This window comes from Numenius arquata, chromosome 20, assembly GCF_964106895.1.
Source record: "Numenius arquata chromosome 20, bNumArq3.hap1.1, whole genome shotgun sequence".
Taxonomy (NCBI): Eukaryota; Metazoa; Chordata; class Aves; order Charadriiformes; family Scolopacidae; genus Numenius; species Numenius arquata.
Genome location: NC_133595.1, coordinates 2,142,937 through 2,281,334, shown reverse-complemented (window position 1 = coordinate 2,281,334; position 138,398 = coordinate 2,142,937). Strand labels below are relative to the sequence as shown.

At 47.3% G+C, this 138,398-nt stretch overlaps 3 protein-coding genes across 3 annotated transcripts in view; all 3 read left to right on the top strand.

The window, feature by feature from the left end:
- The window catches only part of UBR4 (ubiquitin protein ligase E3 component n-recognin 4), an 84,630-nt gene extending 23,374 nt beyond the window's left edge, over positions 1–61,256 (top strand). Inside the window, exons 31-106 of the mRNA XM_074161472.1 lie at positions 1–21; positions 877–1,075; positions 1,313–1,501; positions 1,863–1,926; positions 2,132–2,323; positions 2,942–3,012; positions 3,167–3,314; positions 3,839–4,066; positions 4,287–4,457; positions 4,564–4,746; positions 5,028–5,186; positions 5,791–5,943; positions 6,229–6,456; positions 7,337–7,494; positions 8,566–8,737; positions 8,899–9,100; positions 9,363–9,526; positions 9,750–9,966; positions 10,598–10,814; positions 13,342–13,405; positions 13,890–14,024; positions 14,669–14,843; positions 15,052–15,189; positions 15,634–15,755; positions 16,129–16,240; positions 16,833–16,963; positions 17,105–17,282; positions 17,473–17,577; positions 18,089–18,226; positions 18,873–19,041; positions 19,735–19,831; positions 20,242–20,349; positions 21,129–21,245; positions 23,206–23,415; positions 24,163–24,312; positions 25,026–25,253; positions 25,364–25,442; positions 25,893–26,135; positions 27,046–27,214; positions 27,677–27,821; positions 28,510–28,595; positions 29,105–29,192; positions 29,321–29,514; positions 30,572–30,811; positions 31,961–32,099; positions 32,337–32,462; positions 32,620–32,748; positions 33,202–33,545; positions 33,779–33,869; positions 34,246–34,330; positions 34,745–34,872; positions 35,582–35,711; positions 36,212–36,369; positions 36,903–37,012; positions 37,547–37,688; positions 38,448–38,529; positions 39,473–39,646; positions 40,080–40,201; positions 40,599–40,796; positions 40,913–40,993; positions 43,729–43,816; positions 44,227–44,354; positions 44,783–44,890; positions 45,110–45,229; positions 45,965–46,155; positions 46,510–46,683; positions 47,753–47,852; positions 48,405–48,623; positions 48,866–48,979; positions 49,289–49,431; positions 49,729–49,854; positions 51,237–51,431; positions 53,551–53,775; positions 57,323–57,413; positions 58,756–58,918; positions 60,088–61,256. The exon at positions 1–21 is cut by the window's left edge and continues 80 nt beyond it. Coding sequence (XP_074017573.1) covers positions 1–21; positions 877–1,075; positions 1,313–1,501; positions 1,863–1,926; positions 2,132–2,323; positions 2,942–3,012; positions 3,167–3,314; positions 3,839–4,066; positions 4,287–4,457; positions 4,564–4,746; positions 5,028–5,186; positions 5,791–5,943; positions 6,229–6,456; positions 7,337–7,494; positions 8,566–8,737; positions 8,899–9,100; positions 9,363–9,526; positions 9,750–9,966; positions 10,598–10,814; positions 13,342–13,405; positions 13,890–14,024; positions 14,669–14,843; positions 15,052–15,189; positions 15,634–15,755; positions 16,129–16,240; positions 16,833–16,963; positions 17,105–17,282; positions 17,473–17,577; positions 18,089–18,226; positions 18,873–19,041; positions 19,735–19,831; positions 20,242–20,349; positions 21,129–21,245; positions 23,206–23,415; positions 24,163–24,312; positions 25,026–25,253; positions 25,364–25,442; positions 25,893–26,135; positions 27,046–27,214; positions 27,677–27,821; positions 28,510–28,595; positions 29,105–29,192; positions 29,321–29,514; positions 30,572–30,811; positions 31,961–32,099; positions 32,337–32,462; positions 32,620–32,748; positions 33,202–33,545; positions 33,779–33,869; positions 34,246–34,330; positions 34,745–34,872; positions 35,582–35,711; positions 36,212–36,369; positions 36,903–37,012; positions 37,547–37,688; positions 38,448–38,529; positions 39,473–39,646; positions 40,080–40,201; positions 40,599–40,796; positions 40,913–40,993; positions 43,729–43,816; positions 44,227–44,354; positions 44,783–44,890; positions 45,110–45,229; positions 45,965–46,155; positions 46,510–46,683; positions 47,753–47,852; positions 48,405–48,623; positions 48,866–48,979; positions 49,289–49,431; positions 49,729–49,854; positions 51,237–51,431; positions 53,551–53,775; positions 57,323–57,413; positions 58,756–58,918; positions 60,088–60,152 — 11,246 coding nt within the window. The 3' untranslated portion in view covers positions 60,153–61,256. The remainder of the gene's footprint in view (positions 22–876; positions 1,076–1,312; positions 1,502–1,862; positions 1,927–2,131; positions 2,324–2,941; positions 3,013–3,166; positions 3,315–3,838; positions 4,067–4,286; positions 4,458–4,563; positions 4,747–5,027; positions 5,187–5,790; positions 5,944–6,228; positions 6,457–7,336; positions 7,495–8,565; positions 8,738–8,898; positions 9,101–9,362; positions 9,527–9,749; positions 9,967–10,597; positions 10,815–13,341; positions 13,406–13,889; positions 14,025–14,668; positions 14,844–15,051; positions 15,190–15,633; positions 15,756–16,128; positions 16,241–16,832; positions 16,964–17,104; positions 17,283–17,472; positions 17,578–18,088; positions 18,227–18,872; positions 19,042–19,734; positions 19,832–20,241; positions 20,350–21,128; positions 21,246–23,205; positions 23,416–24,162; positions 24,313–25,025; positions 25,254–25,363; positions 25,443–25,892; positions 26,136–27,045; positions 27,215–27,676; positions 27,822–28,509; positions 28,596–29,104; positions 29,193–29,320; positions 29,515–30,571; positions 30,812–31,960; positions 32,100–32,336; positions 32,463–32,619; positions 32,749–33,201; positions 33,546–33,778; positions 33,870–34,245; positions 34,331–34,744; positions 34,873–35,581; positions 35,712–36,211; positions 36,370–36,902; positions 37,013–37,546; positions 37,689–38,447; positions 38,530–39,472; positions 39,647–40,079; positions 40,202–40,598; positions 40,797–40,912; positions 40,994–43,728; positions 43,817–44,226; positions 44,355–44,782; positions 44,891–45,109; positions 45,230–45,964; positions 46,156–46,509; positions 46,684–47,752; positions 47,853–48,404; positions 48,624–48,865; positions 48,980–49,288; positions 49,432–49,728; positions 49,855–51,236; positions 51,432–53,550; positions 53,776–57,322; positions 57,414–58,755; positions 58,919–60,087) is intronic.
- A 13,292-nt stretch (positions 61,257–74,548) lies between these two features.
- Positions 74,549–111,912, top strand: IFFO2 (intermediate filament family orphan 2). Its single transcript, XM_074161570.1, has 9 exons — positions 74,549–75,183; positions 100,180–100,240; positions 100,540–100,635; positions 102,868–103,008; positions 104,761–104,903; positions 107,387–107,507; positions 109,804–109,893; positions 110,564–110,694; positions 111,505–111,912. The coding sequence occupies exons 1-9, from the start codon at positions 74,549–74,551 to the stop codon at positions 111,608–111,610; spliced, it is 1,524 nt and encodes a 507-aa protein (XP_074017671.1). The 3' UTR covers positions 111,611–111,912.
- Positions 111,913–119,340: 7,428 nt separating this feature from the next.
- On the top strand, positions 119,341–131,164 carry ALDH4A1 (aldehyde dehydrogenase 4 family member A1). The gene is made up of 15 exons (XM_074161803.1): positions 119,341–119,404; positions 120,493–120,586; positions 120,910–121,002; positions 121,115–121,162; positions 121,531–121,686; positions 122,403–122,552; positions 122,683–122,757; positions 126,282–126,469; positions 127,386–127,459; positions 128,002–128,198; positions 128,595–128,642; positions 129,312–129,464; positions 129,711–129,832; positions 130,616–130,734; positions 130,857–131,164. The coding sequence occupies exons 1-15, from the start codon at positions 119,370–119,372 to the stop codon at positions 130,967–130,969; spliced, it is 1,665 nt and encodes a 554-aa protein (XP_074017904.1). The 5' UTR covers positions 119,341–119,369; the 3' UTR covers positions 130,970–131,164.
- Positions 131,165–138,398: the final 7,234 nt, after the last annotated feature.

Sequence of the window (138,398 nt, the reverse complement as noted above, 5' to 3'; positions counted from 1 at the left end):
TCACCAAGCTCTTCCAGCTAAGTAAGTGTTGAATCACTTCCAACTCAAACCATTCTGTGAACTGTAAATGCATGTTTTGTTGTGCTTTTGGCCCCTGGGAGTGGGCACCACTTGAGTGAGCAGTGGCAAATTGATTATGTGGGCCCCTTCAAGAGGTTGCAGGGGGTTTGTATCAGTTTGTATTAACTAACTTCACCTCTAAAAGAGTATGAACTGAACAAAAAGGTGGAACTGATAAAATGGATACTCAGCATGGATCCCAGTATGTGTCAGCCACAGAAGTTGCATGGGATACAAATGGTACCTTTGCAACTAGTGTAATAATGGGGGATGCAGCTGTATTGCCTGATGTGCTCTGAGTGGTACAGATGGTGCAGTTTTAGTTTTGGCCACTGAGCATGTCCAAAACTAAAATCACACCATCCACAAGTATCCAAAAACCCTGTAGAACAGTATACATATTAATGCTATAAGATGGGGGAAAGAGATGGGGAATTGATATGTGAGGCATGAACTATTCTAGATACATCCAGGGTGTGACCTGTACGTACATGGGTTGCACCTCTCTTAGGATTGCAAAGTCTCCATCCTTGGAGACAGTCCTGGGCAACCGGCTCTAGATGACCCTGCTTGAGCAGGGGGTTGGACCAGATGATCTCAAGAGGTCCCTTCCAACCTCAACCATTCTGTGATTCAATCTCTTCCATCCTGCCTTTGTCCGCCTTACACCGTTGTTGTATTAGGCTGAGATATGAAGATGCTTGAAAGAAAAGCTGGGAAAGGAAGTGGAGTGCCAGCTTCACGCTTCTAATGGAAATCCATCTTCAGACACATTCATTGTAGCGTCTGTCACTCACCAGTGATTTTCTCCCCCAGCCGAGAAGAGTCCCAACCCCAGCCTGTTGCGACTTTGTGGCTCCTTGGCTCAGCTGGCGTGTGTGGAGCCTGTCCGACTCCAGGCCTGGCTGACCAGGATGACCATGTCCCCACCCAAAGATTCCGATCAGCTGGATGTTGTGCAAGAGAACAGGCAACTGCTGCAACTTTTGACGACTTACATTGTTCGGGAAAACAGGTAAAGTACAGCCTTTGTCATTTCTTTTGTGTGCTGTTCGTTTCTTTTGTTCTCTAGATGTACAAATGACTTGTGAGTTGCTGATGGCTTCTTGTTGTCATCTTAAAACCTCCAAAGTGACAGGGATGAGGCTGTTTGCCCCGAAGGTGCTGCTGTGTTACTGCTCATGGGGTGTGGGGCTCAGCTGTATTTCAGTGGGTGATGTACCCTCTCTGAAACTTTCTTCTTTTTGATTAGCCAAGTTGGAGAAGGCGTGTGCACTGTTCTGCTGAGTACTCTCATACCAATGGCAACAGAAATGCTGGCCAATGGGGATGGCACGGGCTTTCCTGAGCTGATGGTTGTGATGGCAACTTTGGCCAGTGCAGGACAAGGTGCAGGACACCTCCAGCTTCACGGTGCTGCTGTTGACTGGCTGGGCAGATGGTAAGAGCGCACTGTATATTCCTGTTTGTTCATTTGCATCACTTACATATTTTATTTTTTTATTTTTTTCCTGAGAATGTGGTGACAGCAGTTCATTTTTACTGATACATGCTTATTTTTTAGTTTATTGTTTGTTATTTGGAACACAATGTCTGAGAGAGGCTGATCTGTGTCCCCAGTTTAAGAACAACCATGTGTTTTCCTTGACTTTCCCACTCTTGATGGTTTAGTTTCTGCATTTATAAATTTCCTTTTGCTAATCTGAAGCAATCTGAAGGCTTGAAGCTGTTGGTGAGAACTGAGTTCATACTTCCTAAAGACTGTCAGTTGTAATGATCTTCTCCACTGTTTTGTGTTACAGCAAGAAATACCTGTCTCAAAAGAATGTGGTAGAAAAAATGAATGCAAACGTCATGCAAGGGAAGGTAAGACGTGGCTATTGCTTAACTTGGAGGAATAAATCTCAGGCATGAGCTGTGTCAGCTGGGACAACATCAGCTCTCCTGGTTTTGGTTGCATAGTGGGAGTTGTGAAGCAATTTGGTCAGGGGCACTGCTATGTTTTCTTGCCTTACAGCAACTATTCTGGGATCTGAGTATTGCCTCATTTTCATTCATCTCTGCTTTATAGCATGTGACTATCCTGGAGTGCACGTGCCATATTGTCTCTTACCTGGCCGATGTCACTAACGCCCTGAGCCAGAGCAGTGGCCAAGGACCGAGTCATCTCTCCGTTGATGGAGAGGAACGGGCCATTGAGGTGGATTCCGACTGGGTGGAAGAGCTGGCAGTGGAGGAGGAGGACTCTCAGGCAGAAGATTCGGTAGGCGATAGTCACAGTTAATGCTGTAAATGAGATGAAGATTTATTTTGCAGCTTCCAAATCAGAATTACTCAGGTTATAAGTTAAGATTTTGTTGTTGTTCTTGTTCGTTCCTAATGTGAGACGGAGGGAAGAACCCGAGTTGCCCAGTCTGGAAGAGAATATCTGTCATTTGTGCACAGAACTGCTGACTTTATCATGTCAACAAAAGTTAAAAGTGGGATTTTTATTAGAAAACAAAAAGGAAGAAGTGGAGTAAGATGGGTTTGTTCCTACTGGTTGGTTTGTCAGTTACGAGCTTTTATATCAACAAGTAACTTACATTAGGTTTTTAAGTAGGGAAAAAAACCCCCTTATTAATGCATTCTTTAAAATTTGTTGTCCCGATATATTATTTTTGTTACTGTTTTCTTGATTTGGTCTTTCGAGTTGCTATAAAATGTCACCATCTCCTCTTCCCGTGTGGTTGGATACCAGCTGCTGCCTTTTAACTGGGTGGTGCTGAACTCGCTCTTCTTAAAATGCTCATTTAGTGTCTGAGGAACGTATTTTCTACCACGTGCCTTTACTGTAGCTGCAGTTATAATACCTTTCTAAACCCAACTTTCTGCTTGACAGGATGAAGATTCCCTTTGTAATAAACTTTGTACCTTCACCATCACACAGAAAGAATTCATGAATCAACACTGGTAAGAATTTCAAATTTATGTTCGGAATTTCGGATTGATGTTTCTGGCCATTGAGAAGGAAACAGCCTGTGAACTGCAGGCTGTGGAGCCTTCCTGAGGCCTACCTAATCATAAAATGAGGTGTTTTATAACTCATATGGCTTATTTCGTGCAGGTATCACTGTCACACTTGCAAGATGGTTGATGGGGTTGGTGTTTGCACAGTTTGTGCTAAAGTTTGTCACAAGGATCATGAGATTTCTTATGCCAAATATGGATCATTCTTCTGTGACTGCGGAGCCAAGGAAGATGGCAGTTGCCTGGTAAAGTGTCTTCCTGTCAACATACAAGCTGTGATTTCTTGATTTTTTAAGGCCTTTTGCAGGTTCTGCAATAAGTTACGTTGTGATACGAGCGCATAAGAGTCCTAAGGCTTCAATGCCTTAGCTTTATGACGCATCCTCTTAATTTACAGCTTACCTGGCTGTTTATTTTTTTGCACCAAAGAAATGCATTGGCAAATCTCTGTCCTCGTGACTACTGGGATTCCACTTACCTTATAGAATTTGCAAGTTGGCTTAAGCTACTCAATAGTCAGATACCACCTTTCCCCATATTTTCCACTGGAAGCAAAGTAACTTTATGTTAAATATGAAAGTTTTTCTAATAGTTGGGTGGAGAGTGGCATGCAGGATACTCTTGTGTTATTGCTTTCAAATTGCAGTCTAAGAGAATTACACTCTGTTTCTTTAAAACATTAATCTTGCTGCTGTTACAATCTGTATTTATTTCCTCAGTGCTAAAATTGACTCTGGTTTGGGCTTTCATGATGCTGTGTTGTTCCCAGGCTTTGGTGAAGAGAACTCCCAGCAGCGGTATGAGCTCGACCATGAAAGAATCCGCCTTCCAGAGCGAGCCCAGAGTGCCCGAGAGTGTCATTCGCCATGCGAGCACCTCTCCTGCAGAGAAAGCCAAGGTCACCATCAGCGAGGGGAAGGGCCCTGACGAAGAAAAACCCAAGAAGAGCAGCCTGTGTAGAAACGTCGAGGGCTGTCGAGAGGAATTGCAGTCCCAGGTATAATTAGCAGCTGGCTGTTAACAGAAGTGGGTTTGTGATGAGGATCTTAGGCAGACTGTGTTGGATATCAGCCAAGTTGCTTGATTTTTATGCTCTTCTTTATGATAAAAGGGATCGTAAAAGTGGCATCAGGCTTTAAAAACAGGTTGACGTAGCTGTAGTGAAGATTGCCAGCAGAAACACATGGTGCCTCACTTGCTGTATCTATTTCTTGTAGGCCAACTTCTCCTTTGCACCTTTGGTGCTGGACATGCTGAATTTCCTGATGGATGCCATTCAGATAAACTTCCAGCAGGCTTCAGCCATGGGGAGCAGCAGTCGTGCCCAGCAAGCTCTCAACGAGCTACATACTTTGGACAAGTCAGTAGAAATGACAGATCAGTTGATGGTATGATACTGAAGGAGTGATGAGATTATGGATAGGTGGGATCGCTTTTAAACAGAAAAAAAATCAGTGATATATGTATTTTTTTATGCTTTTACTAATGACTCAGGTCCCAACTCTTGGCTCTCAAGAAGGTGCTTTTGAGAACGTCCGCATGAACTACAGTGGTGACCAGGGCCAGACCATCCGGCAGCTGATCAGTGCTCACGTGCTGAGGCGGGTGGCGATGTGCGTGCTCTCATCCCCGCACGGACGTCGGCAGCACCTGGCTGTGAGTCACGAGAAGGGCAAGGTGAGTTCTCTAGCTCTGTAGAGACTGTTAGGCTGTAAAAGAAGATGAAACAGCCTTAGAGCACTGAACGACAAGCAGAGTATGATTTGGGCTGCCTGTCCCCAAATCTGGGTCTTCTGTGAAGTACTGCATAGCTTAGGAAAGCCTCTCATTCTTCAGAGAAAAGAGTTCTTGCAGCAGAAATAGTGAAAACTGTGAGGACACAGTCGTAGAGCTGAAATTGATATGCCTTTTTCCCCTTGGTTGTAAAGTTGGGTAACGGAGTTCATTTTGTTCTGCAGATTACAGTCCTCCAGCTCTCGGCATTGCTGAAACAAGCGGACTCCAGCAAAAGAAAACTGACCCTAACTCGCCTTGCGTCTGCGCCCGTGCCGTTTACTGTGCTGAGCCTGACTGGCAATCCCTGCAAGGAGGACTACCTGGCTGTGTGCGGACTGAAAGTAAGTGCCCTGACAAAGCCTTTTCCAGGCAGTTGGAAACATCAGCCCCAAACCAGCTGTATTTCTTTCCTCTGAGGAGCTAGTGCAGAGCTGGCTCCAAAAGTCTGTCACTAATTTTAGCTCATGAATCACTTGCCTACTAGATATATGAAGTAAAAGAAGCAGGACCTATATGAATAATATAATAAATGAGACAGCACCTCAAAATAGTACTTCTTATTGTATTTAGGCCAATTTTACTTCAAGACAGGACTCAAGGTTTAGTCATGTCAAACTCAATGTGTTAGAACGACTAGTGTTTTGTAGCAAGGACTTCTTTTTCTTGTATTCTGCCAAATTTAGATTTGGCTTTCACAGTGCAGCATCCACAAATCTATTATTTAGCTAAGAAACAGCTGGACTCTGTGTGGTTTTGGTTTGGATTTTGTTTGGTTTTTCTTTACAAACTTTCATGTCATTCATCTTAAATGCAGGAATTTCTGCTTCTTACTCTATGAATTGTAATTGACACCAAGAGGAATGCTGGCTTTTAGCTCCATTCTTGGCTTGAAATGTTTCTACACATTTTGTTCTAATATTTGACCAATTTTTTTCATTACTCCAGGACTGCCACGTGTTAACGTTCAGCAGCTCTGGATCAGTCTCTGATCATTTGGTACTTCATCCCCAACTAGCCACTGGAAATTTCATCATTAAAGCTGTGTGGCTGCCAGGATCTCAGACAGAGCTTGCTATTGTGACTGCAGACTTTGTGAAGGTATGTTTGGTCATGAGCTATTGATGATGTGTCTTCTTTCGGGCATTAGAGTCCGGATCTTCACAGAGTTGCATGTGGAAGAATGTGGTAATATTCTTAGAAATAAATTGGAAATATATATTTGTGGTGTTTGGCTACTGTTGTCATAAGAAAAAGTGAAACCAAAGAACTCGGAGCAAAAAACCTGAACTATAATATCTAATAGGCATTCCCTTGTCTCAGCTTTTGTCCATTTGCACTGGTTTTTATCGTCGTAGTTAACTGTTTTCTTGATTCTTCCCACAGATTTACGATCTCTCTGTAGATGCCTTGAGTCCAACTTTTTACTTCCTTCTACCGAGTTCCAAAATCAGGGATGTCACGTTCCTTTTCAATGAGGAAGGGAAGAACATCATAGTGATCATGTCCTCCGCTGGCTACATCTATACGCAGCTCATGGAAGAGGCGAGCAGCGCCCAGCACGGACCATTCTATGTCACCAACGTCCTTGAAGTCAATCACGAGGACCTAAAGGTACCGGTGACTTCCCTTTCCTGTAGCGTGGGCTGCAGTGGCTTTTTCTCTCTTGTTTGTGTCTTACATTTAAAGGCAGAAGTTTTCTTTTTTTATTTTTATTTTTTTTTCCCCTCCTTCTAAGCCCCCCTGATCTAGATCAAGGCGCTTGCCGTTCCTCTAAAGAGAGAGAAATATCCTTGCGGTGAAAGGGGGTGGGGTTGAAAATTAAACCCCTTGATCCTTTCATCTAGAAAATGGAGCATGTTTTCCATGGCTGGCTGGGAAGTCATGCCCAGCAGGATTTCTCAGCAGGGAGATGGCTTCAGAGCAGTGCTGTTCTCCCAGCAAGGCGCTCCAAAGGTGCAATAACCAGAATGGATAAAGTTACTGGCCATTACTGGGGCTGCAGAGGTGGAGCGAGGCTTTGTTTCTGCTCAGTGGCAGTTCTTTAGTCTTGGAGGTGACTTTTAAAATCTGTCCCCATTTCACTCAGTGTTTCTCCCCCCAGCCTGCTCCAAACCAGGGGAATAGATGAGAAGGCGGCCCTCGGGAAAGGGGGAAAAGCTCTTTTATGAGCTGGGAACATGGGGAGTGCTCCATGGGAGATTGTCATACAACGTTCAAGCACACAGATATGGTAGCTGAGGGCGATACCTACAGCCTACGGGAATGCAATCTCAGTATCCCCTCCATAAGCCTTTGAAGTATCTGATGAATGAGTTCACCAAAGAGTTGGGCTTAGAAAATTGTCATTTAAGGCTGCATTCTCTCCCTGGTGGGGAAGGGGGCACGGGAGAGGCTTTTGGAATAATTCCATCACGAGGAATTTAAAAGCCTGATGGTGTTTTGGAGGATGTGTGTTTATCTGCGATGATGTTGTTTGTCTCTGATCCTACAGGACAGCAATGGCCAGGTAGCAGGAGGTGGGGTCTCCGTGTATTACTCCCATGTGCTACAGATGTTGTTCTTCAGCTACTGTCAAGGCAAATCCTTTGCAGCCACCATCAGTCGGGCCAATCTGGAAGTGCAACGGCTATTCCCAATTAACGTAAAGAGGTGAGGCTTGTGTGGAAGGCTTTGCTGAAGTTTTAATTGCTGTTTATCATATTCTTTTTATTATAAATATTACTAATTATTCTTAACTTCCCAGCTGTGACTGGCCAAAGCTTGTGGTGAAGATCTCCTTTTTGACTGAAGGTTTCTTGCTACTTTTCCTGTTGCTTCTGCCCTAATTGCAGGGTGATTTGAAACCAAAGCTGGCTGTTTCAGCAGAGGGGCGTGTATATGCGTTTTTTTTTCTTCCCACTAGGATTTCACAGCAGAAAGGTGGCTTCGGAGCAGCCTTGCTGCACGGTGCGGAGCTGCTACTGGTGCAGCAGCTGGAACCGATGGGATTACCCACCCTCGTGGAAACTGCAGAGCAGGAAGCCTTTGTTTCCTTTCGGCACCAGTCCTGCAGTGGACCTTCTGTATTGTGCATATTAAGGCTTATTTTCAGGCTCCCTTGAGGGAAACCAATCTCTTATGCTATGAATGTGGCAAGAAAAAAGCTGTTCTGTCATCTGTTCTGACAAGCAGAGCTGGGCGTTTAGGCCACAGTCTCTTCAGTGGCCTGACACAAAGCCACTGTCCTGGGTAGGCTCTGTCGAAGGGTCACGTTCCAAGAGGTCCCTCACCCTAGTTGAGTTTGGCTTAGTCTTTTTGCAGCTTTGTTGGTTTGGTTTTTTTTGCTTTTTTTTTAAGTAAGCAGAGTCACACAGATTCTCCAGCATTGGCCTTTGCTTAGTGCTCCTGGGTGTGTTGAAACATGGAATTGTTTGGATAAAAAGATGCCTGAAAGCCATTTTAAAATTACTCCCTTGGTTTTGGGCATAAAATGTTACTAAGTGTCTTTCCTCAAGTTTTCACGGTAGAGATCAGGGCTGTGAATTGGGATGCTTGTGCCTTCTGCCCACTCAGGTGACTGTCTCTGGTTTCTCACTTATAAGCTGGGCACCGATATTCCTGGAGTTCTTTGAATTCCTACTGAGGATGAAGCTTTAGCTGATTTGAACGGTTATGAATTTTGTGAGTTTTCACTTGTTTTGCTTCTTAAATTAAAGTCAATCTATCTTTCATCTCTTGCAGTTCAAATGGTGGGAGTAAGACTTCACCGGCGCTGTGTCAGTGGTCTGAGGTGATGAACCACCCTGGCTTGGTGTGTTGTGTTCAGCAAACCACAGGGGTCCCACTGGTGGTGATGGTGAAGCCAGACACCTTTCTCATCCAGGAGATTAAAACCTTACCAGCCAAAGCAAAGGTTAGTCATAGTTCCCTGTATTTTTGGCCCTTAAAACGTGGTTTCTTGTTGTTCCATCAACAAGATCTTGAGTCTTTGCAGCTTTTCTAACGCGAAGAGTTTGTTTCTTCAAGCAGCATTTGCCAGGTCCTTTCCTTGACCTGCATTACTTGCCTTTGCAGATTCAGGACATGGTGGCCATCCGTCACACAGCCTGCAACGAGCAGCAGAGGACCACCATGATCCTCCTGTGCGAAGACGGCAGCCTGAGGATCTACATGGCCAACGTAGAGAACACCTCCTACTGGCTCCAGCCCTCTCTCCAGCCCAGCAGCGTCATCAGCATCATGAAGCCAGTTCGCAAGCGCAAGGCGGCTGCTATTAGTAAGGGATTTCTCATTGTATGTGGCAAATGTAGACGCAAAGGTTGATCAGTGTCATATAGAGCCTTAAGACCTTCAATTCTGACAATTACCAGTTAACCTCGGGGCTAAGTCGGGGTAAAATATTTCCGTAGATGTATATAAAAATATAGAGCTATCTGTCTCGCATGGGCATTTCTAAGGGAGGCAAGCTCATTCTGCAGCTTCTTTACCATACCTTTGCCTGTTTAGAATGTGTTTTAACCATCTCTCTTCCCTTTTAGCAACTCGCACCTCCAGCCAAGTGAACTTCCCCATCGATTTCTTTGAACACAACCAGCAGCTCACAGACGTGGAGTTTGGAGGCAATGACCTGCTGCAGGTTTACAATGCTCAGCAGATAAAGCACCGACTCAATTCCACTGGCATGTATGTGGCCAACACAAAGGTAAATGGGGCGATTTGGGGATTCTCTTGGGTTTCTAGGTGACATTATTGTCCGGATTCATAGCATGTCTTGTCTTAGAAGTCTGCATTGTTCAAATGACCCTGTCCAAACCCTGTGATGCTGTTAGATAAACAGTGGAGGCACCTGCGTGCAGACTTCAGATTCTTAGCTCAGCAGTGAATTTCTGGCTTCACCTTTCTGAGGTGCGATGTGTTTTCTGCAGCCTGGGGGTTTCACCATTGAAGTGACGAACAACAACAGCACCATGGTGATGACTGGCATGCGCATCCAGATTGGCACACAAGCCATAGAGCGGGCACCCTCCTACTTGGAGATCTTTGGCCGCACCATGCAGCTGAACATGACCAGGGCTCGTTGGTTTGACTTCCCTTTCACTCGCGAGGAAGCCTTGCAGGCCGACAAGAAACTAACCATCTTCAGTAAGTCTTTGTTAATTATTTGCTTTGATTACCTGTTGATTTTGCTTGGGTGGGTTGAAGCTACTGTGCTTCACCTCATAGCGGGGACGGTTTCCACAAGCTGTTTGAACTCACCACAGAAACGATTCGAGGGGCAGATCCTGCACATTTTATAACTTTTTCTTTATGACCCAGTTTCTTGCTGCAGTGGATGAATGTGCTGTAGCTCAGCTCAAGAATTTTGTGTTGAGGCACTAGAGAAGTGGCCTTGAAAAGGAGATGTAGCTGTCAGAGTGGGTGTATATTAACGACACAGAATAATTGCTATCCTGACTGTACAAGGCTGTGCGTGTTTGTATTCGAAAGAAACTGTTAACAGGCACAAACTTGAACTTAGAAAGTTCCATCTAAACACAAGGAGGAACTTCTTTCCTGTGAGGATGGCAGAGCCCTGGCAGAGGCTGCCCAGAGAGGTGGTGGAGTCTCCTTCTCTGGAGACATTCAGACCCCGCCTGGACACGTTCCTGTGGGACCTGCTCTGGGTGACCCTGCTCTGGCAGGGGGTTGGACTGGGTGATCTCCAGAGGTCCCTTCCAACCCCATATCATTCTGTGATTCTGTGATTCTTAAGAGATTTTTCTCATCACTGCAGTTGGGGCTTCTGTGGATCCTGCTGGAGTCACAATGATGGATTCCATAAAAATTTATGGCAAAACCAAAGAACAGTTCGGATGGCCTGATGAGCCCCCCGAGGATTTCCCATCTGCGTCAGTGAGCAATGTTTGTCCCCCAAACCTGAATCAAGGGAACGGCACTGGAGACACGGAGTCGGCTGCCCCTGCTGCTGCCAGTGGGACTGTCCTGGAGAGGTATCTCTGCAGTCTTTCTTTTATTTCTTGTTTAAAATGGGTAGTTGCTCTAGAGGGACCTCTAGGTACCCTTGTGTGCCTTTCTGAAGCAGGAGAACTTAAGTTGTTCTCATTGCCATACAAAACAGCAACTGAAAAGTCAGTGATTGTCTTCTAAGCAGGGCTTTGTGCCCGCTCTTGATTTATCTGGTGGAGTAGATGGATAGATCTGTGTGCACGCTTCATGTTGCTAAGTTCGTTTGTTACAGCAGTCTTGAAGAGCTAAAAGAGATTTCTGCTGCCTTGGTACATTTTCTCATCTCAAGCCTGGCCCTTTTTCATTCTCTAGAGCTCACTCTGAAGTTCAGTTCAGTTTTGAGGAGGACTTTGTGACCTGGTGGTTCCCACCATCTTGTAGCCCATATGTCTCAGGTTTAACTGCTGTGGTGGAGAAAGTGTTAGGTCTCCTTGTGTTTCCCACTCCCCAATATCAAGTCAAACCACAAGGATGAGCTGGGCATGTGTTTAGCGGAAAAAATAAACTCTTTTTTTTTTTTTATATCCACCCGTGTTCTTTCTCTGAGCTCACACAGTCTGTGCCGTAAGGGTTGTAGAAAGCCTGGCAAACTGGCAGGGACAGGAGGGAAACAGATCAGAGAGGAACTACCACTGCTGAAAAATGAGTGTTTTAAGGGATGCGCTGCTTGACTGTGAGTAAATGGTGGTTAATTTTGTCCTCTGAAGTTCTCAGGTAAAGGCTCAGGGCTTGAAGTGACCTTTATGTCCGGTTGAAAGACCTCTTTGGCCATCCTTTAATATTTTGTCTAATAGTTCATGGGATTTTTTCCTGTGCTTAATTTCTCTTTTCTTCCCTTGTCTGCTGTAACATCTCCACAAGATGTCCCTCTCCACACAGACAAGCTTTCTGGTTTTCCAAAGCAGTGGGATTATATTTTAAAAACTCAGAATCCGAAAAAATACTCTTTTTATTTTTACGTGCGTGTTACAGAATGCAGCGTGGTTACCTTATAAAGGGCCTCTTGAGTAGGAACAACTAATGGCAGGGAGGAGGCAGCTTTCCTAGTGGAAGTTTGGTGTCTGTTCTTCAAATTTCACCTTCAGTGGTGCTTCAAGCAATGTGCTTGGCTTCTGTGTGCCTAGGTGGCCTGGGTCTCCTCTATTTGTGTTGCTATTAGGCAAGTGTCTGCTGCCCAGATAGACAGAACCCTGCTTAGATTTACTGTATATAGCGCTCTCCCAGCTTCCTGATTTCCCCATTTAATTTGCCTTTTTGCTTAGAATGTGTTCTAGGGAGATTTTCTGTGAGCTTTACACATTTTTATTTTTTTTTTTTTCCTTTTTCTTTGCTCCCCCAAAGTTCTGAAACTGAGTCCCTAACCACCCTGGACCGGTTAGTATGCCATCCTTTTCTCTGCACGAATGAGTGTGTGTCAGAGAGACAGAACACATGATGTGGCTTTTGTTGACTGTTTTTTTTTGTTTGTTTTCCAAGTGCCATTTGCTTCTTTACATTCTGGTCATTGCATGGCAGATGATTTAGCGAAATGTAAAGATGAGGTGGTTTGCAGATTTTTGCTGTATACAGCGTAACCGTTGCTTGTTTGACAGACTCCTCGCTTTGTTCCCTCCTTGCGTCTTTTTATCCCACTTATATTCCCTCCCTGGCTTTATGGAGGGTGGCTGCGGGTAGGGGAATGTCGTGTTAATTTATCACCACCAGACCAGACAATTGTTGTTTCTTCTACCTCGTATCCAATCCTACGCTGTTGTTTCTCCCCTTAATGCTATCTCTTCCCTCCTTTTTCCCGTATTCTTGCACTGCTCCTTCTGGCGTGTCAGATGGCATTTCAGGTAGTTCTCCCGCGAGGCATGAAGTGGTGCTGGAAGGGAGATTCAGCACTTTGCCGCAAGTCGTAAATAAGGTTTTCCCTTGGGGCAAGTATTTTACTGGCCTGCCTTACCGCTCTCAAAAGTTTGGACCTCAGCGTCTCTCACTTGGGTCCTACCCAGTTGCTCCAAGTTTGTTTTCCTCTGGAATATTTTGCGCTGAAACTCCAAATTGGAAAGAGCAACCTGTGTGAAAATAGCAAGCGAGTAGAATCTTGCTCCCTTAGAAAAGTCGGTTACGCTTTTTCCCATGTGTCATACCAAGCCTTGATCTGCAGTCATATGTACGTCTGTGGGCCATGGTGAATTGGTACTGTCAAGACAATCCAAGTTATCCCTGCTGCAGGCTGCGCAAGGAAATGTTTTATCCTCTTTGGTAGAGAAAAGCCCCTGTCTTTCAGCTGTGGATTATTAAAGCAGTCCTAAGTTTGTCTGTGAGCGTGAGCCAGGTTTAACTCTGGTCTGTAACACAATGAAATGATATGCATGGTGCCTGTGGCAGGTTTTATCATGCTTTGATTTTGTACTTGGCATTCGTTAGCTGTCTCTGAGCTACTCATGACTGTAGCCCGCATAAAGCAAAGTGCTAAGGAGAGAGAAGGGTTGCTGTACTCAAGCCTGCTTTCCTTTCTCCCTTCAGGCTAGTAGTGAGTTCTTTAGAAGCGCTGGAAAGCTGCTTTGCTGTAGGACCAGTCAACGAGAAGGCAAGTAACTTTCTGAATACATTCTTGAGCTTTCAGAGATGGGGGAGGGAGGGGCAAGATCAGCAGCACCTCCTGCAGCCCTGGGGGCCTGATACGGCAGAGAGCCGCATCCGTTTTGCTCAGAGCGCTGATCTGAAAGTTGACTTAGCGAAAAGCATTTGAAACTAGTTTAGAATGACAATCGGCATTTGCATTTATCGCTGGTGGGATTTTTGTGCTGGAGACTGACCTCATTTACAAAAACAGCAGGGTAGAAGCCCATAAATCTCAAAAGGACTTTTCTTGTGTAGACATGTGCAATGTTCCTTAAATGTCAAATAAGAAATGGAGGAGGCTGTCAAAACTGTATGGAAGGAAGGCAGAAACTTGCGCACACAGTGGAAAGAGGGGAGGGAGCTGCAGGTATGCTGAGAAATCAGACTCGTGCATCCCCTTAATGGTAAACATATTGAAGAGTGTTCTTTTTTTCTGTTCCTGGGAGCAGGAGAAGAATAAGGTGGCAGCTCAGGAACTGGCTACTATGCTGCTGTCCATGCCAGCTCCTTCCAGCGTCCAGCAGCAAACCAAGAGCCTCTTGGCCAGCTTGCACACCAGCCGCTCGGCGTACCATAACCACAAGGTAACCTGGTGCAAGGATTTCCATGTCTCCTGTCACTTCCCAGTTTGTGATTGAGGTGCAGCATGCCCCTAGAAAGCCCTCTCTCCGTGCAGCATAAAACTGCTGCCTAATTTCCCTTCAGCTCCTGCTGCCTGCCTTTCTGGCTTTTGTGTTTCAGCAGAACTTCACTACTTCAAATGCTTTTTGAAGATTTTGATGGGAAATAATGTCAGTTAATGTAGAGAAATCAGGATCTCTGATTTCTCTACACATGAAGTTTGTTTGCAAACTGCGTAGCTCTGGTTTCCGCTTCCACAGGTGTCTGGCTTAGGCTAATAGGAAAATGCGAGGGTAAGTTGTGGTTAGACTGTGTGCTAATGCACAGATGCATGCAGATAGTCTTTGCTAACCACTTGAAGACACTGGTCTTTCTGTCCACATTTAAGCCTGAGGGGAAGAAAATGTGAAAATCCATTCTTGAGCCAGATTTCTTCTGTGACAGGATGACTTTTTAATATTAGTTTTCCTTCTTAGATGATACTGGCCAAGAGTTAAAGCAGCGAGTACCAGATTTCCCCAGGATCTGTCCTGCGGTTGTATTTCAGTTGCCTTGTTGTGCTGCTGTCTGTTGTTGTTCTTTGCCTACGTTATCTTTCACTTTACAGGATCAAGCATTGTTAAGTAAAGCCATTCAGTATTTGAGCTCCTCAACCAAAGAAGGAAAGGACCTTGATCCCGAAGTGTTTCAGAGGCTGGTCATCACTGCTCGATCCATTGCTATTATGAGACCCAACAATCTGGTCCATTATACGGAATCAAAGCTGCCACAGTTGGAAACAGGTAGAGAAGTCTGGATTTTTCTTCAAATTTCTCTTGTGATAACCGAACATGACAGGGACTTTATTTGACACATTGTTAGGCATGTGATAGTTCTTGTAATGAAGACACCAGAGCCTCTAACAAAAGCCATTTCAAGTAAATATGGTGTTACCTGGCTTTTAATGTTTTCCCCTGCACGTATCTGACAAGTGGTTTTTAATCCGTACAGAGAATGAAGAAGGGCAGGAGGCCCAGAAACACGCTGAAGGAGAAGGCTGCACTTTTATTACCCAGCTGGTCAACCACTTCTGGAAGCTACACGCATCAAAACCCAAAAATGCCTTCCTGGCCCCTGCCTGCCTGCCAGGTGTGCTAGCTCCTCTTTTGCTATTGTAAAGCTTGGGTGTTTTGAAGGAGCCTATTTTAAGCTTGTAAACAAAGAAAATTACTTGTTCCAAACTAGGCTTAAGGTGTTAATGACGCAATGAATGCTTTTTAAGGTGTATCTGCTGTAGTGCTTTTGTTCAGAAGTCTCTGTATTGTGCTGGTAAAAATGGACTGATTTATTCACGTTTGACTTCATGGGTGGTGTGAGAGGGTATTCAGCGGTGCTGGCGTATGGCCTGCACAGTATTCCATTAGATAGACAGGACTGGTGCGTAAGCTCATTTTGGATTGAAACTTCAATATATTTGTGGTGCGAACATCGTGCCTTGAAGTCTACAAACAAAAGATGCTTCCTGCGGTGTCTTACTCGATGTGCTGAAACGGAAAGATAATTGCTTACAGTCCTGCTTTTATTTCGCCTTAGGGCTCACTCATGTTGAAGCCACAGTGAATGCTTTGGTGGATATTATCCATGGATACTGCACGTGTGAACTGGACTGTATCCATACAGCATCCAAGATCTACATGCAGATGTTACTTTGCCCGGTATGTAATCTCGCTCTGCTCTGCCTCAGCCTTATAACACTGGTAATACGAGCAGAATTAAATACAGGGAAAATGATAATACATAGTACAGATACAAATTAGAGGCATGCAGCCAAAACCATAGAGCCAGAAGTAAATGAAGGAGAAATTTCTCTCCTTGTATTTCAGTATTTTGTGATGCCCTGCATGTGGAATGCTAAATACTGCTTTATTGCTGGGGGAAGCAGGGAGTTTGGAAGTTGGGCAGCGACATATGTTTTGTATGAATCATGACCAACAGAGAGTTATAAGTGTATTTTTAGCTATCTTTCCAAGTGCTGTGAATAAGCACTTAAAGCTTAAGAAGTTTAATGATTAACTGTTAACCCTCTAGGATCCTGCAGTGAGCTTTTCTTGCAAACAAGCTTTGATCAGAGTGCTGAGACCGAGGAACAAGCGGAGACACGTCACCTTGCCATCCTCCCCTCGGAGCAATACTCCTATGGGTATGCAGATCCATTCATCTGTGCCTTTCAGTGAGCATGACCTACTTTATTTGTCAGAAAAGACAAGAAAATAAAGTAGTCTTTTAAATGGGACAAAACCCAGTCTTTCTCCTTTCTTTTCTCTCTCTTTCCCCCTAAAAACCTTAATTTTTTTTTTCCAAACATTCCACTCTTCTTTGATGTTCTTGGATTCACATAGGAGATGTCTCTGAGATATTCCCATTTCAGTATTAGGGAAATCTGACTATTCTCTCTTAGGGGGTAACAATCCACGGTGTCCTAGTATTTCTGTGCATATTTTCAAGTCCTTATAAATCAATCGTAAAGATGTGTGTAGACCAAAATTAGGGTATCGGATCTCCATCCAAGAAATACTTTTGTAGCATTGACATGAATTGTAGTTGTCATGGAATCTCTTAGTGACTGGAGGTAAACTGAGGACAGCCTAGTTTTTCCTCCGGCGTTAATTACCTTGTTCATGATGATCATAGAGTCATAGCATTGTCTAGGTTGGAAGGGACCTTTAAGATCATCTAGTCCAACTATGATGTGAGGAAGTACCACATTTGTGAATTAATCCTTTGTAACTCAGGGGATAAAGATGATGATGATGACGATGATGCAGAAGACAAGCTGCAGAGCTCTGGGATAGCAAACGGGGAGCATATCCGACAAGAAAGCCAGGAGCAAAGCGAAGTTGACCACGGGGACTTTGAGATGGTGGTAAGTCCAGAGTGCTTCTCTTCAGAGCCTCTCAAGTATGTTACATACTTGAGTTCAATTTAGTTAGGATGAATCAGTTCGTAGGGCTCCATTAGCTGGGGGTGGTTTGGTGAAAACTCTCACTGTGTTTCCTCTCCATAGTCTGAATCTATGGTTCTGGAGACTTCCGAAAATGTGAATAATGGGAACCCTTCTCCCCTGGAGGCTCTCCTGGCTGGAGCAGAGGGATTCCCTCCTATGCTGGATATTCCTCCAGATGCGGATGATGAAACAATGGTGGAATTGGCTATTGCCCTGAGCCTCCAACAAGATCAGCAAGGTAAGATGTGGGCATTATTGGCAGTCAAAAAGGTAAATAGAATATGAGGCAAGTGGGAAAGAAACAAAGCAGACGCTGTTGGTGTCACCACCAACAAAGCAAAGATAACAGAACTATGAAATGTATAGAAAAGGCCAGACTTAACATCATTCTCATAGAAAGATACTCATCATTTGTCATCTTCTTGCAGGGAGCAGCAGTAGCGCACTCGGACTTCAGAGCTTGGGACTGTCTGGCCAAGCACCCAGCTCTTCTTCTCTTGATGCCGGAACGCTCTCAGATACAACAGCATCAGGTAACTGTTCACTGCGAGGAATCAAGCTTTTTTGCTTTTGACCTAAATAATGACTTAAAATTTCATTGTTAAATATGGTTTTGAAGAACTAATTATAACTATTGGCTTCATGTATTTTTGATAGTGTATTTATGGCCTTTTCCTGCTCTGATGGACTTTCAGTGTATGTTTCTGAGGAAGGCATTTCCTCTCCTTAAAATAAGCAGATAAAATAAACCATATACTGTATTTCCTTTGCATGTATAAACAACCAGATGTTGTTCTTCAAGTAACTTGCATGATTGTCTATTTGATGAGAAGGTTTTTCTTCTCAGGGTTATCTCCCCTCCGCTGCTTTTAGCAGGTGTAAATGTACTCATGGACACTTCTAAGTTCCCTTTTGATTTGTAGTTGAAAATTGACGTAAGAACCAAAGACAAATATTTGTGTCTTTTCTTTTGTAGCATGTGCGTCTTTTGAAGTTATATCAAGGCAGTGTTTTTACTTGTAACAGCTCTCTTTATTCTCTTAGCTCCAGCGTCCGATGATGAAGGCAGCACAGCCGCAACAGACGGCTCGACTCTCCGGACGTCACCTGCAGACCATGGTGGGAGTGTGGGCTCTGAGAGCGGCGGCAGCGCGGTGGACTCCGTGGCTGGTGAGCACAGTGGTGAGTATCTCTTGCTGCCCCAGTGGCTGTACATCTGTTTTCTACTGTAATAGCACTTTAGCAGAGTTAGAAGGGGCTTCCAAACAGATGATGCCATGCATTATTGTATGGTTGCTGCCAAAGTGCCGTACGGACTCATTATTTGCTCACTTTTTGTGGTTTTCTAGAAGTGTGGAATCTGCAGTAGTTTTTACTGGCCTGTAATAACAGAATGCAATAGCCTACGGCAAGACTGAAAGAATTCACTGTACTGCTGGATAGGTTTGGATGAGATAGAATTAATTTCTCTCTTTTCAGCTTGGGACTGATAGCAGGTAGAACTGATCACAGACCTTTATAAAAAAAGTTGTCTGCGCTGCCAATCCTGTATATAACATGCGTCTTCTGACTCTATTTAAATTACTGCTGTGGAACCAATTCAATTTGGGCCACAAAGATGAGGCTGGCAAACAAAAGAATGCTGGGGGTGTTAAGTAGCATCTGTAGAAATGACTCTTAGAGCTTTATGAAGGTAACCAAAGACACCCACTCCTTAGAACCAGAATTCCAAAGGGTAGTTCAGCTGCGTCGGTTGCTGTGAAGCAGGCAAGAAGCATGTTCAATTGTGCTGACCTTGTCTTTCCCTTTTTCCTTTTCCCTTTTTCAGTGTCTGGCCGTAGTAGTGCTTATGGGGACACAACAGCTGAGGGCCACCCTGCTGGACCAGGCAGCGTCAGCTCAAGCACTGGCGCCATCAGCACCACCACGGGCCAGCAGGAGGGAGATGGTTCGGAAGGGGAAGGGGAGGCGGAGGGAGACGTCCACACCAGCAACAGGCAAGGGGCTTTGCTTTCCTCTTCCAGAATAGCACGTCTGGTCTGCAGCGTCAGTGTTTATATGATTTGTGACTCTACTGGATAGAAAAATCAGTCAGAAACATAAAACGGAGCAAACAACAGCATTGGAAAATGCCTCCTCCCTCTGTGCATTCACCATGTGAGATGTTACACACACCTGATGTGGGGCCCACAAAACTGCTGCCCATACAAAGTGATGAAAAAATCCTGCACGAGTCTGTTAAACAGAGGAATCGCTAACATCTACAGCTTGGGAGCTTGTGAAATTCAGTGTCAGGAAAAAAGCATTTGCAGGAGCGCTAAGCACTTTGGGAAAGATTGGCAGCTTTTCATTCTACAGGAACAGATGCTCAGTCATCTTTACAGTGCGGTTTGGAACAGATTTATAGGATCTGTTCCTAGACAGCTGAATTCTGCAAGCAGTCGTGGCAGGCGGTGTAGTTCTGAAGTGAAGATCTACGTCCGTTATCAGAGTTGCTCTGCATCTTTGACATTGGTTGACTATAAAGTTTGAGGGAGTCCATTCCTGTCTGTGCTGATTTGGTGACCTTAGGATTTCTTCCTGCTCTGCATTTATGTGCTAAATTGCAGCGCTCTGTTGATAATCCTGCTGGGTCTGACATTTCTTGTGTGAAGTCCTTCGTTACTGATTCCTGGCTTCTGTCTTTCCAGGCTGCACATGGTCCGGCTGATGTTGCTGGAGAGGCTGCTGCAAAACTTACCTCAGCTGAGGAACGTTGGAGGAGTCCGGGCCATTCCTTATATGCAGGTAACTGAGCAGGGCTCAGGAGTTAAGCCTTAACAAAACAGTTAATCGCTCCTGCTGCTGCCGGGTTTCTGTTTGCACATGCTTTTCCCTTTCTCTTTCCTGCCCAGTCACAGTGTGTGAGTCCAGCTCTGAAGCTTTTGATCCTTTGCACAGCATTTTTGCTCCATGTGTCCCTTTCTCAGTGCAGCATTAGTTGGCTGATGAGACTTAGGGCTAAAATCCTTGTATTTTGGAGGGGTTTTTGGGTTTATATTGAATGTTCCTATCAGGGTGTGATAGTGCAGGCAGAATTTGGCAAATAAGGTAAATTAATCAAGGTAAAATCTGTGGGGGTTTTGTGAAAGATAATCTGTATTTATCTTAAAAACATGGAACTGGCCTTCTCTTAATTTTCTGACTTCTATTCCCAGGTTATTCTGATGCTCACAACAGACCTAGATGGAGATGACGAGAAAGACAAGGGAGCTTTAGATAACCTTCTGTCCCAACTGATCGCAGAGCTGTGCATGGACAAAAAGGTGAGCTGTGGCATGAGCACACGCTCTTTGGTTTGCTCCTTCTAGACAGGGCTTCTTCCCAGGGAGGATTTAAATGTGTAGGAGTCAGAGAAACCCATTGCTGGATGGATGCGTGCAGGGAGTTTATTTCTCTTGGCTCACCTCACAGAAGATAGGACCGAGCCCGACTCTTTTCAGTGATTCCCAGCAATAGGACGAGGGGCAACGGGCACAAGCTGGAACATGGGAAGTTCCATTCAAATATGAGGAAAAACTTCTTTCCGGTGAGGGTGCCAGAGCCCTGGAACAGGCTGCCCAGGGAGGGTGTGGAGTCCCCTTCTCTGGAGATCTTCAGGACCCACCTGGATGCAGCCCTGAGTGATGTGCTCTCGGCAACCCTGCTTTGGCAGGGGAGTTGGAGTAGATGATCCCTAGAGGTCCCTTCCAACTCCAACAATTCCGTGATTCCGTGAAGGTAGAAAATGACACGAGTGTAACTCTCACTGTTTCCTGGTTCTGGCATCCGCAAATGAGCGTGAAAATTAGTTTCACTTGAATTAAACTTTTAAACCAGGCGTGATCAGTGATGTATAATTGACATATATACTTTTTCATTTGTGTAATGCTGTTCTCTGGCACCCAGGCCACTCTCTACCCTTATGTTGAGGAATTTTTGCTGCCTTTTCAGTATTACTGCTTGAGCTTAAATGAGAAATGCTTCATGAGGATCAGGGTACTGAAATTTAGATGCTTGGGACCAAGATGCTCTGGAAGTAACCAAGCAAGCTCTCTCCTTGCAGGATGTGTCTAAGAAAAATGAACGCTCTCCTGTGAATGAAGTGCACTTGGTGGTGATGAGGCTGCTCAGTGTGTTCATGTCCAGAACTAAGTCAGGATCCAAATCTTCCATTTGTGAGGTACGTTCTTCAAATTGCTCTGTCCGGGGGGGGATGATGTCAGTGGGGGGGGGGGGGGGGGGGCTTTTGTTCATCCTGTGAACTGAAATCACAAAATCACAGAGTCTTCTTGGTTGGAAGGGACCTTTGAGATTGAGTCCAACCACAAAAAAAAACAACAAACAAACAAAAAACACCCAAAACCAAAACAAAAAACAGACAAAACAAACACTCACAACCCCACACCACACCCACCCACAAACAGACACAAACAAACAATCCCAGGCACTAGAGCATGCCCTGAAGTGCCATGTCTACACGTTCCTTAAATACCTCCAGGGATGGTGACTCCACCACCTCCCTGGGCAGGCTGTTCCAGTGCCTGACCACCCTCTCAGTAAAGTCATTCTTCCTCATATCTAATCTAAACCTCCCCTGCTGCAACTTCAGACCATTTCCTCTGGTCCTGTCATTATTCCCTTGGGAGAAGAGTCCAACACCCACCTCTCTACACCCTCCTTTCAGGTAGCTGTAGAGGGCAATGAGGTCCCCCCTCAGCCTCCTCTTCTCCGAACTAAACATGCCCAGTTCCCTCAGCCTCTCCTCATATGACTTGTTCTCCAGACCCCTCACCAGCTTGGTGGCTCTCCTCTGGCCACGCTCCAGCAGCTCCATGTCCTTCCTGTAGTGAGGGGCCCAGAACTGGACACAGCCCTCGAGGTGAGGCCTCACCAGTGCCCGGTACAGAGGCACCATCACTGCCCGGCTCCTGCTGGCCACGCTGTTCCTGACACAGGCCAGGATGCCGTTGGCCTTCTTGGCCACCTGGGCACACTGCTGGCTCATGTTCAGCCGGCTGTCCACCAACACCCCCAGGTCCTTTTCTGCTGGGCAGCTTTCCAGCCACTCTAAAAAACAGTTAAAAGTGCTTTGGAAAAAAATTCTGAGGAACCTGTAACGTTACTTGATTCCTGTGGAAAAAGAGCTTTGCTGAAAACTCAGAATGGAGGGAACGGACGTGCAAAGACAACTGGATCCCCTTGTTTTGTGTGCAGTTTCTGACTGAGCTAAGGGCAGCACATTAATGATGTTATTTAAAATGGTCTAGCAGTTTTTTTTCCTTGCATCTTACTGGTGCTGAAGGGGTTAAAGAGGATTTGTAATGTGATTATTGGAAAGCAATATGCTGCTGTGTCAACGTAAAAGTCGCTAAGAGGATTCCTTAGATATTTGTTGCTAAAAGGTACAGTAATAAGGCATAAAAAGCAGTATGTGTGGTGGGAAGGAGATTAATAAAAAAGCATAGAGGTTAAAAAATTTAGTCTGAACTGCATCAAATTTTAATGAGCTTATGAGCTGTGGGGTTTGTTTGGATTTACAGGGCTGCTTTAATAGTTTTATTTACAGTAGCTTTTTCTCCAGCCTTTGTTATTCACTTGAGCTTCCCGCAGAAATCAAAGCTCATCGTCTTGCAGAATGCAGGTGGACCAATACCTGGGTGGAGCAGAGCCTCTGAGCGGCGTCTGCAACAGGGACTCTTTCTCTACCAGAATTCACCCCCGACTGGCCAAATCCCAGATAAACAAATAGAAATCCCAACTTTAAAAAAAAAAAAAGAGAGGGGAAAAAAAAAAGAAGGAAAAAAAAAAAAGCCCTAGTCGTCTAATCCATAGCAGAGTGGCCTCTGGCACATGTGTCGAGGGGAGATTAGACTTAAGAGGAGATTTTATTTGTTTTCCTTTACTAAGCGCTTGTTCAAAAGAGTCTCTGTAAATATTTGAGTTGCTTTTCACAAACACAAAAAAACCAAAAACCCCAACCTCAGACAAACCCCAAACTTAAAAGCTGCCTGTAAAGTTTCATAAAAACCCCCTCTCCTATCTGTACTGTCAGCGACTGCTCTCTGATTCTCACAGCTTCCCCTGCTCTTCCACAGGGTGATTCTCAGGTGCTGTAATAATCCATTTTCTCCTTGTTTCAGTCTTCCTCCCTCATCTCCAGTGCCACCGCTGCTGCGCTGTTGAGCTCTGGTGCTGTTGACTACTGTCTGCATGTGCTGAAGTCGTTGCTGGAGTACTGGAAGAGCCAGCAGAACGACGAGGAGCCTGTAGCCACCAGCCAGCTCCTCAAACCTCACACTACTTCTTCTCCACCCGACATGAGCCCTTTTTTCCTCCGCCAGTACGTGAAGGTGAGTCCTGCCCTACGCTGTGAGCACTACACGACCGGCATTAAAAGGCTGCTGCACAGGAGCAAGGAGAAGTTCTTTGCAGAACTAGTTTTCCTTTAGTAGTTCGATTAAGATTTATTCCTTTAGCACATAGTTACAATGAGGATTGCTCTGAGTTCTCCAAGAGAGCAGCCCAGTTTGCTGTATCCATCAATGCATTCCTGAACCAAGCAGTTCTGTGGGGCTGCTCTCACTCTTTCTGGTTGTTAATCTCCCTGAAGGGAAGCTACTCCGTCCTGTGATGCCTTTCCCTTGGCAGGCAGAGTTTCTGAACCGTGGCTGCTTATTGTGGCGAGGAATCCTAGCACTTGATGGGGATTTCCGCACTAAATCCTAGGCTTGTTAACCACCACGGTGTTTTTATGCTAAAATTCTGCTGGAGTCAGGGGAGCTTTGATATGTGTACAGGTGTGGTCAAAAAAGCCTAGTTAAATGTAAGTAAGTATGTTTTCTAAGTTGAAAAATCATATTAAAATACCTTATTATTACACATTAGCTTATTACATCCTAATAGTTGCCGTCTAGTTAAAGTTCTCATGCAGTTTTGTTGGCTTGTTTTTATTTATCAACCGAGAGCATTTCTTCCGGCTGTAAAGCAGCAGAAAACCTTTTTTTTTTTAGAAGATCAATAAATGCAGCCTGTAGCTTGCCATGACATCACGCTGGAGTGTTCAGTGCTGGAGCCTGATGGATTGCTCTTGCTTCCAGGGTCACGCTGCAGATGTTTTTGAGGCCTACACGCAGCTCCTGACGGAGATGGTTCTGCGGCTGCCCTATCAGATCAAGAAGATCGCAGACACGAACTCCCGCATCCCACCTCCCATCTTCGATCACTCCTGGTTCTACTTTTTGTCTGAGGTAAGTGAGAATGTGATACACCTACAGATTTTAACAAAAAAATTCCACTAATGTTACTGTTTATGGGAGAGATGAGCTTTTGCAGAACTGATCTCGGATCCATCTCTGATTTTTAATCCCCCTGGAAAGAAGGGGGAACTGTTGGCTTTGTTTTATTCCTGTTGAACAGGAATCTATAGGAAAGCATATGTGAAAATAGATTGCTTTTATTTCCTGTAATTCACTGTTTGCCACCAGAAAACTTGAATAGAAAACCTTCTCTGAGATGGTACAATGTAACATTGTGCTCAGCTGTTGGCACTTAACTTAGTCCTTAAAATGAAATCAGTAAGATAATTGGAGTATATGTTTTCAGTTCCTTTGGTTGTAGAACTTTCTACTTGAGATAACAAGTTATCTTACATTTGCACAGGTGCAGGCTAGGATTTCTTAATTAGACTTGACTAGCTTTTTATTTGAGGTCATAGATGACAAAAAATGGTTTTCAGAAGCTGTTTCACAATTGCACAGCTCGGGATGCTGCGGTGTTGCTGTGCAGTGTTTCTTCTGCCTGTGATTTACTTTTATGGGTGACTTTACCTTAAATCTGACAGATTCATGAACGCATCTCCCGTATCTTTTCTTTTTGTAAGAAAACACGTGGTATTTTTGTTGGCGCAGGTTGCCTGCTGGTGAGTTCACAGTGCTGATGTTGTAGGCTTTTCTTTGTCTAGTACCTGATGATCCAGCAGACTCCGTTCGTGCGCCGCCAAGTCCGCAAGCTTTTGCTCTTTATCTGTGGATCAAAGGATAAATACCGCCAGCTCAGAGACCTGCACACCTTGGACTCTCACGTTCGTGGAATCAAAAAGCTCCTAGAAGAGCAAGGCATTTTCCTTCGTGCCAGCGTGGTCACGGCGAGCTCAGGCTCTGCCCTGCAGTATGATACGTTGATCAGCTTGGTAAGGAGAAGTGTGCCACTGTACGAGGGAAAAAGTGTGTGTGTTGCACTTATGTATCAGTAATAGAAATACTCCCATGGTGTTTAATCCTGTCCCATTGTGCTTTTCAGATGGAACATTTAAAGGCCTGTGCGGAGATCGCCACGCAGCGAACAGTAAACTGGCAGAAATTCTGCATTAAAGACGACTGTGAGTTCTTTCTCTGAGAGTATTTGAGAGCAGAGGGGATGCTTTACGTGTCCTGGTTTGAAGCAAGACTGCTCAGATGGGGAAGCTCAGCAGAGAAAGGGACACAGCTGAGAGTTTTGAGTAGAACTGAACTGTTTCCAGTACTAATTATCACACTGCTCTAATTGCATCTGTTCCTTACACAATATGTGTAATGGATAACTTACAAGAAGAGGAATAGGAGATCTGTGTTCTCTTGCCTGCACTGCTGCTGTTCCAGGGTATAATTTGGGATGAAATACTTTACCTTCATGTATTCGGATGTTGTGCTTCTGCAGTGTAGGGGCAGGAAGGTTCTGCGAGGCTGTGGGATGGTCCTTGTTGGGTTCAAAGGGGTTTTTGTTTTGGGCTGGGGTTTTTTTCTTGCTTTTTTTAATTCAAACTTCAAAGATTTTCTTCTTCTCTCTGCAGCGGTTCTCTATTTCCTCCTTCAAGTCAGCTTCCTGGTAGATGAAGGAGTGTCTCCAGTTCTCCTGCAGCTGCTCTCTTGTGCTCTGTGTGGCAGTAAAGTGCTGTCTGTGGCTTCATCCTCTGGATCATCCAGCACCTCTTCTGCCTCCGCTCCTGCAGCTTCAAGCTCCGGGCAGCCAGCGACACAGAGCAAATCCTCCACTAAAAAGAGCAAGAAAGAGGAAAAGGAAAAGGAGCGAGAGGGTGAGCTGCAGCTGTGCCCTGTTCTGTGGTGTTTTTAAGGGATGGACTGCTCCTCTCAGCCTTTCTTATTTCTATTTAGAGAGAACTGCTTGCTTCTCGTTGTGATAAATACCACTGTTGTGAAAGGGTCATGGATCATGGCAAGGGCACTTGCAGATTTCAACAATAATTAAGAGAGAAGAGTAGTTTTTCCGTGTGTAGATTGGAGAGGAGCAAAGACGAAGCTGTGTGCCTTAAGAGTTGGGGCTGAAGTTCAGTGCTGAGTATGTCCCAAACACACTATGAGTATTTATTAACTTGAGCGGGCTTTAAGTTACCTAATGTAAATGGCCTGTTCCAGTGACCAAGTAGCTTCCACCTAATTTGGCTGTTCTGGGTTATAGGAGGTTGAAATGCTCACAGGGATTAAACCACGTACTGGAGATGCACACCCAGTTAGCTCTGCTCAACAATTGTGTTCAGACTTGTTTCCTCTCTCTGACTTGTTAAGCTTCTGTTGGAGCCAGGGCTGCTGCTTAATGGATACCCAAAGTCCTGGGAAAGTAATTAAGCTTTCCTATAAAAGTCATGGGCATAAATTCTCTCTTGGCTTTTCCTCAAGGAACCGTTTTGGCTTTCTCTATCAGACGATTCCCTGTGAGTCTTTTCTCTGCCCCGTAGTTGATCCTTTTCTTTTTATCAAGATGTGAAGCACATTTCTCAAGTCCTTACCGGCAACTTTCCCAGCAGTTTTCTTCTGTGTTAGTCAGGTTATATTTTTTGGAAAAAGAAAGGAACATTAAACTTGCTTGTTGCCTGAAACACAGTAATTTGTCCAGATTGTCTTCGCTCTATGATCTGTAAAACAGGAAACTGGCCTGCCATCTGGTTTTTAAAGTCTGTCTTTCTTTTGCCACCCTGTGTCCCCTAGGCGAGGGTTCGGGCAGTCAAGAGGATCAGCTGTGTACAGCTCTGGTGAACCAATTGAACAAGTTTGCTGACAAGGAGACCCTCATTCAGTTCCTGCGTTGCTTCTTGCTGGAGTCCAACTCGTCCTCCGTGCGGTGGCAGGCCCACTGCCTCGCGCTCCACATCTACAGGTGAGCAGGGAGGTGACCTGGCTCCCCTTAGCCAGGCTCAGCTCGGTTGTGGAGAGCTCTGTCCTTGAGGAAGAGTTAATGCTTGAGCCTCCATCCTGAAGGACGCTCCTGACATCTGTGGGAGTAGGTACTTGTGGGAGAGTGAATTTGTGAGGCTGATGCAGACTCATACGGTTGAAAAGATGGGAGTCACATAGGGAGAGGCAGGCTTCAGGGTGCTGGACTCCTTCAGGACTCTGTTCAGTCGTTGCAAGGCAGCTGCTTTGATTTCAGAACGGGTGGGAAAAGTGCTGGGAGCAGGAAGAAATGAGATTTAACTCTGTGAACTCTCATGTATAACAAGATAATAGTTTCCAAGTTTGATGAACCATAACATCTATTTTCCTCTGGAATAAGACTGTGTGCGATGCAGTCTATATAGGCATCTTCACAAGCCTAACTGATACGTAATCCATTCAACAGGAACTCTAATAAGTCTCAGCAGGAATTGCTGTTGGATCTCATGTGGTCCATCTGGCCGGAACTTCCCGCCTATGGAAGAAAGGCTGCCCAGTTCGTAGATCTCCTGGGATATTTCTCTCTGAAAACACAGCAGACTGAGAAAAAGGTACGGTGAAGAGGAGGTACAGCATCTCGGGTCCTGCTGCTTCCTGTGAATTGTGTTAGTGCTCATTTACGATACAGCTGGGACAGATTCTCTGTCAAAAGAGCTGCTGGTGGAAATTTTTTTTGTTCCCAAAATTTGAATGTTACAGGCAGGGTCCTTTGAAAATTTGGGGAGTATGGATTTTTTGTTTGATTGTTTTGGATTTTTTTATTGTTTTGTTCGTTTTGAAGAAATCTTCTTTCCTACAGGAAGCCTTTGTGGGAAAATACATTTATCTGCTAGCTCTAATTTTTAGACTTTTGGTATTTCAGCTCCTAGAAATCTTTTGTAACCACGACTTTCGAACAAGGGAAGTGGTAGGATTTCTTAGGGGACCAGTGGGCTTGAGAACAAGTAATTTAGATGCACTGATACTTGCATGTGTGTGTTTGAAGAGCTGGGAATGCCTTACGGATCTTGGCAGGCATTTGCAGTGATTGGCTGGCGAATAGCACTGTTATTGTGGTAAAGGTCTAATTTTAGGATCTATTGCATTCCCGGGTGGTGATTTAACCACATAAATTCCTGTGGGTACAGTGTGTGCATCTTCCAGGGGGACCTGGAATGGCACAAGATGAAATATGTTTACGTCTGTGTAGTAATAGGAAAAAATGTTGAGATGACAATTATTTTCCTGTTTGCATTTCAGCTGAAGGAATACTCCCAAAAGGCTGTGGAGATTCTCCGCACTCAAAACCACATTCTTACCAACCACCCCAACTCCAACATTTACAAGTGAGTTACTTCTGACTGATACATTTCACTAAAGGAGGTTTTTAGCAGAGGAGCTGGGATCCCCGGGGGAATACACAATTCTTCTAAGGAAGCGGTGGTGGAGGAAGGAGCCCTGCTGAGGTTGGGTGCTTGCTGCAGCTCGTCTTGGGAGAACAGCAGATTCCTTCCTGCCATGTGAAACGCGGGACATTCCATCCACTATCAGCAGTAATTTTTTTGGGTTTAGCTTTTTTGCTTTTATTTTTAGTAAATGTTACAAAATACTAGGAATGATTGGAAAATACAGACTTGCAGAATTGTTGTGTTTTCATACCTTGGCAATTAATAATGGTACTAAAATGCTGCCTAGTGACAAACAGTCATTTTCAATGTGCTTTACATTGTAAGGCTTCTGTTACTGTATCTGGGATGGGACTACAGGTAAATAAAAGTGTTCTGATTTAATGGCTTGTGTTTAAAGTACAGTGAATGGCAAATGACATGTGTCGATGTTCTTGCCCTCATTCCAGCACGCTGTCTGGGCTGGTGGAATTTGATGGCTATTACCTGGAGAGCGATCCTTGCCTTGTCTGCAACAATCCAGAGGTGCCCTTCTGTGTAAGTAACCGCTGTTCTTAAACCCATCCTTATTTTAGGGATCCCAGCTGTTTCCAGCAGCGTGATTTGCTGTGTTTCAGAGGTTTTGGGGATGTATAGGCAGCGTGTCCTTGGTTTTGTCTCCTCAGTACATCAAGCTTTCCTCCATCAAAGTGGACACGCGGTACACTACCACCCAACAAGTGGTGAAACTCATCGGCAGCCACACCATCAGCAAAGTGACAGTGAAGATAGGAGACCTGAAACGGACCAAAATGGTCCGAACCATCAACCTCTATTACAACAACAGGACAGTGCAAGCCATAGTGGAGCTGAAAAACAAGTACGTTTGTCCGTGGCTTTTGTGGGCAAGTCTCTGAATTCGACATTACGATTTCTGTTGAGGTGCCTGGCTTCTTGTTTTAGCTAACGTTTGTTCTCAGACTATTACTCAATGCTGCCGGCCCACATTTGATGGCATTGTTCTAAAACTCCTACAATAAATTGTTGAAGAAAAGATCCAGATTTCACCTAGAGCTTAAAATACTCCTGCCAAATTTGTGTGTGCAGACTTTGTACAGGCTCAGTTTTAAGCACCTGACTTAACTGTGTGAAAACCAGTATTTATACCAAGAGCACCTCCTGGAGAATTTGACTCGGGAAGGGATGTGGATGTTTGCAGCACGTCCAGAAATGTGGAAAGCGTTAGCACGACTTGTTTGAAGCCATGTAGTAGAATTAAAATTTGGAAGCTGGATAGCCTAACGCTCGGCTGCTGCTTTACCCACGAAAAAATGGCTCCTTTTCAATACATTGCTCAATATGGAGCCAGTTCTGCTTATATGCTTTCCCTTCTTACTTCTTGAGATGTTCTCACCAGAATCAGATCTCTCTGGCTTAGGGATTAATCTGTGCCTGCCGCTTATTGCTTATTTGAAGTCTTAATCCTCTGTGACATCACAAGTGGCTGCTGTGGAGAGGATTATGATGTCACAAAGAGAGGATTCTGACTTCAGGTTGAGAATAAGCAGTGGGAGCAGATGAGATCTTTAGAAATAAATATCCTGTTTTCATGCAAATGTCCTTACTAATAAAAAAATAGAGGTGAAAATCCCTAGAAAATGACTGTAGAATTAAAGTTTTTCCATGAGGCATCAACAGCTCTTTAATCCTAAACAGTCTCTCTCTATGAAGAGGATAAAGGCTTAAAATGTATTTCTGGCTACATATCATGTCAATACAGAAGCTAAGGAAACGGATCCTAGAACTGCTCTCCATTCATCCCATTTAAAGTAGATTTGGAGCCGAGACGGTTGCGTTTGGCTTCTCTTTGTACGTGGGCAGGGAGGAGGGTACTTCCCCACTGAAAAAACCCGTGCCGCTTCCTTTCCTTTTCCCAGGCCGGCTCGTTGGCACAAAGCTAAAAAAGTCCAGCTGACCCCAGGCCAGACGGAGGTGAAGATTGATTTGCCGTTGCCCATTGTGGCTTCCAACCTGATGATTGAATTTGCCGATTTCTATGAGAATTACCAAGCTTCCACCGAGACCCTGCAGTGTCCCCGGTGCAGCGCCTCCGTCCCGGCCAACCCTGGGGTGTGTGGCAACTGCGGCGAAAACGTGTACCAGTGTCACAAGTGCAGGTATGTCATCCTCCTTCCTCCCCGCAGAGCCAGCACCCGGGGCGGGGAGGGGGTTTACGCAGCCCCTTGTGCTGTTGCCCGAGTTGGATGTTCAAGAAAATACCCCGCGACTTGAATACACCGTTCTGGTTAATACAACCTCACAATCAAATTAGTGGGGAAGTATAAAACAGGCTTACGGGGATGTAATGTTAATGCAGGCTAACAAAGGAAACCTGAGACGACGATACCGAAAGAAGGCAGAAGTTTCAGATCAAGCCCGCAGAAGTTTAAAAAGGACAGTTCCTGGGAGGAGGTTATTTTTGGCCTGTTCAAGGGCGTGAGGCTCGAGTTCGATTATAGGATGGCAGGGGGTGTCCCCGCAGGATCCCTGACTTAACGTGCTGGACAGACAGTGCTCGCTTGTCTGTTCGGAGCTTTTGTTGTGCTCTCCTCATTCAGAGCAGGGCTCAGGGCAGAATTTACTGTGCGCTATTCAAGCTTTCACTACAGTATTATAAATCCTTCTCTTTTGTGAGTTTTGTCTCCTTATCTGATATCTCTTCTCCCCTTATTGTTGTCCCATATTCCCCTCTAATCCTCAGGGGATTCAAGGTGTTGGGCAGATACTTTCCATAGATAAGTGATTACTGGAATATTGAAAGGTTTCCACGTATCTTCTTGAATTATGGGAGCTATAAATCACTTCATGTCGTGCCGCTCTGCTCCGCGGCGGGGTAATAAGTATGCTGTAGCTCGTCCCACTGCAACCGGGTGAAGACTGAAAGCTATTGAAAGCTTAGACCTTACAAAACAAAACGGTTTCCTTTTATCTGTGTTCTCGCTAAGGGCACAGTGCCCTAGTCTGATGTTCTGCTGGGAATTACTGTCGTTCAAGTAGAATTGTTAAGAACGCATTCACATCTGTTTCTGTTTTTGCCGGCCAGAATGTGGCACCACTTGTGTAAGGGCTTTTTTGTTGCCTGATTTGTAGGTTTTGATTCTCTTGTGTTTCACTTGTGGCTCCCCCAGGGCAGTTTGGAGGCTCAGAGGTTTTAAGGGCCGTTCTTCTCTTTTTACCTCCTGAGTCCATTCACAGCTCACTTCATTGCCTCGGTTACCTTGATAAAGTTCAGCTGCATTCTTTGACCTTTCCGGCTTGCCTTTCAGATCCATTAATTATGATGAGAAAGATCCTTTCCTTTGCAACGCCTGTGGGTTCTGTAAATACGCTCGCTTTGACTTCATGCTGTACGCCAAGCCTTGCTGCGCGGTGGATCCCATAGAAAACGAAGAGGATCGGAAGAAGGTGAGACTAATAGCAGATTCATTCATGAGATGCTGCATCTCTTGGCCAGGTCAGCACCATAGGGACATCAGAGGTCCATCCCTCTTGGGATTAACAGAAGCAGGATGTGATATGACCCATTGTTTTTTTCCAGAAAAAGGCAAAAGAGGTGAAAGGCTTGGAGGTTGGTAGCTTGTAGAATTAAAAAATCACATCTGAACATAAAATAAGAGTTTTCCTTTCCTTTTTTACTCTCAGGCAGTAACAAATATCAACACTCTCCTGGACAAGGCTGACAGAGTGTATCACCAGCTGATGGGCCACCGACCGCAGCTGGAAAACCTGCTGTGTAAAGTGAATGAGGCGGCTCCTGAAAAGCCCCAGGTAAGAAGGGACAGAGGGATCTTACCCAGAACTCCAGGCTGGGACAACAAGTTGCCAAGAACAACAAAAGCTCCTTGCCTCACGTGCTGTTCTGCAGTAGTTACTTTCGTGTGTAGCCTCCATATATGATTCCTTTTTGTTTTCTCCTCTGTTCCAGGATGAATCTGGGAGTAGTGGAGGGATAAGTTCTACCTCAGCCAGTGTGAATAGATACATACTGCAGTTAGCCCAGGAGTATTGCGGTGACTGCAAGAACTCTTTTGATGAACTCTCCAAAATCATCCAGGTATGACATGCTTTGATTTGAATTTGGGTCTTGTGTTTTCTTCTATCACTGGATACACAACGTATCAGAACTAGAAAGTAAGATGTTGCTATTCAGAGTTCAATGATATCGTTAACAATAGGTGTCAGCTGCATATTTTCAGGGAAATAACAAATTAATCATTTCTAAAAGCTATGGTTACTGTTAGTGCTATGGGTTTCCCACGTTTCCAGTGTTACGTTGCATGTAATGTAGGCAACAAGCTCTTAAACAGGGCAGAGAACTGGGACTTAAGCTGATATTCCTAATGGATTTCCCAAGTCTCCCATTGTCATGGAAGATTTCAAGTTCTGAGATACTTGGCTAAAAATGTTTCTCCACAAAATATACAGTGAAAATAACCTGAGGGGGATGAACAATCATGTGCTGCCTCACAATTCCACAACTTTCATTTCTGCTTTTCTGTATTTCCAGAAAGTGTTTGCCTCTCGAAAGGAACTCCTGGAATATGATCTCCAACAGAGAGAGGCGGCAACGAAGAGCTCGCGAACCACTGCCCAGCCCACCTTCACTGCCAGCCAGTATCGTGCCTTGTCCGTCTTAGGCTGTGGCCACACGTCATCAACTAAATGCTATGGCTGTGCCTCCGCCGTCACCGAACACTGCATAACGTTGCTCCGGGCTTTGGCGACCAACTCTGCCATCAGGCACATCCTTGTGTCCCAGGGCCTTATCCGAGAACTTTTTGACTACAACTTGCGCCGGGGCGCAGCCACCATGCGGGAGGAGGTCCGGCAGCTCATGTGCCTTCTGACCAGGTGAGATCTGATGCGGCGTTTGCAGCCCTCTGACTTCCAGTGAGCTCTGGAAATCCACCTGCCTGTAAATGTACAACCAGGAGGGAGTAGCTTTATAGGGGAGAAATCTTACATCAGCAAACTGTAGATTAACTCCTTGTAATTTGTTATCAAGTAAACTGAAATCCCAGGAGCTTTTGGTATTTAGTAGGAGCACAGCATAACAGTGTTCTCTTTTTTCCTTCTGGAACTAGGGACAATCCAGAGGCCACACAGCAAATGAATGACTTAATCATTGGGAAGGTTTCTGCAGCTCTGAAGGGACACTGGGCAAATCCAGACTTGGTGAGAGACTCCAGTCTTTCCCTATTTCTTTTTGCTCCCCCTCTGCGACTGCTGGTGTATTCTAATCACTGAGTCTTCTCTATTATCATAGTCTATTTGTAGTACAGAAGGTGTCTGTGTCTTGATAGGAGTTAAGATAAACGTTAGAGTAAAGCATAAAATGATGTGATTAGGTGTCCTCGGGCGGTTCTGCCTGTCTTTGGCTGTTGCTTGCAGCTCTCAAATCGGTTGCCGGTCGTCCCAAACGGGCATGGGATTAAATTTACTTAGATCGATATGTTTTGAACCTGTGTTTTTTAAATATCAGAAGGCAAAAAGGACTGCTGCCTTCATCACCAAGGCTTCTGAAGCCTTTGAACGTGTGTCTGTGTTACAGGCTAGCAGCCTCCAATATGAAATGTTGCTGCTAACAGATTCCATCTCGAAGGAAGACAGTTGCTGGGAGCTCCGACTGCGTTGTGGTGAGTTCAAACGATAGTGTGAAAGCTTTTATTTTAAAATGCGATGCCCAGGTCTGTGCGCTATAATAAGATTTATTTTTTTTTTAAGGAAGGGAACTGATTCCGACTCAGTTTATGATTAGGATTAAAAATGGGAGTTAGCACCAGAGAGCTTTGCTTTGGGGTAGTGCGTTTCTTGAAACAGGAGCACTGAGAGATGAAAAGATGGAGGTGGGAAGGGGAGGATGGCAAGACTCTCTTGCTGTAATAAGAAATAATTGTTTTCCATCCATGGCTGCATGAGAATGTGATAGTTTTGCTTGAGGAGATGAGGTCTTGCCTAACTCTAAACACTTTTAATGTGCTCTGTAGACCTGTGGAGGTGTCCTATCTGCAGATCTTACGGTGGAATGAAAATTTGTGTCTGTCTTCCAGCTCTCAGCCTCTTCTTGATGGCAGTGAACATTAAGACTCCAGTGGTTGTTGAAAACATCACCCTCATGTGCCTGCGCATTCTTCAAAAGCTGATCAAGCCACCTGCTCCAACCAGCAAGAAAAACAAGGTACTGCCTTAGATGTTGAGCAAAGCATCTGAAAATTTGCTGATTAAAGTCTGGCACACCAATCTCGGTGATTAATAACTTTGTGAGGAAGCTGGGGCTTGCTTCTCCTGGGCACGGTTACTAGGAAAGCACAAGTCCTGTCACTCTTGTCTTTGCAAACTGCAAATTACAGGCCATTGCTTTCTGTTTTTTGTTGTTCTTTGGTGGCTTTGACCACTACTATTCAAACCCCAGCTTTGCTTTTTTCCGCTCAGATCTGGGGCGTGGGAAAAGAGCTACTTCAAAGCTATGCTTGGTTATTTTGGGTAGACTTTCGGTGCTTTCAGCAGCTTTGTAGAATTAAGTGCCTAAACGTGGTAGAATCAAGTACTTTTGAGTCAAATTTTGAAATAAAAAGCTACAAAGAATTTTTATCAGAAGATAAAAATGATATTGATTGGCTGCTCCTTGATTGCCATATAGGATAACATTTGCAAGGGAGCAGATATGTTTCTCCTTTGATCTAGCTGTCTGGTAATCACAGATGGGCGACAAGGGTGGGTTTACTGGTATTTCAGTAGTAACTGGACTGTATCACCCTGCTGTTGTCCAAGAGCTGCATTACCTATTCGTGGAGCAGACACAACCAGTGATTCGCCTGCAGGAGTTATTCTTAGGGGAACAGGCTGTGGCTTTCTGAAAAATCATAGAGCTTTTTTTTTTTTATTAGGATGTGCCTGTGGATGCTCTCACCACTGTGAAGCCTTACAGCAACGAAATCCATGCACAAGCTCAGCTGTGGCTTAAGAGGGACCCCAAAGCATCGTATGAAGCTTGGAAAAAGTGCCTCCCTGCCAGAGGTAGTCCTGTGCTTTTAACTTTGTGCAGTTTTGTGAAGGAACATGTATGTCCCTCCAGGTTTAATAAGGAATATACTTCTGTAGAGTTGTGTTTGCTTCTGTCCCATGCCATCTGATGCCATTGTCCCACTTAGCTGAGTTGTCCCTAGAGATCGTAGCACTGGCTCTCCTAGGCTGTGTTGCGCAAACCCTGAGCAGAAAATGTGCTGTGCCTGAAGATAATCAGGGGAATGTCAAAAATGAAACTTGTTGCTCTTTTAAAATGATACCAGCCAGCTGAAAAGCTGATTGAATTCCCTGAGAGACTGTGGGATTTGCATCTGCCTTGGAAGTAAACATAGCTTCGTGCAGAAGTGAAAATAGCAGCAGAAAGAAATCGGAACCTGTTCAGCTTCTCAGCTGGAGTTTGGAAATTCCAGTATGAAGGAAAAAAAATACACAATGGCAGTTTGCAGTTAATAACTGCTGACAGTTCTCTTGAGCTGTGTTCAATATTGCAGGTATAGATGCCAATGGGAAACCTCCCAGCAAAGCTGAGCTTCACCAGCTCTACTTGTCGGAAAAATACGTCTGGAAATGGAAACAGTTCATGAGTCGCCGTGGGAAGAGAACTTGCCCTCTGGATCTCAAGCTGGGACACAACAATTGGCTGCGACAGGTAATCGTGGGTGAAAACTCCAGTGGGATGCACTGGGCAGAGTTAATGGTCAGAGATTATTGGTAGTTTATTGCATTTTATGTGCTTTGCAGATGGTATGAGCATTGATATTTGGTGGGAGACTGTAACTGACTGCATCTAATTCCAAGTCAGGTTTGCAGCTTTGTTTCCTTAAAAATACCACATCTAAGCATTTATCCAGTAGCTTGCGTGTTCTTAAACTCTGAACCTTAATAGCCACGGTGCTCCTGCCTCTCTACTTAGCTGCATTTTCACTACTGAATTTTCATAAGTTCTGGGTAAGTTTTTCGTCTTGTGTATGTGGATTAGTCCATCACCTACACAGTACCTTGTTTGAACATTTTGATGGTGAGCAAAGTAGGCATTCTCCCAGAATCAAGTGCTTGGAAGAACAAGAGAGCGCTGCCACCAGGTCACCAAACTGTCCTGACGGGTGCTGTGCCTTTTGGTAAGATATCCCCAATTTATCTGTGCGCATCCAATGATCCCGTCTGTCAATGCTCTCCCCCCAGGTGCTGTTCACTCCTGCCACTCAAGCTGCCCGACAGGCTGCCTGCACTATTGTGGAAGCTCTGGCCACCATCCCCAGCCGCAAACAGCAGGTCCTTGATCTCCTGACAAGGTATTGCTGTGTTGCCACACTTTGACAGCTTCCAGGTTTATTTTTTCTTTAATTCCCGTGAGAATCTCTCCCTTCTTCCAACTTTTCTCACACCTCTCCCTTGTGTACCTCTGTTTCACTGGTCTTTTTTGGCTGGATTCTAAAACTTAATTAGCTGGGATGGTATAGATTTAGGGAGGCTTTTTTTTGCTGTCTTGCAGTTGCGTGCTTTTTCGACTTCCTTTTTCCACCAGCAAATGCTGTTGAGCTGCGTGGACAACAATTCCCCCTGCCTCTTAGACAGCAAAGTAATAGGATGAACCCTATTCCAGCTCTTTTGACATAACTTACCCCAATTGATGCTGGTAGGAACTCCTTTTTGGGACAAAATACCACTTTATATCCATTGAGTAATGACTATCAGTTATGCTGTTAGCTGGGAGGACAACAGAGGAGGATTTCTGGAGGCTTTTTCTTTCTTTCTACGGCATCCTTAAGCTGCGGATACCTCTTGTTACTGTGAAGTGGTTGCCAGCTTGTGTTTCTCTTCACTAGTTACCTGGACGAGCTGAGCATTGCTGGCGAGTGTGCTGCCGAGTACCTGGCCCTGTACCAGAAACTCATCAAACCGGCCCACTGGAAGATCTACCTGGCAGCCAGGGGTGTTCTACCCTATATCGGCAGCCTCATCACTAAGGTACGGACTTGTGTGGAGGAGTTAGGTAGCAATAGAAAGCTTGACCTGTCTGTTTGGCTTTTTTTCCTTTGAAATCTTCACCTCTTCGTTCGGTGCCCTGTTTCTGACCCTTGGCAGGTTTATGAAGTTCACGCTTCTGCGCTGTCATCTCTGAAAAGAAAGAGCTGCGGTGGTTTTAGCCCCAGCTGTAGCCTTCCTCAAGCCCAAACTGGCTGGTACACATTAATTAACTGCTCTGGGGGCAGCTGTGCAAAGGGGTATAAATATTGCTGCGCTGACTTGGCACCAGGTCCCAGTTGGAAGCTGGCTTAGCTGCCAGACCCGACTCCGAAAGCCCGTAATGCCAAGGGAGGATTAGGTGTGCTACTGTTCCCTGAGTGTGAATTGCAGCCTGTTGGAGAAGCACCACGTTTAAGTTGTAGTTTTCAGAGCGTTAGGTCTTAGGAGTTTGCTGTGGTGATCCCTTGTGCGCTCCAAAGAGGCAGATGACACTGTCCTGTATTAGTGGTGGCCTTGAGTCCATCATGGAGGGCCGCTGGAGCAAAGCAGTGCTAATAGGGAGAAAAAAAGGAAGGTATTTGGGGTATTTTTTCCCTCCTCTGCCCCTTCCCTCCCAGCTGCTGTGTTGCACTTCTAATTTTTCCGTGACTGGCTCTTTTTCTTTGCTGTGTTCCCTTGTACCCTGTGTTAGACACTCACCAGCTACTCATTATTGGCATCGCAGTTTCTTATCCTAATGGGTTTGTTAATTATTTTCAGGAAATAGCTCGTTTACTTGCCTTGGAAGAAGCAACACTCAGCACTGATTTGCAGCAGGGATATGCCTTGAAGAGTCTCACAGGTATTTGGTGACACCAGCACAAGTCTTGTGGTAGGATTAGAGACGGGGTGATGGTTGTTCTGTAATGGCATGTAGCAGAATTTCAAAGAGATGTGATTCAGTGTCTTGCAATTGTCGCATTGGATTTTTGCCATCAGTTTAACACTTTAATCCCTAAATGGATTTTTTTCCATGGTTTTTTTTTTGTGGTCAGTTTGAGTTTTTAATTTACTTGAACCGTGGTAATGTATTATAAACAAATTTGGTCATATCACTTTTCTCATCCATTTCTTAAATACATTTATTGTACAGTATCATTCCCGGGGCCATTTGCTGATTTATTCCTACCTGTTGTTTCCTACCTACTTGTTTTATGGTGGCTTTTCTTTTTTGAATCCTCTAGGGTATACTTTTTTCAAAAACTTGTTGGAAATGGAAAAACATCATTAACTAGAACATCCTTTTTTTGTATCCTCTTCCATGGGCTAATTCATAAAGCCTGACTTCTTGCAAGAAAAAAGCGTGTTGATATGTCACGGGAAAGAATCCAAGCGTTTGCTGATTCTTTATTATAGGAATGACCAATTTGGTGATGTAACTGATAAATCATGTACTACACTTGCTCTCACATCCTCAGAACTAGCCTGAATATTAGAAGAGGAGTAGTCATCTGCTTTTGGAATATCTTGTGACAGAAAAATGTCCAAGAACTGCAGAATTTTGTATCAAGCACTTAGAAAGCTCCTTTATACCCTTTCCTCATTCCCTCACCATGGTCCCATGTGGTGTATAATTTACAGGGCAGCTCTCACAGGCCAGGGGTTTGCCTCCGACAACGGGAGTTGTAACAAGCCACTTCACTGTGCTGCTTTTATAATATTGTGCCCTATTTGCCAATTTAGAAATTTAGAGCCAACAAATCAAACTCTCTCTCCCTCTACCTGAACATCTCATTGCTTTATAGGTCTTCTCTCTTCCTTCGTGGAGGTGGAGTCCATCAAAAGGCACTTCAAGAGCCGCCTGGTGGGTACGGTCCTGAATGGTTACCTGTGTTTGAGGAAGCTAGTGGTACAGAGAACAAAGCTGATCGATGAAACCCAGGACATGCTGCTGGAGATGCTGGAAGATATGACAACAGGTAAAACCACCTCGGTTCCATAAATCCAGAGTGTGGCTCAACCAGTATGAAAAAACAGGTAGTTGCAGCCACACAAAGAACTTGTGTCTAAAAGACTACTGTAGTGAAGGGCTTTTTTTTGTCGCTTGGACCTTCCAATATTTCCTTTTGGCACAGAAAAGGTAAATAACGTTCCTGGAGTCATCTCTTATTTTCAAGGAATTTAAACTTCCTCCTTTTTACGGGATTGCTTTACTGCAGCCCAAGCGTGCAAAGGGTTTTTCTAATAAACATACCAGTAAATAACTGCTCATCTTTTAAGCAGTGGATATGCAAAAGAAGAGAGCACCAAAGTGTGGTGCTTATTGCAGACGGGTTTATTGTGTGTGCTGAGTTAAAGCGGAACCTGTAAAATTGACTCCTGTGTCTTTTTAATACTTCCGTTTCTTGGCAGGCACGGAATCTGAAACCAAAGCGTTTATGGCAGTGTGTATAGAAACTGCGAAACGTTACAGCCTCGATGACTACAGGACTCCAGTCTTCATCTTTGAGAGACTCTGCAGTATTATCTACCCTGTAAGTACAGAGATGCCTGTAGCATCACTTATAACGTTACATTTCCTAAATAGATACAATTGCTTGCATTTTGGCAAAAAAACAATAGTGTCTACAATAATGATTCCATATTAGCCGGTGTAGGACTGTAGTAGTATCCCATTTTGGGGTCTTGTGTTCAACTTCCCTGCTGTGGCACACTCTGTGCAAAAAAGCAGAACCAGGAGTGTTGTTTCATGCTGAGGAATTTGCTTACTAAAGCAACATGTGTGACGTGTGACAACATCCCACAGGATGCACCAGTGACAAAAGGACGGCAGGTTTAGGGCCGTCCTGTCACTCGCTGCCATAAAAATGCAGGAATGGGAGCATGGTCAAGGAAAAACTCACTCACTCTGTCTCTGCTGCTGTTCTTTAGGAAGAGAATGAAGTGACCGAGTTCTTTGTAACTCTGGAGAAAGATCCCCAGCAGGAAGACTTCTTACAGGGCAGAATGCCAGGAAATCCCTACAGCAGCAACGAGCCTGGCATTGGGCCGCTCATGAGGGACATCAAGAACAAAATCTGTCAGGACTGTGACTTGGTGGCTCTGCTGGAGGATGACAGTGGAATGGAGGTGAGAATGCACAAGTGTGGATTTCTTGCACGGATGTGCAAGCACTCTAGCTGATGATGGCTAGAGTGGTGATGCAGTGGGAGCTGGTTCTTGACTTTCTGTTTTCTCCCTTTCAGCTTTTGGTGAACAATAAGATCATCAGTTTGGATCTGCCTGTGGCTGAGGTCTACAAGAAGGTGTGGTGTCCCACTAATGAGGTGAGTGTTAGTTACCTCCAGATACATATTAACAGCACAAAGCACCTGTCCTTGATATTACCAAAAAAATGGGGGGGGAACAAAAATCACAGGAGTCAGGATTTATTTTCTGGCATAGAATTTCTCGGATATAATCAGTCAGCACCTTTTTGTGCTCTCTCAGGACAAACTGTTACTCAATTCTGTGACACGGTGATTTAAAAGCACATAATGCTGACCCAGGTGAGTGTATTGAACTCACCCGTGTGGCGTGTCAGATACGTGAACTGTCTTCTTGAGTAATAAACTTTCTTACATTCCTTTGGGGAAACAGCTGAACTTTGTGTCACTGTCAAAGCGCGTTTCACACTCCATCTGCATGTGACAGTTTAATGCGTGTACACAGACAGGGACACCAGATTGCTCCATCACTCTGCGCTTCAGAGACCAACCCAAGTTATTTATGCAGAGAGCATCCAACATCCCTCCATATTTGCACTTCTGCTCTCGTGCTTTTCATCTAGGGATCTCAAGAACTTGATAGATTCCGTCCTCCCAGTTTGCTCTTGGTCTGTATTGCCTTGTTTTTCAGATGTGTAAATGGACCAAACAGTCTTAAGGGACTGGTCCACCATGTCACAGTAAGCTTGTTCCCGAGGTGGATGTGGTCCAGAGTGAGCTTTTCCCTTCCTTCTCCTGTAGCCACTAAAGTAAAATTCCATTGAGAAGGAATCCATCGGACTAAATCTTGCCCATTACAAATATGTTCTTTAGAGGGCACCGCTAGTAGCACTTGAGATCATAAAAGGAGACTGATTTGCCCAAAATTTCTTGTTCATTCCTCATTTACTCTTGGTTTGCAGTCACCTTTGACTGAAACCATTTGTTTGCTGTGCTGGTGGGGCAGAATTCACACAAAACACCAGTTTTCAGTGAATTATGATATGGGGAATGGTTCTCACCAAGTTTAATTTAAGTAAAAATGCCTTTTGTACTGCAAAATGAAGCCCAAGGCTAGGTAACTGAAAATGTTTTAGTAAGGTACCAACTTGGATAGGAAAGTGAGGTGCTGGTCTTAATCTGGGAATTCTAATTTGAACTCTGATGGAGTTGCTGAGGAAAATCATGGCAGGTGCTGGCCCTGCCCTCTCAGAGTGGTGAGGTGCTCTTCCCATGAGATCATAGAATGGTTTGGGTTGCAAGGGACCTTAAAGATCACCCAGTTCCAACGCCCCTGCCCTGGGCAGGGACACCTCCCACCACACCAGGTTGCTCAAAGCCCCCTCCAACCTGGCCTTGAACCCCTCCAGGGATGGGGCAGCCACAGCTTCTCTAGGCAACCTGGGCCAGGCTCTCACCACCCTCACAGCAAAGAAGTTCTTCCTAATATCTAATGCAAATCTCTCCTCTTCCAGTTTAAGACCATTCCTCCTTGTCCTGTGGCTCCCCTCCCTGATCCAGAGTCCCTCCCCAGCTTTCCTGGAACCCCTTTAGGGACTGGAAGGGGCTCTAAGGTCTCCCCGGAGCCTTCTCTTCTCCAGGCTGAACCCCCCCAACTCTCTCAGCCTGTCTGAGATGCCGAGCCGGGGCTGACACGCGGCTCTCCCGGGATGCAGCGCTGGTGGTGAAAGGCAGCGTTTGCTCAGCGTTACTGTCAGAGAACAGCTTTCATCCCCCTTCCTTTGTGTGCACCTCCCCAAAGCGCCTCCGGAGCTGCAGCTCACGTTCCCTAGGAAATAGACAGGCGCACAAGAACGCAACCTCAGGCCCCTTTTTGTTTCCCTTGTCTCTCACTGGCTTTTTTTGTTCATCTGCCATTTTACCAGGGCCCCTGTGGTGTTAATTGCTGGTCTCTAGCGTGGCCTTTGAGCAGATCTTCCCCCTGGGGCTTTCCCTGTGCTTATGTATTTGCTGTGACATTAAGCACTGCTTATTCCACATTAGGCTTAGCGCGCTCTCTGACAGGTTTTCTCTTGCAAGGTCTCCTGCTCCCAAATCTGGGATTTTTCTTTTCTGCTTTTTATTCAGACCTATGGATTAAAATGGAAAGTTTAGTGATACGCTGTCAGTATTTCCAGCTGGAAATGCTTCTGGAAAACTAGCCCTTTCCCAGGGTAAAAGTACAGCTTGTGCTTGAGTGGGTTTGGCTGTATCATTTTTATATTACACTGTCTTACTGAAAGCTCGTTAAATTATCTTTTACTCCTCCTCTTCCATTTTCCATCACTGCAGATTTTATCTGTTTGAAAGCACTCATCCAATTAGCCTTTCCTGCTTCGTTTGCTGGACTGTGTCCAGCACCGATTGAAACACCGATCCCGGTGTTTCCCAGGTGTGCTGTGCCATACCCTTAGAGGGAAAGATGCCGTGGAAAGCAGGCGTTTCTCTGTAGATAAACACATTTTACTTGGCTGGATCTTTCCCTGGTGCTAAAGGAAACTGTTAGAGAAGATCTAAGGAGGAAGAGACTGTTTATTATCAGCCTGCCCATCTAATTGGCAGCGCTAGGAAAAGGTGGACAGACAAATATATGAGTTATTGATGTTTTTGCAGGTGTTGGCTTTACTGTTGTTTTTAACTCATCTCAGTCAGGGGAGAACGAGGGAGTGAAAGGTTTCTCTCTGTTACCGTCCACTGTCAGAACAGCACAAAGGAGAACTGAGGCTGGAGTGTCTGTTACACACTATAATGAGAACTGGACTTGTATACAAGTGTCCGCAGAGGTATAGTTAATATAAAGCTCTCCTCTCTTGCAGGGGGAGCCGATGAGGATCATTTACCGCATGCGAGGGTTACTAGGAGATGCAACTGAGGAATTCATCGAGTCTCTCGACTCCACTACTGGTAATGCACTTGTCTCCTGAAAGCCGGGATTAGATGTGAAATCTGAGGTTTGCTGCAGAGCGATGACACTATTATCCTTACAGCAGTGAGCTTAAAGTTGATTGACGTTGCTTTTGCTACATTTACCTGCTTCACCTAGAGTAAAGGAGGATTTTAACAACCCTTTAAGTCTGTACTTTAAATATGAACACTTGCATGGCACAGGGACCATTCTGCCTGGCCCTTTTTCGTATTCCTATTTATAATTCTTTTCAAATTCGATACAGTTGAAGTGACTTGAGCTGCTGGTAAATGTGTCCTACTGTATCTTCCATTTTTACTTCACTGTTTGGTCCCGTGGGCTGCAGCATGAGCTTGCCATATTCTGGCTGCTTTTTCTTTTCTCCTCACAATCTGTGTCTGTCCTGCAGATGAGGAGGAGGACGAGGAAGAAGTTTACAAGATGGCAGGTGTCATGGCGCAGTGCGGAGGTCTGGAGTGCATGCTCAACAGACTGACTGGAATCAAGGACTTCAAACAGGGCCGGCACCTCTTAACCGTGAGTCTCAGCTTGTGTCCTTTGGGGTCAGGAGTTACGTGACGGGAAATGCCACAAGCTTTAGTCAGGTTTAGTTGTTCTGCCTTGTGTTGCAGTTTGTGTTGGAGCAGGGGTTTCAATTCACGAATTAATGAAAACCTGGGAAATTCCTTCTTTCCCTCTCCCATTCCTCTTGGTTAACAATTCTTCACAAAGACTTTGAAGTGTGTAGAGGCTGAGGGGCATGTAAGACTAAATCCTATCTTGCTGCTTTGATTGTTTTCTACCTTGACCTTACTTGAAAACCAAAGCTGGCCTAAGGTCTAACAATCTGGCTTGTACTTTACCCCAGAAATCTGGAAACCAGCAATATTATTGTGTGCTTTTAGTTTCAGCAGAATCTTCCTACTCTCATTCTGAAGATACTGAAGGCTCTCTGTGTTTTGTAGGTGCTGTTAAAACTGTTCAGTTACTGTGTGAAGGTGAAAATAAATCGTCAGCAGTTGGTCAAGCCAGAGATGAATACTTTGAATGTCATGCTGGGAACTCTGAACTTGGTAAGGATAACCTGGAGTTTCATGAAGTGTTTTCCATGGATTCCGATGAATTTAAACTCCCTTTGACTTATGCTGCCTTATGACAGCTACAAGAGATGGCAAATATTGCTGGACTGGCACTGCAAATTACCTGTTAGCCATTCCTTAGTGAGTAGAAGAGTGTGGCTCAGTTAAACCAGTTACTGCTGGTGTTACAATAACTGTTCCCATCTTCTCCAGGCTCTGGTGGCTGAGCAGGAGAGTAAGGACAGCGGAGGAGCGGCCGTGGCAGAACAAGTGCTCAGTATCATGGAGATCATCCTGGATGAATCCAACGCAGAACCTCTGAGCGAGGACAAGGTGAGTGCCTGGGGCTGGGTGCAGGAATGGAAATGTTGACTGCGATTCAAGGCTTGCAAATATCTTACTGGAGTGATGCTGAGCTTCAGGAGCTATAGAGGTGCTAAATGGGAGTCTAACCCTTGTGACGCTTGCTGGCATGTCTTAGCAGGCCATGGAGGTAGGGCAAGAGGAGTGCCCTGAACCAAAAGCACTGCGAGGCTTCTTTGGGATGATTCTTGCACAGTCGGGGTGGGGGTTGTTAGGCACTGCTTGGATCCCTTCCTCGCTGCTTTGGGCCATGGGCCAGTGAGAGACAAGAAAAGACACGGCTCTGCCTTGTGTTTTTCAGTGTTTTGGTACGTGTTGAAAACATGATTGATTTTCCAGCTAATTGAGGATAAAAACGATATCTTAACTACACTGAGAATGAGAAGAGTTTCTTGGTTATCTTTTGAAACTGTTGGTGTGTAGGAATATGATGTCCTTTGGGCTAGAATTATTAGACCTTTTTGACTAGAAAAGTCTTTGATAGCAAGTGGAAGCAGTCAGTTGTCAGCTAGGGGAGTTGTTACAGCCGTTCCATGAGACCTTGGGGAACGAGGCAGGATTTTGTTCTTCATCACGCTATCTTATCAGGGTCTAGAGCTCTAATCCTTCCAGACTGGACTAGTCTACCGGCTCCTGGAGTGAGGGGTTTTTTTCAACATGCTAGATTTATTCCTGAACATAAATCATGATCTGCTTCCTTTGCAGGGCAACCTCCTCCTCACCGGTGACAAAGATCAGCTGGTGATGTTGCTCGATCAGATCAACAGCACTTTTGTCCGCTCCAATCTCAGTGTCTTGCAAGGCCTATTACGCATCATCCCTTACCTGTCCTTCGGGGAAATGGAGAAAATGCAGATTCTGGTTGATCGATTCAAGCCCTACTGTAACTTTGATAAGTATGTTGTCATATTTCAACTAAAAGCATGTGAAATCATTTGTACTGACAAGTCTATACCTGTTTTTTTTTTTTTCCTCATTGATGCTTACTTCAGTGTAATGCAAAGCTTCAGAGGTTCCTGGTGCATAAGCTTAATTTCCTATTTCACTTCTAAGCCATTTTAAAAAGAAATCTGTGAGCGTGTAGCTCAAGAAATAGGGCTTTAGAATATATTCTCAGGTGACAAGGGTCTGAGTAGCTTTTCTGAGTCTTTGAGCTGGAGTAGGTACTTGCATTCAGTGATAACGTGATGAGAATTACAGGCAGAGATTTTTGGAGAGCCTCCAAGTTACCATTTCTTCTCTTCCTTCAGGTATGATGAGGAGCACAGTGGAGACGATAAAGTTTTCCTGGACTGCTTCTGTAAAATCGCAGCGGGAATAAAGAACAACAGCAACGGCCATCAGCTGAAAGATCTCATCCTTCAGAAGGGAATTACGCAGAATGCCCTTGACTACATGAAAAAGCACATTCCCAGTGCAAAGAAGTAAGAGTCACTATTTAATGTATGTGAGAATACTGAATGTCCTTCTCTTGTTTCATCACCACAACAATCTTCCAAGAAAGCTGTTAACAAGTCCACGTTCCAGAAGCATTTAGACTTGGTCCAGGTGTGATGCTGGGTCTGGTGAGACAGTGCTGCTATAGGGATGGGCTAAAAAGCCTGTAATCTTCCCTTTTGGTACCGATCTACTCTGCTCTGGTGAGACCCCACCTGGAGCACTGCATCCAGCTCTGGAGTCCTCGGCACAAGAAGAACATGGAGCTGTTGGAGCGGGGCCAGAGGAGGCCACAAAGAATGCTGCAAGGGCTGGAGCCCCTCTGCTGTGAGGACAGGCTGAGAGAGTTGGGGGGGTTCAGCCTGGAGAAGAGAAGGCTCTGGGGAGACCTTAGAACCCCTTCCAGTCCCTCAAGGGGCTCCAGGAAAGCTGGGGAGGGACTCTGGATCAGGGAGGGGACCCATAGGAGGAGGGGGAAGGGTTTTAAACTGAAAGAGGGGAGATTGAGATGGGATCTCAGGAAGAAATTCTTTTCTGTGAGGGTGGTGAGAGCCTGGCCCAGGTTGCCCAGAGAAGCTGTGGCTGCCCCATCCCTGGAGGGGTTCAAGGCCAGGTTGGAGGGGGCTTTGAGGGACCTGGTGTGGTGGGAGGTGTCCCTGCCCAGGGCAGGGTGTGGCACTGGATGGTCTTTAAGGTCCCTTCCAACCCAAACCATTCTGTGATCCAAGCTGATTTCTTGGATATCAGGATTCTTGTGTTTCCTGCTTCTTCCTTACCTATTGGCCTGTAGCAGAGCTTTTGCTGTCGATGGGCAGCTCATGAATACAAAGCAAATCCCAAGGCTCAGAGCTGACACTGTGACTGTTAGCGTGCACGACATGGAAGGGGGAGTGTGAATGTCACTTCGTTAATTAATAGAGGAGGTACACGGGGGGAAGGGTGTTTGTCTTGCCCTCAGCCTGTGCGCTCTGCAAGCTGTGCTGCTGGCTGACTGCCAAGGGCCTTTTCGGAATGGGTGACTGCCCTTCAGCTGCCACCTCTTGTTTTTCTCTGCAGTTTGGACGCAGACATATGGAAGAAATTTTTATCTCGACCTGCACTTCCTTTTATCCTGCGCCTGCTCCGTGGACTTGCCACACAGCACCCTGCGACACAGGTAAGGACACTGTCCTGAGAGCCAAATAGGATGGGGTTTGCTTGTTACGCTGCTTTTTGTGGCTGTAGCGAAGCAGTTATTTCTGTAGTAGGTAATTCTGTGCTGGTTTTATCGGGCTTGGAGAAGCACACCGGCTTCAGGTATCGTCTGTGAGTCTGGAAAAGTCTGGAGGGCAGAGATTTTGACTTAAATATCCTCTCATTCTTTGTGGTGTGAAATGTACACACCAATGTGAAGAGAAGGTAATTTAGGACTGTGAACTTTATGGTATTTATAGGCTTCTCAGGGCCTGATTGTTGTTTTAAGAATGCTCTTTATCCAACATCCGCAACTGACCTCTTAGTAATGGCCAGTGTAGAGGCGAATTGCCCCAGTCCCGTACACTGGGATCCAGTGTCCATAATGTGGGAGCATCAAAGAAGAAAGACAGACGCTTGGCAAAAATTGTTCCAGATGGGTACTTCTGCTCACCTATACTGGGTGGGACTGGAGGGAATGGTTGCTGTCTTGTTCACCTTTTTTCTGAAGAAAATGCTGTTTCAATCCCTTTAGGCGCTAATAGGTACAGACTCGATTACCAACCTGCACAAACTGGAGCAGGTGTCTAGCGATGAAGGGATCGGGACGTTAGCAGAGAATCTTCTGGAGGCACTAAGGGAACATCCAGAGGTGAATAAGAAGATTGATGCTGCCCGGAAGGAGACGCGTGCGGAGAAGAAGCGGATGGCCATGGCAATGAGACAGAAGGCCTTGGGCACTCTGGGGATGACGGTAACGTCTGTTTGCCCTGACGGCAGACTAGTGATCTTTTATTTCTCTCTTGCTAAAACTGCCACACAAGGAATTGTGTAAAATGACTTAGTGACAAATATTGCAGAGCTCAAGCCCTCGGTTTGCCTGGTGCTACTGGGAGAGTAAATACGGTTGCTAATGGCAGGCTGGGAAATGGGGTGGGCATTCCTGCTACAATGGGGGTGTTCATCGTTGGCTTTTTAACCTGTTCTCTCTTTCAGACAAACGAGAAGGGGCAGGTAGTGACCAAAACCGCGCTGCTTAAACAGATGGAGGAGCTTATAGAAGAACCAGGTCTGACTTGTTGCATCTGCCGGGAAGGATACAAGTTTCAGGTAAAAGGAGAGACATTTGCAAAGCCCTGTCTCACCAGCTGAGGGACCTGCCGGTGTCCGGCTGCATGAGGGTTGGTGTGTTGGCTCTGGGAGATCAGGAAATCTCTGGTTTGGTTCTTGGGGTCAGTAATTCCAGGGGTGGTTGGGAATTGGAAGTGTGTTTCCAGTGAAAGCTGGAAAAAGATTTGATCGGTGTAAGTTTGAGTTCGGGACTGGGAGGGATGAAATTCAGTGCAGTGTCAAAGCAGCACAAAGTGTGAACTGTTCCCCAAGTGCCTGAGCTTTAACAGAGCTCTTGTGTAATTGCAGCCTACGAAAGTCCTCGGTATTTATACTTTCACCAAACGCGTTGCACTAGAGGAGTTTGAGAACAAGCCCCGAAAACAACAGGGCTACAGCACAGTCTCTCACTTCAACATTGTCCACTACGACTGTCACCTTGCAGCCGTAAGGTACGTTCCGATCACAGGCTGGGTAGCGGTGGTTGATGTTCTTCTCCATGGTGGTTTGTGAGCGTGGCACTGACCTCAGAACTCAGGGTGGGTTTGCTTTCAAGTTGATCACTTTGCAGCCTGGAGACAGCCACGGCTTCTCTGTTGTGGTCTGCTTTAATGTGCCAGGCCTTGGGCACTGAAAAGTGACGTCCATAATTTAAATAAGCCATGGAATTGTCAATTATTTGATGGTTTCTTAGACAAAAACTTGCGTGCTTCTAAATTTCCTGGGTGTGGCTTGTTTTCTCAATGCAGACTCGCTCGCGGCCGTGAAGAATGGGAGAGCGCAGCCCTACAAAATGCCAACACCAAGTGTAATGGGCTCCTGCCAGTCTGGGGACCTCATGTGCCAGAGTCTGCTTTTGCTACTTGCTTAGCACGGTGAGTAGGAAAAGTTACTTCTCGAGCTGTTTTGTGTTTGGGTAGAGGAGTCAGTACGCTACCACAGAGGGATGCTAGTTTCAGACCATGGAGAAGGAGATGGTGGCAACTAAATCTTAGAAAACCTGAGCCATTTCAGATTCTGCCATCGTGAGTACATCTCCTAAAAAAGTGCAGGTGTCTGTTTGCTTCTTGGCTTCATATAAATACAGCTTCCTGTCCTGAATCAGGAGCAGCGTGGTGAGTAGAACTTGGGAGGTGATCATGCCCCCTGTGCTTGGCGCTGGTGAGGCCCCACCTCGAGGGCTGTGTCCAGTTTTGGGCCCCTCACCACAAAAAAGACATTGAGGTGCTGGAGCGGGTCCAGAGAAGGGCAACGGAGCTGGTGAGGGGTCTGGAGCACAAGTCTTGTGAGGAGCGGCTGAGGGAGCTGGGGGTGTTCAGCCTGGAGAAAAGGAGGCTGAGGGGGAGACCTTCTCGCTCTCTGCAACTCCCTGAAAGGAGGGGGTAGCCAGGGGGGGTCGGTCTCTTCTCCCAAGTCACAGGCCATGGGACAAGAGGAAACGGCCTCAAGTTGCTCCAGGGGAGGTTCAGATTGGATATTAGGAAGAACGTTTACACTGGAAGGGTTATGAAGCCTTGGAATGGGCTGCCCGGGGAAGTGGTTGAGGCACCATCCCTGGAGGGATTTAAGAGACGGGTAGACATAGAGCTTAGAGACATGGTTAATGATGGTTTTTTTATCAGGGTTAGGTTGATGGTTGGACTGGATGATCTTAAAGGTCCCTTCCAACCTAGACAATTCTATGATTCTAAAAAAATTAATTCATTACCTCCTCAGTCCATAGTCACTCCTGCAGATCCAGTGTGCAGTAACAATGTTGATCCATTTGTGACCCGGTGGCCCCCTGCTGTACAAAAGAAACCTGTCTGACACCAGTGGGTTCCCTGGGGTAGATTTCTAAACCTCTGCTGGATGGTAATGAGTTCCAGCAGCCTGAGCACGTACCTGGAGCAGATGGAGATGGTTCATCCTGCTGGCGTTATTCTCCTCCACCTTGGGCTGGGTTTGTAGTCACCTCAGAAATCAGGAGTGATAACATTTCAGACAGGGAGCTGTATCCCGAGCCCCGGACGTGGGAAAATTGTATTGATGAGTGTGTATGTGTATGTGTGCAGATGGAATTGGATTTGCCGGAGTAAGCTCCCCTTTGGGGAGGTTAATCGAAGGTGGCAGCGCTTGCATTTTTTGTTACCTATTCATTCTTTAAAGCTTTTTCTATGAGATACTCAGATTCTGAGCTCTGGTGTGTGGAAGAAGAAACTGTATTAAATGTTTTTTAAAGGTTTTTAATTAAATAACGCTTACTGCTGTTTTTCAGACACAACACGTACCTCCAGGAATGCACAGGGCAGCGGGAACCCACCTACCAGCTCAATGTCCATGACATTAAACTGCTATTTCTCCGTTTTGCGATGGAGCAATCATTCAGCGTAGATACTGGAGGAGGAGGAAGGGAGAGCAACATACACCTCATTCCCTACATAATCCACACGGTGCTCTACGTCCTCAACACGTCAGTACCTTTCTCTTACCTCTGCCTTCCGCTCTTGGTCTCGGAAAGGTCTAGAAGGGCTGCGATCTGGGCTTCGTTACGTGTTTGTGGTAGGAAAGATCAGTAATCACACAAAAGTTTTAGGAGGAACCAAACTGCAGATCTGCAGCAGGCTGTCAGAGGTTTATATTGTTTGGAGTAAAGCGTTGCTGCCTGAACATGCCGGATAACAGGGAACCTATTGAGTGAAAGCAATTGGGAATTAGCTTCTCTTTCCATTCTAGATGTAATTATTACCTCTGGGGTGAGCAACGGGGTTATTAAAGAAACACTGCCAGCTTAATTTTCTCTGGAGCAGACAGGAGAGAGACACTATGATGAAGTAATTGTTGTTAGTTGAAAACTGAACCCTGGTATCGTTTTATCTGACATGAAAACAACAGTACCAGTTTGCATTCCAGTTTTGACATGATGGAATTCTCCTGTAGCATTCAGGTCCATCAGATTTCCGTGACATTTCTAAGATTATTTTTTTTTTAATTATTATCTTTTTACTAGTAAATAGCAACATAGGAACGCTTCTGAAGTGTCTCACTAATATTTGTACAAAGCACAAGTATCGGGCGTGCTTTGGCTTGACTCTATGTCTCAGTGTACAAATCTGTAGCCACCGAAATGCTTTTGAGTGCATGAGCTGGTATTGATAATACAGTACCTCGTGTGAAAATGCCTCTTATTTGTGTAGTTAGATGACAGAAAGTAATACTAACTAGAAGAAGGTATAAGTGTTAAAATATAGGCCTGTTCAACCAAGGTCACTCCAAATGGAATGCAATGAAATCTCTCTCACTTTTCCGCCTGGAACTAATCAACGTTTTGGCTCTAATACAATTTGTCTATTGTTTTTAATATCTATCTCCAGATCCCTCTGCTATTGTTTTCTGAGTCCCTTGGGAGACGAATAAATGAAACTGTTCTTTTCATCTCGTTAGTCTGCTTACTGGCACCAGAGAGCCCAGAACCCGCTGTGCGGCTGTTGTATAAAAATGCATTATGTAGTTTCCAGACATTATTATTTTTTTTTTCCTAAAGACATGCTCGATATTAAATGGAGAAAATGAAGAGCTACTAGTTGGCTACTGGCTGCGTCATGTAGCAAATGAAAAGGTCACGCAACGCTGACATCCAGACATAGCTTTATCTGCTGGGATGCTGCCTTATACCTTCCTGATAGGGAGAGTATATCTAATTGAAAAATTGCGGGGCTTACCTGTCCTGGGAGCCTCTTCCTGATGAAATAGAGCAATAAACTGTGGTAACGTGGGATACATCTTCGCGAGCTCTACTGTAAGATGGTCAGCTCTGGGGTGTCAGGGCTCCGGAAGAGACTGGAGCTACGGGAAAGGGAAAAAAATTATATGTATAAGCTTACAGTAAATACAGCATCTTTTTGATTTTGAAATTGGCCTATATCTTCTCAGTGATTGCTTTTGCGGTAGATGAATAACATAAATTGATTCCAAAGTTTGGCTGTAGGAGCTGCAGTCACGTGCTTGGTGTCAGATGGGAGATGGTACAACCTGAACACATCGACTGGCTGGCCTGACTCGTTTGGTTTTTTTTCTCTAAAAAAAAGGAAAAATAGCTTTACAGTAGTATTGTCCTCTCTTGGGGCAGTGCCAGCTGCCTTGCAGATGTCTCTAGTACCATAGGAAGGAATACCTTCTTAGGAAGAACTTCTTTGCTGTGAGGGTGGTGAGGCACTGGAACAGGTTGCCCAGAGAAGCTGTGGCTGCCCCATCCCTGGAGGGGTTCAAGGCCAGGTTGGAGGGGCCTTTGAGGGACCTGGTGTGGTGGGAGGTGTCCCTGCCCAGGGCAAGGGGTGGCACTGGATGGGCTTTAAGGTCCCTTCCAACCCAAACAATTCTATGATACATGGAAGTGAGTTTGCTAGGCTGCTATGCTTCACTGGGAGCAAATACTCAACCAGTGGGTGAATTTGGGAAATAACTGGTAATGCAAAGCTAGCACTGCTTTTTCCTATGTGGGACTGTCTGAGTGCGGCACCTCAAAGCTCCTGACGTGTAGCAAATTCACATGTAAGAGCCAGAACAGCTGCTGAAGTTTTCTTGTGTTTCAGAACACGAGCAACTTCGAGGGAGGAGAAGAACCTGCAGAGCTTCATGGAGCACCCCAAGGAGAAGTGGGTGGAGAGTGCCTACGAGGTGGACGGGCCCCATTATTACACCGTGCTGGCGCTGCACATCTCGCCCCCGGAGAAGTGGAAAGCCATGCGAGTGGAGATCCTCAAGAGGCTCCTCGTCACCTCCCACGCGCGAGTGGTGTCACCAGGGGGAGCCAGCAGGTTAGCCAGGAGCTGTGCTCCTCTGCCGCTGCCAGCTCGCTCCTGTGACTGTCACAGGAGTCACAGCCCCACGGCAGCTTATGGGGAGCTGAAGGCACAGCTTATGGGGAGCTAAGGACGGGAACGTGTGTATTCTAGAACAGCAGATATTAACCTTTCTGAGAAGCTTTGTACTCAGCATTGCAGAGGTATGAGCAGGAGCATTCAATTCTGGATGTTTTTTGGAGTGGATCAATTAGCTGCTCAGCGGAAACGATGCTTTTCCTAGGAGTGTAGCTAGAAGTAGGAAAACTGCAAGATGCTTATTTCCCTCCCATCTCAAGTGAAACACTGTAGTGGCTTGTGTTGCGTGCTGTTTCAGAGCTGCTAGCATGCTCTCTGCTCTCTTGCCTCGCTAAAGAAGCTGTTTCTGTGCTCTTTTGATCAGCGCACCAGCTTCCTTAAATAGAAAAATAGAAATAGAAATCAAGTGCCATTGCTTTTAAAAAAGAAAAAAAAATCAATAGCAGCTGTCAAGCACTTGAAATACAAGAATAAGTGGCTGTGCCTGCCTGACAAAAGCACATATTTCCAGAGAAGAAAGGGGAATTCCAGTTTCTGAAAAGATGATTTTAAATAGCTGTCATAATTAGGAATAAATTCATTATTATTCTAAGTCGCCTTAAAGGGCATTCTTATTCCGATGACATTAATTATGTGCTTGATAAAGTCATTACATTGTCGGAACACACAACACAGCATGCATCAATGCTATTAGAGGCATCAAAAGTGAGAGAGCCCTTAAAGGGGCTCCTGTATTGATTTCTGTGCTGGTTTCTGCTCTTCGAGCTGAGCCCTGCTCTCTGATCCTGTCTCCTGTTTCCACCGCCCTGCCCGAGTTCTGGGAAAGGGGGGGGTTTAACAGTTACAGGAGATATTATCCGGGAGGGTTGTTCTCTGGGACACAAGGACGTGCAGCTTTTTGTGTGGCCTGTGAAAGAGACCGGGAAAGCAAAGCCCCTCTGTGGGTTTGCTGTGGATGTTTGGTGTTTTTTAAAACCCTCAGTAAATAACTCTGTTTCTTTCCCAACTGATCTTTAAGCACGTATGTAATCAAAGCATATTGAAATGGACATAGCAAAAAACTTGGAGCTAAACCATCCAATCTGTGGAATTTCAGGGGAAAACACTCAGAAATAGTTCTCGGGAATTATGTCAAGGTTTATTCAAGGGCTTTCTTTAATCCCTGCAAACTAAGAGAGCACAAAGCCTTCCACTGATAATACCTCTCAGAAATAGAAATATGGCAATTCTTATTTCCAAGCTCTGTGCTTATTTATTCTTGTGGAAAATCAGGAAGAGGGCGATGGACGGTGAAAGGCTCTGCAGATAAGTGCCAATATCTTGAATTTGTAGGCAAAGAGGAAGCCAGTGTCTGTAACATCAGAGTAATATGTCTGCATACAAAAGATTAAAATTAGCATTCCACGTGTGATGCAGTGCCAGGGTGTTATCTGGGAGCGCCACCGTTCAGAGCACACCGGGGTGGTGTGGGCTGAAGGTTAGAGAGACACCAGGACTCCCTGCTGCCTTTCCTGGGGGAGATGGAGAGAAGTCGCTGTAGGAACCAACCATCTAAAAGCAGCTGAGGATCAACTCCTGGTCCCAAAAAGGCTCTGTAAATCTCATTAATGAAGACGCAGGCAATACTCTACATTCCCTCGTACTTAAGTGAAGGCAACAAATGCTGCCTGTGCCCTGTCCCGTGGTTAGGTGTTTTATCCAGCCGCTCAGCTGGATTAGTCAGCGTAAGGCAGATTTGAGGAGAATTTAGCCCAAAATGTCTTCTGGGTCCGCCAGGAGCTACAGCTATCGCAGTTGGTCTGCAGGACCAAAGCGTGGGATACTCGGCACCTTCTGGGTTTTAGAACCACTTTGTATTTAAATCCAAAGATTAAATTACCAGGATAGATAGGAGTGTTCCCGGTTTGTTCTTTTATATAGCTTACAAATTCCAAAGGATTGAATCAAGTGCCCGATTACTTGCTCGTTACTACTGAACTGAGAATTCTGGCTAGAAAAAATCCTATCGACGCTTTGCAGTCCAGCTTTCATTGGAGTTTGGGAGGAAAATATCCTTTTGATTTTGGTTTATTTTTTTTTTTCCCTTTGCTCCTGACTGACCTTTCTAAAATATTCATGAGAGAAGCGAGGCTCCCGAAGTGTTCATGTCTAACTTTCTGCTGGCGATCCATGCGTAGCCGATGAGCCTGAACCAGCTTACGTTAATGAAAAGGCGGCAGCTATTAGATGAAGTAGCTGTTCCAGGAGGTGGCTACCAGACTTAACCCACAAGGGCCTTTTAGTTTTCAATTAAAGGAGCAGACTCCAATTAGATCAAAACCATTCACACAAAAAGAAACTCTGGATTGCAGTATTTGGGAGTCTAGAATTAGCCTCGCTCTAAGTTGCTTGTTCTTCCCGTGGAAATTTAGTCACCTTTACTAATTGGTTTTCCTTTAAATAATTAAGCCTAGCAGCCCAAGCAGGCTGCCACCTACCAAGCCGTCGGTTTTAAGGGCAGACACACAAATGTAGCCTTTTAAAATAAGAGCAGCAAAATGTTCGTTTTCCTAAAAAAAGCCCTCAGCTTGTGGCAGATTGGAGTTGGGGCCGTGGTCAGACGATACCCTTTTGTTTTGTCTTACTGACTTGCCTCAGTGGCAGCTGAGCTAGTTCGAGATGCATTAAAAAAAAAGGCTTTTTTTTTTTTTTTTCTCCAAAGCTTTTAAGTGGCGAGCAGGAAGCAGCATGTGAGGGAGGCAGATGTACCTGAGAAAAGCATACAAGAAAATTCCAAACCCATTAGAGTTGCTGGCAGGAGGTTCCGCCTTGCCAGAACCTGTTGGTGATTAATCCCGTAAAGTTTGGGAGCTGTTATCCCAGGACAGCTCGCCACATTTTATAGCATTTCTTCAGCCAGATGCTGAATTACCAAAAGAAGCCCTTTCATGGCGATAGAATAACCAAGAAGAGACAAAATGGAAATTCCTCCGTATCTTCAAGGGCAAGATATTTTCCTCAGAGTCTTTCAGAAACACTTTTGTGAGTTAGAAGCAAAAATGTGTTGTCGTTGATACAGACTGTGGCTGAAACCTAGATTTAGGCTAGAAATATCTTCGGGAGCCGGCTGTACCCCGAGCAGTGAGCAGACCAATGGGGGCTGTGCATTGTTTTTTCCAACCTTCCTGTTTTCTTCCTACATAGTCTTAGCAGTCCGCTTCCCTCCGAGCTTGTTTTCTTCCTGTGAAATAAGGTTTTTTTGGCTAACTGTTACACTGGGCACAGCTGGTAAAGGAATTTCCCGTAGGAATCAATGCGCAGAAGCTGCGGATGCCCAGTGTTTGTTTCGTGTCCAAGAGCACACAGCAAAGCTTACCCAGAGCCATTCCCCATGCGTGTTATTGATAGGCTTTGGGGCCGTTGCAGCTTTCGCGCTATTCATCAAATGGGTTACCAAAGCGTAGTAAAGTGATTAACTCCAAGATTGATTTCATTATCTTCCTAGACTGGCAGATAAGACAGTGAAGGAATACGCAACGTACCGCTCTGGCCTTCTCTTCTGGGCCCTAGTAGATCTCATTTACAACATGTTCAAGGTAAGAAAAAACACACAAGTTCTCTAACCTGAGCAACTCTACGCTTTTGAAATGGAGAGTTGGGCAGAGAGGAACCTGATGAAGTTCAACAAGGACAAGTGCAGGGTGCTGCACCTGGGGAGGAATAACCCCCCCAAACCAGTACAGGTTGGGTCTGACCTGCTGGAGAGCAGCTCTGAGGAAAAAGACCTGGGAGTCCTGGTGGACAACAGGATGCCCACGAGCCAGCAACGTGCCCTTGTGGCCAAGAAGGCCAATGGCATCCTGGGGTGCATCAGGAAGAGTTTGACCAGCATGTGGAGGGAGGTCATCCTCCCCCTCTGCTCTGCGCTGGGGAGGCCCCATCTGGAGCCCTGGGACCAGTTATGGGCTCCCCAGTTGAAGAAGGACAGGGAACTGCTGGAGAGGGTCCAGCAAAGGGCTACAAAGATGATGAGGGGCCTGGAGCATCTCTCTGCTGAGGGACTTGGGTGTGTTTAGTCTGGAGAAGAGAAGACTAGGGGGGGATCTGATCAATGCCTCTAAATACTTCAAGGGTGGGTGTCAGGAGGATGGGGCCAGTCTTTTTCCAGTGGTGCCCAGTGACAGGACAAGAGGGAACGGGCACAAACTTGAACAGGGGAAGTTCCATCTCAACATGAGGAGGAACTTCTTTGCTCTGAGGGTGGCAGAGCCCTGTCAGAGGCTGCCCAGAGAGGTGGTGGAGTCTCCATCTCTGGAGACATTCAAACCCCACCTGGACACGTTCCTGTGGGACCTGCTCCGGGTGGGACCTGCTTTGGCAGGGGGTTGGACTGGGTGATCTCCAGAGGTCCCTTCCAACCTCATATCATTCTGTGAGAAGACAGAGCTTGAAACCCCTTTTCCAAGATTCTTGTAAACATAAAACTTCACTTTGTATGAGCCCAAAGGCCGCAGGAGGCTCCCTGTGCTTATTGTGCACCTTGTGATGTGGTGTCTGGAGCACTGAGAGACTTTGCCAGTTTGTAGCTCTCCTCCTGGGTTGTTTCTTCTGTTCTTGGTTCACTGAAGCGAGGACACTCAGAGCTGCACCGGGGAAGCGGCTGGGTAAGGAAGGAAGGTAGGGACATCCAAAAGAAAGAAACTTGCAGCTTCCAGAGAGGGTTAAATAATCAGGGTGAGAAAATGCCTGTGACCTCGTTTGCTTTCCGTACAAAAAGATTGTAATGTCACATATTTGGTAACTCTTTCTACGTGGCTTGTTTACAAGAGGCAGGGGCTGCAAGTCCAAGAGCAATGGGAGAAGGCATCAGGCTTTGCAGTTACTCTTGGAAATCGTTATTTTTTTGGACTGATTTGGTCCCATTTTCCCCTCTTGCAGAAGGTGCCTACCAGTAACACAGAGGGAGGCTGGTCCTACTCTCTTGCTGAATTCATACGACACAACGACATGCCAATACACGAAGCTGCAGACAAGGCCCTGAAAACCTTCCAGGAGGAGTTCATGCCAGTTGAAACATTTTCCGAGTTTTTGGATGTGGCTGGTAAGTCTGCGCTTTCCCTTTTATAGGCTGCCTTATGCAACCCGTGACAGCAGCATTCCTGACGCTGCGGCACCAGCTTGTTTGTGCGAGGCAGCGAGAGGAGGAGACCTGGGCACTCCAGCTATTGCCTGAGCTATTTCAAAAAAAACAGTTGGGAGACTCTTGAGCATCCCCAGATGGGAAAATTTCTCTCTCCACTTCCCTGCGGGTCATTCCCCTATGCTGTTAAACATACGCTTACATCACGGCTTAAGGGTGGGTTTGGGTATATGTGCTTTGAAGGCTGATAAACAGATCTAACTGTTGGAACAAGTCCAGAGGAGGACTATAAAGATGCTGGGAGGGCTGGAGCCCCTCTGCTGTGAGGACAGGCTGAGAGAGTTGAGGGGTTCAGCCTGGAGAAGAGAAGGCTCCGGGGAGACCTTAGAGCCCCTTCCAGTCCCTGAAGGGGCTCCAGGAAAGCTGGGGAGGGACTCTGGATCACTGGAGGGGAGCCATAGGATGAGGGGAAGGGTTTGACACTGAAAGAGGGGAGATTGAGATGAGATGTGGGGAAGAACTTCTTTGCTGTGAGGGTGGTGAGAGCCTGGCCCAGGTTGCCCAGAGAAGCTGTGGCTGCCCCATCCCTGGAGGGGTTCAAGGCCAGGTTGGAGGGGGCTTTGAGGGACCTGGTGCGGTGGGAGGTGTCCCTGCCCAGGGCAGGGTGTGGGACTGGATGGGCTTTAAGGTCCCTTCCAACCCAAACCATTCTATCATTCTATGACCGTGTACTAGAGGCAGCAGTTCCGTGCAGCGAGAGTTTCTGCCGTAGGGATTTTGGTACCCCCAGGAGTCAGGACATGCTGAAAATGAATGTGCAGAGAAGCTACTCTTACTTCTGTCACAAGTTAGTTGTGCCCCAGGCCGCTGTCCGAGCTACGGAGCTGCCAGCCAGCAGGGTCCCTGTAGTAGCCCTCTTGCACAAGAGCAAGTGCCGTATGGATTTAACATACACACTTCTGTCCCTTCTGCACATGCATCCAACAAGGGTTTATCTTCGTCTCCTCCATACTTAAAATAACATCGCAGCTGTCATTAACGTACACATGCTCTAGCACAAATCCCTAATGTGGGCAGGAGAAACCGCTTTGTGAATCTAATTATTCCGTATTGTCTTCTTTTGTTTAAAGGACTGTTATCAGAAATCAGTGATCCCGACAACTTCCTCAAGGATCTTTTGAACTCCATCCCCTGAGCCACCAGCACGGAGAAGCGTTGGGAGAGACTACACTAGCTTGCCTTCCATCCCTTTGTGTTCCTCCTCGTGCAGTCTGTCCCTTCCCTCAGGAGTGCTGCAGTTTTTTGGTTGTTGGTTTTGTTTGTTTTGTTTTTTGTTTTTTTCTTTTTTTTTTTTTTTTCATTTTCTACAATTTTTCTTCTTGGAGTGATTTGGGATTTAGATTTGTTTTATCTTGTATTTCAGCGCTTCTATCTGTAAAGCCTTGTGTATTCAAGCTGGTTGAAAGAACTTGTACAGAGAGGAATCCAAACCAGTAAATCTTAATGCTTTAGTGTGCACCTCTTTGAAGTTAAATAAATCGAACAAATGGGTAAGATGGGTTTGACTAGTACTTTAACCATGCACTAGCCTAAACGCCAGGTTCTTTCTCATCTTTTCTTTCAGAGCTCCTTCCCTCGGGGCTCAGAGCTGCTGCTCTTTCCAGCCCGTAGTCTGGACAAGGAGACACGGGAAACAAAAGGCTCGTAGCGAGCAGGGAAAGGAGACTGACACTGTTTTTACTGATTGTACACGCAGAGCAGGTTTTTCCCTGTGGGACGTGAGCCTTAGAGACTTGTGGATTGCAAGGACACCATTTCCTTCCGCCCCTTCTTCACCCGGGTGAGGGCAGCTGGCCCAGCCACAGCGTTACCCCTCTCCCAGACACGGTGCATATCAACGGGGTCTTTCCTGACTTTACTCCCACCGAGGCTGTATTCAAAGCAAGCGCGCGTGTTGTTGCCTCCGGTCGCGGAGTACTGATGGCGACGTTACCTCTCAGAGCGATGCTACTCACATCAAATTCCTTTTCTCTCTCTGGTAAAATTCTCAGCTTCAGCAAAATGCATGGAAAACAGACCCTGCACACTTTGGAACCGGCCACTTGCCCTTTTGATCGCTTGCGTTTTGGTGTGCATGCCCTGACCTGAAGCCAAGTACCTGCTTTGAATACAGCCTTGCCTTTTCTCACCCAGTTGTGCATGCTGGTAACTTACCTTTGCCACCAGTTCTGCTGTCCTGTAACCCAGCTGACACCTGGTGAAGCTGGAATCTAATAAAGCTTTCCCTGTCTTCCTCGTCTCTGTTTGAACTTGAATTTCCACAATCCTAACGCAGTCCCATCCCATAAATAATAATTGGTTTACAGGCTGAATAACTCGGCAACCTATTTGATGCCTTTTGTTAGTGTTGAGCAGGCATTATGATTTGGCAATTAGCAAATGGGTGAAGGCGCAGTGTTTTTCTTCTCGCCTCCGTGGGTGCTTATGTCACTCCTGGCAGTCGGGTTTAGTTCTGGGGAGGAGCACTGAAGAGCAAGTCGCCTCGAGAAGTCTGGGTTGGTGTCTTTGTGAGGGACTCGAGGCCGTGTCCGTGGGCTGCTTTGTCGCTTGGGTAAATCTCTTTTGCCTTTTGAAGGTACAGGAGTGGGGATAACATGTGGAGTTTGTTCTTTAGTGCAGCGATATTATGCTTCACCTGCCCTTTAACCACATAAAAGAGAAAAACACACCTTGTTTTAAAAGCACTGTAAAGTCAAACCTAGCAGTCTTCTCTCCAAACAAGCAGCTGGAGCACGGCGATGGGTGGGCGCACAAGCGTTCCTCACCGATACTGGTGCGCGGTAGCTCGGACAATACTAAAAACCCTTTTTGAGTAAACGACCTTTCAAATCAATATGACTCCTGAAAGCAGCAGTGAACAGGTAATAAGAAACCAGGGTTTTACGACTGTGGTTCTAAAGCCTCTTGCAATATGAAGAGTTCAGGTGCAAGACAAACCCCAACGCGTTTTGACTTTGTTATTTGCGTTAGATGGACTGGTTAAGCTCCAGGCAAGAGCTATTCCTGTGATTCGGAAAACGGGGGAGGAATATGAGGCTGCCTTGCTATCTAATTACTGTCTTTTCACCAAGAAATACATCTTTTCTCCTTCAGCCGCAGCCTCAGCGTGCCAGGCAGTCCCTCAGCTTTTGCTTCACAGCTCTTGCCTCGCTGGCACAAAGAAGGAGGTTAAAATGCGCAGTACCTTTCTCCAGCTTACCTAATGAGGGAACTTCATTCAGCCTAGCTCCTAACGAGGGAACTTCAGCCTAGCTCCTAATGAGGTAACTTCAGCGTAGCTCCTAACGAGGTAACTTCAGCCTAGCTCGGGTTTTTGCTGATGCAGATTCTGGTATAGCTCCGTTTGTGCTGGCATGGGTCTTTTGCGAAAACAGTCTCTGCTGTTGCAGGAACTGGTAAAGTTTATACCAGCAAAATAATTGTCTCTCTACCCGTGCAGTTGGTGCAGCAGGTCCTTAAGCTGAGCAGGAGCAGAGTGTGATCGCTGTTTGTTCACTGATGTTATTACAACTGCGAGGAAGTAGGATCTTAAAAGGAGGTCACAAACTGTGTCCTTTCCAGTGTAAGCACAGTTGCAATAAACTACTCGGAGCTGTTCTAGAGGGTTTTGCAAAGGCCCAGAGATGTATTTTGGAAAATAAAGGCGGCGTATCAAGTGCCTCCGCACTCGGAGCACAAGAGGGCTGTGATTTATGGGAAAGCCAGATTAGAAAAGAAGGTGGAAACAGCATGGTAGTGCTTCTGCGGAGCAGAATAGCTTGGGAGGGACTTAAAAACTAACAGTAACAACCCCAGAAGACCTAGAGAGGGACAAGAACAGAAGAAAAGTGTTTTGGAAAGTTTCAGCTGAGGCAGGCCACACACAGAGGCTCAGACATTCGCTGTTCTGCACAAAGGCGATGCCCTCCAGGCTGCAAAATCCCCCACGGGCCGGGGCTGGGGAAGTCGGCAAAGACTTTTGGGGGAAGTGTGTTACTTAAATTAGAAGTAAGAGAGGAGCAAGACTGAGGGGAAATGACTCCAAATGGGTAAAACGACTCAAAGCTGGTGAACCAAACCACCTTTTTGTACAGTAGAAAGTCAATTCCCTCTCCAAAAAATAGTAGTTCATTTGCAAAAGACGTTTTTGGGGAAAAAAAAATTCCTTTGCAATGCACGAGAGCAGTGTGACCTGTGGATTGCTTTGAACCTGACTTCATGGGCAAGAGCTTCCCCGAGACGGTGTGATGTCCTTGCGATGGCTGTTCACGCTGGGTCAAACCCCGGTGACTGTTTATTAATTAATCTTGGGAACGACACTTCCCAGGGAGAACAAAGCAGCCAGCCCTGCCCCGGGCAGCGGCTTCGGCAGGGACACACCGGGCTCTTGCTCCGGCTGCAGGTAAAACAGTTCCCGTGAACCTGAATTCAATTTTTGCTGCCTCTGTGATCCCACAAGAGTGGTACCTGAACAAAACTGCCTGGCTCCCGGGGCTTGTTCCCCAAAGATGGGAAGCCCTTGACCTTCCCCCCTGTATTTCATGATGGTTTCCTTTATCCTGCTCCCTCCTCACTTTGTATTTCCCTTTTCCTGGAAGCTTTGTGCAGCTGGGTGCTCTTTCCGACAGCTGTCCCGCCGGGAAAGCCTTCCTCCCTTTCCTCCCTGCCCCGCCACCAACCCTTCCATCCAAGTCTCTCTCCTGTGTTTTGTCTCTTCCTCCAATTGCCTGGAAGTATTTTCAAACAAGCGGTGGATTAGAGCTGCTTGAGCATAAACACAGTGTGAGCTGCGACGTTTCGATGTCATAAAAGATTCCCTGGACTTTTTCCGTTGCAGGAAAAGTGATTTGTCTCCCTGGACACACGTCCCCGTGGCTTGTTTTTCAGGCAGGGAAGGACATGTGGATGATGTATGTTCAGCAAGACCTTGGTGGAGCCTCGATGATTAACGTGGGTACATCGCAGGGCTGCAGTCTCCAGCGCAGAAACTTAGAGCAAGAAGCCTCTTTTCCCTTTGTCCACAGCTTTTGGGGAGCCTTACTATGTGTGGGATACTGAAGGCTGCCTCCGAATTAAACAGGAAAAAAACCTTTCATACAAAAGCGTTGCCACTTTCTGGCGAGCCGATGCGGAGATGTTGCTCAAGGAGCCTACAGCAAAGAAGCGAGACACCAGACGAGCCCCGCTGAACCACATGAAAACAGCTCCTACGGCTGGGCTGGGGCTTACGCTGGCAGAAAAGTTTGCGTCATGTTTGCTGAAATGGAATTTGATGTTTTTATTTTACCAACAATGCCTCCTGAGATGCCCGAAAGGCTGGCTCTGGGAAGCACAGAGGCTTTTCTCCATGCTGGGCAGCTAATTCCAAGGGGAAAGACCCTGGGTTTGCTCCATCTGAAAGGCAGGGCATAGGGCTGGACCGTCCCTGCTGCTGCAGCGTCGTTAGCTGAATTACCAACCTCCCCTCATCAGCTCCTGGCTCTGCAAACCTCATCTTCTCCCTCCCTGCTCTCAGCATCACCAGCTGCTACACAGACACTGCCCCGTCCCCATCCCTCGCCTGCACAGACCTGGACTGAGTCCCACGTGCTCTTTCTTGGCCGTTGAGCAGCTCTTCCTCGAGGAGGATCGCACCCAGCTCCGCCAGCCCGGCCCCTGCTGTCTCTTTCGCAGGAATAATCGCTTTCGCCACGCTGTGAGCACAACCCTTGTGGCACCCGCTATGCAAACAGCGGGCACCGTCACACCGGCCGGTGACAATAAAGCAAATCTTCTACAAAATTCCCTCCCTGCCCCAGCCTTGCCCTTCGGGCCAGCCCTGTTTTCAGTTCGGGGCTTATTCCTTATCGATTTATGCCCCATGGATCTCAAGGACTAGACTGGACATCCTCTGAGCCGGGAAGTGACGTAAATGAGTGCAAAAAGCACCAAGTCCAGGCTCCCAAACTGCTTTTAAATTCACAAATCACGGAATCACGGAATTGTCAGAGTTGGAAGGGACCTCTAGGGATCATCCAGTCCAACTCCCCTGCCAAAGCAGGGTTGCCCAGAGCACATCACTCAGGGCTGCATCCAGGTGGGTCCTGAGGATCTCCAGAGAAGGGGACTCCACACCCTCCCTGGGCAGCCTGTTCCAGGGCTCTGGCACCCTCACCGGAAAGAAGTTTCTCCTCATATTTGAATGGAACTTCCCATGTTCCAGCTTGTGCCCGTTGCCCCTCGTCCTGTCGCTGGCAACCACTGAAAAGAGTCCGGCTCCATCCTCCTTCAACCCACCCTTTAGGTACTTGTGAACATAGATGAGGTCTCCCCTCAGCCTTCTCTTCTCCAGGCTAAAGAGCCCCAGCTCTCTCAGCCTTTCCTCATCAGGGAGATGCTCCAATCCCTCCATCGTCTTTGTTGCCCCACGCTGGACTCTCTCCAGTAGTTCCCTGTCTCTCTTGAACTGGGGAGCCCAGAACTGGACGCAGTATTCCAGTTGTGGCCTCCCCAGTGCAGAGCAGAGGGGGAGAATGTCCTCCCTCCACCTACTGGCCACACTCTTCCCAACGCAGCCCAGGATTCCATTGGCCTCTTGGCCACAAGGGCACATTGCTGACTTGTGGAAAATTTGCCATCCACCAGGACTCCCAGATCTTTCTCCTCAGTAGTGCTTTCCAGAAGATCCACCCCTAATGAAATTAAACCAGGCAGGGTTTTGGCTGCTCCGGGGAGCGGCCATCCTGCCAGCCTGGGGCGCAGCTTTCCCAACGCATCTCAGGAGACCTCCCATGGTCCATGTGAGCTTGTTTGGGAGCCCCCTTTTGGGTCGTGTCCCTGCTCCCTGCCCAGCTCCAGATGAAATCAGATTGGCCTTGACTTGTTTGCTGCACATGGCTGGGGCACAGCCTGGCCGCGTTATCATCCCAAGGAGGGATGATTCTTGACTCACACGTAAGGAATCAAAGGCACGGAGAAAAACAAGTTCTGTAGTTCACAAAGGACCACTGGAAAAGATGCTTGGGCGAGTTAAGTACAATATCATGGTTTGTCATGGTTTGTGTATTGGTGGAACACAAAGTTGCTGGGAGAATCCAGCCACAACCTCCTGAGCCTCCAGGAACAGTTACTGCCTTGCTGGTTTCCAAGAGAGGAAGAAAAAATAACGATTAAATCCCCATTTACAGTTTTTTTGGCAGGATTGATCCCTCTCATTCCCATGGATGGCTCAGCTCGGGGAGGAACCACCGGCTCCATCCCTTTTATTAAAACCCCAGAGAGCAGCAGAGATCCCTCTCTCCGTCCCAAAGGGGAACGTGCCGGTAGGAAGAGATGTTTGTTAGTTAAAATTAGAAATAAAATGGTACAAATGCCATGTTGAGGGGAAGCCCTCACGCTGTTTTAATGCTGAGACCTGAAGCAGTTTAGGGCCCCCTGGGCATTGCACCCCCGAAGGCAGCAACCCCAGAGACTGGGATGGGGAACGTGGCTTTCAGGAGTATAAAGAGGTCTGGCCGCTGCCTCTTGAAATATTTTATTTATTTTCATAGTGCTTATTAAGCTTTTATTAGAGCAGGATAATCCTGAGCTCAGTGCTATTCCCTGCATCCAGACTCTGTCGTCACAGGTCCCACGTTTGCAGCAGGAGTTACGATCTCTCCCCAAAACTCCTCTCCTGCTCCGCAGTGATTTCTCCCTTCATCCCACCGTTGCCACGGACCCGGGAGGGATCAGACACCTTCCCTGTTGCCTAATTCACGCAGCCGGGTGCCGCAGAGCTCTCCTGCCCCTTCCTGCGTCACCTCGGGCGCACCAGGCACCTCAGGATGGATTTCCAACTCCAAAAAAGCCAAGGCTGCCTTCTGGAAATGTGCCGCCACCCCGACACTCCTCCGCCTGACTCAGCCTTCTCCCTTCCCTTCTAAAATATAAACCACTTTTAGATGAATCATAACCGAGCTGTGGGCAAGCTCCAGCCAAACCTGGTGCAACCCTCCAGCGAGTCCTCGGTGACCTGCAAATGCCCAGGGAGGCCCCGGAGCCGCAGGAGAAATGGTTTCGATGTAGAGAGCCCAGGTTTGCTTTTGGGGCTGCTGCCATTAACCCCGACCTGGGGAATACACTGATTTTTTTTTTTTTTTGCATTAGTCTTACCCACTGGGGAAGCGAGATAACACCCACCCTACAGCCTTTCTCCACCGGGGAAGGCGTATGATAGAGAGAAGGGCATATATGAAGCTGAAATGGCAAAAATTAGGCCGTGTTTGGTTTAAGTTCAGCTTTGGTAGATGAAGAGAGACTGGACTTCTTTAAAAACTACAGAGAAATATCAAGAACATCGTGTTTAGTCTTGGCTGGTCTTGGGTCCGGCATCTTTTGCATCTTTCCCCGCCGCGTGGAAGCGGTGAGGGCTGGAGAAGGTGGGAGAAGAATAAAGGAGATGCTTGAATTTGGGAAGGGAGGCAGAGGGCAGGGCAGCCAGGGAAACCCGCTGATTAATGAGCTCCAATCGCTTAAATGTAGAGATCTTTACCGTAATGATGATAACCCCAATAATTACTGCTATTAACAATGATCCCGCTTAGCGCTTGTTCTTTCCCAAGTGTTGTGGCAACAGGACCTCAGTAACCCTGGGCGCTGGGTGCCGTCCTCACCCCGACCTGGGGACACTGGCCTGGGGATGCTCCTGCAAAGGCCAAAGTCTCCTCTGGGGCTTGAACGCAAATTACAGCCCTGCGAAAGCCCAACCCAGCGCCTGAGGACAGCACGTGTGCCCGGCTGATAAAATCTCCTTTTCAGCCCCTTAAGTGGGTGTTTGTGGCGGTGTGTTGCGTTGGGGTGTCTGGTTATCTGCTGTGTTGGCGTTGGTACTCGCCACACCGTCCCGGCGGCTCAGCATCTGCATGTCGGGACACCCCACCAGCCGTTCTTCGAGTCTTTAATCCCTGCATCTTCTCCCGGGCCGTTTTTTAATCTTATTTAATGAACAAATACGAGTGCGTTCTAAACCCAGCGCCGTCCTTTAATTATTCCTAATATTTGATGACAACAAACTAATTCCCAAATGGTGAGATCAGACATTAAAGGCGCATCTCCTGAGTGCCTGGTCATTAATATTTCTCTTCCCCGGGTCCGTATTTTCCCTGCTGTAAGCAGTTTTGATATAACGAGCTCGGTGACTGCATCAGCTGGCACAGTGGAAAGGTATTTACCAGCCATGGGCCACCGGGCTGCATTATGGGCTGGGAACCATTGAAAACTGGGCGTCTGGCTGTCAAGGTGCTCCACCCAAGGACCTCTCCCTCAGAAACACCCCGGAACATTGGGAAATCCAAGAGGGGAGCCGCTCCGAAAGCTTCGGCTCATTGACTCACTCCGCTGACACCAAATTTTCTTGTGGCCACGAGCATCCCTCCGGGTTCGGGATGGGAGGCGGAGGGCTGGAGTGGTCCAGGGTGCGATAGCAAATGGTATCCCCTCTGTATGGCAGACCCCGTTGTCCCATGGTGGTGGAGAAGGAGGGAAGGTGACAAAAGCATCCCAGGGATGTGGGATGCTCGGAGGAAAACCAGCCCGGAGCGGAGCAGGGTGCCCAAAGCATCTACATCCAGTGCTCCCATCACCCGCTCCCAGCAGGAAGCTTTCGCTTCATCCCGTGTCATGTAAAACACGTCAGGCTAAAAACCCCACAGTACAAGGAATGAAAACACTCAGCTAATGGCTTCTGGAAGAGAGATTTAGATCGGGAGCTAAAAATATATCCTAATAACCATCTTCTGTGCTCTGAGCTCTGAACACTGCTCAACCCATCGCTGAGCCCAGCGCGGGCCACAAAGTATGGGGGGGACAGCGAGAAGAGAAACCGTATCACATCCTATCTTTTCCCAAAAGATGGGAATTCTTCGAAAGTTGTTCCACATTTCAATTAATCAGGCCAGGGGCTCCCCGCTGCCTGCAGGATGGAGAGCTTCGCACCGCCGGGATTGAAGGCGCGCACTTGGGCATGCACAAATTAACGAGGCGGCGTCCTGTGATTATCCTCCGGGAGCTGCCAAAGCAACCACTGCCTCCTGCAACACGCCTGCGGCAGCCTGTACGGGCTTATCGATGCATATTTGCCGCTCTACTCAATACAGATGCAAATATTTGGTTACTAAGGAAGCAAGGAATATTGCCACAGTCTCCAAGGAAATAGTACGGCGTGTCTCAACGCTTCCGAGCGAGTGGATGCTCCGCGGCCGCTCTCAGCATCTTTATCTCTTGCTGCATCCCTGGTTCCTGAGTTCACCCACCTTTTTGGGTCGCACCTGGTGCGGAAGCTTTTGTTTCCAAAATATTTACACCATCTCCATAGAGAAGATCATCCCCAGCCCAGGTGAGAGGAGTTGGGGATGTGCTAAACCTGGACCTGGACAGGCTGGAGAGGTGGGCTAGTGCAAATCGCACGAAGTTCAACCAAGCCAAGTGCAGGGTCCTGCACCTGGGACGTGGCAATCCCAGGCACAGGGAGAGAATGCAGAGAGGTTGGGCGGAGAATGGCTGGAGAGCAGCCCTGAGGAGAAGGACTTGGGAGTGCTCATGGATGAGAAGCTCAACATGAGCCGGCAATGTGCACTGGCAGCCCAGAAAGCCAACTGCATCCTGGGCTGCATCCAGAGAAGTGTGGCCAGCAGGTCACGGGAGGTGATTCTACCCCTCTACTCTGCGCTCGTGAGACCCCACCTGGAATACTGTGACCAGCTTTGGAGTCCTCAACACAGGAAGGACATGGACCTGTTGGAACGGGTCCAGGGGAGGGCCACGAAGATGGTCAGAGGGATGGAGCACCTCCCGTACGAAGACAGGCTGAGGGAGCTGGGGTTGTTCAGCCTGGAGAAGAGAAGGCTCCGGGGAGACCTCACAGCAGCCTTCCAATATCTGAAGGGAGCCTCCAGGAGAGCCGGAGAGGGACTCTTTGTCAGGAAGTGTAGTGACAGGACAAGGGGTAATGGTTTTAAATTGAAAGAGGGGAGATTTAGATTAGATATTAGGAGGAAATTCTTTCCTGTGAGGGTGGTGAAGCACTGGAACAGGTTGCCCAGGGAAGCTGTGGCTGCCCCATCCCTGGAAGTGTTTAAGGCCAGGCTGGATGGGGCTTTGAGCAACCTGGTGTGGTGGGAGGTGTCCCTGCCCATGGCAGGGGGGTTGGAACTCGATGGTCTTTAAGGTCCCTTCCACCTCTAACCATTCTATGATTCTAAAGTCAACCAGCCTCTGTCCGTCCTTTGCATCCCCAACTCTCTGCTGATGGGCTGAGGACAACTGTAGATGTCGAGGAAAGACCTGAGCAGCATCCCTCTTTGTGGCTGAGCTCTGTTCTGCTGTGCTGATGCACGCAAAACCCCCAAATGTGGCAAAATGAGATTTTTATCGCTGAAAAAGTGACTGGAGCAAAGGAATAGACCTGCAATGGGAGAAGGTGCTGGATTTAAGCAGCAGCTCCTAGTTCACGTGAGCTGATAGAATTGGTAGAAAATACACGGGGTGAAAAAAAAAACCACTGTTTGAGGAGGAGAAACCACCTTTAAAGGCAACAAGGAACCTGTAGAGAGGTTTTGTAACCGCTGATGTAACTCATTCCTCCTGCGTTATCGACAGCAGCCAACCTGCCAAATATTTTCTGTTTCCGCAGCGTTGACGCGGTGACCGATGCAATTCCCCGCACGATCCCAGGGCTTCCCTTATACGGCTTGAAGCGATAACCCCGGTGACTAACCCGGCCCTTTCTCCGCCGAGCGACACCTCCGTGATGTGGGAAGAGGCGCAGCCTTCGTGTCTTCATGCAACAACGGGGCGCGTTCCGGGGGGGGGGGTCTGAGTCACCGGAGGAGTCACCGGGGCAGCCGGTCTGTCTTTGCCCATTTTTCCACGTGCCTGTTGCAGGCCACGGGCAGGCAGGGGTGGTTTCTGCTCCCGTTTCTCAAGGAACAGCCCCGATGCCGGCGCAACCCCGGGACAGTGCGGGGGAAAGGGGCCGGCTGGAGTCGGAAACTCTTTGCTGGCCAAAAATGCAACCGGGGTTGCAACAACTCATCAGCTGCTAATCCCATCGCCCCGACGGGTCTGGGTTAAAACCCAACCAATTTGGGGGAGGCACTGTTAAAAATTCCACTTCTTCCAGCAACCCGGTTTGCCCAAATACCCTTTTCCAGGCAGCAAACTGCCATGTGAGAGTCAGAGCCGTGGGTGAGCCACAGTAATCCCAGTTTAACCACCGAATCTTGCTGGTTGTTCAATGGCAGCCCCAGAAAGAAGGTACCTGTTGGTACTGCGGGGGCCGGGGGGGGAATAAATCAGCCTTTTCCACCTCTGAGGCTGGTGAAGAGCAGGCTCGGGCAGGGAATGGGAAGGGGGATGAGGATGCCGAGATCACCAGGGGCTTTGGAGGAGATGCTGCTTCACCACCACGCTGGGAAGTCAGCGCCGAGGAGGGCTCCGGTGGGATTATTAAGTGGGGCATTTTCGAGGGTTTACGGATGTTAAGCCAAAGGAATTTTGCTCCTTTGTTTCAGAGGGGGATTTTATTCAAACACACAAACCGTAACTCGGCACGTCGGCCCCGGGGGAGCATCACCTATTCCCTGTAACTTGGCGCGGTTCGTATGCAAAGCCGCTGGGTTTGGTCTGGTTTGGCTGAAAACCGGTTACTTGGAAGGAAGAGAGACCCAAGGAAACAAAGAACTTTCCACGAGCCTCAGACTAACAAAGCCTCAACGTATGTAACACCAACCCAGGAAAATTAATGCTAAAAAAAAAAACAACCTAAGCAGATGTGGAGAGCGGTCCTGAAACCGCTGCCGAGGTCTGCGAGGGAAGGATGCTGACAAAGCGAAGGTAAAAATGGGTGTAAAAACCAAACCCAAGGGTCCAGATTCCTCAGCCCCTGTTTGGGTGAAGCAACTGAGAGCAAAAATAAACCCCGTGCATTATTATTAGCGTCGCTGGGGGTGGTCACCGTTATTTAATTGCCAGATAGTTTCTGCCTGCAGAAATAGCACCATTTCCCATCCCTTTTCCTCCCGGTCCAAATAGGAAAGGGCTAATCACTGCTTCATTATTTATATCAGCAATTGGCAGGCAGCGGAGAGCATTCCACGGCAGGAATCGGAGGAATCCCTCCAGGAATGTCCCCGGCCGCCGGGGGGTATCCCGTGTGCCACGACGTCGGCGGCAGCGGGTCAGCCCTGCGGTTGCAGGAGCCTTCACCGAAGAAGCCGAGCCTAAACCTAATTAATTGTTGCCATTAATTCAGGGTGATTCATTTTCAGGGGCCGGGATGAAACCGTAGCCCGGCGGCGGAGCCGGTGGTGACCGGCCGCATCCCAGGGCTGAGCCAAAGCCAATTAGGAAAAAGACTCATTGATTTAACGACCTTTGGATGGGCCCCGGTGAGTCCGTCCTCACCGCCGAGGCCGTGGGTGCTGCCTAACGAGCAATCGCGATACGCATCATCTCTCCAGGCGGGTGGAAAAGCATTCATTAACTGGCCGGTTTATCATTCCCTCTGATGTTTTCCTGCTTCCTCAAGGGAAAAAAAAAATAAAAATAAAATAGCTCTTGTGGATCAGCAGGGGTTTCCCAGCTGCTGACCGCGAGGGTTCGGAGGTTTCTCAAATCACCCGGCTCTCTCCGGCATCTCAAGGGGGCCACGTGCCTGAAATATGGAAAACTACCCAGACCTGGGAAAAACCTGCTCGTGGTTGGTCCCTGCCCCTAATAATCACCCTACTCTTGGCAGTTCACTGAATTTCACCGAATTTCACTGAATTTTTAGAGTTGGAAGGGACCTCTAGGGATCATCCAGTCCAACTCCCCTGCCAAAGCAGGGTTGCCCAGAGCACATCACTCAGGGCTGCATCCAGGTGGGTCCTGAAGATCTCCAGAGAAGGGGACTCCACACCCTCCCTGGGCAGCCTGTTCCAGGGCTCTGGCACCCTCACCGGAAAGAAGTTTCTCCTCATATTTGAATGGAACTTCCCATGTTCCAGCTTGTGCCCGTTGCCCCTCGTCCTGTCGCTGGGAACCACTGAAAAGAGTCCGGCTCCATCCTCCTTCAACCCACCCTTTAGGTACTTATAAGCATATATCTAAGCAATAGTTCTAGTCTATTTGGGCATTTTGTACGGATTGCTGTGAGCCTGCAGGGCGGTACGCGCTGGGGAAGCATTTCCCGCCGAGCTGCAGGATTTTTCTTTACACACAGCTCCGTCTGGTGCATCCGCAGGACGCAACATCAGCACGTACAGCCGTGCCCTAACGACCGAGGTATTAACGACGTTTTCCCCTTAACCTCAGCCAAGAAGACAGGTTCCAGTCTCCGTAAACTGAGGCTGAAGCGTTTTTGTGCTCGGTCAAAGATAATCTTTTTAGGTGTTTCTTTGAGTCACCCGGTTCGTTATCGCGCCTCCACCCAGGACTTTTATATTTATTTTTTTTCCAGGAGGTACTGAGAAAACACGGGCTCGTAACACATTAACAGAGCCCTTTGAAGAGCCTGGGGTCACGGCAGCGAGCGGGACCCGTGGGTGCTGACGGAGTCCCAGCAGGTGGATGCTGCCGCCCATGTAGTTTAATATAAATATTGCCCGCGTATTTGAATATAAATACCACCTGGCAAAGCACCGCGTTTTTATTTCAAGACCTGTTTGAGGGAATAGCGTTACTGCAGCTTCCCACCGGCGTTACTGGGAGTTTTCCCTGGGCTTCGCTTCCTCACAAAGCATCGTTCCGAGCCGTGCCGGTGCAACGGAGCGATCGCATCATTCAATTACACAATATCCTTTGATTGCCCAGTGGCTCGCAGGTCCGGGAGCAGCGGTTGGGAAACGCTTATTTAATAACTTAATTATTACAATATCAACGTTATTTAGCACTTAGGCAGGACTCTGCATTCGGATAACAAAATTCACCCCTTCTAATTTAATCTCACCCATTCGGTGATTTCCCCCAGAGCCAAAAGCAGTGAAAGAAAGGCTGGGAGGGGGTTCACAGGACAAGGGCGACTCTTTGTCATTTATTTAACGTTAGCCAATTAATCCGGGGTCACGCCGAGGGATCAGGAGCGCTGTTGGACCCCATCACCCCCCAAAAATCACCGCCCCCCCCCCAACCCCTCGGTGAGACCTCGCTGGCGACACGTGGAGGGACCCACTGCGGGGGGGGCGTGGCTTGGGTGCGGGGGCGGAGACTGGGCGTGGTTATGATAATAAGCCGTGAGGGGAAGGGGGCGTGGCCTGGCGGCGGCGCTGCCCGCAGCCGGGGGCGCGGCGAGGCGGAGCCGGGCCCGCCCCGCTCCGGCGGCCGCTCAGTGCCCGGGCACCGGCGGCGGCGGCCGCAGGAGCGTGAGGAGGTGGCGGCGGTCGTTCCGGTCCCGGTATCGATCCTTCTTTTTTCCCCCTCTCAGCGTCCGCGCCGGCGGCCCTTAGCGGCCCTCGCGCTGCCCAACGGTCACTCCGCGACCGTTAAACCGCCGCTTCCGGCCGCCCCCCCCCCATCACCTCACCTCACCTCGGGCGCTGAGGCGGGCGGCGGGCGATGAACTCGCTGCTCTTCGGGGAGATGGCCCGCGCCTTCTCCCCCGGCGCCGCCGCCGCCGCCGCCGCCTCCTGCCCGCTGGGGCCCGGCGGTGGAGGCGGCCCCGGCAGCCCGGCGGCGGCGGGTGGGGGCCCGCCGGTAACGGCGGCGCTTCGTAACGACCTGGGCTCCAACATCCACCTGCTGAAGGGGCTCAACGTGCGGTTCCGCTGCTTCCTGGCCAAGGTCCATGAGCTGGAGCGGCGCAACCGGCTGCTGGAGAAGCAGCTGGCGGCCCAGCAGAGCGAACGCGACCGCCGCCTGCGCTACAAGACCTTCTCCCGCGACCAGGCCGTGCAGACCGACGCCGGGACCCCCCTATCGCTGCTGCCGCCGTCGGGCCCCGGCCACGGCCCGGCCGCCGCTCCCCTCGCCTCATCGCCCCCTCACTACAGCCGCTTGCCCGGTACCATCTGGAGCTACACCCAGGTGCGGCGGACGGGAGGCGGCGGGTTGGAGACGGTGCAGGGGCCCGGCGTCTCCTGGATCCATCCGGACGGCGTCGGGGTGCAGATCGACACCATCACCCCCGAGATCCGCGCCCTCTACAACGTGCTGGCCAAAGTCAAGCGGGAGCGGGATGAGTACAAGAGAAAGTGAGCGGCTGGGGGGGGCCGTGAGCCTGCGGGAGAAGGAGCGGGGCGGGGAGGGGGGGGGAGGATGCGGGCCGCCCTCTCCTGCAGTGCGGGGAAACGGGCGAGTCCCTCCTTGGGGCCGGGAAAGCGTCTGGGGAGACCCTTGGGGACATGGGGACAGGTCCTGTCCCCCCCCCCATCATCCCCAGGGCTCCCTCCCTTGGGAGGATGCTCCCAGGGGTTTGGGGGGGTTCTGCCTCGGGGAGGGGGGGTTGCACCTCAGCCTGGTGTCATAAAAACTGTAAGATCCTTCCCTGGGAGGCTGGAGAACCTTGGTCTTTAAAGGAGCATTGTCAGCTTGAATTAAAAAAAAAAAAAAAAAAAAAAAAAGAAAAAAAATCCTTTTTGGAGAAGGGAAATAATTTGTTATTAATATTGCATTGCATAGTTGCTGCTAAATTTAGCTTGCCTTCATTTTCTGGACTAATCACTCCAGTAGTCGATTTCGTGTGCCAGCTCTCTGAAATGAGCTCAGTGCTGCAATATTTGGGTTGCAAATACTGCAGGGGAAGGTTTGCACTCCCAGATGTTCCTCGGAATTCGACAAAACAAAAGCCCTAACGCTGCCAGGCTCTGTAAACCCTGGTAATCTGGAGGTTTTTCTTAGCCTCTTGGGAAGCCCTGGGTTTTTAACTGGTGTTCTTAACTGCTATCCATCCCCCCCGGTGATGGAGAGCGTTCCCTTCGGGTTGCTGTATTTGCCGGCTCAACCTGGCTGTGGCAGAGATGGAGGCCAGAAGAGAGGGAAAAAAAAAAAATAAATAAAAAAAGCTAGTTTGGATTCTGCAGGGAGATTCCTGCATTGTCTGAAGAACTGCTGTCCTTTGGAGCTTGCGTGGGCACTCCCGTTTGGAGTTTTGGCATCTTTAGGCTGAAAATGTGTCTTCTCCTTTCCCAGCTGTGTGTTTTTGTTGGTTGGTTGGTTGTTTTTTCTATAGAACAGATTTAATCCTTTCTTATGTTTTTTGGAGGCAGCCGGCGTTTCTGGGCTGTGTGGCCTGTGAAGCGTAGCTGAATTTCTTCTGTCCAGGGTAACAGGACTGCAGTGTGCTCTTCGCATCCCTCTAGCCATCAGCTTTTATAACAGACCTCTTCTTGCGAATTCGCTCGGTTTAGAGAGGTTTTACAGTCAGGGTTCAAGCAGTAATTTCTGGCCTGTTCGTTAACTAAAGTACTGGCTACATTCAGTGCATCACCTTAAAGCTTGTGTGCCTTGATTGCTCTGTACGTTGTGGTTGAATCTGGATGGAAAAAAGGAGTTGGCCTCTTTTTTTTTTGGGTTTTTTTTTTTTCCGGTCTAGATTAGTAGATGTCACCGCGGCACGGGGTTGTTTTTGTTTTTGTGGTTGGTACCAAGGCGATGGGGGCAGTGGTGCTTCAGAGGAAGTTGTGCTTGGTGGTGGCTTGGTTAAGGAAGATACGTGTTGGGTACGGGTTATGTCACCAGAAGCTGGGGATACTTCTTCTTTTTAATGGATACGTGATTTATTTAATATTTTTCGTAGGGAAGAAGGGACTTGTGGGCCGTTTAAGTTCAATCTTTCTACAGTTGATTCTGTCTATTCTGCTTTCACCTGCTTGTATACAGCAATTTTGCACCCTGGAGTCTATATCCAGGTGTGCTTGCACACTCCTGGGGATGGCATAAACCATATAAATTTAATGGAAATGGGCCTCTTTGTTAGAGGGAACCACACGTCTTATTCTCACTCTGCTTTCTGTTCTTGAAACAGGTTTTTCTCTTGGCGCTTGAAAATAAAATTTGATGAATGCTATGAATGATATCAACACCAGTACTATATCTGCAGTGTGTCTTTTGTGGTACGTTTATTACTGTATAATTGGAATGATTATTCCATTCTCCTGTGACCTTCACTGATCAGATGGATGTGACACGTTAAGCTCTTTTGGGGGAGATTGGCTTTTTCGTTGGTGGCCTTGAGCACACTTTTGCATGCTTACAGAGTAATACCGTGCTGTTTTAAATTTAATCTCGCAGTCAGAGTAGATTAGTCACTTCGATTTCATTACCATGAGCTAATGGGGTGTTGCAGTGTTTGTCAGCAATCCTGTAAAGATTGGTACCAATATTTGCTTGTTTGTTTTTGCAGGGGAGGGATTCTCTGTCCTGGCATGTTTGTGTGTACGTACCTGTGTATAAATACGCGCTTTAGGTTTACTTTATCTGGCTGTGAACCCTTTGATGATGGAATTTTATTTAGGGAAATGGGCTCCGAGTGGAAAACAAGCCTTGTGCCCGTCTCCTGACGGTGCTGTTGGGGCTTGCAGAAAGTTAGGAGTGTGCAGAGTTTCTAAGGTGGACTTGGGATCCTGTGAAGATGGGCAGCCCCTTCGCCTGGCGGGTGAAACACCGCTCCAGAGCGCAGGCAGCTTTGTGTTGGAAACACCCTGTTTGCTAGAGGTATTGGAGGGTAGTTTTGTACGTGGTTGTTGTTTCACACCGAGAAAATACCCATTTTGCTTAGCTCAAGAACCAGCAGAACGTGGCAGCCTTTTTGAAGCAATCAGGCCTTGTAACCTGACCAAGAAGCCACCAACTCGATATGGAAGGATGCTAAAGCAGATAGAGATACGTCACATTTATCTCCTAAAACAATGGAGGCTTTTTTCCTCTTTCCAGGATGACCACTTCATTATGGAGGGCACAGCTAGCAAATGTTTCTTGTCTGAAACATTTGGCCACCAGGAGAACACCAGGGAGATGATTGCATTGCCAAGGCAGTGAATATTTAGAGTGAATCCTTAGTGTTCAAAGGACATGGCTCACGTGTGATGTGTCTGTTGTTGTTGAAGACCCAGACTCATTGATGTCATGCTTGTGAATGGAAAAATGCGATGGTGGAATTCCAAAGTGGAACAATCCCTTCTGTTTCCTTTCTCTTAAAGGTAGCTTTACTCCTACTCTTAAAAACAATAGTGGAAGATCATCTAGGATGCTCTTTCCAATGAAATTCTGCCTGTGTAATTTTTGGTGTTATTGGTAACAGGCTTCAGCTTAGGAAAATAACGTTCGACTCCTTTCTTCCATCCCCTGAAATCATTTTTCTTGGACATCCTAAGACTGGAGTTCTGAGGTCTAGAAAATACTGGGGTGCATAGTCAATAGAGCACCTACATCATGTTTTACTTTTGTTTATCTCTGAAATACAAATAAGGAAATGTTCCCCCTAGGGAGCCCAGCAGATATTTCAGACCAAAATTGCCTTCCTCTCCCCCCGCCCCAGATGATGTTATTTTACACAAATGGTATATAAATGTGAATCTTTTTCTACTTAACATGTTGTCTTAATCTTACAGTATTTTTTTTTTTAGTAATGGTCGTGATTTTACACTGTGGATTATGAATTCAGCTGTAGGAGTTAATAACTGGAGGAGTTTTATAGGAAAAGTGAACTTAAAATTAATTTTCCATAGTGGTTTGGGTTTTGGGTTGTTGGGGTTTTTTTGGTTTTTGTTTTTTTTTTTTCAAACTATGCTAGCATTTAGAAGAGCTTTTGGCCATAGATCAAATCCTTTGTAACTTTTTATCTGCTACTACCCTTTTAACAAGAAAAGGTAAAACTGTCCACTTTCTTTGCAGTCAGACTAACTCAATAAAAAATACTTTCAGGGACAGTTATCAGAAAATGGAAGTAAGTCAGACTTTGTAACCTGAAACACACAGGCAAAGTGTTTGGTTTTTTTTTTTTCTAGACAGAAAAAGAATAATCAACTCTACTGCTCCACCTCCTTTGGGGTGAGATGAACAGGGTTTTGAATGACCAATGTTTGGTCTTGGCTGGATCCATCCCTCGCTCGGTGGGTCACCAGCTGCACCGAGGGGGATAAACAGGTTTAACTGCAGGCGTGTGTGACTGTGCCACTGCCCTGCGAGGGACTGCCTTCCTGTGATCTGTTCAGGTTGTTTAGAGGAAAAACCGCTTTCTGAAGAGCACTTGGGGATGTGAAACCAGCACGGTCCTTGTGTAACTGCCCGTCCCTGGTACGTGCAGGCTTTGTGGCCCTTCCTTGGGGCTGCCGAGCTGAAAAGGGCCACAGCATCTTGAATGAGTGGTGATGCCCTGTGTCACTGTTGGTAAGAGATTTACATCTACTCGGTTATGGGAAGGGGAAAACAAATGTGCTTCCCCCCCCCAGTTAGACCAGTTAAATTGCCAATGGAGGCTGGGGCACTGGCGGTGTGTCTCCTGGCAAAGACGTGCTATCGGGCAGCGACGCCGAGGACGGCGTGAGGACCTGGCAAAGGGACACTCCTCGCCCCAAGGAGCCACCCCTGCCTGCCGTGCGCCCGGGGAGATCTCCCCTGAAGATCCCAGCGCATCGCTGGGTGCTGTGACAGGCAAAATACTGCTGCGTGTGGCCAGCCAGAGCCTGCTGACTCGCTGAAAACCTTCTGCAGTCATTCCCTCTCCTCCCTCCTCCTCTTTTTTTTTTTTTTTTTTTTTTAGCTGCAAGAAGGCTGCTGATGGCTGTGGAGAGCTTTAGTCTGAACACTTGAATAGATTTGTATATTATGGTTTCAAAATTGTTCTTAATTGGTGAAGATATTGAGTCTGCCAGATGTTAACCATCTTTTCCAGCGGAGACTTAACTGTTACTAAGGGTTGAACTGGAAATAATTGTTTTACCTCAGGATGGTATTTCATTTGGAAGATTAATAAAGTCCACTTGAAAAAGAGATTATCTTAAATTTGCTGCAGCTGGAAAGGACAAAGATTATCTTTGTCAAAGGCCATGCGCGTCAAAACTAACTGGATCTCGTTTTTTTTTTTTAAAGAAGGGAACTTTAATAAAAATGTGCTTAAGATAAGCCCTGGAGGAATGTCTGAAAACTTTTAAAACTAAAATATCAGTGGTAACAAGATGCAAATGTTACGCATAGACCCAATAAAAAACAAATAATTTTTTTATCCCTCTAGAAGAATGTAACCAGCACGCTAGACTTCTGTCCGGGTTTCAATTGGTTACAGAGCTGGTAATAATGCAGTCTCTGTGTAAAGCCAAATATATATATTTAATTCTGGTATTTCTGCTGTTATTTTTATGTTTTCAAGGGGTAGTTATGTTTCAATGGGGCTTTTCACTGAAATTTAGTGTTTCTTACCGCTTCCAAAGCGGCCACGCAGCCTGGTATTGGAGATTTTTGGATGCCCCTTAAAAGATGTGAAGTTTGATGTTAAACGCTCGCTCTGGTGAAACCTGATACTGAGTCTAGAAATGCCTTTTTTACTTGCACTGGGGGGACGTGAGTTTTCTCTGTGAAGAATTGAGAAGATTGTCTAATGCGAGAAAACTTGGCCGTAGAACAAAAAATATCCATGCCTTATAATTGTTGGTTGGAAAGTTGTACCGCTTGGAGCTGTGCAAATTAAGCGCTGTGAGAATAAAGTTTGTTTGGGTGTCAGACGGTTTTTTCTGTAAATGATCCCATCTTTGCGTTGAAAACGCTGCTGCAAAGACACGCATTTACGATATACAGGAATGTCTGGAGCACTCTAATCCCCGATTCATTTATTTATTTATTTTTACCATGGTATAGCTAAAAACTGGGACTTCTGGGTTGTAGTAATGCAGGGGAAGGTTGGGAAGGAGAGGGGACGTTTCCCTTTGATCTTGCTTTCTAACAGTGGGATTGGGGCTGTACTTCATTAAATATTTAAGTAGATAAATCTCTGTGTGTGCCTTACTTCAACTGGCTTGTAATGGGAGCAACCGGGGAGGGCTGGGGTGTGTTATGACTGATTTGAAATAGCTGTCTTAGCTGTGCAAGTTCGCTATTTATTCAGAACTATATCTTTGGCTAACTATTAACTCTGAATTCTAATTAAAAATAACGAATTTGCAGATGAACCAGATTGGATGTGGCGGCGAGAAAAATCACCACCTCGTGTTGTGGTTTGAGTTTCAGAGAAACTCGGGCCGGGATCTGCGCCGAATTCTTCAAAGAACAGCTTCCTCTGTTGCAAGAGAACCACAGGACTTTCTGTGTATATTTTGAATTTACCTTTTGATTCCTCCCGTGACTCACGGTGGGAAGTTTCGGACTTTCTGAAGGCAAAAAAACAGACTTTCAAAGCGCAGCTTAAGCGTTGAGTAGCTCTGGGAGCAAACCCGCCCCCCAAATACCTCTGATCTTAAACCCAAATAATCTCTGCAGATCCTTGCAATTTAGGGCTGAGGTGAAAACAAACACAGAAACAAGTTATTTCTAGCTCTGCATCATCTGTAATCATAGGCTTTCGTTGCAGTAATGCAGTTTGAGCGCTGGGCTTGTAGCTAAAGAAAGCACCGAGCCCGCGTACGGCTCAACGGCGGCTTTTTTGTGGTCAAGGTTTTGTGGTGATGCTCTGCCAGGTCTTACGCTGGCTTCCTGCATATTCTTTTCTGTGACTAAATCTATTTATTTATTATTTTTTTAGTTTGGTAGAAATATTCACAGGATGTTGTTCTTTACGGTTTAAATCTCCATCTTAAATGTTTAAGACCTGCCTTTTTGTTTGTACAAGAAGGGAAGAGATTTCTTCCAGCTTGGTCTTTAAAAATAGTTAAAAACTTAGCAGTGTATCTGCAGGGGGTTTAGTTTAACTGAAGCTCTCCTGCAGCCTTGTGACCAGTCTGAACTCAAAGATTATCTTGTTCCCGGAACCCTGAGCTGATAAGTAATAAAAGGTAATAAATGGGACAAGACTTGATTCCGTTTAGTAAACAAAGCACAGGGAAATCCTACAGTGCACAGCTCAGCTTATATATCAATTTTCAGACTCTGTTCTGCTCTGCCCCACCATACCCCAGCTTCTATTGGGCATTTTCTACATTTTACTCTCTCCTCTTCCCTTGTGTGTGAGTGCTCTCACCTGCTGGTATTATCCTGGTCGCATTTTTCTGAAGGTTCTGTGCATAGAATCACAGAACGGTTTGGGTTGGAAGGGACCTTAAAGCTCATCCAGTGCCACCCCCTGCCCTGGGCAGGGACACCTCCCACCACACCAGGTCCCTCAAAGCCCCCTCCAACCTGGCCTTGAACCCCTCCAGGGATGGGGCAGCCACAGCTTCTCTGGGCAACCTGGGCCAGGCTCTCACCACCCTCACAGCAAAGAATTTCTTCCCCAGATCTCATCTCAATCTCCCCTCTTTCAGTTTAAAACCCTTCCCCCTCCTCCTATGGCTCCCCTCCAGTGATCCAGAGTCCCTCCTCCCCAGCTTTCCTGGAGCCCCTTTAGGGACTGGAAGGGGCTCTAAGGTCTCCCTGGAGTCTTCTCCTCTCCAGGCTGAACCCCGCAACTCTCTCAGCCTGTCCTCACAGCAGAGGGGCTCCAGCCCTCCCAGCATCTTTGTGGCCTCCTCTGGCCCCGCTCCAACAGCTCCATGTTCTTCTTGTGCCGAGGACTCTAGAGCTGGACACAGTGCTCCTGGTGGGGTCTCACCAGAACATGTCCCTCCCACCCACCCTTCCGTTTGAAGTGAAGGAACACATCTCCACTTTATTATATGTTTAATACAGGGGGGACAAATAAGTTCATTTTCTATGGTGACAGCTTGGACACACTGACAGATTATTGAATTTCAAATATATTGTTAAAATGCCTTAGTTTGGGGTTAGAGGTGAATGACTGCAGCTAATGACCTAGAGATACCCTTGCTGATCAAGGAGTCATTTAGGTGGGTGAGATTTGTTTTTGATGCCAAAGAAATAAGTAATGTGTATGGTGTTTCATAATCCCTGGCTGTCGCCTAGTCTAGAAACGGTTCTTATCAGATCTTTCTGCTTCAAAGTAGGTCTGAAAAAAGCCCAGGTGATAGAACAGTGCCTGTTAGTATTACCTGGATTTCACGGGTCGTGCCAGATGTTTGTGAAAATGGCAGGAGGATTTGGTGACTTTTTCTAGTTTCTGTTGCAGAAAGTGGCAACTGGGAAGCGTATACTTTTCCCATGCCTGGATTAACAAGGTGCTTAATTTCCAAAGCCTTTTAAAAATGAAATCTTTAGCATTTGTCTAAAAAACTTCAAACGTGTGGGAATCTTTCTCTTCTGTTTCGTTTGCTGTGAGCGGTGTTGATCCGTGTACAAAAATGACATCAGCTCTGCCTCTGGATCCACTTCAACAAGAGCATCAAGAGAGCTCGGAGAGAATGGTTCTCTGTGCCCATTAACGATGCGTCCTGCTCGTTAATGACACAGAACATGGACTAGTGGCTGTGTGAAAGTGAATCACAGATGATGCGTTTCTTCAGCCTTTTGTTTGAGCGTTTCCACACTCCAGCTCATCTCCACGTGACTCAGTGGTTACTGGACTCAGTTTGGAAGCGTTCTGCTGGACTCCATGTGTCCCGCTTCCCCCAGAGACTGTTAATTTGAGTCCCCTTCCAAGTAGGTTTTGGGACTGAACCTAGTCACGTCTGCTTTCTGTGTCGTGCCTTCAAAAATGAACCTACTGCTGCCTTTTGGAGCTTGTTCTCACTGGAGAAATGTTCAGTTCTCCCTTTTTTGGCTTTTTTCTGTCTTGGAAACCACCATCATGCATCGCTTTAGAGCAGGATTTTAGCTGTGATCAAGTGGATGGCTTGTATTGCTGCTCTTAATCATGAGGCTCTGGGTTTAATCTTCAATCTGATGGGAATTTCGGCGGATCTATTCTGAATTTCCACTGATATACAATCGAAAGCAAAATTTGGTGTTAGAGCCTGAGCCTCAATTCTGTGTAACTTCACCAGTCTCTTGGTGCTGTGAACAAGCCAGTGTTTTGATTTCCCAATCTTAAATGGTTTAATGAATCTGAATAGAAATGACAAAGCCTAGATAAACTTCCGATAACGTTCTGTGTTGTGGGGTTACCAGCACCCAGGTGTGTCACTGCCTTACAAACCCAGTTTTGTTTGCTTTGAAAGGTCTGGGAGTTTTGTACGTGTAAGTGGCAGTTCACAGACCCTGTACTAAAAAGAGGAATTTCAGGGAAGAATTAACTTAGTCCTCTTCGTGTGGGCAAGAAAATGTAGTAATTTACAGTGGCTCATTAGCGTAGAGAACAGAGATGTTGAAGGAAGTGATGATGTATAATAGGACTGGATCCCCCTTTACCCTTAAATAGAGTAGAAGTGTTTAGTCCATGCGGTGACTCATTCTGCAATTAGAGATCAAAGGGATCCTAGCTCAGTATTTATTCCAAATCAGTGGTTTCAATGGAAAATGTATTTCTGTCTGTGGATTCTTACAGGTAAAATTTGCCTGCCTGTCTCCGAGAGGAGAAAATAGAACTAGTGTCATTTTTTTTAAAATAATGCTTTCTCGGATACAGAGAACAGAATTTAAATTTAGCAGGCCCGTGTCTGTTCAATCATAGCAGTCAAGTCCTGACACGTCAAATCTAGTTAACAAAAATACTAAGTATTGCTGTAATTTGACATAGGTCTGTAGAATGGCATGGGTGCGTTAATATTGAATGGGAATGGGAATGGTTGAAGGGTTCAAAAAGCTACTAAGTTCACTAAAACCGCTACAAGAACATTCCCCCCTTTGCAGGTATGAAAAAAATCTTTATTTCCCCCTTTAGCTTTTTCAGTAAGGCTTTAACCATCTGCCATTGGGCAGTCTGGATTCTGGTCCTAACTCTTCTGCTGAGTTTTTTCCCCAAATGACTATACCAGAACCACCTCACCTTTGACTGTTTCTCTAATCCATGCAATTTTAAACCCATCCCCCCCGCTTTATTTTTTTTTTTCCTTTAAAGAAAGGGAGAAAAAGGGAGTGCAAAGCACTTAAGAACTCCTTAATGCCCTGGAAAATGTTTTTCCACTAATCTGTATTCTTAACCAGAGCGTAGAACTGCCGGTTGTCAGTGGGAGACCAGCTTTTCTTGTTAAAAGGGACAAAGTGACCCTGGGAATGAAGTCCCGCTTGCAGAGATGCCGTACAGAATTTTATCCTTTCAAGAATAGCTACGGGACGTAAGTAAGCTCATTTTGTGATAACTATCCCTGAAGGACAGCAGGCTCCTGGTGGTGGCGGCTTGTGATGAATCTGCAAATAAACTCATTTTCCTTCAGAGCTTCTCTTCTCCTTTTGGGCATTAGATCCTTCTATCCATTTATATGCAACGCGATCAGACTCTTCCCTGTTAGGTTTTGATGGCTGGAAGGAATTTACTGTCTTCTCGACTTGTTATTTCACGTAGGGGATCACAGGAGCCTCGCAGTCGTGTCAAGGTGGGCCATACTGGTGTGGGGACTGGGTGTCGAGGCACTGAACTGGTATCATTGTATTGCAGCCCTGAAAGAAGCGTTATCCTGTTCTCTTCTTTCTCTGGTGTTCAGTGAAGCATTAATTACTGTTTAATTTTTCTTTCTTCTCTAAAATCCACATTGAGATATGTCTCTAGACCCGTGGGCAGGGGTTTATTCCCACGGCGAGCCAACGCGGCTCTCTCCTGGAGTGGGCTTTGGGTCCGTGACTCAGCCTCATTCTCCTGTAATTGTAGGGCAGCGAAAGGCAGGGAATGAGGTCACCGCTCAGTCACTCTCTGCCTTTTCACTGGTCTTTTCCATTAAACCCAAGTTTGTACTGGAACTCTGCTGTCCATCTCCTCCTCTCCGTAAATAGCACGGGGCTGCCACTGCCAGTGGTTTATCCTCCCCCCATAATAACAATCTGCAGTGTTTCAGACTGCCTGAAAATGGGATTTCATTTGCGAAAACTTAGCAATTTCACTTTTCTTTACAGCAGGAGGCAAACTGAGCTCACTGCCTTTCAGACTCGATGAGGCTTCAGCAAGCCTGGGACTAGGACTTTTGGGGTATTCCAGTGGGGCCAGTGCTCATCAAAGGTTTTTTCATTGTTTGCCTGTGAATTCAAGTACTAAACAATTATGTTCTTGGGAATTTATGCAACTGAGACAGCAAAACAAACCATTATGTTCATATGAATTTAAGACCGATCTGCCTTTGTGCAAATATTTTAAAATGTCCAATCTTGAATTTTCTATCCTTCTAGCTGTCATCTTTATTAATTTGCTTCCATCTAAATTGCATAGTACGGTGGTTTGGTGGTAATTCTGTAAAGGCTAGTCACCATAATTAACCAGGAATACTAAACTATATTAATCTGCCCATTGTACTAGAGGTGATTAAAGCAGCTTAAACAGAGTGAACATGATTCTGACATTTATTGAAGGACTGCGACAGCGCTGTGTATTTCCTCAAGTGTCTTAGGAGCCTTTGAAGAGCAGTTTATTTCTTACCCTTTGTAATACTTCTGGTTTTAGAATCCTGATACTGCACATGAAGGCTACACTTAAGTATATTTACCTTTACAAAGGTAATAAACTCTTAAAAGGTAGATAAGATAATGGAGCACTGTTGGGAGACTTTGCTACATACTCGGTGTGTATCCCACCTGCCTGCCTGTCTCCTGAAAGCAGATAAGCATTATCTCATTCTAATAAACAGGTTCAGTAAAAGTATTTATTATCGGAGCAGAGATTAAGATGACTTTTGCCTCTTGTTTTTGAGACTGGTTCGTATGATGTGGGGAAGAGGGAGGGCAGATGGAGAGAAACCTAAAGACAAGGTAAGGAGAGCAGGGAGTGCTTTAGCTGCGACTTGCAATTATTCTTGGCGTCTCAGGCTGAAGAACTGCAGAAGTGAATGAAAATGTTGTGGTAATACATTCCAGCAGCACCTCTGGTTCCTTTCCACAGGAGAGTAATCCCGATCTGTTATCACTCGGTCTTACCAGAGCTGTTCAGAAAGAGTTGGAGGTGATAACAGCAGGGTGGGTGCAGCGTGGCCAGCAAAGGGAATGGCTGCATATAGGAAGCATTTACTCACCAAATCATAAGTCAAGTGAAGACCTTTTATGAGAGAGGATGTTAAAATACCAGTGTTTTGAACTTGGTACAGGTTACATTCCAACAGCTAAGCTTAGCTAGTTGTATGTTTAATTACATAGTTCAGTTTTTCTTTACAGAAATGAAGCAGTTTTTCCCCAAAATGGATGATTTACCTGAATACTGAAATGGAAGAAGAAGATGGGAATATCTGTTAAAGGAGGTGGTGTTCCTGTGGTAGTGGATTGCAGGAGGTGTTGAAAATGCTGCTGTCTGGGATCATTTTGTGCCGTGCCGGTGACGTATTTCTTTTTCTTTTAAGGCCGCCAGCTAGCCCAAACGCAACACATGCTATTCCTGAAAGCAATCCTCCAGAAAGGCTACTGGTTTAATGGGGGTTGTTTTTCAGCTGTGGGAATGGGGCAGACATCCCTGGTTTCTCCAGACTAATACTGGGCTTCATGCCGGCTTCCAGTGCAAACCCCTCTTCCCGAGGGATCTATGTGGGGATCCGTTTGGTGGATCTCAACCTGCACCTCACAGACTCTGGTTCCAGAACCCCCTGCTCCGTCTGGAGAGCAGGAGACCCACAGCGCAATGGTAATCCTCAAAACACTCAGGTTTTCCTCTTCGTAGCGGATTGTCATGAAGTCATAAAAGTTCTGAAAAGAAATAATCCTCACCCTACATGGGAAAAATTTCCTGTAGTTAAAGGCCTGCTAGATTGGTTCTCTTTGAGCTGTGATGTAAGAATCTTCCTTGTAGTCATGTGCATCAGCTGAGATAATGCACTATTTTAACTTGGCAGCCTCCAAGAGGACATTCATGAAAGCTTTCGTTAGGTGTTTATAGAAAATAGAAAGGAAATTCATGCCACAGAAGTTTGCCTGTACTTTCCGACAGCTTAGCGTTAGATCTTATTATGGCTTTAAATCTCTTCTGTAACTACTTGTCTCCTCCGCTGCCAGACTTTTGGCAAGGTGGCTGTGTTGTGCTGAGAGTCCTCAGCAGCAGTAGGAGGCGAGAAATTACAAGTGAAATGTCCTGAGCATCATAAAAATATAAATGTATTTTTAAAATGGTGATGGTGTATGTTAGAGCACGCTTCTAGGACATCTTTTAAAAGTTGCTGCAAGGCTAGAACTATATAGATTTATACTCCTTTGTTACAGTAAGCGACCTTGACTCTAAGTAGATTTCAAATCTGGTTTATTGTATGCTTTCTTTTTTCTTATTCTTTTTCCTCCTGCCCAAAAGCCCTCCTCCATACTAATATTTTTATCAGCTCGTGAGGCGTCTCCTTTGTTCAAGGGATAAAAAAAAACAGGAAAGAGAACTGAGAATTAGGGGTAAAAAAAAGGAAAGGTGAGGGAAAGGGGAATACAACTATCTGTGGAAAAATATGGATTCTTCTCGTGCAGTTAAAGATTAGAGGGAGAACCTTGAAAATCAGCCCAAGTCTCGTGTACTGGATTTATGTAGAAACTATGAAGTTGGGGTGCTTGGCTTCGGAAAGAAGTCATGCCAAAGTCTGATGCGATCATTTGTGCTGGTCATACTTTTACTGACCTGTGAGATTTATTAATGGGTATTTTGTATTACTCTTCTAAAATTAACATGCTGAAGTGGAGATAAAGGACTAAGAGCTTGAAGTGAGCGTGGTAGGGAGAAGAGAGACAGGATGGGACCCGCCCCCCCCCGGCTTCAGAAACCACAATATATCAAGGTCAGACCAGAGCTGAATTTTTAGCGTGGAGGATAGGGGTTGAAAGTCGTATTTGGTGGCAGGCTGCAGAAAGCTGTTATTTATTACAAATATTTGCTTAACACTACCTAGTGTGGAGTTTGCAATGTTGTGGTGTTTTTCTAAAGTACACATAAGTAGTTCTGCATTTTAGCAAACTGTTAAAACTGTATTGAAGGCTTGGAACGAGATTTTTTTAATTTATTTTTTCATTTTATTTTATTTTAAGCCAATGAAGCTTCAGATTCTGCGACAGGCGTGCTGGTGCCTATCTTCTGCCATTTAAATACATTTGATTAAATTAAGAGCATTAAGCAATTTTTAAGTTTCCCTAAACAATAGATGGATTTTTCTGTGATTATTCCATGAGTCAGTTATAATAATCCCTTTTCATTGTGCAGTTTCGTTGCTGAAACTTGAGCGCTGAAGTATCGTTGGTAACTCCCTTATAAACAACCCAATTTCCAATTTGCAGAAGACCTTTTTCTCGCCGTGTTCTGTTCTGCTGCAGCCTGTGTTTATCCCGGTAATGATGGAGCTGTTGGGAGATGAGCTGTCCAAGGAATCACATGGCTTTACTGGGACACTGGGATAATAGCGGGCTGTGTTTCCCGGCTCGGGCTCCGCGCAGGGTCTTGGGAAGCTTGTTTTGACCTTTTCCCTGCAATTCTACAAGTTTCTCACATTAGCACTTGTACCAGGCTATTCCTGTATGTTGACCGAAAGAATTTGAGATGATGAGTAGCCTATACAATAATTGCGATGTGATTTAAAAGCACTGAATGGGCTACTGTTTCCTGCCCTACTATTGCAGGGTTAGCAAAAAAAAACACTTCAAGATGTCCAACTTCTGCTTCTAATTTGTTCAGAGATGCCTGTACGTGTCTGTCAGCCCCACAGAATGAAATTTAACCCCCTCTCCCTGCTATACCATAGGTGGGACGATAAACACAGAGCAGTTTCTCAGGAGGAGCAGAGAACGCTGGGCAGCTTTTTGACTTTTGCAGGAAGTAAAAAAAAAAAAAAGAAAACAAACCCCAAAATAATTTACTTAAGTTGCTACTTCTCTTCAGGCTGATAGTCTCTGTTCTGGTCTTTGTCCTTCACTTAAGTTTTATAGCATCTGTCGCTGTATTTTGGTAATATTTTCTTCAAAGAGAATGGTCGAGGAGTGAGTTTACTGGGATGAATTTCACAGCAATTTTATATATGTGCCTGTGCCAAAGCGTTAGGACAAAACACCTGAACGTTTGACATACTAAATACCATAAAATTGCAGCTTGTTGGTAGGCAGAGTTGTAAAATAAATGTATATACATGATCAGCTGCCTTTAATGCATGAGGTTTGTAGTACTTATGTTTGCTAGAGATTTCCTTACATGGGAATTCAGTATTTGATAATTAACTTGTAGCTAGCAGCGCTATACCTTAATGTAATCCTGTGCTTTTCAGATTACCTGTTTCAAAATGAGTCAGAGTAATTACTTTATCTGCAGCTACGACAGCAGTTGTGCAGGAATGTAATGTTCTTTGCCTTGGCTGTTTCATAAGCAGCGCTTGCAGTTGTCGTTCTGCGGGCCCAGAGTACGCAGAGCTCTTCTGGAGGCTTCAGAGGCAAAGGAGATACGGGTTTGCCGTATTAATGGATAGAAATTAGTGTAGTGCTGCTGTTTCCTAGAAAACAGTTTAATCGGACAGAGCTGACACGAGCACGGACTCGTCGGTGAGCTAAAAATGAGAGTATAGCACAACGGCTTTTGATACCGTGGGTCTGATCTCTATAGAAATGTATAGAAATGGGGTTTCTTCCCAATTGTATTCGTTGCTCGAGTTCTGCTTTTCTGATTGTGCCAGTCGGTGGGTCTCTGGCACGATGAATGTCCCTCAGCTCTGTGAATAACAGCATGGGAAACAGCCTTGGAAATATGACGCTGTCCTTCCCATACAGTGAAATCAGGATGTGTCCGTCGTCTGAAATTTCCTTTATATTGTTAATAGAAATAGAGAGAGAGAGAGAGAGAAAGGGGAAAAAAATAAGCAGATATGCCTACAAAATGGGGGAAATACCTTGGACTTAATTGGTACAAGAGGAAGAGGACTGAGAACTTGAGCATTGTCCCAGGAAGGCTACCTAGGCTACAATAAAATATTTACAAAGAGGACTTAATTCTTCACATTGAGCTAAAAAGAAGCCCAAAATGCAGTGCTCTTATTCTTATTCTCATCTTGCCAAAAGTGTCATGCTGTATCGATCAACGTCAAATGGGTGTTTGGGTTTAAATCTTATCAGATGTTTCATAGTTAGACCTAATCATATTTACTATGCCGTGCGGGGGCTGTATCGTATTCCTGGAATCGGAGCTGACTTGTCGAGCAAACTGTCTGTCTGATGTTTCCTTTCAGAAGAAAACGTTGCTGCAGGTATCTCGGAGGCGCTGGAAGGTCCCGATCCCCGGCGCTCTGCTGAATTCAGACTGATGCCAGAAATTGAAGAGCCTGTTGGTGTGAGGAAGAGTAGATGCCCGTCTTAATGCCAGAGAGCAGCTTGCTAGGAGCTGATATCCCAGCTAATTTAATTGTTTTGCAGCTCACGTGTCTGTGATGTGTCTCTGACAGCTGCGAGGCTGTCCCAGTAAAACTAAGGGCTGATGTCTGTAACTGGAAGTTTAAAGTCCATCATAACATTTCCCCTTTGCAGCGGGAACTTCCTAGAGGTTGTCTTTTGAGCAGTTCCTCGTGTTGCACGTTTTCCCCCTCCCTGCTTCTTAAGTCTTTGCCTACTCTTGAGCTATTGGTATTTTTGTAATTGCAGTTTTTTTCCTTACCTTGCTCTCTTGGCTCCTTTTCCTTTATTGCAGGGGGTAAATCCTTAACCCCCCCAAAGCGAGCCCACAGGCCAGACTTGGAGACCTCGCGTTTGCCCCAGTTGGTTTTTTATCAAAGCTCTTTTGTTGGACGCAGTTTCTGGGCTGGCTTCGGGCGCCGCTGAGCGCGCTGGAAAATGCAATCCCTGCTTTCTCGGGTTACTGAACCAAATCCCTCTCCCCTTCCCCGGGGTCTGCTATACCTAGTGAATAAACTGCAGTTCAGCTGTCAAAAGCTGCAGTAGATCCACGCTGCAGAATTATTTCTTCATGCTTAAGAGATGTGTATTTTTTTGCAGGGGTTGTAAACACCGTCGCGAAGATTTTGACAGGAGTGAAAAATGAATTTAAGTTGCTGGTGGTGAGGGAAATAGAACTAGCATTAATTCTGCCTGCAGCACTTTGCAGCCCATCGGGGCCCACCGCTCTGTGCTGAGAAGTAAATACAGCTCGATCCATTATTTCTTGTGTTTGTGGTGGCTGGGACAGGTCGGGCACAAATTTGTAAATCCATCTTGACACGCTGGGAAACATAAGAGGAGGATACAGACAGCAGTGTTTAGTTTACCTTCTGTGTTAGTTATTATATCGTGAATTACATCCTAAGCCCTGCTCCGAGAGCTCGAATCTGGTTGTATCTTATCAGCCGGAAGAGTTTATGATTAACCAGAAACGATTTCTCTGCAGGAAGTGGTTGTGTTCCTGTGATCAGCACGATGATTATAGGTGTGGAGAACACTGGTGATAAAATGTAATTTTTAATTATACTCTGATTCTAGAGTATGGATACTATATAAATAAGGATTGAATAGACAGAGGCCTTTTGTGGGTTTGCTCTTTAAAGTTGTAAAAGCTCTCTTTCTCCAAAGCAGCTACGATTTCCATATGCCTGAGATGGGCAGGAGGAGCAGAAGAGCCTTGCGGAAATGTTATGAGCTTGCATAAAAAGCAAGCAGAAACACTAAAAAGAATTACCTTGCCTGATCAGGTTCATTTCAGGAGAGCGTACTCCTGCCGTCGCTGGTAGGAGTTGCGGTTTTGAACACTTCCCACAGGTTTAGCCTGTTAATATTTAAAATCATTTGCAGGTCAGTGATCCGCAGGTTTGGGTTATGTCGTCATGGGCCTGGTCTTTCTCATCAGGAGAATATGAAAGGGGTTTGGAGAAGCAGAGAGGGAGCAGCACGTGGGGAAGGTGGGAGCTGTACAAAACTTTTATTTCCAATGAAAGTAACTTATCTACTCGCAGCAGTTCTGGACTCTGGCCTGCAGAATGGCTTAGAAACCAGGATGCTGATTAGGTTATAAACACAAGGGAAAATAAAAGACTTCTCTGCATGGCAGCTGTTGAGGTCGGAGCTCTGAAAGCGAGCTGTTCTGAAAGCAAGCTGAATCAGAGCTCTTCACTCAGGAGCAGTTCAACGATGGGGGAAGGTGGGTCTCTGAATGTGGCCTTATTTAATGTGAAACCTGGGCCCCGGTGGGCTTGATGGTTTTGTCTCTTTTACCCAAGTTCTCCATCTACCTACAGTGAAAAAAAATTAATTATTTCTTTTAAGGCAGCAGTATTTCAAGTGATTTTGCTACAATGTGATGTGGAAATAGAGTACCAACATTAATAACCTTGGATGCACTGGTAAATGGAAGACTTTGAAGGATTCTTCTTCTTCACTTGGTTAGCTACGGGATTGAAAGTAACTGGAACTCATAATTGGTGCTTTTCTTTTGCCAGGACAGGAGATCTTTTAGGTGCTTTCTCTTTCTTGAAGTTGTATAAAATCTTGTGAAAACAACCAACAGCCGCCCCACCCACTGTGTTAGGCCTGTTTTAATAAGTATCTTGTGTCTTTGTTTATGGACTTCTGTGTTTGGGGCTGGGTGCAAGCACAAAAGGAAAGCTCCAAAGCTTATCCAAGTATCAAAAGACACCTTAGATTTAAAACTGGCCTTTATTTAGTGCAGTGTTCTTTGCAAGAATAAGTCATGCAGGAGCGTATGACTTGTAGCTGTGTGGCTTAAGATGTGTTTAATGTTGCTGTGAATATTGCACAATTATATGTGGATTTTCCTAATGTATTAAAAGCACCATAATTTTCTTTGTAAAGGAATGCAGACATGGCTGTTGCTTCTTCTTGAAGTCGTTGAACTCTTGTGACGTTATGCACGGCTTTTGTTTAAACACCTCGTGTGGTCAGGAACAAAACACAAATGAACTCGCAGATGATTTTTATTGTGGTTCCAGTAACAGGCTGGAGCATCTTTCCAGGTGTATGTAATCGGGAGGCATAATTATGCAATGTTTTTCTGTATAGTAAGTTCTTTTAGTAATTCTCTTCACAAGCATTTGCTGGTGTTCAAAGGCCTGGATGCTATTTTAAGTAGAGCACAAGTCTAGAATATTAACCCTCCCTTTAAAACTCGGGGCTTTCATTATAGCAGTGCAAAGGGTGTAAGTTCTGCAATGCAATGAATTTACCTGTATCATTGAGACTATTGCTACAGGTCCAAGGATACGGACTCCTCCCTCGCTCTGATGTTTGGGAAATTTGATGCTGCCATGGCTGACTTCTAGCAAAGAGATTCGGTGATTCTGTGGAGGGGATGTTTCTTGCCTGTCGTAAGCAACAGATGATTTCATTCAAGAGCGCCGCTGCCGTTGTGTTACAGCCAGGCTTTAATGGAATCAGGCGTTCACATTAAATTAATACGTCTTACATGGAGCCCATCAACTAACATTTAATTTGCTTCAATAATAAGTCAGGGCATGTGGGATCAAAATGGTCTGTGCTTGGGATAATCTGGAAGAATCCCCATATTACAGCATCTTAAAAATGCTCACTGAAACAAGAGGTAGCATTTGTGAATAAGCTAATTGCTTAATGCAGCCTTATATCTAATTTAGTGCAAAGCTAAGACTGGATAGGAAAATGATCTCTTAAGCAAGGATTCTAAAAGCAGAGAGAATGGTGCACTGCTTTGGTTTTTTTTTATTTATTCTTAACAAAATAAATAAGGCTTCATAGAGGGTTTTTTACAATGAAATCCATCTTGCATGGTCCGGTTCTTTGGAGCTAATGAAAAGATGCAGCCGGCTCTTTGTATTTACAATCCCAAACTGCCTTCTTGTACGGTTTAGTGAGATTGCAGATGTAGGTTCTTCTCTCAATTAAGAAACACTGTCGAGAATGGTTCCACTGCAGCAGAATTTTAGTGTCGTGAAGGCTTCTCTCCATCCGTCCAGAAAGTCTTGAACACGATGCTTTCTTATCCCAAACTACGGCAAAATATTTCTCTCAACCAGCCTGCCCTGCCCACATTTCTGTCTCAGCCCATTACAGGATTAGGCTCTGGATCCTTGTGTGTGGGAACAGCAGTTGTACATCTGATGGGCCGTTAAGTCAATTCGAATGAAATCAGTGTATAATAACCAGAGTTATAAACTGTAATGTTGATAGTTATTATCTAGGTGTTGGAGAAGGGATTAGCGGGCATGTTCCTACAGCCCCGCAGCGAGAGGCGGCGTGTAATGACCGTGAGTAATGCGAAATGATTAAATCGGTTGGGCTTGTGCATGTGAAGTGTTAAATCTGGTGCCAGCGCCGGTGAGCGGTGCAGCACGCCTTGCCTTTTTGGAGTTCCTGTAAACAACGTATGGGCGTCAAAAAGATCCCAACGCGCAAAAGAACAAGCAGTGCTGCCGCCAAGGAATGGGAGCACAAAGACGTGTCTCCGATCGGAGGTGTAATTACCAGCTCCTGCCATGGCATGGGTGTTTTCTTCCATCTGCAGGTGTGGGACATCAGAGAATGTACCGTCTTAGATGCTTCGTATCCAGCAGATCAGCAATCTGGGGCATCTCGTGCCAGAAATGGGATAGCGGTGTCTTAGCGTGCAAGAAAAAGCAATTAAGCTGTTCCCTGAAGTAGCACTGACAGTTCATCTGTTCAGTAGGTTTGTGTTTTCAGGAATCGTTAGCTGGTAATATTTTCGTGAGCATTTTATAGCCATTGCTCAAACTAACACTTTTGTTTCCTGTTGTGGACTTATGCACTCAAGAGCTATTAGGTTTTCCTTTCTGTTACTGCTCTTCTCCCCATACACCGACGGGAAGACACTCCCACAGGAACGAAACGGGGTGAAAAGCTTCAGAGTCAGTCCTGAGAGAATGGCAGGGGAAAAACACAGACCATCGTAAATGTTTGCTGTTGTTCTGTTCCAGTTTGGTGGTTTTCTTCTCTGCATGACGTGGTATAAAACTCCCAGGAAGAAGGGTCTTGTCTTTCTGAAGAGTTTTTCTTATGGAAAAAATGTATTGTCATTAAATGGCACTGGAGGAATATTTCCTTCCTTGAGGGAGGGATATTTTTAGTGAAAGCAATAGTGCAGTTGATAGCATCAAGCATCATTACCTATCAACTGGTCTACTCGTGCCTTTCTGCCTTGAGCAATAACATATTTAAACCAGTAGGTTTATATCAGGCATTTTTTGTAAGCATGTTGTTTTTTGTCTAAATAATACCGTACTCTCATCTAAAAATCCTTTTGGAAAGGCAGACTTCTCCAAAACTAGCGTTCTGTTCTAAAGAGGCTTTGTGAATCTACTCCAAGGGGCAATTCTCTCCACTGGTCTGTGTTCCTAAGCTTGACTTGATGATGCTGGGAGAGAAGAAAGGAAGATGTTTGTGTTCCTTGACGCAGATATTCAGGGAGCGGGAAAGTGGTTTAAAGCTTGTTGTGTCAATGTCGACTGCTCAGTTTAATTTCATGAGCATTAAGGCTTGAAAACTTAGAGGATTAAGGGAGGTTATCCAGTTCTTGAGATGTCTCCATGGGCTTTCTTCGGTGTGGGAGAAGATGTTAGTATCGGTGAACTGGTGGCTACTCTCCCAATTTCAAAGGAAACACACAAGTTTGCGGTGTGACTCAGCTTTTCAAGAACAGCGCTTTGAGCAATGTTAATCCTAGCTGACTCTTCATGTGTTTTGTTTGTCTAATATCCTTGTAATGTAGCTATTCCCGTTAAAGAAAGCCAGCATCCTTTGTTCTCCTCTAAGCAATGTGAGACATGACTGCAGAAGTAGTTTGGGGCCTGAAGCTGCGATGACTGAATGCCGCTGGAATGTACTGTGTCACATCTGGTAAAAGGGGAATAGATCCATAGCTTCTAAAATTCAGACTAGCCCTTTATTTGGGGGGGTGGGTAGGTGGTCGTCGGAACTAAAACATCCTTGGAAGGTGGAGAAGAAGGAAAAAGGCTTGGTTAGATTTGAAATTCATATTGCTGATTTATTTTTCAAAAAGAAGTATATATATAATGAGAAGCCCTGAAGTCTGGTTGATTTAGTTGCCTTTCTGGGTCAGAAAAAAGATTTTTATTTTTTTTTTGGATACAGCTGGAAATCGTAGCAATTGATGTATCTGAGCCAAGAATTAAGTGTATTTGGGAGCAGCGGGAGCAGCTGGCTGGTTAATATCCCGCAGCAAATATGTGAAGACTGCCGGTTTTTCAGCCTGTAGCGTGTCCAGCCATTTCCCTTTTGGGTATTACAGTCCTGGTCATTCCTGCTGCCTCTTCTCCTGTGGTTATCCAGGGCAGGAGTTACCTCTCTGCTCTGCTCATGCTGCTGGGTGATTAATCGGGTGGTGTTTCCCTCTCCCTTGAGATGAAGGAGACCATGCTCTGGTCCCCTTCGCTGGGAAGCAGAGGGCGTTCACAGCCTCCTGGGATGGAGACTGGGAGAATTACTGACTTCTGCTTTCAGACGGTAACTGGAGAGAAAGCTATTGATTACTGGGAGAATAATTTAGTGTGTGTTGAATATTAAAGACCCCAGAACCATAGTTAGCATCTTCCCAGTGGCATGTGCTCCTTGTGCTACTACACGCTCCAACAAATGCAGCACCAGCTGCCAAGGTCCCTTTTAAAGTCTCGTGTGTTCCAGCAAATACAGGATGATCATATGAATGAGCAATCTCTCTATTGTCTCACTTCCCTGGAAGTTTAAATGGAGAATTAATCCTCTGCTTCATTGTCATCCTCTACCTTCCCATCCATCTCCTTCCTCTCTTCCCTACAAATAGTCTCCTGAGGTTTAAGTGTGAGGAGAAAGTAAGATTGGCATTTTGAGCTGTTAAATGAGGTTAATCAGCTTGGTAGTGGGTGGGAGAAATGTGCTCTGGGGTTAAGAACGTGATATTAATGGTTAGCAGGACCCTTATTGTCAGTCCAGTGTAAACTTCCTTCTGTTAGCTATGATCTTTTTATTAAAAATTACCCGATTGTTTTATTGTTTGTATAATTAAGAGAAACACAGAAATTGTGGGGAGGGTGTGCATGTGTGTAAAAGAAGGCATCCTTTTCCTCTTCTCTTGAAAACACCATTTCGAGTTTGACGGAAGGGAATTAGGGCTGTAAATCACTGTTTGGCAAAATGCACTTTAACTGGCACAAAAAGCAGAAATGGAACTACTGGAATTTCTGCAGGATGAGGAAGGTTAGTCTGAGCAGACCGAGATGTGTAATTCTGGCAGCCGCCCAGAAGGGCTGAACTGCTGGGGAAGAACGCTAATAATTTTTGCTAGCTTTTGGCGTAGACAGTAAAAATACGCTTATGCCTTTTCCAAAAATACATCTCTCATTGCAGAATGCACAGTGCACTGTGGGGATGCGAAGAATCCAGCAGGATAACCTGAACGCAGCCTGCATCCCTCATTTCAATGGTTAAAACCTGGAGAAGCAGCGTATCAATTTTTGCACTGTCTGCTCCACTCCCATCCATAAATGAGAGCCCGCTGGCAGAAAGACCGGGAGCAATGATTAAAGCCATGTAACGCTCCCTCTGTAACAGAAGGAGACCATCTCACAGATTGCGAATAGAATTGGCTGCTTTTAATGAATTTCACCTTATTAGTATTTAGACTTTAGTATTAAAATCTGAGAAACAAAGTTACTGGTTTTATAGAAATGCACATGTAATTAGTAGTCAAAAAACACATCGGATATGGAAATACGAGCTAAAACATTTGATGACAAACGCAAATTTCAGCCTAAATATTTAACTCTGCTTGGCAGTAAATCATTGCCGGTAACAAGATGCACAGCAAGTCTTCCTGCATAAATCAAACTTCAGCTGTACAACGGAGAACCGGCGGGCCGTTATGTTGGATATTCCTGCACCACAATCGCAGGAAAGAGGGGATGTAGCCAGCGTGTCCTCTTGGCGTTGCGCTCCTGGGAGCTGCTGCTGCATTGAGATGTAACCCCTTCAGGTGCCTCTCCTGGCGCCTGCAAACAGCAAACTGCAGCAGCACCCTGCCTCCTGCCTCCGCTCCTGCCGAAAAGGGCTGCCCCGGCTCCCATTCCAGACGGGATTCCATTTGCTCTTGGAATGCAGAGGTGCATCGAGCAGCATAGGGATTCTGTATGCATCAAATCAGCTGCCTCCGCCGGAATATCCTGCAATCCAGCCATCACAGGGTTTGAAAACAGGATGAAATGATGCATTTATAGATTTAACCGTGCATTTTCAAGAATGCCTTGATATAATAGATTTCTGGGCCCATGGTTTGCCTTTTTCAGCTAAACTATAAATGTTGAGGTGGCAACAGAAATGATCATGATGGTACTCAGGGATTATGTTCCCAGGATTGATTTTAGTCCTGTGGTATCCAAGGTTTCTTTTCCAGGGGCGTAATTCCTGTTGTTATAATAGGCTGGGCAAGTCTCGTGTGGTGCTACTGGCCATTCAGAGAGTGGCACACATTTTGCTTTCTTCCTCCCCCCAAAATTCCAACCGTATCTGTGTGTGTGAGTGTGTGTTGTCACGTTTTCAAGAATCTTAGCTTTCGAGTTAGTATTGTCAGATACTGGGGTTTGATCTTTAAAGGCTTTTAGTGCTTAAAAAGAAGAAGAAGAAGAAAAAGGCTATTTTTACACTTAATCCGCTAATGAACTCAAACATAATGATGCTTGTTAGGATGAGGTTTATTTATACAGTTTGTAACTGTGATTGCTTTTCTTCTACCCTTTCCGTATACTGCAGCAGCGTATACCCTGCACTCGAGGGTGCTTGCCTGAGTGCTCTGCTTGCAACTGCAGTGCCGGGAAATGACCGAGGCATGTAGATTCTTGAGGCTTTTGATGCAGAAGGTGTGTCAATGTATGAATTGATGGGACCGAATAGATAAATAGTGATACTGCTGATTAGATAACTTACCTTCAACTGATTGGGTTTTTTTGCACTGAAGATTTCCCACCTTATTTGCAACCAAATATTGCGTAGGAGAGCAGGAAGAGTACCGATCCCAATGGAAGTGGATTTAGCTTTTATTCTCTTACAGAGTTAGTATTACTGGTTTGAGGGAGTACAAGTGAGGGGGGACCATCTGCTTTACATTTCAAATAACTGTCATCATCCTACAGCTATCAAAAGACTTGTGATTTTGAGGGAAAAAAAATAAATTAGTTTTCTCCATAGTTAACCCTTTGCCTGCAAATCTTGTCTTTCAGATGGGAAGAGGAACTGACAAGAAGAATGAGCCTGGAATCTATGGTAGAAACCTTGCGAGAGGTAAGTTTTGAGTAGGTTGTATTGAAAGGTATAGGTTTTCCCTTCTCTGCACCTTTCATTATGCTAGTAATTAATTGAATTTGTTCAATTAAAAACATTTCTTCTAGCTAGAGCAGCTGACTGGGCTGCTGTTGGCTGGAGAATAGTGTTAACGTTTGGAAGCTGAAGCAGGAAGGGGCTGAAGTTTCTGCCCAAGTGAAATGCGGGTGATGAGGTGCCTTATCAGCCCTGCTCAGGTTAAGTGAGAAAGCGCATGTCCCCCTCTTACCTCTTAATTCCTTGTCTGCTTTCTCTCGCAGGAGGCTCAGGAAGCGGAAGCTCTGCAGGAGGAGTTAAATGAAAAGATTGAGAGGCTGAAAGCGGAACTTGTGGTCTTTAAGGGTCTGATGAGTGATGTAAGTACAGGAGAGCGGAGCGGCCAACTCCCACTGCCTTTGTGAGATGTGTGTGTCATGCAAATGGCTTCATTCATAAAAAGGTTATGATCTTAGTGAGTGCTGCTTCGTAGTTAGCATTATGGCTGCCTTTATGATCTAATGCATCAGACAGATCACCCTTCCCCCTGCTTCCTGTCTGGTCTGTGTAGAGATGCATTAACTTGCTGCTTAGCCCATAACCCGGACTCTTCCCTCCCTTCCCCTTCTCCACAGCTGGCAGTGCCGGCGTTCACTTCTGCAGCCGTGGAAAAAAAAACAAGGGGATGGAGAACTCGCAGGTTAGAGGAAAGGACTCAGCACCGTGTGCTGCTAATGAGGGGGATTTTGCACTAAATCATGCAAAAAAGTCGTGTTCAAAAAGCTATATGTGTCTCCCAACTCCCTCTGTGAAAGCTCTGAAGAGATTAACCCAGTATCACTCGTTCAGGTGCCTGGCTTTGTTTCCAGTGCTGCTTCAACCTAATTTTTTTTTTTTTTTTACAAAAAGACTCGTTTTCTCAGGGATTTCCTCATGTCTCATTAGATACTGGCTTTCCTTCAAAGCTGGGGGGTCTTTTTGATTAGGACTGGAGAATTTTCTTACATGTAGCTGTACTGAGAGCATATATTCCTGCAGGCATCTAAAGAGATAAGCCAGGTGAACACTGAGTCAGGTACCTTTCTCTCTAAGACTGCAGTAGCGCTGATGCCAGTTGTCTAATGAATATGTCCTATTATGCTTATTTATTTGGTAATTTTTTGTAGAACTGCTTCCTTCTCTCTTTATATAAGCTTGCAGAACCTGCTCCCTGGTGTCAAATACATTCTCTCGGGGCCACTAGATCTGTTCATGTGAAATTCGGCAATTAGCTCTCTCTTCTTTTGGTGTTTAATTGAGAAGAGGCATGCTTGGTTAGAGGCAGTGTGAAAGGGAGGAACTCGTTAGGGCTCCATCACTCTGCTGACTTTCGCTGGGGAAGAAATGTTGCCGAGAGTGTACAAAGGGGGTGGCGGTGAATGCAAACATCCTCCTCAATTTGAGAGCAAGTGTGTTTGGGTTTTGCCAAACCCAAAGGGAGAAGAGAGCTTAAGGAAAGCAGTGAGAAGGCTTGTTTTGAATCCCACCCTGTAAATATTTAGAGCAAAGAAATGCAAAATGTTGGCAGGTGACTCTTGCTTTCTGGTGGATAAGAATTGCTGGTACCTATTCAGTTGATAAGATTGTGTTTAGAGTGTGTCAGTGTTTAGAAATTTCTTTTTCTTGGTGTGTTTGCAAACCAAAAATCTCCAACTTATCCAAAAGTGGTTGAGAGGGGCTGGAGAAAAGCTCCATCTAATAATTTAGAAAAAACAATTCCCCCTAAAAAAACCCACCCAACTCCAAAGCTTTCTCCTTAGAAAGAGGATTTGGTATTTAAGAAAGCTCTGTAAAGAGATTTTCTGCTTTTCCGGTCAAAGTGGAAGCATTGCCGAGCCATGGAAGTGGTACTTTCCAACGGAGTAAGTGTCGTCTAGGCTGGAAAATATGCTTTTTGTGGAACAGTGTTTCTTCATAAGGAGCCAGCTGTACTGTCTGAGTGGGAGTATCTCTTACAAATGATGTTTATGATTACTGCCCAGAGTGAAGCAAGACAAAATATTTTTCATGTAGGATTTTTGCTAGGCTGGAAGCCAGGTTAATGCCAATGAGGAGTATTTTCTGTGTTACAAGCTTTCACGGATCTTTTGAGATCCGGTCTCGATTTTATGTTTTCCTGGTATGTATGAGGTTGCCGTGCAGCCTGGATTCTGTTTTAAGAGCAACCTCTTGCAGGCACAGCTTTTCTGTCTGAAAGGGGGGGAAGTGTTGCCTGCTCACCAGGTTTTAGATTTCATTCTATTCTGCACATGCTCAACAGGGTTTTTCTCCTCCATTTTTAAAGCTTTATTGACCGTTAAAAGTTTACTGTTACATCTAGCAGTTGGTTTGGGGTGGGTATAGGTTTTTTGGTAGCAAATCACTCTGAGTTGAAATTTTATTACCGTCGGATATGAACGTTAATTGTTAGCTGTCTAGTCTATTTAGATTGTGTGTGTACTGCCTTTCCCGGAGAACAAGATGTAATTTTGTTTAAGAATGGTATGCCCTGGGGTTAGAGAGATACTGTGGGGTATCTCTTCTTTCCTGAACTGTATAATAATAGAAGATAATCACTACTGTCCTTCCTGCAGCCCATGACAGACCTGGACACAAAGATTCAAGAAAAGGCCATGAAGGTGGACATGGACATCTGTCGGCGAATCGATATCACAGCCAAGCTGTGCGATGTAGCGCAGCAGCGCAACTCTGAAGACGTTTCCAAGATATTCCAGGTGATTAGGCCATGAATTTTCCATAGGGTAGGAGAAGAAGAGAGGGGACAAGAGGGAGGAGCAGTGTTGAGGAGTGTGTGGTCCAGGTCATTTGCCTTTTCTTGAAATTTCTCTGTGTAGACATATTTCCTTCTTTCTCAGTCTTGAGGTGTAGCTCTCTTCTGCAGAAGCTGCTATAGTACTCAGAGCACAAAATTTAGAGAGTTCAAAAAAAGAAGTCTCCGGATGACCTTTAAGACATGCTGTTAGTCTGATGCTAGTCTACAATGAATGCGGGGGGGGAAAGCATTACAGGGTCTAGGTTTTTATAAATGGCTTCCTCACATTTGTTCCCTTCACAAGTGAGAAGTTTTAAGCTTGGTAGAACTGTCATCTCAACATTCTTATTTCTGGCTCAAGCTGCGTGGCCAGAAATAACGCTTCTGTGGTGGGGAGCTATGACTGCTTGGTGAGACTAGAAATTCAAGTTACTTTCCTTGAGCTATTGCGGCTCCTTGGTGCTAGTAGAAAAGTCATTTAATTTGCTCCGAAAGCAGTTACAGCTCTGCGTGGGGCAAACCTGTAACTCCCAATGCAGTGGGTCTTCTCTCATAACTGCAGTTTCAATTGTGATTAACCCACCTTCCTTCTACTTTGATCTATATGTGTCCTGTTCAGTCTTATCAATAAGTCTGATGCTTTTCTCTGTGTAGAGATGCCATATAGTGTGCTAAATGCTGTAAAAAAACACTCTAAAAGATCCTTGTGGTCTCTACTGGTTGTGCTTTCTGGCTATGGTGAAGTTGCCTAAATGTTTGATTATTTATTTTTTTCTTATGTACCCCGAAAGAATCAAATCTCCATATTGAGACAGTTATTTCTCCAGCATGTTGAGCCATTGCAATTGTGCTAATGGTTCCTTCTTGTCTTTGAGTAGAATTGCCGTGTCTTTCTGCTCAAAGGTAACTGCAAAGCGCACTTTTGGTCAAGCATGCAGTGGTTAAAATGATGAGCATGGAGAAAAAAACCAATAAGGGATGGCGGATACGCCAAGTAGAGGAAAAACTCCAGTAGGCTGGGAGCGGACTGTGTGTTTGTGACTGTGGCACCATCTGTGAATATATTTCATGTTCACAGTCCTCAGATGAAGTGATCCTCTGCACCCTTTGCAGGGGTATCCCTTGAGTTCTCTGCACGTCTATGAACTTCATTTCTTTGAGGTTGTCCAGGCATTTTCATGGTTCGGTTAACCCTTCTTCTGTCAGCCTGAAGTCTAGCAGCCTCTGCTGGTGGGGTGGGAATGACCCCGAAATAAAGGCTCTCTGGAAAGGCTTCTATTCTTTCATGGTGGTTCGACGCTGGGAGCAACAGCCTGTGGTGGTGGCAGGAGAGGGAGAGTTCTGTCATCGCTCTCGAGCCTGCTGCCTGGGCACTCCTGCCAGCTTCTGCTTTTCCCCTGGTTCATTCTAACCTCTGCATGTTCTCCAGTAGATCACAGACCGGTGTCAGCGAGCAGTCGAACATCTGTAGAGCGCTGGCAGCCTGCAGCTTGCTTTGCTCTTCGCCCTTCTGAACTGCTTCCTTGTGCTCTGTGTTCACCACTCATTAACAGACGCAATTCCTGTCTTGAATACGAGCAATCCCCGAATTGCCTGGGACCTGATGAACAGTTATATTCGCGCAAACCTAATGGCTCTCCTTCTTTTATTTCCGCCCCTCATGGCACAGCACCTCAGTAGAACCTTCTAGTTACTGCTCTTCTCTCCAATTAAGGTGGCTTCCAAGAAGAAAGAACGCAAGCTCACATCTGACGATGACCTTTCTGAGCAGGATGGAGACAACAGCAGGTTCTCTGACGATGAGGTCAGCTGCTCTTTGAACATCACAGATGAAATGAAGCGTATGTTTAATCAGCTGTGAGTATCATGGAAAATATATTCCAAAATGTATACTTAGTCCCAGAATTCAAGTATTGAGTTATTTCTGTATGCTTTCAGAAATATTACTTTTTTCCGCTCTGAGTTGAACCCGAGCTTCCAGGATGGTACATACTTAGAAGTTTTCTGGAAGTTCAAATAAAATGAACAGAAACTAGTTTTTGTTCCTTCCTTAGGTGAAGGGAACTATAGAGAATATTAAAAATATAGTAGTAAAACTAGGTGTTTATTTGCTGTTTTAACTTACATCAGTAGCAAAAGAAGAAACATGCACAAAAACCTTGAGTCTGTTCTGTATGTTTGGCTGAATATTGGATTTGGAGAGTTTTGGGAAGAACCTAGTGCTGCGTGGGCTGGATAGAATTGGGCAGCAGTAGGAAGCCTGTGGAAGTGGAGGAGTGACTGTGCATCGTGGTGCCACACAAAGCAGTTCAGGCAGCCAACTGGCGATGTGTCCCACTGGTCTCTCTTCCTGCTCTAGGAATAATGGAGGTGGCCACAGGCTTTGGAGGGTCTCTGCCGTTTTCTTTTAACACAGGGGCCTCCAGCAAGCACTGTGGGTCTGACTTTCCCAGCATTTGAATATGGGTGTCTTCTGCCAACTTCTGCAGCGACTGCAGAGGGAAGGATTCCCAGTGCTTTCCCACACAATGTAGGGCAGTATTTCATACGTAGGAGTACACAAGAAATTCTCTAAGGAGCACTAGCTCCTCTGCTGTCGTCAGCTGTTGCCAAAAGTTCTGTTTTCAGGGAGTGTGTCTCTCTGCTCCTGAATTTCATATATAGGAGGGCATTCCTGGCATAGTGGGAGGTGTCCCTGCCCATGGCAGGGGGGTTGGAACTTGATGATCTTTAGGTAACTCCTCTTGTTAGGACTCTTGTTTCAGATGTCTTTAGGTCCTTATTGATATTCAGTGTAATAAATACAGATTTTTGACTTCTCCACTGCTAGAATTCAGTGTGACAGCAGATGGAGCGTGAATTTTTTAGAAAAACAAGAGGCTAAAATTCCTACTAGGTTGGTAATGCATTTAGTATTTAGTTTTCAGTTTTGTTCTTAAACCTGTCCTGTGATACCCAATTTTTATTTATAATGAAATTCTTATCTCCTGGTCCTATTACATATGGCACAAAGTGTTGTAGGAATCTTGTTGATACGTTCAAAACGGGTTGATCTAGAACAGTGTTTATGGCTTACTGGAAATGGTACGTTTCAAAGGATGTCTGTGTTTGGGAGCTTTGTGAAGTAGAAAATAATAGCTTACAAATAGCTGAATAACTTGTCTTATTAAGAGAAATAAAGAAACTTGCATTTTATCTGTAATGAACTTAAGCTTTAAGTGTTGAGTAGTAAAAAGTCAAAATGCAGCTGGCTTTGACCGGCGCGTATGTCTGTACTAAGCAGCAGTCAGGTCTGGGAGCTCCCTGACAAGGATAGATCTTGCAAAGAGAATCTGATTTGAAGAAGTAGAATTGCAAAAGGCACAATCATGTATGTCCGAGTTTATTGGGTTTCTTCTAAATTATTTTTTAAAGTCATGCTGAGTCTAGAGAAATAGCCTGTGTCTTTTGCCAAGCTCTTCCCCCTCTAAAGACAGTATTGGACTCGGCTTCCGCCCTGAGATCTTATCTGCTTGAAAGGAAGTGAACTAAAGTAACAAAAATGCATCAGTCTGAAATTAGCAGGCTGCTGCTGGGAGCAATTTCAGATTTTTTGTCAGGCCTCCTTAGCAAGGACAAGAAGCAGCTACTAGTGTTTCGCTCTGCTGCTGTTCAAACCAAAAGGGACTCAAGTGCCTTCTGAAACTTTCCTTTATTGCACAACTGCCTGTACTAAAAAGGGCTTGACCAAATAACGGTGTTAAAGGCCACTCTTGCCACTGTTTGTTCTCAGCCTTAAGTGGCTGTAGCAGTATTTTTGTCAGCAATAAGTATTTACACTCACCTGCGCATCATTTTGGAGTTTGGCTTTTTTCACAGTTGTTATTTTTGACAATAATGTTTTTCAGAGCTGCAGGGAAAATGTTGGCTGAACTTCAGCATGAAAATCAGCAGGGAGTCTCCTAGGGGCTGTTTCTTGTAAAATTCCTTGAAATGTGTTTGGGCTCATTTTCCCACGTATAAAAAGAATAGTTTAAAACATTTTTGTGGTTTTGCGAACAGGGGAAACTAATGTGCAGCACCATCTGGAGGACAGAGCTAGGACTGTGTGCTAGAACCAGGAATGCTAACAAGGAGCTTTTATTCTGCTTTGGGGTGGCAAAGAGCCCAGGAGCAAGGGACTTGGACAGTGGGAAAGGCTGTTTGTAAAAGCTGTGAGGATTTTCAGCTGCTGCATTGTCTCCTTCATTCAGTTCTTGTAGCCCCTTTTTTTTTGTTGTTTTTTCTAGGATATTAATTGAAGGGCTGAGGGAGTGAGGCTGGAGTGGTTTTCACTAATGCTTTTTCTGTTTTCTTAACAGTCGCGAGACATTCGATTTTGATGACGACTGTGATAGTTTAACGTGGGAGGAGAATGAGGAAACGTTGCTTCTTTGGGAAGACTTCACAAACTGCAATCCTTCAATTGACCTCCAAGGAGAGGTGAGTTTATTATTTTCTCAAACTATTCTCTGCAGAAACTGTATCCCTGAGCTGCTCTTTTAGCCATTTGAGCCTTTGGATATTTGACTGGGGATCCAGTTTGCCATGCAAACTTGCTTTGATTTTAAAATCCTCTTAGTGCTTTCTCTCTATGGTTGCTTTTCAGTCCATGCAATCAGTTTATTTACCAAACTTCATTTCTTCTGCTCCTTCAAACTGAGTATTTATAAGTATCAAGCGAGTGTCAAAAGATGCAATGCATCGAGCTGTTAGAAGAGCATCATGCAATCTGTCTCCCTGAGCAGTTGTTTAACTAAAGCTCTGTATCTTCCGCACAGCATCACACTTTCTCTGCAGATTATCATTCACACTTTGAACTGTCAAAATAGTACATACATACTGTGGCATAAAGTATCGCACAGTTATCCTAGTGAGGAGAAAAATAAACCTAGTATGGTCAGTGGAAGATGTACATCCAGCCCGTCACAATGAAAGAAGCTGTGGTTGCAGGACTGTGTAAGGCCCCAGGGATCTTCTGAACACGTGAATCTTGTGCTTCCATCTTCCCAGTCAATAGGAATCTCCTGGCGTTGGTGGATAATAAACAGCTTGCATTTAATCCCTAAGATCCCACACAAAGTAAGGTAATGGCTGCATGCTGCCTCCTTCGGTGACTCCTCGGCCTTTTCAAACAGGCCTAGAGAGAGAATGGAATGGCAAGGCCTGGCTTTGTGTGGGTAGCCTTAAATGCGACGCTATTATTTCATTACTGAGTAGCACAACAGCAGTAGGTAAGAAATAATCCTGCCTTCTTCCATCGTCGCTGTAGTGTAAAGATGCTGAGGCAGCAGACTCCTGAATATTCTGTTGTGGTGACTGCCAGGGGTTTGTTAATTTACATCTTCCCATTTGTGTATCATCTGGCATTCTTGGAAACTGCGGAGATTACTCAGAAGTGCTGGGGCTGCAGAAAGCAGCGTGCTTAGCTACATGTCGTCTTTTGAGCAGGGAGAGTGGCAGAGTGATAATGTGGAGCCGTGCGCTGGAATTAGTGGCAGATTTATTTGCATATACCCATGTGTGTGCGTATAAGCGCAGCTATCAGAGGAATATTGCCGAACTCAGACCTTCCGTGCGAAAACTCTAAAGGTTTTAAGAAGCTTAAATCCTTCTAAATGAAAATTATACAAGGAAAGGGTAGATTTGTCTTGTAGATGGAGATTCAGAATAAAGACTGCTTCGTCTGTGCCTGGTCTTTAACATAGTGCTTTACATGCCTGAATCTTCCTTCCACTGGCTTTATTCCTTTCAAGTTCTTACGCGGTGCCCTCGCCACCTTCTTTTCTGACCTTCCTCCTTAAAGCGCTTCTGCATATAAAAGGATAAGTGGAATGATTCTTGTAACTGTAGGCTGTGAGCCCGGCGCTGATACCAGGTATGATCCTGAGAAAGCTGCCACAGACGTGGCCAAAGGACGGAAACATAATTAACATTTGTCAATGCAGTGGCATTAAATTAATGATTTTTTTTTTTCTGGAAAAGGGAGGTAGGTAATAACATGAAAGAGAGAACGATGGCATTGTCTTAGTCTCTTTGACAGCATGAAATAGTGCCATACGTTTTGTAGCCCAGACTGTACTGTCAGTCCAAAGCAATGATGATCCAGGAGCTGTTGTCTGGCAGGATGTTCCCTTTGGGACAGCACGTGTTCTTACGTGTGACAATTTCAGGGGGAGTGCTGGAGTGGGCCTGCTTTATCGAGCAGTTAAGAGAAGAATTTCAATAGGAAACAACACATGCAGAGCATACATGTGAGGTAATGCGGACTGAAAGGGTTGGAGAGTAGTAACATGTAATTGGAAAATGAGAATTCCGGTGCAAAGCTGTAAGTAGTGGTGTGGTCAATGCAAGGAAAAATTGTTTTATGGCTGGAAAGCAATTACAGTCTGTCTGAGTGTGATCAGACTGTGAAAGGTTCAGGAAAATCCCTGGTGTTCTTTGGCACGCATCAGGTACCCGTGTTTAGCTGCTGGCCCCTTGATCTGTAGGTTCCTTGATCAGGGACCTTATCTCGTGTGTACAAAGCCATGGTCATGGTACAAAAATGTGTTTCCTGCTAGGCCAGTTTAAAGAAACAGAATATTAGTTGTCTGTGTAAAAATGTAAAAAAAAAAAAATAAAAAAAAATCATAACAACCTGCGTTTCTGAGTGAGGCTAAATAAGAAAATCTTCAGTCTGCTACTGAATTCCTTTTTAGTTTCTTCCTAATTCTGTGTGTCCTCTTTTCCCCTGCAGGAAGAAAATCTGGGAAACTTGATCCACGAAACAGAGTCTTTCTTTAAAACGAGAGACAAGGAATACCAAGAGACAATAGGGCAGATAGAGGTGAGGAAGGTGTTCACGCCAATATGAGTTGTTTCTAATGGACACAAACGCACGCAGTGTTCTGGTCCGGTGTACACATAGAGGAAAGCTGGAATGTCTATATGTCTAAGAATGGGAAGGCGTTTTCCTTTGACACACCCTTGTGATTTTTCCTAAATACCGTTCCCTAAACAGCACTGCTACTGAGTAAGTGTAAATCTTTAGCTGGTAGAGAGACAACCTTCAGAACAAAGAATAAAAATGCACTGTTGTTCTGTTTTCCCCGTTTGTCTGGCGTATCCACCGTCACACTGGGAAAGGCTTTACAAGACATGGCCTTGGAGGTTGCCAGACACAACAGCTGTAGCTTCTCCAAGCCTTTGCCCTGCCTGGAATATGCTTTCATTAATTACTGCATGTTGACAAACAAGATGCCAAGCAGCAGAAAAGAAATTGAGAGCTGCTTAAAAACACTGTTGAGCTCTGATTAAAATGCACTTTATAAGCTGATGAGTACATTGGTATAAGCTGCTGAATAAATACCACACTGAGGTTAAGCATATATTGTGTGGGTGTTTTGGGTTGGCTCCGGGCAGCTTTACCATCCCCACCAGTATGTACAGTGGAGGGAGGCTGGGAGAAGCTGCTACCAACTCACCCGAAGCTGATTATTTCCTCTTATTTCTTACAGCTGGAATTGGCCACGGCCAAGAGTGACATGAATCGCCACCTTCATGAATATATGGAAATGTGCAGTATGAAAAGAGGCCTGGATGTACAAATGGAAACCTGTCGTAGGCTTATCAAAGGCTCAGCTGACAGGTAATCAGATATTACCACTCTGCCTGCAGTGCTTCAAGAATTTAATTTGCTCTTGTTTCCTGCCAAGTTGTTTTAAAGGCAATAGTATCATTTTGTCCTAAAGCTTTGTCCTTTAGATAATCCTGAATTGTTCAGGGTCATGTCTCAGTCTTAAAAGGAACCCTGTAACAGAGTACAAGTTCCTACACACAGTAACGCTTTTAAGGATTGGACACATACTGGCAAAAACAGGGGTGTCACCAATAGACTGGCTGGTATAAATGGAATTACCTCATTTCTAACCTGGACGGACACTTAGTGTCATAGACCTAGAACTCTTACAACAAACCAACGCCCAGATTCAAACTTGACTCTGGGTTTGTATGAAGAGCTTGGGTTTCAATCTTCTCCTGTGTTAAAAACCCATTTATATACTGCAAGGGATTTTTATTGTCTTTTGCTCACCCCCAGTACACACCCTGGCTTAAAAGAATAAGAAGAGAAACTTTTTTTTGAGTTTTCAAGACTGTATGTATTAAGGATGATGAAAATCTCTGTAGGATTTTCATTGGACTTAATTTCTATTTCCCCATCTGTAAACCCAGGGCAGCTTTTATGTTTGTGTAGGAGATGGCCAGGATGGGGTCCCAGCACACGGGATGCTGAAGTTTACTCTGATATTTACTGTAAACCCAAATTTTAATGTTAATAAAGGATATTTTAATTGTTCTGGGGAGTGAAAGTGACCACTTTATTTAAAAGTTTCTTTTATTTCTTCTGTCACTGATATTTAAATTTTTGCCTAAACCTTTCTCTGAATTTTTCCTACAGAAATTCTCCATCTCCCAGCTCTGTAGCCAGCAGCGACTCAGGAAACACAGATGAAATTCAGGATGAGTTGGACAGAGAGACGGATGTGGAGCCCATGGTCAGCTGATACGTAGTGGGAGCATTCCAGTGAAAGGGAAGATACAAGAAAAGATTAAAAAACAATACTCTGATGGGGGAAAAAAAAAACAACAAAAGAAACAAAAGACTTGTAAGCCCTTGCACAGGGTTTCTAAGGACTCATTCCTACACGCATCCCCACCCCACCCAAGGATTGGTGCTGTAAATTTCTATTGTTATACAAATCATTAATGCAGAGTCCTGTAAGAAAACATGGTGTTTTAATTGTGCCTTTGCCCCAAGCTGAGCCACTTTGAGCTCCAGTGGAATATTAATAGCAGGTGTTTTTATAAAAAAAAAAAAATATTATTTAAAAAAAAAAATAATAATCTGGTAGCAGCAGAGAATGGTGCTGCAAAGGCTCTGGGTATTTCAATAAGCTTCTGGTTTTATTGAACTGCTGCACTGATTGGCAAAAAGAATGCTGGCAAAATGAGAAGCGAACCCAAGGCAATTATGGTACAATTACCAATGTCTGGCACAAAAAGAGAATGCCTCCAAATTGAACTGTAAACATTTAAAAATAATAGCGGGCTTAGAGACAGCTTTTAGGATTAAGCAGTTATACAATATTATAAGGAATGCCTTCGTTCCATCCTTTTTGGGGTGAAGGAGCCTTTGAGATGTATGCAAGTTTCTGCTGGACTCCAGAATCTGAAGCAGCGGGTCTCAGCTCGGTGGCAAAGTGGGTGGAGGAAGGAAGGTTCCCTGGGGTGGGACTATCACTGATAAAATACTATGCAAAAATCAAAACAAACAAAAAAAAAAAAAGCTCGCCTTATTTATATGGAATGTTTGGTCCCTGCTGGGCTACAGTTATCTCTTGGGGAAAGGAAAGCTAAAAACACATTTGCACATGTTAGTTATCTGTAGAGCTTCTTTTGAGGAGGAATGTCGTATTACAATGCCTTTGTTTCCCGGTGATTGGATTAAGAGGGGAATCAGCCCTTCAGTTCGTGTTGGTTTGTGTTTTCTTGTTTTCAGGATATTTTGTTGTTGTTGTTTAAACCATAGCATTTTTTAGATTTTACTTTGCTGACAGGGAGATAACTCCATTTTATGCTGCTTTCATGATGTTTAGAGTGGGAGAGTTGAAGCATCAGGATAAACTGACATGCGGTGGGATAGATGGAGGTTTGAGACACGCCGTTGGGAGAGGTCCAGACCACTGCTCTTGAGAAAAGCTGAACATCAGAAAATACTGTAATCCTTTTTAGGGCGCAGTAAAATGAATCCCAAACTACTGCTGCCCTGGAATTAGGGAAGAAGAGCCATGTGCTTTCTCTGTGAGAAAGTGAGAAGACCTGGGCTTTGTCAACCTTTCTGTATTTTTACGCAGGAGAAAGCAGTGTCAAAAGTCACATCGCTTGGTGGTATTTGAGGAAACTCTGGCATCGTCAAGCTGTTTGTGGTTATTAATGGGAATTGTAGCACCTCAGCCAGGTAAAAACAGGGTATAAACCTCAGCCAATAATTTTTTGTTTGTTTTTTTAGTCTAAGGTTGACAGTGTAGTTAATACTGCCTAAAGGTAACTGTGTAGTTCACTAGCAGTTGCAAGACTTGGAGTAAATACCAAATGTATTTTTTTTTTCCTGCCAGGAAGCTTAGAAACTGCTATGTAGGAGCAGTGCTAGGACTGGACAGGGAAATACCCGGTTTAAGCACCCTCCCAGTGTTATGGAAAGGTAAGCTGGCCGATCTTTTTAGCTTCCTGAGTATTTTTTCCAAGCCTCTCCTTACATATTGATTGGAAATCAGCGGGGCTGCATTGTAAGCGTACAGCCAGAATAGATCAGCGTGGATTTCTTCCAAAAAGAGCACAAGTGTCTCAGCAAATGGGCGTTTCTGGGCAGAAATACCTCTGCAGAGGGGCAGGACCTCGGGGGGTTTCTGCTCCCACTGCGACTGTGGGGACAGTAATGTCTTCTCCAGTCTCCTGTGCTGCTCTCCTGGAGTTCCATCGCTGTTCAGCTCCGTCCCCTGCTTGGACACTATGGTGCTTTTAGTCCCCATGAATCAAACGGGCTCCCTGTGCTTTTCAGAGCAGGGAAGAGAACCGCTGGTCCGTCGGGATGCATAATGTGGAGGCCACCATCCACAAGTGATGGCTTCTGTCCAACAAAATAGATCCAAGGATATTCCTGTGGTTTCCTTACTGATTGGAATACTCAGCGCAGTTATTCACAGAGGAGCCAGCAAATCCTCGGTTCCTGTGGTTGTGGGGTAGGGGCTTTTCCAAAGGTTCATCACGTAGACGTAGATAGCTTTTCTCCGGAAAAGAAACCTTATTCCAAAGTGCTCATTCCTATGATTTCTAAGGTGGCCAAAGTGGTGAAGGTCATGTTCACTAGGGCTGCAAGTCAGGGGGTGGGAGGGTGGGGAGCAAGAGATGTGATATTTTTCCGAGGGGGCTGGGACTGCATGTTTTCAGTTAAGTACTCTTAAGGATTTTTCAAGCCTGTATGAACTTGAGCTGCTAATCCATAGTTTCTCACCAGGCTGAGAAAGGATCTGCCAAAGCCGAATGTCGGTGATGCTTTAGTGACTTTGGTGGAGGTGTTGTTGAAGCATCTTCTCACACGGCGAATCGGCCTCCTCGGGGGCTGTCGTTCAGCTCTCCTCAATTCTGAAATGCTCTTTGGGACTGGAGAAACTGAGCCATTTTAACAGCCGTCCAACTTAGCTGCTGGTTGGGTTTTGTTTTCTTTAAAGCTCAGTGTCCTGGTAGGAAAAAAAGGCTGAGTCTTCTTGAAACTAGTAGCTGGTATGTTGAGGGCAGGGAAGAATACCCTCAGTTCGACAGCGAGAGCCAAGTGAGGAAGCAGAAATTTGCTGTGGAAAGAAGCTAATTGTAACCTCCGGTTTATCTCAGAGCCATAATTACGAGGAGCATCTGTAATAGGGCTGCGTTTGTTGGTAAGTGTAAGGGATGTGGGTCTGTAGTAGAAGGGATAGAAATAATGTGTACGACGGTGATGTGTATGAGGGTAAATTACCGTGGTTGTTGGTGTCTGTTTCTTATAACCATATGTAATCCATTTTTAAAGAAGAAAAGGTGTTTTCATACTCGGGATTGGGGGTTTATTTTCCTTTAGGCTGTACAGGACTCGGCGGATCGACCCCTCGGGAGTTAGGAGGGTTGGTCCTGGGTGTAGTTTCCCTACGAGGTCTTTGGGTTAGTGTCACACGATGCTGCTGCTTGAGCTGACAGTGGTCCCCTTCCGTTCGCGTATCACCACTCTGGAGAAACCAGATCAAAAGCTGGCCAGAAAAAAAGAAAAATTGTGAAAATGCTGGAAATGATTTTGATGACCTCTTCCGTTTTTCCTTTGTAAAGCTGTAAATACTTTCTTTTTGTTTTCTATTCTTAAGGTGGTGTCATATTGACACTTTTTTAGACTTACAATCAGAAAATCCTCCTCATTGTTTCTCATTTTTTAAAAGGGGGTTTCAAGGAAGCAAATTTTTTTGCTTGTTCGCCGTGTAATAATAAGATCAAATTCCTAAAATGGGTTTGTACAAAACAAATGTTTTCACTAAACAAATGGCGGTTGCTTTTGTGGATGCATGTTGTTCCAAAATGTCCAAAGAATAATGTGGTACAAACAGTTTTTTTTTTTTTCAAAGACTTAGTAATTATTGTATTAGTTCACACAACGAAAAAAACAAAATTCTTTAAAAAAAGAAAAAAAAAAGTGTCTGTGGGGGGGAATGTAACAAAACTCATCTAAGCTAAATGTGTAATCTATTTATAAAAAACACAGTATATATTCTATTTTTATTAGAGGTTTTTAAAGTGCAAACAGAACTCTGTTAGCAAATGCGATAATTCCCTTGTAAAGTATCTTCTGCTCTGATGGGACTCCCAAATTCTCCGACGGTGTCAAGGGACAAGGTGGAAACAATCCAAGGGGTCCGGCCGGCTGCGAGGCACTCGCCCGTCGCTTCCTTGGGGCAAGCGAAACAGGTGAACTGCAGAGTTAGTGCTGTTTCCCCTGTTTATTTGCCTTTTTTTCCCTTCCCCCCCACCCCTGATTGCGAGGAATTCTGCTGCGGAGGGGAAGGACCTCCGTTTGCTCCCCTAAAAACCGGGGGTGATAGCAGCACCCTTAAAATCCGCCCCAAAGCGAGCTTTGTCTTCTACCTGGTTAGAAGATAAATTATGTTTATCTGCACCGGTATAAATTGGAATTAATTTGATGAAACAAACCAATAGATGAGAATTGGGCCTGAATACAGACCTAAAGCTGCATCTAATACGAGATTATTATTTATTTATTTTTCGCATAACCATCCCCGCCAGCAAAAACACAAGCGGGGTCACGGGTCCGAGGTCAGCTGAGGAAAAGCCCCGACGACCGGTGGGTGCTCCCAGCCCCAGCTCCGATTTCCTGACGTTTCCCTTCTGTTTCCCTTGGCTCCGGGGGAAAAAAAAAAAAAACCAAAACCAAACCAACCCACGGGATAATGTTTGTGTTGGAGCGCGCGAGGAAGGGAATTGCAATACCGGGAAGTCCTTAATTGTATTTAACGTTTGAGAGTGCTTCGTTGTAGAGCTGAATGTTTAAAGCACGATATACCACAGCAGAATTAAGAACCAATTAGTGCTTCCGTGGTGTAATAACACCCTGCTGAGGATTTTCCACATGTTGCTTCGGGACTTCTGGTTGTTTTTTATTCTTTTGCACTGGTCCAGGGCTTGGTTGCAGGGGAACACGCAGGTTTTAAAAAGGTTTGCCTTCAGTGTTAAGTCACCCAAATGCTTGATTTTTAAGCTTTCAGTAGAATGTAACTTCTGTCAGTTGTGAGTTTTAAACGAGAAAAGCGATTGCCGCTCGTGGCGACACGTAGTAATTAATCATGGTGTTAATAATGCGGGTTTTAGAGGTGAACTCCGAACACTCCCTGCCAAATTCTGAATTCAGCCCTTGCCATCCCCTTTGTGGCGAGGGGAGCACTGAAGTCTTTGGCAGAGTAGTGAAAAAACCACTTGATTATATTGGGGGGGTTTTTTTGTCTGTTTTTGTGTGTAGTTCAGTGCGTCTTCAGACCCTTCCGCGCTCGCGGGAGCCTTTCAGAGCTTCTCTTTTGAAGAAGCAGCAAATTGTGTTTGAGAAGTGCGTATGTGATGCTTCTGGAAATCGCGGATTCCCTCCCGATTTGAGGCGCTCCAACAGCGAAGCGCTCGGGTGAGCAGAGGGGGTGCTCGTAGGTCTGGTTGGGCTCCATCTTTGGAGGAAATAATGACATTAACGCTTCAAACAACCCCTGAGGTGGCTTCGGACCCGTGTCCTCTCGCTGGCGGAACACCCCGGTGCCGCCGTGCCACAAACCGTGCCCGAGCTGACCATCCCTGCCCAGATTTCATCCCAAATCCTAAAATTTCTTTATTAGAGAGCGTCGAGGGTGATGAAAAGCTCGGTCGCTAGTACACGCTTCTGGTGTAACGTTGGTTTCACCAAAAGAGACGCCCGATTCGGTCCTTAAAACACCTTCCCCTGCGGCTCAAGTGTACGTAGCCAAGTTCTGCCAAAAATGATTATTTATTATTTAATGCGTTTGAAGCGGAGGGTACCGAGGACTCTCTCCCCACGCTGTGTCGCTTCTTGTCGGTTCCTCTTAGGTCATGTCACAATTTCTTTTATACACATTTAAAACAGACTACTGATGGGTGTGGAAATGAACCTGTTTACCGTACTGGTGTAAATATTGTGCTTTATATTCTGTATATTAGCTTCTTTTAAAGAAAAAGAAGAAATAACAAAAAAAAAAAAACACACACACGCAAAAAAAAAAAAAAAAAAAAAAAGACTGAACTGATGCTGCGATTTGATCTCGGGTTGAGGAAAGGCCGAAGGATGAACCAGCTCCGGAGTCGAGAAGTAAATGGATTTTTTTTCCTCTGTTGGGGGCTGGGAATTTGCAGCAGACCCAATGGTCTCCCGGACCATCAAAGGCTTCGGAAATTGAATCCACTTGAGCCGGAGGGGGGACCACGACGACACCGAGAAACGCCGGCAGCCAGAGCCAGAAGCGTTCGGGCTCCTCCGAGTTCCACCGGATTATCTCCATTTTCCTTTTTTTTAGTGCCAAAACCAACCCCGCCGACCCCTTCCAGCTCCGCTCTCCGGCTCCCATCCCTCCATCCATCCATCCCAGTGCCACTCCGGAGTGGGTCATCCTTCGGCCCCCGGCGGTTGCCTCTCTGCGTGCGGGAGCTGCTGGACGGACACGGGTCACGGTCGTGCTCTGGTTCCAAGGAAAAAAAAAAAACCAAACAAAAAAAAACAAAAACCCTATAAAATAAATACCAAACTCCTGGTTAAAATGTCTGTGTGTGATCATTCGTGGGTGGGAAAATGTCTTTAAAGCAAAAGCTGCTTGTGCGTCTGGATCTGAGGAGCGGGGGAAAACCTTCCTCCCTCCCTGGAGCGCCAGCCCAGGGGCGAGCAGCGGCTTTGGGGTGAAAATTAGGGATTTTGGGTGCCCCTAAAAATTAGGGCCTTTCACCTGCCACTCTTCAAGCGCTTTTTAAAATCCTTTCTGGACACAAAAATGCCAGTACTGTACTGCCCCTGTACTCAGCACCGGTGAGGCCACACCTGGAGTATTGTGTCCAGTTTTGGGCACCTCAATCCAAGAGAGATACGGAGGTGCTGGAGCGGGTGCAGAGGAGGGCAACGGAGCTGGGGAAGGGCCTGGAAAACAAATCCTATGAAGAGCGGTTGAAGGAGCTGGGACTGTTTAGTGTGAGGAAGAGGAGGCTGAGGGGAGACCTCATCACTCTCTACAGCTACTTGAACGGACACTGTAGAGAGGTTGGTGCTGGTCTCTTCTCACAGGTAATTAATGACAGAACGAGAGGGAATGGCTTCAAGCTCCAGCAGGGTAGGTTTAGACTGAACATTAGGAAAGAATTTTTCACAGGAAGAGTGGTCGGGCATTGGAACAGGCTGCCCAGGGAGGGGGTTGAGTCACCATCCCTGGATGTGTTTAAGAGCCGTTTAGATGTGGTGCTGGGGGATATGGTGTAGGGGAGAACTTTGTAGAGTGGGGCAGATGGTTGGACTCGATGATCCCAAGGGTCTCTTCCAACCTGGATGATTCTATGATTCTATGAAAATACCCCCTGCGAAACCCCGCCTCCTCCTGGCCCCTCGCCGCTATCCCAAACCCCCCATTTTGGGTTTAAATCCCTTTTATTTTTAATTTTTTTCTTTAATTCCTCGGGGGCCCGGAGCAGCCCCTTCAGCCGCCGTGTTTCTCTCTTCCCCCCGCAGGTCCGCTCCCGGAGCCGCCGCCGAGCCCGCACCCCCCGCCGGCCCCGCGCACCCCCCGCCGCCTCCGCCTCATTCCGGTCGGTGCTGCTTTTTTTTTTTTTTATCTAATTTTCTCCCTTTATTAATTATTTTTAGCTCCTTCCGGCGCCCCGCCCCTTCCCACGTGCCCGGGCGAAACCACCGCCGGGGGGGGGACACACACAAAGGGACACCCCACTCCCACCCCGGGGGACACACACAGACACGTCCCGCAGCCCCGCGCCCAGAGGGGTGGGAGGGGGGGATGGACACACGCTGCGGGACCAACCCGCTTCCCTCCCTCTTTATTTATGTCTTTTTTTTAATTTAATATTTAATTGCACGGTGGTGTCCCGCCCCCCCCCACACACCCCCCCCCACACACCCCCCCCACCCCCTCTCCGCGCGTTGGGCGCGGCCGCGGGGCGGGGGAGCGCGGCGGGGCCGGGATGTGGCGGGCGCTGCGCGGGCTGCGGGGCGGCGGGTGAGTGCCCGGGGGTCCCCTTCCCCGGGGGAGGGGGGGTACACACACACACACACACACACACACACACACACACACACACTCACCCCCCCTCCAACGAACCACCACCCCCCATCCACCCCCTGCCCAGAAAACACCCCAAAAACCCCCTTCTCGCAGCGTTCCCACGCGTGGCGGGGCGTTGCGGGTGGGAGAGCCTCACCGGGACCCCTCCGCTGCGCCTTGCCCTTTGCTTGCCCCTTCCCCCGCTGCACCCCAACCCACCGCAGGCGCTTCCTCCCCTTCTTTATACTCACCCCCCCGCCTTTCCCCCTTTTTCCTTCTTTTATTACCCTTCCCCCCCTTCCCTCCTTTTATTCCACTTCCCCCCCTTTTTTCCCTCTTCTCCCCCTTCCCTTCCCATTTTTACCCCTCCCTTTTCCCCGTATTTTTTCCCGTCTCTCTCCCTTTCCCCCTTTTTTTCCTCCCTTATTCCCTCCCTTTCTTTCCCCCCTTATTCCCCCCCTTTCTTTTCCCCCTTATTCCCCCCCTTTCTCCCCCCTTATTCCCCCTCTTTTCCCCCTCTTTTTCCCCCCCTTTCTCCCCTCTTTTTTCCCCCTGTCCTCCCTTTCCCCCCCTCCTTTTTTTCCCCTTTTTCCCCTTTTTTGGGGCAATACTGCTGAGATGGGCACTTTATCTCTCCCGCGGGGTTGGGAAATGCAGGCCCTGGAGGTGCCAAGGTCCAGGCGCTCGCTGGAGCGGGCAGAGCCCGGCTTTTGCCCCCGCACCGTGGACTTTGCCAGGATCTGGCAGCTCATCGAGGTGTTGGAGCGAACCGGATCGATTCACAGCCTGCCTATCCACCTATCCCTTTGTAATTCCTTTTCCAGCACCTTTTTCCTAAGCGAGGAGAAGGGCTAGTCCTGGCTCAGTTCCCGGCTCCGGCATTATCGTGGGGCGCGGGCGCGATGGCCGGGGCGTGCTTGGCTGGTTTGGGCGGAGAGCGTGGATACAGGGATGCAAACACGTGTTGTGTGGAGGAGGTTGGGGCGTGGAGGGAAGGAGGAAGCCGGGGAGGATTTCAGTGTCTCTTTTTCTCCTCTCCCCAGGCGGAGATGGCGGCACCGCTCGGCCATCGAGGTGACCAACGAGCCCATCCTCGAGTTTAAGCCGGGGAGCCCCGAGCGAGCAGCGCTTCAGAAGGTACCACTGCAGGGGATTGGGATTTTGGGGGATCTTTAAGGTCCCAGTTTGTGCTTCTGGTGCTGTTGGGCAGCCCCTGGCTCTTTCCCGGTGGGGGGACGCCCCGTCCTGCCTAGTCCAGCTCCTTCCCTTTGGGGAGTTGGAGTTGTAGCTCCTGTCCTCATCCCCGTCCCGTCCCCCCGTTCCCAGGGATGGAAGGAAGCCTGTCCCCTGGTTTCCCGTTGCTGGTGGGGTTGGAGGGGGAGGATGGATGGAGCTGGGGGGCGGCTGGTGGAGGTCTGGGTGTGCAGCTCCCACCGCGCTGCTCTCCTCCTCTCCCTTAGGCGCTCGCCGACCTGAAGGGCAAGACAGAGGCCATCCCCTGCGTGGTCGGGGGAGAAGAGGTGTGGACATCGACGGTGCGGTACCAGCTGTCGGTGAGTTTGGGGGAAAAACAAGTGAAAACAGAGCAGAGGGATTGTACCCAGCGGGAGAGAGGAGGGAGATTTGTCAGACTGATAACGACAGAGGCTTTTCTTCTCTTTTCAGCCATTTAACCATGCGCACAAGGTGGCCAAGTACTGCTACGCCGACAAGGTGGGTGCACCTCACAGCCCTCCCTGACAGTGTTTTCGGGGGGAGGCAGCAGCATTTTGCCTGGATTTAGTGAACTTTATCCCACGGCGGGGTTACGAGGCTTGTGGCGTGATGCGCTTTGAGCTTGGCGGTGAGAAGTCTGGAGGACACACAAATCGCTGCTCGGGTTGTGAGCAGGGAGGCTCCGGGGGCAGGTGTTGCCTTTCCAAGTCCCGGGGTTCCTGGGACAAATCAGAAAGGTGCAAATTCGGGGTTGCGATGGGAAGGTGGCTACCGTGGCTTGTGCTTGGGGCTGGGTGGCCCCTCGCTTTCCCCTCCCACCCTGGTGGTGGGTTCCTCCTTGCTACCTTTCCCCTTTTCTTCCGCAGGAGCTCATTAACAAAGCCATTAACGCCGCCTTGGCAGCGAGGAAGGAATGGGACCTGAAACCTGTCCAGGAGCGGGCGCAGATCTTCCTGAAGGCGGCTGACATGCTGAGCGGCCCCAGGAGAGCAGAGGTGCTGGCCAAAACCATGATCGGGCAGGTAAGCGGGATGCGGGATTGACCTGGGGGGTATCTTGGGGTGAACGGGAGGGAATTTGGGGAGCCGGGAGTCGGGGAAGCAGGGCAGGAAGAGCTGCCACGGTATTTTATCCTAGAATCACAGAATCATTCAGGTTGGAAAAGACCCTTGGGATCATCGAGTCCAACCATCAACCCTACTCTACAAAGTTCTCCCCGACGCCATATCCCCCAACACCACATCTAAACGGCTCTTAATTTTGTGGCGGTGGGAATGGCTGTAGCGTTGGAATTACGAGGGGATACGGACTGATCCTTGCCTCGTTGCTGAGAAAGAAGGGGAGTAAGGCTGGGAGTCCTCAGGCTTCATGGGAACAGGATCAGCTGATGTGGGGGGCTGCGATTGTCGGGGTTTCCCCTTGCGAAGCGCCCCAGTAGCCCTGGCTTTCCCAGGGGAGGCTCTAAGGGGCTGTGGGGGGACACGGCTGGATGCGATGTCCCCTGGCCCAGGCACGGGCTGCCTTTGCCTGCCGCTCGGTGCGACGGAGAGGTGGCAGGACGGGGGCTTGCAGGAGGACACGGCTTTCGGAAGGGAGCACGTGGTCTGCGTGAGAGAGACAACGCACGAACCGTGTCTGGAGGGGCCGTGCCGCACCGCTGCGGCTCACGGCTGCCGCATTCCCCCCACCCCCGGACCCTCCCCCGAGTGCTTTTATCTGACGTGACCTCTCCCGGCAGGGTAAAACCGTCATCCAGGCGGAAATCGATGCTGCGGCGGAGCTGATTGACTTCTTCCGCTTCAATGCCAAGTACGCCCTGGAGCTGGAGCACAGCCAGCCCCTCAGCGTGGACATCAGCACCAACAGCATGGTCTACCGGGGGCTGGAGGTGAGGAGAGAAGGCTTGGGGCTGCCCCCCAGCTTACACAGCCCCCTTTTTTTGCCCCGAGCTGTGGTATCGCGCCACGGTGAGAGGAGTCACCGCGCTCCCACCGGTCTTTTTCCTTTCCCACCCGCAGGGTTTCGTGGCGGCCGTCTCTCCCTTCAACTTCACGGCCATCGGTGGCAACCTGGCGGGGGCTCCGGCCTTGATGGTGAGTGGCGTGGTGGGGCTCGAGGAGAGCCAGGGATGGAGAGGACAGTGCAGAGGAAGGCTGGGAAGGGGACCCGGTCTCTCTGAGGGTGCCATTTGCCTGGTCTGGGATCCACAAGGAGCAAATTCAGCCCCCCTGAATCAATAGGACGCACCTGGGGTTCTGCTTCCCTTGGTCCCCTTGAATTCAATCAACTGTAATTAGTCTCAGATGTCTCCAATTACAAAAAGGCTGGGTTTTAGACCTATCCACTGATGGACAGGTGTGATAGGGGAAGCGTTGGAAAAAAACCTGCCCAAACCTGCTCTTTTGGGGTTTTTATTCTGAAGTAAGGTGTCCTTTCGCTCCGAGGCTGGGTTTTAGAGAAGGTGCGGGTGGGGAGGGAGGGGAGGTGAGAAATAGAGCGGGGTTTTGTTTTCCCGCGTGGTGCTTGCCCTGTGAGCGCGGCTGCAGGGCGCTGTCGCCACAGGGACGTGTAATCGGTTTGTAATTAATTGCTCGGGTTCATCTCGGATGACGCTTTTTGGGTACAGCCGGTGTGTTCAGGGCGAAGGTAGGAGAGAACGGGTCGTGGCTCTGGCATTTAGCGCTCAACTGGGAGACCCGAGGTCCTGGCAGACACGAAAGGTGATCCCAAAAGTCAAAGTATCGGTAAACAGCATTTCTCTGTGTCCCACCCCAAGGTGCCATCGAGCACAGGGAGCACCTGCCTTTGCAGGGTGGGATTTGGGGAGAGGCTGTCGTAACTTGATGAATTTGGGCCAGGATTAATTAATTTATTGTTGCACCGGAAAGAAAACCCACAAAATTGTCCTAAGCTCTTTACTAATTAGGCTCAGATTTGATGCTGGCACCAAAGACGGTCCCTCCAGCAGCAGCGTCCGGTGTTGGAGGCGGAAGAGGCTGCGATGAGGGAGAACACCAAGCTTTTAATTTGAGGATGCTACGTTTTAAAGCCGTTTTCAAGGCGAAGCCCTTGAACCTGTCGGTTTTGTCGTGGAGGAGTGGGGAAAAGGAAGGAAGAGAGCTGGGAAGTTTTTTGGGGGAGGGAGGTGTTTCCCTCCCACACCAAGATCTGAGGAAGGTCCTCGGCTTTGGGGCACTGGGTGATAAACTCATTCCAGAGCGGACAAACCCTGCTGGGCTGGGACAAGCCCGTACTGGCAGGGCTGGGTGGATGGTACTGGGTGTCCTGCGGTGCATCCAGCTCTCCCTCCTTGTGTGTGATGGTGAATTCCCACCGGGATGCTGCGGTGCCAGGAAACTCCCCTCCTCACCTGGGCCTGGGGCAGGAAGGAGCCAGGGCATCAGCGGGTGACTTGAAAAGCTCAGCGGCAGGTGGTACCTGGAATTAAATTTAGGAGAAAATGGTGCTTAATGAGTGGATATTAATTAGAGCCCCTGTGTTTTAGTCACCACAGTGCGCTTCCCGGGGGATTAAACATTGCTCTTGCCTAAATAGCTGGGGAGATCGACGCGGTTAATGCCATTGTGGCATCGGGAGCGGGGATTTCCTTAGGACCGGGGCAGTTTCCGCACCGGGATCCGGGCTGCCGGGCGTCCTGTCTCCCACCGTGGCCCAACTCAGATTTCCCAGTTACTTGGAGACTTTTTGCAGAGTGTGCTTTTCTTTTCTCCCCGTCGGGAGTGGAAGGATTGGACTGGGGGGGGGGGGGCAGGTAGGAGCTTTGCCCGCACCACGAATCCCTGGAAGGCAGGTGCCTGGTTGAAACAAGAGTCCAAAAAATTCCCCCTCCTGCTCCCCCCCCCCCGCACCCGGGGGTGTGTGACCCTGTTGCACGGTGGTGGCCAAGCGGCGTGACAGTGACACGGGGGCGGTCACTGGACCCCCGCGGCTGCGCCCGGGGCCGAAGGGAGGGCGGTGGCAGGGAGCCAAAGGGGTGGCTGCCGCCGCCAGCGTTTTAGGGCCGTGTTTTTCCAGCCGGCTTGTGCCGTTTGCTTGTGCCCGGTTAATCCGGGCGTGAGGTTTTATTTCACTGCTTTGGCGCAAACACCAGCCGGGCGCAAAGCCGGTGACAGCGAGTGACACAGCTCAGTGTCCTCAGAGCGTCTCTTAGCGGCGCCGTCCCATTTCCCGAGACAGAAAACAGGTCCGCGTTCCGTGGCTTCTCTTTAGGGAAGGCAAAACTCTGTGCCCCCGGCGAGGGAGGGTGTGAAAGGGGGGGGATTTTCTCTGCTTTCAGGGCAATCACACTCCTTTTCAAAACCAATGTTCGGGGTGACACACAGGTGTGACTCACCCGAAGGTGCCATTGCTCCCATCCCAGCCACTGTGGGCTGCGGGACAGAGTTTTGCAGAGCATTCAAGTGTGGCTGGAGGCCGGGCCCGGAGAGTGGTGGTGAATGGAGTGAAGTCCAGTTGGCGACCGGTCACGAGTGGTGTCCCACAGGGCTCGGTACTGGGGCCGGTTCTCTTCAACATCTTTATCAATGATCTGGACGAGGGGATCGAGTGCACCCTCAGCAAATTTGCAGATGACACCAAGTTGGGTGGGAGTGTTGATCTGCTGGAGGGTAGAGAGGCTTTGCAGAGGGATCTGGGCAGGCTGGATCGATGGGCTGAGACCAACGGGATGAGGTTCAATAAGGCCAAGTGCTGGGTCCTGCCCTTGGGTCACAACAACCCCAGGCAGCGCTACAGGCTGGGGGCAGAGTGGCTGGAGCTGCCCGGCAGAAAAGGACCTGGGGGTGTTGGTGGACTGTGGGCTGAACATGAGCCAGCAGTGTGCCCAGGTGGCCAAAAAGGCCAACAGCATCCTGGCCTGGATCAAGAACAGCGTGGTGAGTAGGACCTGAGAGGTGATCGTCCCCCTGTACTCGGCACTGGTGAGACCCCACCTCGAGTACTGTGTCCAGTTTTGGGCCCCCTACCACAGGAAAGACATTGAGATGCTGGAGCGGGTCCAGAGAAGGGCAACGGAGCTGGTGAGGGGTCTGGAGCACAAGTCTTGTGAGGAGCGGCTGAGGGAGCTGGGGGTGTTCAGCCTGGAGAAAAGGAGGCTGAGGGGAGACCTTCTCGCTCTCTGCAACTCCCTGAAAGGAGGGGGTAGCCGGGGGGGGTCGGTCTCTTCTCCCAAGTTACAGATGGTAGGACAAGGGGTAATGGCCTCAAGTTACGCCAGGGGAAGTTCAGGTTAGATATTAGGAAATATTTCTTTACTGAAAGGGTTATCAGGCATTGGAATGGGCTGCCCAGGGAGATGGTTGAGGCACCATCCCTGGAGGTATTCAAGAGAGGAGTTGACATGGTGCTCGGGGATATGGATTAGTGTTGGGTGGTGTGGTGGGGTGTGTGTGGGTTGTGTGTGGTGGGTTGTGTGTGTGTGGTGGGGTTTTTTTGGGTTTTTTTTGTTTTGTTTTGTTTTGTTTTTCATTGGTTGGACTAGATGATCTTAAAGGGTCCCTTCCAACCTAGGTGATTCTGTGATTCTGTGATTCTGTTTCATCCCTGCCTTTGGGCTGAAGCCTTCCCTCCTGCCCTGACTTTCTCCTCCCCCCGCCAGGGAAACGTGGTGCTGTGGAAGCCCAGCGACACTGCCCTGCTCTCCAGCTACGCCGTCTACAAGATCCTCCTCGAAGCCGGGCTCCCTCCCAACGTCGTGCAGTTTGTTCCGGCGGATGGGCCCGTCTTTGGAGACACCGTCACGAGCTCCGAGCACTTCTGCGGGCTCAATTTCACCGGCAGCGTGCCGTAGGTTGGGGAGGGGAGCGGTGGAGGGGGGGGAAGAGGGACGAGGAGCCGCTGGCTGAGACGATGCTGGTGCTCGTCTGCCGGCCCTTTGAACACGTAGGACAGCGTTGAGCAGGGTGGCAGGCAGACAACTGGCCATCCTTACATGACGTAATTAAGATAGGGTTTTAAAACTGATTTTAAAAGTGGCCAACCAGGTTTTCTTGCTGCAGGGAGCGCATTGAATAGCAGGGTGTTTCTGTTGCCAAACTCAAGTCACGGAGAATGGATGAAGTTCCATGTGACGCTGCCCTGTCACCCAGGGGTGCCGTGGTTTGGCTTAACGACCCGCGTTAGGCTGGCAGAGCGATGCCAGCTCCAGGTAGATTTGCAGACACGTGCTCTGCCCGTGTGCCGGGGGGTGTTAGTGACGCCAAGGGCCCCGGCAGCCCGTAACGGGCTATTAAACCCAGGGACCCCGCTCTGGCGGCGAAGGACATGGTCTGATGAGCATCGGGCTTTAAAGGTGGGAAGCTCATAAATTAGTATTAGTGGCTGTGCCTCCTGGTGGGAGGTTATTAGCATTTTTATTGTTTTGCAGCCAAGGGGTTTGTCACAGTAAGGACCAAAAGGAGATTAACGGAAACTTCTGCTGGGTGCTGGCTCCTGTGTCTTCCCTGTGACACTGCAACAGTTTCTTATTCTTAAAACCGGGGGGTTGTTGTGTAGTGCCATTGCTTGGGGACCGGGGGTCTCTTTCTCAGCTGGCATCTCCTCTTCTGCATCCCTTCTTTTGGGCATCCCTTCTTTTGGGGAGGTTTGCAGGGGTTTGCTGGGGTCCCCTTCAGCAGAGCACGTCACCCACATGTACCTTTTCCAAGTGCCACCCCTGTGCGAAGGCGAGAGTGCACTAACCAGCTCCTCCTTTCTCTTCCAGGACTTTCAAGCGCCTCTGGAAGCAGGTATCCGAAAACCTGGATCGCTACCGCAATTTCCCACGCCTGGCTGGAGGTAACTGCCACCTCTGACACCTTTTTTTTTTGGGGGGGGGGGGGGGAGAGGAGGCCATACAGGGCTGGGGAGGGGGGATCAGTTTCTCCCCTGCTTGGGGGGGAAACTAAAGTGATGGCCAGGATTCCTCTGCTTGTGAGCAGAGCAAATGACAGAGTGAAATGTGTCCTGTCCGCCCGCAGTGGCAGCAGCAAAAGGCTTGGATGCGCTGGGTATTTGGAGGAGCTTATGCCACCAGCACGGGATGGGCTTTTATGGCAGGGAGCTGGCACTTGGGCGGGAGGCAGTGACACTCTGGGATCGCAGAGATTCCACGCAAAGTTTGGGAACGCGGGTCGGTCCCTTTTCCATTGGTTTTGTCAGCCTGCTCCAGCTCTGGGGTTGTGCTCCCTGGGGTGGTGGCACTGTCCCTGTTCCCCGCGGAACCAGGCAGGGCCAGCTGAGCCCCTTTCAAGGGACTTGGCCGTAGCTTGTGCTTTTCGGAGGCGGCGCAGCCCTGACTAACCCTTACTCACCCCTTTTCCTCCCTTCTCCGGCACCAGAGTGCGGCGGGAAGAACTTCCACCTGGTGCACAGCTCTGCCGACGTGGCCAGCGTGGTGAACGGGACCCTGCGCTCGGCCTTCGAGTACGGCGGCCAAAAATGCTCGGCTTGTTCCCGCCTCTACGCCCCGGACTCGCTGTGGCCCCAGATCAAAGAGAAACTGCTGGAGGAGCACGGGAAGATCAAAGTGGGAGACGTGAGCGGAGCTGCCGGGCTGCTGAAGGGCTTTGCGGCTCAGCGGGTGGTTGATGGGATTAGAGACTGCGGTAACTGGCTACTAATTCCTATTGAACCGAGCTTTTTATCCACTGGTTCTCCCCACCACCGCCCCTCCGTCCCTGTTTCCCCCCCCCCCATCTTTTTTTTTAGTGATTAGAAATTAACTTGTAGCCAGCGTCTGCAGGAAGGATTGTGTAAGTCGCTGAACGCTGCAGACTAATTGAAAAGGGGTAGCTTGTGTCCTCGAACAGAGGTGTGGTTGGGGGCGGGGGGGAGAGAAGCGTTATTTGGGGAATTTCAGCTCTTCCGAATTTCAGAGTTAGCATTTTGGCACAGTATGTACTTATTTTGCTTCTTTTCTGCCTTCCCACAGCCCGCCCAGGACTTCGGGACGTTCTTCTCTGCAGTGATTGATGACAAGGTGAGCTCGCCTCTCCTGCTGCCGCCGGTGCAAGAAGGTGACACCACCAGGCCGGCATTAAGCGTCAGGTTAAATGGTTTTATTACAGCAAAGGATGAGCACCAGTGGTTAGTTAGAGCTGATTATCAGCCGCCTTTTCCTCCCTGCTGCAGTATCGCATGCCTTAGTCACTGCCCCTCTTGAAAAGTGGGTTATTTTGCGGAGAAGTTCTCTCAGACGTAGTGTTCAGGGTGCCCCAGACTGTACGCCAGGGGAAGTTCAGGTTAGATATTAGGAAATATTTCTTTACTGAAAGGGTTATCAGGCATTGGAATGGGCTGCCCAGGGAGGTGGTTGAGGCACCATCCCTGGAGGTATTCGAGAGAGGAGTTGACATGGTGCTCGGGGATATGGATTAGTGTTGGGTGGTGTGGCGGGGTGTGTGGGGGGTGTGTGGGTTTTTTTGTTTTTTTTTTTTGGTTTCTTGGTTTTTTTTCATTGGTTGGACTAGATGATCTTAAAGGGTCCCTTCCAACCTAGGTGATTCTGTATTTCCAGCTCCCACCCCTCCCTCTGAGCTGGAAATACAAAGAGCAGCGGAGCCCTGAAAGGGATTGTCCAAACCTTCCTTTTACACCCCCCCGAACCCACATTCTTTTTTTTTTTTTATTATTATTTCTCTTTTCTCAGTCTTTTGCCCGGATAAAGAAGTGGATTGAGCACGCCAAGAAGTCGTCCAACCTCACCATCCTGGCCGGAGGCGGCTGCGACGACAGCGTGGGCTACTTCGTCCAGCCCTGCATCGTGGAGAGCAAAGACCCGCGGGATCCCATCATGAAGGAGGTGAGGGCAGCCCGCGGGGAGGTGGCAGGAACGGTGCGAAAGGGGCTGTAGGTCCCCGTCCTCGGGTCTCTGCGGGGCACATGGAGATGGTTTGTACAGTAAGTTGGTGCAGGGATGTCCCTCTTCATCGGTGGTTTAGCTGAAGCTAAAACTGAAGCACCCACCGCTTATTGTTTTGGAGCCTGTCCGTCCCCCCCCCCCGAGTGCTTTTATGATTATTTTTATTTATTTTTTTTTGCCGTGCAGGAAATTTTTGGCCCAATCCTCACGGTGTACGTCTACCCCGAGAAGCGGTACAAGGAGGTGCTGGAGCTCATCGACACCACGACGCCCTACGGCCTCACGGGGGCGCTCTTCGCCCAGGAGAAGTAAGAGCCGAAACCCACCGCTGCCTGGCAGCATCCCCAGCCGGGAAAGATGCTTTTCCCCTTCCCTCCCTTCTCTCCCCATCCCTGCCCTGCACGGGGGGGGCGGAGGAAGAAGGAAAGCAGAAAGCAAGCATTTCCCGCAACGCTTATGCCGCTGAGGAGGGAAGGGCTGAGAAACCACCTTAGATTCATCCCTAAAAGTGCTTTTTTTTTTTTGGCACAAAACCAAAAGGTGACATTTGCAGCACACAGGATGGTGCACACACACACACACACACACACACACAGACACCCCCACCCACCCACCCACCCACCCCAAACCCTCTCAAGCAGGAGGAGGGCGAAGAGCAGTGTCACCCCAAAGAGGGACCATCCTTAAGTTTAATCACCTTCATTTTGTAACAATAAAATGTCAAAAGAGAAAAAAACCTGAAAGAAAACAAAATTGGAATAATTTTTGGAACGGGTTGCCCAGAGAAGCTGTGGCTGCCCCATCCCTGGAGGGGTTCAAGGCCAGGTTGGAGGGGGCTTTGAGGGACCTGGTGTGGTGGGAGGTGTCCCTGCCCAGGGCAGGGGGTGGCACTGGGGGGGCTTTAAGGTCCCTTCCAACCCAAACCGTTCTGTGATTCTATGTGTTAAACAACACGCAGTCCTGGAAACGTGCGCAAAGAAAGACAGAGAGGCTTTTTTCATTATTTTAATTGCTGTAGAAGGGTAGAGGCCTCAGTGCCAGGTTTTGCCGTTGCGTCGTCGCGGTCGCAGCTGTTTCTCTCCCTCCTTTAGGAGCATCATCGACGAAGCCAGGAGCCTCCTGCGCAACGCGGCCGGCAATTTCTACATCAACGATAAATCGACAGGTGCCGTCGTGGCTCAGCAGCCCTTCGGAGGCTCCCGCATCTCAGGTGAGACCAGAACCTCCTCTCTGGAGCCAGCCCTTACCTGCATTCCCCCTCCGGGCAGGTCCCCGTCCTCCATCTCCCGGTCATTGGCGCTTTTTTGTCATCCCCCCCCCCTTGGGAAACAGGCACCAACGACAAACCTGGTGGCCCCCACTACATCCTGCGCTGGACGTCGCCCCAGGCCATCAAAGAAACGCACGTGCCGCTGAGGGACTGGCGCTACGCCTACATGCAGTGATGCCTTCTCCCGGCCCCGCACCTCAACTACTGATCCGCAACGCACAGAGTGGCTTGGCTGCTACAACCTTAAAAAAAAAAAAAAAAAAAAACACCAAAAAAACAAAAAGAAAGCACTTAAATCTACTGATCTCTAACCTGAGGAGCTTAGGTTTTATTTTTAAAGTAAAAAATTCTATTATTAAATTGTTAACTCAAAGAAAGAGTCCTTGTGGGTTTCTTAGTCGTGAATGTTTAGTTAGTTAATTAAGGGGTGGTTGGAGGTGAGGCTGTAGGACATACCTGGACCCCACTTTCCCTTTTCCTCCCATTTTGTCTGTCCCGAGCGGTCCAGTGCTGGAATTAGAGCAGGAGATGGGCATTAAAAGGCTGGCCCTGTCCCACTCACCTGTAAAGAGCCATGTCCTTTCCTTCCCTGTCCCCAAGGCCTCCATTCCCCAGCGGAGCCTGAGCTGCACCGGCAGAAATCACTGGAGGGTCCGGGCTGCGTGTCCCAGCCTTCCCGGGAGGTGCGGGAGCCAGGCTGGTTTTAAACCAGAGATCAATCCAGTGGGAGCACCGAGCCATATTTTCTCCCCGTTCCCCAGCAAGAGCGAAGACTCCTACGGACCCAAAGGGTTCCGTTGCAGGAAGAGAAGGTGGCAGAGGGTGTGTGTTGTGCCAGGAGAGGGTGGCTCCGACGGCGGTGCTGCTTAGAAATGTCTCACCCCTCTGAAGCCAAGGGCCAGGGTTACCTGCACGTTACCTTGCAAAGGGTCTCAGGATGCGCTCAGGCAGGTGGAGCAGCAACACTCACCTTGGTTCATCTCTGGTGGTGAAGCCAGCCCATCTCTGGTGCTTCCCATCGCTGGTCATCGGCTGCTTCCACTGCTCCAATCCCTGGAAACATTCCAGGCCAGGTTGGACAGGGCTCTGAGCATCCTGGGCTGGTTGAAGACGTCCCTGCTCGTGGCAGGAGGGTTGGACTAGATGGTCTTTAAAGGTCCCTTCCAACCCCAACTATTCCATGATTCCAAGTCTGTTGGAAGGAACAAAACAAATCCTATGAAGAGCGGTTGAAGGAGCTGGGACTGTTTAGTGTGAGGAAGAGGAGGCTGAGGGGAGACCTCATCACTCTCTACAACTACTTGAAAGGACACTGTAGAGAGGTTGGTGCTGGTCTCTTCTCACAGGTAATTAATGACAGAACGAGAGGGAATGGCTTCAAGCTCCAGCAGGGCAGGTTTAGACTGAACGTTAGGAAAGAATTTTTCACAGAAAGAGTGGTCGGGCATTGGAACAGGCTGCCCAGGGAGGGGGTTGAGTCACCATCCCTGGATGTGTTTAAGAGCCGTTTAGATGTGGTGTTGGGGGATATGGTGTAGGGGAGAATTTTGTAGAGCGGGGCAGATGGTTGGACTCGATGATCCCAAGGGTCTCTTCCAACCTGTATGATTCTATGATTCTATGATTCTAAGGAAGTGGAAGAGATGGTTCAATAATAGGCAAGCTCCTGCACAAGCTGCGTGGGTGGATGCCTCATCCCTTGGCCCCCCCAGAAGGGATTTAAGTATCGGCAGGAGGTGCTGGGACAGCAGCGGGAGGTCTACACCCAGTAGAGCAAGATGCATTTCCCTGTTGTGCTGTGTCCAGGATCCCCCTCCCATCCCGGGAGCTGCTCTCTGACACAGATCCCTCTCCGAGGCTCTGCGAGCTGCCAAATTAAGCAGTTTAATTAGTTCTGACCTTTGTTGCTGTGACCCACGCGGGCTCCGCCGCACCATCAGCCGGGTCTCGGGGATGGCTCCTGCACCGCAAACAGGAAAAGGGCTGAGACACAGAGTCCTGCATCCTTCCAGGGGCTTTAGAAACGCACACATCTGTAACACCCACAATTAATACCTGTTCAATTATCGGGATTTGCAGAGTGTGTGGATAACCCCGTTAGGGCTGGTGTAATAAGCATTAAATACTGATCGTGCCCACGCCTGGGCGGGTGTTTAGCGCGTGGGTCATGAACAAGTTGCATTAACACCCGTGAATCCTGGTTCAACTGAGAAAATTTGCAATAAAATAAAAGACAAAAAAAAAAAAAACAAAAAACCAACAACAACCCAACTTTGTGTCCTTTTATGACTTAGTTCTTCAAATTGTTGCCAAATAAAAACCAAGATCGAGCGTGCAGTCCGTGCCTTTAGCGCGTGCGACGTGATAGGAAGATGGAAACCATAAGGCAGTGCCCCAAAAAACCGCTGCTTCTGCTGTTGCTGTTCATCCCAGCAGCTCCCTTCAGGTTCCGTACCCAACTGCGGGTGCTCCCCTTCACACTGTTGCACCCAATGCCAACCAAGCCTCATGTATATTAATTATTTCTTTAAAAAAAAAAAACCCCACCTTTCTGCTCCCATCTTTAGCAGTTCAGCATTTCCCAGTGACTCCGCAGGACCCCCAGGCGGCCACGGCTCTACCTCTGCACACACCCACGCTGCAGAGCCCCCCCGAAAAAGCAGCCTTTTGGCTTTTGCCCTTCTCACCACGTGCTCTTCCCAGAGAGGAAAAAAAAAAGCCAAAAACCCCAAATAAAAGCCCCCCCCCCCTCCCCCCAGCTTTGTATTTTCTGCTAAAACTAAGACACTCTCCTTGCAGGAGGATGGGAGAGGCAGGAACAATTGAGTAGGCGCCTAATTCAATATCAGCCGGGTTATTACAAAGCATCCTCTTGCTGCACATACTGGGAGGGAACGGGGGATCCCAGTTCAAAACACCCCCAAGTCCCACAGCGGGAAGGGAAGGGCCGGACCCACCCCGACTTCAGGGAAGGTCTCCCAACCCCTGGTGATGATCCAGGTGGGACCACAGCAATGATGTCCTGCTCAGCCAAGCCACCTCCTGCTGCCCAGCTTGGGATAAGCCCCCCCGGCTCCAAAGCTCCTCCGACCCTTCCCAGAGTGGTCCATCAGCTCAATTAAATCTCGTTAAGGGCTCTGCCTCGCACCCCGAGCCATGGCCAAGGTGCCCAGCGCTCCTTCAAGCCGCTGCCTTCGACTCACGCCTTTTATGACTTAAGGCCAGAGTGACAAGTGGATTTTTTTTAGCCTTAACTCTGAATTTCATGGCTTTTGTGACTTTAAATCAGTCCCCTAATGCTATTTAAACAGTTGGCTTTTTGAAGCTGGTAAAGGCTTGGGTAGGTGTTTGGGAGAGGCGAGGGCTTTGGCAGCAAGATGCTCCCGGATTTGCTCGGATGCTCCCGGACCGCTCTGCCCTCCGCTGGGACGGGGAAAACAAACCTGGAGGGAAGGAGGGATGGAAAAAGGAGCTCTGTGTAATCCCCTGGTCCCCAGTAAAGAGAGGCAACAGGTTTGGAACATCTCTGGTGGGGCTTCAACCCCATTCCCACGGGCAGCCGGAGCTTTCCCGGCTCTCATCAGTCCCCACCACGTCCTGGAGCGTTCGGCTCTCCGTCCCAGGAGCCAGGAGGGAAGTCGAGCCAGGCTCTCTCTAGGAAGTGGCAGATTTTCCCCTCCGATAACACGCAGCTCCATCTGCTTCCCGTTAGCGGCCCCGGCCGAGGCTAATTGGCAGATCAAACCCTCTGATGTCCCGCGTTAGGTACGTCGTTAGGAGAGGCCGGAGCGAGCCCGACGCTTCTTGGACGGAGCCCAAAGGCCTTTCCCCACCACCCCCGGGGCTGCGCGGGGTGTTAACGCAAACCACCCGCAGCCGCCCAGGGCCACCCCTCGGCTGTCAAGCAAAGCCGGGGCAGGAGACGGGAGCCGCCGGGACCCGTTCATCCGTGGGGGGATACAGGGGAGAGGCGGAGGATGGGCAGCACCCGACCAGCACAACAGCCACCACCTTTTCTTAGCCCCCAGCAGGGACGCTCCTGGCTTTAAAATTGCCCAGACTGACCAGGAGAGGCAGCGACGGCGATGATGCAGCTGCTGCCCTAACGTTATCTATCTTCACTGATTTTGCTTATTTTTTTTTTAAAAAAAAAAAAAAAAAAAGAAAGGTTTAGCTCTCTAAGGGTAATATTTGTGATTTCTCACTCTTAGCACGCACACACATCCCGCAGTTCAGGACTGGAAAAACCTCAGCACCGCGTCCCGAGGAGGAAAAGGATAATCCATCGCCTCTGGTGCCCACGAACACAAAACCTGACCCACGGCGGAGGCGCTCGGGTTAGAGGAGAGCCCTCAACCTCCCCAAAGAGTCAATAAATGAGGTTTAAAGGCTTGCGCTGGGCGGCAGGCTGCAGCCAGGGGAGATACGGCACCAAATACACTTTGTCTCTCTCTGCTGCAGGACACGCTGGGGTCCCTGCAAAGCCCCGGAGGGTGGGGGGACATGACAAAATCGGGTGCTGCTTCACAGCACACATGCCTGTACGGGGCTAAGGCTCAGGTTCCTGCTTTGCAAACTCCCCCCAACCACAAAACCACAACCTTTTTTCCTGCCTGGGACCCCGGGAAGCCCCAGGAGCCAGATTCAGCAAGAGATATCCCACGGAAGGCAAATCCCTGTCCTTACCTCACAGGACCCAATCCCCACAAAAGCAGCGCCCGCCTGAAGGCAGATCCCGCAGTCCGAGCCGCATCCCTTCTCCGGAGGAGAATGGCCCTGGACCACCGCAGACCTTTGCTCTCCCCTTTCCCATCCCAGGATTTTGGGCTCCTTTTCCCAGCGCTGCCCGGCCGGTGACTGCAGCACCTGCCCACGAGCAAAGCCGGAGGGGGCTGCTTCCCCACCTGCAGCCCATTTACAACCAATTTACAGGCTGCAGCTGGCTGGGGAGGCTGCTGCCCATCCTGTGCCCCTCCTTTCACCAAGCTGGTTTACGGGAGACCTTTAGGGCACCCTCTTTTCCCAGCCTGACTGATTTTCTCCTACAAATCCCATATACAGTGTCCTAGGGGCAGATTTCCTGCCCAGCCAGTGTTTCAGGCTGGAGAGCAAGTATTAGAAGCAATCCAAGAGGCTGCTTGTACCTTTTGCTGGTGCCAAGGGTGTGTTGAAGGAGTGTTTCTGACTCTCTGCGGGGGGGGGGGTTCACCTCATTTTCCAAGGAGAGGCCAGAAGAAACTCACCACACGGATGCTGCGAGGACAAAGGACCATGTAGGATGCAGGGAAGGGCCGGGGGTGGTTGCAGGACAAATATCTTGCCTTTAAAGATGGGCCCAGGCCAAACCCCAGCTCTACAAAGCCCCTTAAGCTTATTGGAAAACTCCAGGCTGAAAACCTGACAGACCCCACGGTGTGTGTGTGGGGGGTGCAATCCCCCCATATCCCCCCCCCCCCGCCCCCGCAGGCAGCCAGGCCTCGCAGGCAGGGATGCTGCTGTCGGCAGGATGCATCTCCTGCCCAGAACGGAGGCAGCAACCGCTGAACCAGGCGCCCCCCCTAAAAAATGTGCTCATTTCCCTCCCTGCACAGGGCTTTACAGTCCCGGGGCGTCACCTTTTCCACCTCTGGGGACTGGTTTTTGGGCACAGCCCATGCCTGTCTATTTTTCCATCCCTTGAAAAAAAGGATGATGAGGAGAAAATCGACACGGGGTGAGGGGATGGCCAGGGAGGGGAAAAACCGCTCTGCAGGGCGGCACCAGAAATCCTGGACGGTTTTCTAGGGGGATAGAGACCCCCTTGGCCTGTCTTTTCCTCTCTTTCTGCCTGATATTATTTCTCCCTTCTCACCATTTGTGCCCGAGGCTTCGCCTCCCCTGCCTCTTCCAGGCTTTGTGGCTTTGGGAGAGCAGAGAAATCCTCGGGGGTCCGGGGAGGAGATGTTTGCAGTACAGGGATTTAGCAGCAGATGGTGGTCTTTATCCCATTCTCGGCAGACGGGGAAAACCAGTGGCCCCGCAGGTCCCACCGGGCTGCAAGACCTGGGGTGGCTCATCCATGGGGGGCTTGGGACTGGGAAGCTGTGGGTCCCGGCACTGGGAGGAGCGGCTGGCTTGGCGGGTGGGGGTGAGAGGATGGGTTTAAAGCGGTGGGGAGAAAGGAGAGAGGATGAGGGTTCAGCTGGAGAGCCGGCCTTTCCCACAGTGCGGATGGGAGAGAGCGAGCACCGAGACACCGACCGGCGAGAAGGGGGAGAGGGTCTGAGTATTTCAGCCCCGTTCCACAAACAAACAACGGTTTTAAGAAGGGCTGGAGCAAGCGCCCGCGCTCCCCGTCCCCTCCAAAAATGCTGCAAAAATTACGGAGAGTCTTCCAATATTTAGCATTTTTTGCTAAAGCCCCAGGTCCTGCAGTCATGAGAATCCAGCGGGATGTCAGCTTCCAGCTAAAATAAATAAAGAGGGGATTCGCGTCCCTCGGGCTCACACAGGGAAGCTGGGAGATGTGACTGCCCTTCCCTGGGGCCGGAAGAAAATCCCAGAAAGCAAATAAAGGGACCGGGAGGCAGAAATTGTTGCCCCCCCCCCCCATCCCCAATCTCCTTTGCATGACCACGTTGCTCACCGAGCAGTTAAAAATCATGGGATGCATCCCTCGGGAGGAGAGCACCCTCCTTCCCAGGGCATCTGGGGACACCTGGGTCCCTTCCTCCACCTTGGGTGCCTCTTCCCCGACCCTCAGAGGCCTCGGGGCACGTCGGTGGGAGCTCTGCAGCTTTTTTTGGGGGGGGGAAATCCTACCTAGCCCAGCGTTTCTCACTTTACCCCAGGGAGGGCTTGTCTGGGAGGTTGAATTATTTTGGAGCCAGGCTGCCTGAGAAGAGGAACAGGTGAAGGCGGCCGCCAGCAGAGCCCGGCTCGGCGTCTCTCTCCTCCTCCGGCTCTCCAGGGAAGCCCCCCCCCAGGAGATAAATTACTCGCTGTTGTCTGAGGGCCTCGAGGTTGGCTCGAAAGGCGAATAAAGGGGGTTTCTGGCAGCAGCGGGGAACCGCAGCAAAGTTGGCCCAGGGCGGCTTGGGATTAAGAGCAAACTTTTGCATCTGCCAAAGTGGCTCCCTCGCAGCCTTTCCCCTGCCAGCTGCAGTGTGCCCCCCCCCCTCCTCCAGCCCCCTCCTTTGCACGGTCAAATCAGCCCCCTCCGAGGGATGGGGAGAGGCTGGGGGCAAGAGGAGGCACAGTCCTGCACCTCCAGCCAGGGGGGTCACACAGCCTCAGCCCCCATCCCGTGGGACTGGACCCGACGGGGGGGACGGTGTCAGTGCCCCCCGATCCCCATCCGAAGGCTGGGTCCTGCCCTGCCGTGGACGGGGAGAGCTCACTCATCCCTTTCACCTGGCACCATCCTGCCAGCAGTGACGCCCCCGTGTCTGGCCACCAAACGCCACCGCATCATCATCATCATCCTCACGTGCCTCCAGGCCTGGAGCAAAGCACGAACCTTGTCCCCACGGCCACAGGGAGGGATGGTTTTCCCTTGAATCACCATTTCTTCACACCCAGGGGTCACCTGCACCCATAGTCCCTCTCCTGGGGAGGGGGGGGTT

Coding starts and splice junctions, on each gene's coding strand:
- IFFO2 (XM_074161570.1), top strand. CDS start 74,549: ATGAACTCGCTGCTCTTCGGGGAGATGGCCCGCGCCTTCTCCCCCGGC. Junction 75,184..100,179: donor CGGGATGAGTACAAGAGAAA/GTGAGCGGCTGG, acceptor CTTGTCTTTCAG/ATGGGAAGAGGAACTGACAA. Junction 110,695..111,504: donor ATCAAAGGCTCAGCTGACAG/GTAATCAGATAT, acceptor TTTTTCCTACAG/AAATTCTCCATCTCCCAGCT.
- ALDH4A1 (XM_074161803.1), top strand. CDS start 119,370: ATGTGGCGGGCGCTGCGCGGGCTGCGGGGCGGCGG. Junction 120,587..120,909: donor AGCGAGCAGCGCTTCAGAAG/GTACCACTGCAG, acceptor CCTCTCCCTTAG/GCGCTCGCCGACCTGAAGGG. Junction 129,465..129,710: donor GGGATCCCATCATGAAGGAG/GTGAGGGCAGCC, acceptor TTTGCCGTGCAG/GAAATTTTTGGCCCAATCCT.